Below are 142450 nucleotides of genomic sequence, written 5' to 3'. Positions count from 1 at the left end.
CCCATGTTCCCCCAGAGGCATGGGAGAGAGTTGAGCCAATTGTTTGGGATCAGGGAATTCCTGGGCAAGCTACTTCTGCCACCCCAGCCATAGTTCCCCTCCATTGCCTTCAATATCCAATTAAGCCCAAGGCTTGGGAGAGACTGCAACCATTAATTGCCACTCATGTCCCTGACTCACTCCCTCTAGAGTGGGGCCCCTACCCAGCACAAGCTTTTGGGACTTTGAAAACTAAACTGACCACCACTCCAGCATTAGCTTTACCTAATCTAGAAAAACCTTTCACTCACTCTGCTGATGGAAGGAGAGGACAGGCTTTGGGAATCCTAATCCAGTTTTTAGGATCTGACACCTGTTTTCCAAAACAATTAGATTCTCTGGCTGCTACAGCCATTCCAATTGAGGGAGCTTCTAAGTCTCTAGCAGACCAGCCCCTAGAAGCTCTGCCTTGCCAGAGCACCCTGGAAGCAGAGGGCCACCAGTGCCTGGCTAACCACAGGCTCACCAAACATCAAACCTTGCTCTTAGATATCCCCGACCTAATTTGGATGTGCTACACACTCCTGAAGCCCGAAGCAATGTGGTACACAGAACAAGTGGTTAGGGGAGCTAGGTATGAAATAGTCATCTTTAATTCCCACCAGGGATATTGTCCTTTCTCTGTACTCCTGTACTGTCTGTTTTGTTGTTTGCTTAACCTCCTTGCCAGGTTTGTCTCCTCCAGGCTCCAAGCCATCAACTTCCAGATGACTGTGCACCCCTTGAACTGGACCCATCAAGCCAGCTCTACACCCCTTGCCAGCAGGAAGCAGTTTCAGAAGCTGGGACCTTCGTCCCTGACCCCAAAAAATTTGGGTCCCATTTGTTTGAGGGGGGAATGATGAGGGCACAGTCTCTGGGAACCCCTTGAACCCTTGAACTCTCCTTGAATCTTCCCACTCGACCTGGCCTTGGCCTGAGGCTATAACCATTAAGCCCAAATGCCTACCTTGCCCAGTCCTCTATTGTCCAGCTGTTTCCCACCCTTAATTCTGTTTCCCATCCTTAATCCTGATCAAAATATCTATACCCTAGCTCTGCTACCCTAGCCCTTTATGGTCTGTCATTTCCATATAGCCTTCAGCTATTTCCCCCACCCTGGAGTCTGACCTCATCCCAGTCCCTTCAAGCTCCTCCTTAGACTCCTCCTTAAGTCCCTCCCTAGACCCCTCCTCTGGTCACCTCAGACCACCCCTCAATCCCTCCCACAACCTTTGTGTATATAATCTCCATCTTGCCTCCATGAAGGTGGTCAGATCCAATCTAGCTCAGATTGGTCTGGCCCTCTTTCCTTACAGGCGTCGCAAGGGGTGGGATGTCTTGGGGCAGGGCTATTTGGCTAACTCTTAATAAACTTTATCTTTTCCCTTGGCTGAGAAAGCTTGAGTCGAATTCTTTCAGCAGGACCTGGTGTGTCGGTACTTTGGGGTGTCGAGCACTCTCACCCCAAACCCTCATCAGTGTGAGTGTTCCTGTGAGTACTCTGCACAGCCTTTTTAAGGGGATATCACTTGGGACTTCCGGGCTCAGTCTGTATTCTGTATTTGTTTTGTTAATTGTCTGTTAATTGTCTGTGTGAGAGCATGTGCTGTGAAATGTCTATACTTTGGTAAAATCTGAAACGCAGGTAGCCAGAGAATTCTAAGGCTGCAGTTAGGGAAACAGAGACTCTATTTTCTTTTTCAATGTTTGGCCTGGCCAACCGAACTTGAAGAAAAAATAGAGCTGAAACATTTTAGCAGATTCTGGGATTGATTATTCATTAAAAGTTTGTAAATTGGTTAGTTGGATTTTGGGACAGAACTCCTGAGACTGCAAAATCCCTCCAGGAGCTCACTGGTGCTAAAACACCCTCCCAATGCTGATCACGTAGGTGAAGTTTACTTGAGTTACAATCACTGAGATCTTTCACCATTGTCTTGTCTCTGACAGAGCCAGAGCTGCAGTAAAAGTTAGAGCAGCTAAAACAAACCTCTCTCCTCCCAGATCAGATTAGGAGAAGAGAATGCAGGAGAACTGTAGGGAAAACTTAAATCATCCTTCCCCACCTGGTGAAAAGGAGGAGAAGGACAGAAATTCACAGACTGACAGTATTCTGACAGTCCTGTGCCCCTGGGTACCTTTGTAGCTCATCCTTTTTGGCAAAGTTTGGAATTATCACCCAGGTCCTATGCATTCTGCCCACTCTGTCCCTAGCAGCTGCAAACTGCCCTAGGTTCAGTAACTTCTGCAGTTGTGGGGGAAGGGTGAGGTAGATGGATTTGGACTTTCTGCCTCCCAGAATTGTCACCACTGGGATACTAGCTTCTGCTCTAGGTAACTTCACACTTCTTGTTCCAATTGCAAAACTGTATTTTAATCTCTGTTTGACCTGTTTCCCGAGTTGTAAAGGGAAAATAATAATGATGGTTGTTATGGGATCAAAATGATAATGATTGTAAAATGCTTAACCAAGTCTGGTATATGTTAGATAGAACATTATTATTATCTCTCTCTGATTTAATGTAATTGTTAACTTTTGAAGTGGTTTTTAAATACCAGAAGTAATAAGCTGAATAATTTCTATATGTGGTAATCTGGAAATGCAATAGATGTCATCTGAAAATTATTGTTTCTGTATTTCTAAACTTGCATTGTGTTCCCAAAATTCTCTTAGATTGTGGACTTCGAGAAGACCATTGTGTGGTAAGAAATGATATTATAGCAATTTTAATCTGATTTTGATATATGTGAATTAGGTTTTCAAAGGGATGTGATAAAATTTGGAACTGTTATATGTGGTTATAACAAGAAATAATACTGATATTTAACCATAAGGACAGACTTTCTGTCTGAAAAAGTTTTCTATTATGAGAATATATCTGGTGATTTAAAGTTATAGTTTCACATGATGAGATGAAAGATTCTCTGTGCAAGGAGATTTGGAAATGTATTCACCTAAATTGATAAATGGGTTGTTTCAAGTTTTAAAATGCATAATTAGGTTTAGGGCACTGTTATATTTCTAAATTGTGTAATTTGACAAACAGATGTATCAGCAATATTGAAAAAATATGGTTTTAAAGGCAATAATCTTTTCTAAGTATTGGGCCTTAGAAATTAAAATGTTACCACTAGTGAGTAAAATAATTCCTCTTATAATCTGGATGTTGTTAGATTAAGAATTGTAGTTAAGAAATTGAGGTTATTAACTGAAACAAGAACTTTTGAAACCATCTAGTCATGAATTCTTATCAATCTTGTGCGGTTTTCTGTGTAGAGGAATTCTTATGGAAAAAGCTTTTTAAAGTCCTGGTAAACCTTATTATTGTGATAAGGTAAAATTAATTGGGTATGTAATTTATAGAAACTAAGTGTCCTCCACATTATAACACTTTTTGACTAAGGAACTTGTAATATCTAGGAATTCTGGGCAATATTTGAGAATGAGGACATTTGGCACCAACTTAGTTAATGAATTCCAGTATTTAAGGGTTAATTTGCTTTAAGGAAAATACTTTTGGAAAATGTTCTGTAAAATATTTTTGTATAATTTTAGAAGGCCGGCTGAATTTCCACCTGTAAGCCAATTGGTTTCAGTTCAAACCTATTGTGAGTTCTCGGAGTTTCTGGGTAAGAACCTTATTAGAATTATTAGAATTAATGCTTATCTGTAGAAGCGCCCATTCAATGTCTTATTCAAGGTTCTTTTTTGAGTAAGGAGGTTGGAAATGACAGTCTGAATTCCTTACTCCTCCCCGCCCTTAGTTTAGATAAGAAGATTCACCTTAGCCCACCTGTCAGAAGGGAAGGAAAGGGGAGGGGCAACAATTATTGGGATTTGAGTTTTTACTGAAGGAAAGAACAGTAGGGGTCAGAAGCCTTAAAAAACCTGGCTTTTTAAAGTCAGCAAAAGTGATGCGTTTTTAGTATAAGATTGGGTTTCGAGAACGATGTGGGTCTTAAGGATACAGTTTTTATTAGTGAAGCTTGCCTTCTGATGGAAAAGAACCCACCCTCAGGGGGAGATGAGATGGCAGATCTCTCTAATAAGTGTTCCTTTCTTTTAGAATGAGTTATCACGAAAAACAATTTTTTTTTTCTTTTTTTTGTGTCTTTGTGTGTTTAAGAAGCTAGAATGGGATTCCAGTATACACAGTTATGACAATGAAAGTACTAACTTATGAGTTGTTTTGTCTTATGGCTGAAATGAAGGCTGAGTAATGGGTTTGAAAGATTTGGAAAGGTAAATTAAGGTTGAGGGAAAATAGAAAAGGCAGATAAGAAAGATTAGGGACTCTCCTGTCCCAAGGGAATACTAGTTTCGAATGGTTTAAATTAAGTTGAGAGTGTAAGAAAGTATTTTAGAAGACAGAAAAGTTATGTGCTTGATTTGATAATTATTAGCTCAATGAAATTTGGGACAGTCCTATCTGAAGGATATTTATTTGCTATTTAAGATTTTATGGGACTACAATTTAACATTGTTTTAAGCTCTGATTACAGATATAGGTCACATGAAGCCAGTAGTGGAATGGCAGGCATTACAGACTGAGAATTCTTAAAGGTGGATGTCTATGCCTGGGAGAAAGTCTTGAAGACGACCTTGGACACAACCTAGGTAGGATCTTCCTGACTCTATTTCCCAATTCTGCTATTTCCTTTCTGAAAAGGAAAGTCTCCACCTGATTACTCTTAAGCCCTGCTTTCAGCACCTGGTGACTATAAGATTGGCTATCAGATATGACTCGTGCCTGGAATCAAACAGAGCTAAGGAAGTTCTTTCCTTCTGTTAAGATATATGAAGTTGTCCCTCTTTTCTTTCATAGCAAATTTATATTATCGGGAAGTTTTGTAAGCACAATGCTAAATCTGTTAGGTAATAGATGAATATTGGAATATCTCTGAGTTATTATAATAGGATGCAGGAATGAATAGCTTACAATTTTAACCTATGCTCATGACCAAATAAAGATCAGAAGGATATAGAGATAACATCCTCCAAAAGGAGGAAATGATTAGACAAAGTAATAAGGCAAAGATGTAATGTGATCAATGTCTAGGAGAAGGAAGAGATAGCAAATTTTGAAAAAGGCAGTTCCCCTAAGAATTATATACAGATGTGTATGGCTGGCTCCATAATTTATCAATTCTGGAAATTCGAGCTGATAAGTATGTTTTGGTAATAAGCTCTTAAATGTGGATTTTTGTACAAGAAAATTGTATGAGATAGTACAAGTGAAATTATATCTCCTTTATTGAAGTATCTGTCTGATGATTTTAAAAGGAAGATGAATTCAATTTATGGTTGGACCTTTATATTTTAAAGGACTCTTATACCAGGTACAAAATTTAGGTAAGGTTAGAAACAGTAGATGATAATATGAACTGAAGTACTCTGAAGTTAAAAGGAGAGTCAAATTTAAGTGATTAAGTTATATTAAGTTAGAATTGTCTGAGGATTTCTAGATCTGAACCAGAGAAGCAAAACTCTCTTTTACTATCTAGGAACCAGATAACTACAATCAGGCATCTGAAAAAAAAATTTTTTGTTGCTTTAAATGGACATTGGAAATACGTAACTTGGATTTAAAGTTACTTTGTATACAAATTGTGCAATTAATTGCTAGAATTAAATCAGAAACATTTTTGGCTTTGTTAAGAATGGTTTGTGGATTATTTTGTAAATGCCATCAAAGAGACATGGCATGACTAAAAGTTTATGATGCTATATGTATTGTGTTACTGGGATACAAGGAAGTTTATGATGTTCAACATTGTTAATAATGATTGCATTACTTTGTATGGTTCATGTTTAAGTTTTCTTGGTTATCTAATGTGTTCTGGGAGCTCCTGTCAGATCTGACTACTTCTACAGCTGCCAACCTGTGGATATGGACTCCTTGATCCTTCTATCATATCTGATGATTGCCTGTGCTCCTGAGTGGACATCTGAGCCCATAGGACACCTTGCCCTCCAGTTTCAAAGAGCCTAAAGGGGACAGCATCAGACACAGGCAACCTTCCCAAGAGACTCTGGACCAGAATCTGTACGAAGGACAACTCTCTTCCTGAGTCCGTTGCGTTCCCAAGACTGTTTACTTGTACCTTTGGTGTCTTAGCTTATTTTACTTAGGTGCTCTAGTTTACCCATTGTGCTCCCTACTGATACCCCTTGCAACTTGCTCCCCCTGCTTGTTTACAAGTAGTTTACAATTACTGTCCATCTCTGGGGATGTCCAAACACAGAAAGAGGAAAAAAAAAAACCTGAATCCACCTAGATAAGGATTTTAAGAACCTTCACCCTTGAGGAAGATAAGAGGTTTTTCCATACCTTAATTGGTCTTCAGGTGAAGCTTTCAGCTTACCTTTGACCAAAAGGAGGAAATGTGGAAAATATTACACTATTTTATATCATTTTTAATTTCAACCAGACCCAGAGCCTGAATTAATGAGTAACTGGATGAAGATCCAGGACCTGGGCTTCTTTGTTCTCTCTAAAAGTTTGCTCAGGAAATACCCTTACCTCTGTCAACAAGGCCAGATTAGACTGACCCAAGGACATTACCCTAACCCCAAGAGAGATTACCTTGCTTAATATTCTACAGGTATATACTATGTTATGGAATGTAATGAGACACAGAGATGCTGGGCTGTAGTTTCAACTGACTTTTGTCAACATCTTTTACAACTCTATTTCATTAAGGAAAATCCTCTTCTTATATCATGGTTAAACATACATGAGGGTCATAAAAATGAGGTAATACAGGCTTGCTAGCTCTGCTAAAATAACGTATATAAGTTTTCTCATTGCTTTGTTTAGGCAGCCAGAGTTTATACTCTGACTCCTTGTATGTACAAGTAAGCTAGCTCCGCTATGCTTTAAGGGAAAATAATAAACAACATGGATTTTTCTATCACCTAGCTCTGTTGTTTCCTTCAACCAAATTTTCAGGTTTAACACAATTTACCATTTCTCCATGCTTCCATCTACTCCTCCCTTCCTGGCCCTTCCCCTCCATCCCCTTTGTGCCAGGAAAGGGGATCCTTGGATGCGCAACTGCTGTGGACCTTCCTGCCCCTTTGCCTTCAGGGTGACCAGCAACCCAGCACCCCTCAGTCAGCCCATCATTCACTCCCCAGAGGTCATTGTCCTACTCCAGGTTTCATGTCAACAGAAATCTAGATGTGGCTAAGGGAATCTTGGTTTCATTTAGCATTTTTATATAGTGCTTTAAGTTTGTAAATGCTACCTCATTTGACCCTCAAAACAACCTCAGGAGATGGCTCTTATTATCATCCCCATTTTTTATGGATGAGGACACCGAAGCAGAGAGGTTAAATGACTTGCCCGGAGTCTGGAGGCTGCACTTGGGCTCCTCAGTCAGGTGTGGGTTGGACTACATGGGTCCCGAGGTCCCCAATTCTGAGAGTCTGATTCTAAAACAGACTAAAGGATCAGAGGAAGGGGGAGACGCTGCTCCTGGCCCTGAGTGCCAACTTTGGCCTCGCTCTAAGGGACACCCAGGACTGAAGAATCTGGGAATCAGTTGCTTAGATTGGTCAGAGAAGGGGAGGGGGACCCAGAGAGAGAGGAGGGGGTGGTCAGGGCTGTTGAATTCTATTATTGAAGGGCCTTTGAATTTGGTCATGAAAAATCAGCCCACCCCTCCCTCTCCCCTCATCCCAGGCTTGGGACCAGAGAGGGCAGTCCTGAGCCTTCCCTGACCCAGCAGATGGGTTATGACTTAGAGTTCCTCCACTCTGGGGGAGTTTTATTCAAACCACAGCATGTTTCCCTTTCTATTCTCGCTTCAGGATGCAAATGACGGAGAATGGGTATGACTCTGTATGTGGAGCTGGACGGATTTCCTTCATTTGGCAGACGAGGGAATTGATAATGATGTCAATGGACCGAGCCGGCCTCTAACCCGTGGAAGGCCGGAGCTGAGCAGAGCAGGCCAGAGTCAGGAGAGGCAGGGATCAAACAGAAGTCTAATTTCAAAGTGTAGGAAACTGCTTGTAAGCAAGGAGGGAGATCAGATGCATGTGCCAGGGCCCCTGCCCCTAGGTGGGGGAGCCCCAAGCATTAGGGCTGAACCTTGATTATATACTTGTGGCTAGACAAAAAATCAAACAGTGTTGTGTAGCAACAGTAAGGAGGCACAACAGCAACAGTGAGGCAAAGTTGTCTAGTGACAAAAAGTGTCTGTTCCCAGCAGGGCTTCATGTCTGCGCCTGTTGGTGCTTGCCCCAGCTCAGGGGCCATCAGTTCCAGAGAGTGAGCACAAAGGATCGCTGTTATGCCTAGCTCAGGGAACAGCCTGTTTGCTGGGCCTTAGCTCTGGAAAATGGGGTATCTCCTAATATCTTTTAAGCTTTTAAGTTTTGCAAAGCATTTTAAAGATTTGTTTTCTTTTGTTGCTTCAAGCAATGCTGGGAAGTGTTGATCAGTTGAGTCTGACTCTTCATGACCCCATTTGGGGCTTTCTTGGCAAATACACTAGAGTGCTTTGTCATTTCCTTCTCCAGTACATTTTACAGATGAGGAAACTGAGGTGAAGTCAAGTGACTTGCTCAGTAAGTATCTGAGGTTGGATTTGAACTCAGGTCTTCCTGGCAACAAATGCAGTGCCCTTCCCACTGAGCCACACCATCTCAGTGCCATCATACATTGTCATTCTTTCTAATCAGGATCTGAGGGCCAAAAGCATGATGGTGTGTCCCTGTGATTCAATGACTATGTGAGCCAGTGTGATTGTGTGTCCCATGGAAAGGACCTGAATCCTTATCCTGATGCCTTCTGGCACTGAGTTGCCCTGGGCTTAGGAACTTCAAGGTTCTTCCACTGGAGCCCAGGTTTGGAAGACTGACCGTGGCTCTAGGGTCAGAAGACCATGGTTCAAATCCTACATCAGGCCCTTTCTATATCTGTGACTTTGGGCAAGTCATTTAACTTTCCTAGACCTTTCCTCATCTGTAACACAAGAGGTTGGCCTAAATTGCACCTCTAAATCTTGAGATGGGCCCAGTGACATCCTATGTCTGCTGCCTAAGCACCAGCCTCTCCAATTTCCCAGAGGCCTATTACCATGTGTTTAACTTCTTCAATACCTAGTAACCCTTAAACATCATCCCTAAGGTACTTGAAACCACACCACAGAATGGCTAGTTAAGGGAGCAGGGGATGTTTAATATAGAGAACAGAAAGCTGAGGGAGAGGAAGATCACATTCTTCAGGTTCCTCTTGTCACGTGGATGAGAGCTTAGGCTTGTGGGTTTTTGTGAAGATTTTTGGTGTATTTTTAGTCCTGGAAAGCAGAAGTAATAGTAATAAATATGTTGTTTTCAGAAAGGTACATTTAGCCTGGGTGCAAGGAACACATTCCAAACAACCCATGGTGTCCCAAGATGGAGCCAGCTACAGCAGGAGGTAGTGAGTTCCCCATTTCTTTAGGTCTTCAAGGAGAGACTGGACGGCCCTCCTCCTGGATGCATAGATTGGGGTTTCTGTTCAGGTTTGGGTGGTAGTAGATGCCCCTCCAGGTCCCTTTCAGGTGAATTTTTATGATTGCATGATGGTTAGGGAGACAGAAGGACCCCACAAATGAAATTATAGCTTTTTTTTAAACCTAATTTAGACTTAGCGTCCATCTGACCCAGCTCTGTCTCCTCTAGCCCAGAGAAAACCTTCACTTGGATGCTCTTAGGTGTTCCACGGTGGAATCACAGAAACTCAGCTGGAAGACTCCCAGAGAGCATCTAGCCCAACCCTCTACCAGGGCAGAATTTCCCTCCCTTTCTCTCCCTTCCAATATTGTCCCCAACCAAGAAGCCTCCAACCTCACAGGGCCTGGAAATACTCTGCCTCTCAAGGTATCACAGCCATTTGCAATCAGCTCTGGTTGCTGGGACATTCACAGGGACCACCCAGAGGCCAGAGAAAATAGACCTTTCTAGGTAATTGCCTATAGATAGGCAGACCTTGGGACTCAGTTTCCCAATTTATAAAAGCACAAGGGGACATTAGATCATCTCAAAGTCCCAGTCTTGAGCCGTACATTCTGTGTTCCAGGGTCCTGCCCAGCTTTGATATTATATGTTCCATGTTCTATGGACCTTCCTCATGTAACCTTAGCTATGCATCAAGTGCCTCTTATGTGCCAGGTTCAAAGTCACACAGCTACCAAGTGTCTGAGACCATGCTCAGGTCTTCCTGACTCCAGGCTCACTGCTGTCTAGCTACCTCAAACACCCTGGGTGAGTCACTTAACATTTTCTAGCCTCAGTTTCCTCATCTGTAAAAAGAAGATATTAATATGGCCTCCCCCATAAGGTTGGTGTCAGGGTAAAATATATGTAGAGCAACCTTAAATACATTCTATAAATGCTAGCTATTATTATGCTCTGACATTCCCTGTTCTAAGGGCCCTCCCAGCTCTGACAGTCTCTATTCTAAGGTTGCTATAGCTGTGACATTCCATGTTCCCAGCTCTGACACTCTCTGTTCTCAGGGCCCTCCCAGGTCCAACAACACCTGTTGTAAGGCCCCTCCCAGCTCTGTCATCCCCTGTTCTTGGGGCCCTCCCAGCTCTCATATCCCCTGCTCTCGGGGCCCTCCCAGTTCTGACATCCCCTTTTTCTCAGGCTCCTTCAAGCTCTAACATTGGCGTTCTCTATTCTAAGGTCCCCCCAGCTCAGACATTACCTGTTATGCATCAAAGAAGATTCATCAATCTCTGAGGCAAGGGTCATTTCATGATTTAGACTGTGACTGTGTGACCCTTTGTGGCCCTGTATGACGGAGGACATGTAAGTTTTTTCTCTGTGTTAATCCATACTGTGGTTTCCAATATAGTGGGCAATGACTGCATAAGCCTCCAAGTCACTAGCCTCCGTGGCCAGGCTCAAGGGGCATCAGATGAGTGCGGGAGCAGCCAGGCTCGTGGCCTCAGCCAGAATTCCCTGATCGTTGCCCTGGTCTTGGCTGCCTGTTTCTGGAGGAACAGTCAGCTTCAGGTCAGTTTGTGGGGAGTAGGGGAAAGCAAAGAGAATAAGCATTTATTAAGAGCCTACTGTGCGCCAGGCATATATGTGCCAAAAGCTTGACAAATGCTATTTCACTTGATCCTCCCAACACCCCTGGGAGTTTCTTCATAATCGTGTGCTATTATTATCCTCATTTCATAGATAAGGGAATTGAACAGACAGGGTTAAATGACTTGCCCAGGGTCACACAACTAATAAGTATCTGAAGTCATATTTGAACTCTGGTCTTCCCGACTCGAGGCCCTTTCCTGTGCCACCTTCAAGGCCAAGTGCCTCCCAGGCCATTGTGGAACTAGGGTCTTAGAGTCTTCCTGAAGTCCAGGGCAACCAGTGTCCTTCCCAGTGTTGGCTGTTACCCATTTCTCGACAGTTCATGTGTTGCTTCTGCAAGGTTCTGTAAGAGGAAGCTGGCCCCTGGTCAGCAGAGCCTGCCCAGTCAGGCAGAGAAAGCTCCTGGGTGGGATTCCCACCTTGGCTAGGCCTAAGAACTAAATGTCCCAAGAACAACGGCAGGACTGAGTGGTGGAGCCAGCTTCTTTCCCTAGTGTGTTATGGGGGTATGAGAGGAAACCCTGTGTCTTTGGTGCTGTTTCCATCTGCTGGGCCGTCTGAGGGGATGGTGGCGAGTCTGTGATGGCATCTCTGAGCCTGGGATTCCTTCAGCATTAGAGAGCTGTCTTTGGGTGTGGCTGCACTTGTCATTGATTTCTGGGTTTGATTGTGTCTTTCTCTGGGTGTGATGACTGTCCCTGGGTGCAGGTGCCAAGTCATTGGATCATCTTGTGATTGTGTCAGGATGTCTTGGGGGGAAGATCCCCATCTCTGGCTCTGGTTGTGTGTACCTATGTAGGGTTGGGGAGTTCTGTTCTGAACAGAGGTATGTGTCCTTGTACATCTCCCTTCACCTCTGTGATCCCCACCCCTACCCCCATCACAAGCCACTATTTCTGGGGACCTGAAAATGGAAGGGAGGGAGAGTCCCAGGATGTAGAGGAGTTGCTTTTATAATAGTGGGGGCAGGGGAAGGATGGGTGCCTGAAAAGCAGCTGGGGCTGAGTAGAGTGGGCTTCATAAGCCTTTCCTCCAGTTTTCAGCTCAGAGAGAGGGTGTTGCTAGCCACAGAGACAAAGGGCCAAAGATACAGAGTGATCATTCAGGCCTAGACCAACCAGTGCTGCAGGTATCTTAATCACCTTGCTTTGGACCCCCAGGACCACCCCAAATGGAGTGTTGGGGGAGGTAGAGGAAAGCTTCCATTGAAGGATCCACATGCCACAATACTCTCATGTCATACTGGTTCTAACCACCAGGCTTGACTTCATTTCCTCTCCCAGTTCTCTTGTTGCAGCCCACAGAGAGGAGGTCTTTGCACAGGCCCCTGGGGTAGAGGAGGAGGAGGATTGCTGGGAGCTGGAGCAGAACAGCATCACATATGAGGTGGGGGCTAAGGATAAGCTAATGGAGGGGGATGGTCAGGACTTAGGGAAATAGCATCTTTGCAGACAGAGTCCTGGTGCCTGAGATCTAGTTTTGGGCTTTGACACCAATGGGCCTTGTGACTTGGGACAAGTCTTCTCTGTGGGCCTCAGTCTTCCTATCTGTAAAAGGCAGAGGTTGGACTTAGTAGACTTCTAAGACAACTGTAACATTTGATGACTCTTTGGTCTGGCAAAGGAGACCATGAGAGTCAGGTCCCAGATTCACTCTCCACCTTTATCTCCTGCCTTCCCCACTATTCTCCTCACCTTTTGCCAAATACATCAGGCCTTCTCTAAGCCAGGCACCATGTGGTAGATACTCAGAAGGCACAACAACAACAACTGGGAAGGTCCTTAGGATGGAGAATGGCAGAGCTGGGAGGAAGAGTCCTCCACCATCTACACTTGCTGCCCCATTTTATGGAGATGGAAACAGGATCAGAGACCGGAAGTAACTCAGGGTCTCCTCTGCCTCATCTGGTGTTTGACTGTGGACCATACTGAGGATAGTCCATGGCTCCTGCCTTTAGGGAGCTCCCAGAGTAGTTGAGGAGATCTCTCTGTCTCTCTTTGTCTCTGTCTCTCTTTCTCTGTCTCCCTCTCTTTCTGTCTCTCTTTTTCTCTGTCTCTGTCTGTCTCTCTATCTGTCTTTCTCTCTCACACACATACACCATTGGAACTGAACACATGACCATATTTTCAAAGGGCCTGCATATGTGGTACAGAAAATGTGGGGAAGCCCTCTGTGGGTCTTAGTCAAGGTCCTCGGGGAAGACCTCTTGGCAGAGGTTGGGCCCAGAAGGATGGGAGAACCCAAGTGGAGATGGGAGGACATGCAAGCATGGATTGAGCTCACCTGAGGCAAGAAGGAACATGGCACATGTCGTACGAGAGACAGCTTGGTGAGCCAAGGGAACTGAGTGTATAAGTGAGTCAGGGAGACAATTCACAGGGTTGGTCAGCCCCAACTCTAGAGGCCTGGATCACAAGAATGAAGAGTCTGGTCTTAATTTGCGGGAGCTCTTGAAGGTCCTTGAGCACGGGAAGGAAAAGAAAGGGTCTCAACAAGGAGAGAGAAAGAAGAATACCGTGGCTGGTGGGGATGGGCAATGGGAAAAGGGCTTCAGGGAGGGAAGGTGGGCCTTGGGCTCTGGGTGGTGGTTTATGGGAAAGAAGATGAAGATGAGCTTTGGGGACTGACCAGCTGGGGTGATACGTGTGATTGGGGATGGGAGTGGCACGGAGGTACCACCTAGATTTAGTTCTGTGAGACAGATTTAGAGAAAGGGAAAGAGGAGCTGGCCTGGTGGGGGGGGGAGCGGGTGTGGAGCCTGAGGGAAATTTGAGGAAGGAACCATATATTAGGCCATGAAAGGTCAGGCTAAGCTCTGACAGCCCCCTCCCTTGGCCCAGCCAGTTCCAGGGGCACAAGGAAACTCGCTGGGTTAGGGCCATGGGAGTAGTTCAAGTATTTCCTTCCGATTTTTAAGAGTAAAAAGCAGATTCAGAGACATTAAACTATATCCCAAAGTCACACAGCTCTTATGTGTCTTACCTGGGACATGGACCAAGACCTTCTGACTATGATTTTCCACTCTCCATGGCACCTTAGGGTGAAGGGAAGAAGTCCAGACTAGAATTGGGTGGATGGTTCTGAGGGTAAATCGTTATCCTTATTCTTGGAGTCTAGAAGATCTGCTGGGTTCAAATATCCTCTCAGACCTTTACTTGTTGTGTGACCTTTGACAAGTCCATTACCTTGTAGGAGTCTCAGTTCCAACTTCTGTCCCTTTTAAAATCCCTTTTAACTCTAAATCGATGATCTTGTGATTCTTCCCCCAGCAATTACAGGCCCTTTAACAGCTTTAGGGATTCAGCTTCCTGAATGGAATTGGGTGGAATTTTAGGGGCAGAACAATGGATTATAGTTTTAAAGGCAGAATCCATGCCCTCTTCCATCACTCCAGTGGGTACAGTGCCTTTCTCTCTAATTGAGATTGACTTCCTGAAGAAGGAGAATGTAGGAATGCCTCAAAGCTTTAGTTTTCTTTTCTTCCTTTTTTTTTTTTCCCCTTCTGGAGGTGATTGGGGTTGTGACTTGCCCAGGGGTCACACAGCTAGTAAGTGCCTGAGGCTAGATTCGAACTCAGATCCTTCCCATGATACCATGCCTCCTCTCACTAGAATCCTTTCTAATTACAATCCTATGATCTGGGTTCAGATCCTAGCCCTGATATGTAAGCAGCTGTGTAACCTTAGGTTAGTCACTTAACTTCCCCTTTCTAGGTTTCTGATTCTTCATTTAGATTAAATGGCCTAGGTTCAGATCCTGACTCTGACAACTGACTGAATGACCATAGGCAAGTCACTTCTGAGTTTGAGTGTATTCATCTGTGAAATGGAATAAACTTGTCACCTCCGCCCAAGCCCCTTCCTCCCCTCCTTCACCCTCTAGAAGTCTTAAAGTGGTCAAGAAATGGGGGTTTAATTCTTCTCTCCCACATCCTTGCCCCTACTCCCGCTTTTTTCCCACCCCCTCTTCATAGCCTGGCAGAAGCAGGGAGACAAGAGGTGATCCACTGTGCAAAGTTGACTGGGCCTGCTCAGGGAGTAGGGCAGAACCCTATCACCCTCCTGCCCCCAAATGGCGGCACAGGGCCGGGCGCTCTTCATCTTCTTCGGACTGCAGTTGGTAATAATGGTGGTCTTATATCACCAAGGCTACCACCACCAGGTCAGCTATGTCCTGAAGATCCTGACCACCAGCATCCTTAGTACCCCTGCCACCATGTTGACCATGAAAGATGTCTACAGTGGCCTGGACCAAATCCAACCCTTGAACCCTATCAAGGATGATCTGCCTGCCTGCCCAAAGACCTCGCCTTTCATCAGTAAGCTGGGACCTTGAGACTTGTGTGTAGGTGTGGGAGAAGGCTGGCTGCTTGATATGGTGGGGGCATAGTATAGGGATCCCATTCACTTCTTTGTTCATTCATTCATTCATACCATGCATTCATTTGTTCAACAAACATATGTGGAATAGTACAAACCTGGACTCTTGCAAAGGCCTCCTAATTGGCTTCCCTCTATAAGCAGCTACCAGAGCATAGTCTGACCATGTCCCTCCCCAATTCCCCTGGGTCCCTATTGCTTCTTGGATAAAATATTCAACTCTCTTTGGCATTCACAATCCATCACAAACTGACCCCAACCTACCTCTCCAGCCTTGTTATACATCACTCTTCTTCCCTCATTCTGCAATGGAGCCTTCTCCCAAAGTTGGGTCTTTGCATACACAGACACCCAGACACACAGACACAGACACAGACACACACACACACAGAGTTGGCTGTGTCTGCTGAAGGGCAGCCTCCTAAAGGAGACTTTTCCCATCCCTTACCCCGGGACCCCACCCCTCCCCACCCTCTACCCCCCACCCTCACCCCTTCTTCCTCACCCCCTCCCCTCTCCACATGCTTGTATATGCTGTTTCCCCTGATAGAAAGCAAGCTCCTTAAGGCAAGGGCCTGTGACATTTTTGGTATCTGGCACACAATTGGGGCTGATATTCTCCTTGGGGAAGAGTGGGGAACCTGTGACCTGGGAGCCCATTTGGATTCCATCAAAGGGCCACACTTGAGCACCTAGAGGGCCACATGTGGCCTTGAGGCTGCAGGTTCCCCACCCCTGGGCATTTAGACGTTGCCTGCTACATGCTGCGCACTATGACAATCACTTTTTTACAAATATTATCTCATTTGATCCTTGCAACAACCCTGTGGGGTGGGGGGCAGTGGCTATTATTATCCCTACTTTACAGATGAGGAAACTGAGGCAGAGGTTAAGTGACTTGCCCACGGTCACACAGCTGGGCGAACATCTGAGGCTGGAACTCGGGTCTGATTGACTCTGGGCCCAGCTCTCTCGGCTGTGCCACCAGCTGCCTCCAAATAATCACATGAGCCAGAGATGGAAGGAAGCTCAGCATCCATCTGGTTCAACCCCCTCATTTCATAGATGAAGCCACAGAGACTCAGGGAGGTCAAATGACTTGTCCAATATGGTCACTTATAGTAAACGTCACAGGGAGGATTTGAACTCAGGCCCTCTGACACTAGATGCTCTTTCTGCTGTCCTGCATCCAAAGTCATCTAGTCCAAATTCCTGTTTAAAATGTAGTAGAAAGAGCCTGGATTTTCCTGGGTCTGAATCCTACTACTGCCACTTCCTGCCTGTGGAGCCTCAGTTTCCCATTTTGTGAAATTAGGGGCTTGAACTAAAAGCCGTCTAAGGTCCAGCTCTAAATGTATTTGGAAAGAGAAGGCAGGTGGAGGAAGTGACTCACTTGCCTAATGGCCCTCAGTTTGTATATAAAAGTCAGAGATGGGATTTGCACCATTCACCAACTGTCTTACACTCGGGGTCTCCCTGTCAAGGATTCCCTCCTCCCCACCTTCCCCAGTGCTAGCTCAGTCCCACAATTGCCATCATCCCCACCCTGTTTGGATGTGGATGGCACCCCAGAAAATTCATCCATCATTTGGGCCATAGTTGGCCTAGATGACTTCTGTCTCTGAGGTTTCATGACTCTCCTTTAGAGGCAGAGGATCAGGAGGTATGCTAGACAGGGCATGCCTATTATCTGGTCATTGAGTCAGGAGGGAAGGGGCCTCACTGGTCTCCTGTCACCCCTCCTCCCCTCTCAGGTGGTCCTCTGAAGGTGAGCTTCCCTCTTGATCTAACGCTGGACGAAATCACTAAGAAGAACCCGCTGGTCCAGCTGGGAGGCCACTATCAGCCGCCCAACTGCTGGGCTCTTTATCACACGGCTATCATCATTCCCTACCGGGCCAGGAGAAAGCACCTGCACCAACTCCTCTACCACCTGCACCCCTTCTTGCAGAGACAGCAGATCCACTACACTATCTATGTGGTGCACCAGGTAAGGGACTGGGCGGAGGTGGAAGGGGAGGCTATGGAGGAAGGAGATCTTCCCAGCCTGGCAAAGGATGGACTAAAGGGTGCTGTCCTCTTCTCCAGAAGGAGAACAGAGCCCAGGGACTCACACAGACGCCTCCCCAGGGACACAAAAGCAAAGGCAAGCTTGACCCAGAGGGAGAGGTCTAAGATAGCTAAGTTAAGTATCTCAGATAGTGAGAGACACATTGCTGTTTCTAAGGCTAAGGTTTTTTTAAAAAAAATTTGCATGTGACATTTTATTTGTGACATTCATCTTCTGCTCTCATGTTGCTTTCTAGAGGGAAAGCAAGTGTGTTGTATTAAAATTTTTTGCTACGTTATTTACTTTATTTTTCAATTAAAAGCATTTATACTTCTATGTGAGAAAAAAAAAAGAAAACTAAAACATTTTTAAATAAACATGCATGGTTATGCAAAACAAACTCCAGCCTTGGTCACAAAAATGTGTGCCTTGTTGTGCATCTTGAATCCATCCTTTCACTGGTAGGCAGTCTTAACAGCTTCCATAGTTTATACCATCCAATGGGAAAGAAAATCCCCATCCTCATTCTTAACATTGGATTGACCTCTCATTTCCTCAGCTTTGGCTGTCCAAACCTACACAGAATCACTTTCTATTTCTAAGCTCCTGGGCACTAAGTGAACACAGTTTGTAAGTATCAGTTCTTGCCTTGGATACTTTAACACTTTGGTTAAAGGCAAACTGTGAGATGTCAGTAGCACGCTTCATCAGGAGTCCTCTGCAATATTGCTTGACTGTTGTGTTAATCGGGGTTCTGAGGTCTTTCAAAGCTGTTTGTTTTTACATTGTAGTTGTTATTGTATCACTTTGTCCTCACCTGCTCATTTCACTCTGTGTCAGTTCATACAAGTCTTCTCAGGTTTTTTCTTATTCTGATAAATTTAAATCAGGGCCTTATATATGTTAGAAATGGGCCCCTTATCAGAGAAACTTACTGAAAAGATTTGTTTTCTCCAGTTAACAATTTCCCTTCTAATTTCAGCTGTACTGGTTTTGTTTGGGCAAACACTTTCCCAATTTTGCACAATTAAATTGGCCATTTTGTGGTCCCTGAGTTCTTGTTGATAGTTACAAGTCTAAGGTTGGTCAGATCACCAGTGGCAGAGACAACTTGGGAGCAGATTCTGGTCATCAGCTTTGATTACGATTGAATAGTATTTGTTTACTTCCTTAAAAAAAGTAACTTTAAATTTATCCATATGTTTTGTTTGGGCATGACAGATGAACCTCCAAACATTTACTAAGTGCCTGTTGTGGGTAACACAGTATGCACTGGAGAAACAAGATCAAAAAAAAAAACAGTCCTTGCCTGTGAGAAACTTATATTCCACTAGAAACAAGAAGGGAAAGGGAACAAGCATTTATTAAGCTCCTACTGTGTGTCAGACACTGTGCTAAGCGTTTTGCAATATACATCTCTCTAGAGGATACAACATGTAAACAGATACATAAATAAGAAACAACTTGGGGAAGGAAAGGGAGGACTGTCTTTAACTTTGAAAAGACTGGCACTAAACATCGTATTTATCTAGATTTTGACTTTATTTACACAGTTGTATTGGATGAGTCTATTGTCCTTTGGGATCTGTTTTCTTCCCTCTGCATCTTTTCATACAAGTCTTCCCAGTTTGCTCTTTATGTTCATTCACATCAGCTTTCTTGGTGAGAAGAGAATGTCCTGACCTCGGGGTCAAGACAGCCTGAGTTCAAATTTCACCTCTGACATAATACTGACTGTAGGACCTTGGGCAGCTCATTTAATCTTTCTGTGCTATAAGAAACCTTCTCTCTCTCTCTCTCTCTCTCTCTCTCTCTCTCTCTCTCTCTCTCTCTCTCTCTCTCTCTCTCCCTCTCTCTCTCTCTCTTTCTCTCTCTCTCTCTTTCTCTCTCTCTCTCTCTTTCTCTCTCTCTCTCTCTCATCAGAGGTAAGTGACTTGCCCAGGGTCACAAAGCTACTAAGTGTCTGAGGCCAGTTTTGAACTCAGTTGGTCCTGACTTCAGTACTGGTGTGCTATCTACTGAGCCACCTAGCTTCTTCAGGACATCTCTAGGACTAGAAGATGCTCACATATACCTATAAAATCATAGGTGTGGTCATTGTTCCTTCTTGGAGCACTGATATACCATTATGTTCACCTGCTAAAGTTTGTTCAACTATGCTCCAGTCACTGAATGCATTTGTTTCTAGATTTTGTCACCACAAATAATGTGTCTATGTCCATTTTTGTGCCTATGAGCATTTTTTTTTCTGCAGTCAGGAGCCTATTTGGGATGTGATCCCAATAGTGGGATCCTGGGCCAAAGATTTGAACAATACTGTAACGTTTTTGTATAATTCCAAGTTGCTCTACAGAATGGTATAGAATTCTGGACATGATGTCAGGAAGACCCCAGTTCAATTCCTGCATGTAACACTAACTGAGTAATTCCCTGGCAAATTCTTACCTGTCAAATGGAGGAAGGGAGCATCAAATGGCCTCTAGGGTCCCCTTGGATCAAATCTACAATGTTCTGATTGGAAGGGTTCGCAGCTCTCTCAGAAGATTTATTGGAACATACAGTCCTAGGCCTAGAAAAGACCTCAGAGACTATCTAGTCCACCCGTCCCCCTTGTATAGACCCAGAGAAATTAAGTGACTTGCTCAATGTCACCAAGGGGGTCAGCATCTGATCCAAATTCAAACCCAGGTCCTTTGGCTTCAAATTCAGCCCTCTGGATACTGTCCCATACTCCCCCAGAGCCATTCTAAAAAGGATTTATCTTGTTTTAATCAGCTTTTCTAGTTTGATGGGGATAAGCTTATTTTAGTATGCATTTATCTATTAGGGAGCTTGAGCTTTGTTTCTTTTTTTTTTTTTTGGTTGGTCATTCTTCTTTTGGAAACTATATCCTTTTACTGTTTAATTACTGGGGAGAGCCTTAGTCTTAGACATTTGTGTCAAATTAGATGTCAGATTTTAATCAGAGATATTTAAAGAAAAATCTACCCTTCACCTCCCATCTGGATTTTTTTAAAAAAAGTTTCTATTGCATTGATTTTATCTATAAAAAGAGCCTTTTAAATTGTATATAATTAAGGTAGCCTGTTTTGGCAATTCTTGTCTTTCTTCTCCCCATCGTGTGTGTGTGTGTGTGTGTGTGTGTGTGTGTGTGTGTGTGTGTGTATGTGGTATGTGGTGGGGTATGTGTGTGTTGGTGTGTGTGGTATGTATGTCTATGTGTGTGTGTGGTGTGTGTGTGTTGGTGTGTGTGATGGGGGTGTGTGGTGTGTGTATGTGTATGGTATGTGGTGTGTGGTATGTGGTCTGTGTGTGTGTGTGTGTGGTGTGCATATTTGTGTGTGGGAGTGGTGGTGGGATAGGGAGTGGGCACCTAACGCCTGAGTTTGTCACTGAGCAGGGTACTCCTTGAATAAAGGGCCATACCTCCTGCTTAAAGCCTATGTCTGTTCCAGATGGACAATTACACCTTTAACCGAGGGAAGCTACTGAATGTGGGCTTCAAGGAGGCCATGAAGGAGAATAACTGGCAGTGTATTTACTTCCATGATGTGGACCTGATTCCTGAGGATGATCGCAACATTTATGGCTGCAATTCCTTTCCCACACATGTTTCAGTGGCCATTGACAAGTTCCAGTATGAGTAAGTGAAGTCAGAGGGGAGAAAGGAGCTATCCCAGAGCATTCCAAGAAGAGGAGCTATCCTAGTGTGAGAAACGTGGTTTTGGGGATCACTGGACTTCCCCAAATTGTGAGAACATGTGCCTTTGGGGATCATTGGACTTCCTAGGCAGGGCCAAATTCCTGAGGAAGAACCCTCTGATAATCCCTAGGGAAGGCTGTACAGACCACAGGACTCCCAGAGGAAGACCAAATGGTAGCCATCCCGTAATCTGTGCGGATCACAGGGCCTCCTAGGGGTTAGACCCTAAGGAGGACCCAAGTGATAGCCCCTTAGGGTGGCAGTAAGATCACAACACTCCTGAGACAGGCCCAGAAGTCCCAAGTGATGTCCCCTTAAGAAGGCCATGCAGACCACAGGGTTCCCCAAGGGAAGCCAGAGTGGTAGCCCTCTTAACACTGCAGTGCCTTCTGCTGCTTGCTGCTGCCTGCTGCTTCAATTGACCTTAGGAAGATCCATGTGATTTGCCCATTCTCACCCAAAGAAATCAATACCAGAGAGGACAGAAGAAGGCATTTTATTAGGCTCCTTGAGAGAGCAAGTGTAGTGCTCAGGCGAACACTTACACTGATATAGCTGCAGCAGGGGTAACCACTCCCTCCACTCCTGCTAGAGTCATGGTTAGTTTACAATCTTTGTTTTTTCACATAGTTTTCCTAGGTTATACAGTTTATATAAATAGGATAATAAGGATACAGAAGCAAAAGTGAAGTTAATTAGATTTTCCTTGTCTTAGTTTAGGATTAAACTATAATTCTTTTACTTCCCCTACTTTCCCTCTTTAACATATGCAAATTATGCAAATCAGTAGGCCTGGATTCTTGACCAAGACCAGACCCTAGATAAGCTTGAACTGGTTCAAGTGGGTTTGGCCTCTCTAATTCCCTAGACTGCCTTCTCAAAAAGTATGCACATGTGTACAACCCTCTGACCTCTCATCTGACCGACCTTGAGGCCTGGTCTCTGCTAAAGCTGGGGTGGGGGAGGGCGGGGAAGCACACCTTTAGTTCTGTGGAAACAAAACTCCTCCTCACATTTCTTACACTAGGGACCAGAGAGGAGACTTTATCCCAGTAATCAGCAAAGAAAGCTATCCTAGGGACCACAGAGAAAGAGCTGTCTCAGGGTTTAGAAAAGAGGGCTATCCTAGGGGCCACAGAAGAAGAACTATCTTAGGAGTTAGGAAAGAGGGCTATCCTACAGGCCACAGAAGAGAGAGACTATTTTAGGAATTAGAAAAGAGAGCTATCCTAGGGGCCACAGAGGAGGAGCTATCTCAAAAATTAGAAAAGAGGGTAATCCTAGTGTCCAGAGAAGAGACCTATCCATGGGGTAGAGTGGAGAGACTATCTCCATGGTAAGAAAGGAACTGCTCTCCCCAAGGTAAGAGAGGAATGGCTATTCAAGGGGCCAGAGGAAAGAGGTTATCTCAAAAGCAAAAGGTGAGGGGCTGGCTCTAGGGTCTGAGAAGAGGGGATACCCTTAGGGGCCAAAAGGGAGCAGTTATCAGGAAGCTCAGAGCTATCAGGTTAAAGGAGGGATTTTCATTAGAGTCTGAGAGGAAGGCCTTGGATACAGGTCATTGAAAGCAGCCATCAGAAATACAGCTACAGTAACATCTGGCCTAGCAGGGTCTTCTGTCTGACTCAGCCTTTCCTTCACATTTATAGGCTTCCTTACCGGACATTCTTTGGGGGTGTAACAGCACTGCAGCCCATTCACTATCTGAAGATCAATGGCTTTCCTAATAATTACTGGGGCTGGGGGGGTGAGGATGATGACATTGCATCCAGGTGAGTAGTTTCTGCCTAGGTCTGGTGCTGAGGAAGGCTGGGAGCAGGGGGAAAGAGGCCACAAGGGTTCTTTGTTCCATCTCTCCCCACAGAATTTTCCTGAATAAGATGTTAATCTCCCGGCCTCCAGCAGTATATGGCCGCTACCACATGCTGAAGCATGGTCATGACAGAGGAAATGAGGCCAACCCAAAAAGGTGAGGGGTCATAGGAAAGGAGGGGCCTGGGGGAGGGGACACTGCCATTCTCATCATCCTTGACCAGAAATGTGTCTCACCCTCCTTGAGTATTCTAAGGCTGGCACCTGAGACCAACCCTTGGAGATGACCCCTCTGTCTCCAGAAGAGACCCCTCTTGTGGAGGGCTCCTGAATAGGAGAGTGGTCTCAAGGTTTTGTCCTTGGGTGTGACTCCTAGAAGTTCCACCATGGTCAGGATGGTCAGGGTCAGGGACTTTTTAGAAGGATCATTGACTTGCCCAATAGTTGTACTTGGAAGTAGAGGTTCATCATAAGGGGAAAGAGAAAGCCTCAGGTCAGTTGGGGGTCCCTCTAGGGTCATTCTCCTTGAGGGAATAGTGACCCTTGGGTTATCCTTAGAAGGGAGAAGGAATCAGGTTTGGGATCTCCTATTTTCAAGGGATTCATCCCTGGTTATTTTCCTTGGGCCATGGCACAGATCACTCTCTTAAGTGGGGGAAAGGGGGCAATAGGCGGATGGTTGTGTCCATCCAAGCCCTCAGGATCCTGATCTGTAAAATGGGCCCATACTCAAGACTCCCCACCTGGTAGGTGGCTATGGGGAAGAAGCTTCAGAAACTGAAACCCCCCAAAAGTAGTCAGGATAAAAATAGCAGTGATGAGGGTGGGGGCAGCTGCAGGCTACCATAGGGTCTATGAAGATGCACCTTTCTTCTCTTTGCCCTTATCAGATTTCACCTTCTCTCCAAAACCCATTTGAGATGGCGTTACAATGGGATGAACAGTCTTCTCTACAGCTTGATGTCCAAGGAGCAGACCCCACTCTATACCAATCTCACAGTACACTTTGGTATTGATCACCACTAACTGGCATGCTTCCCGTGGAGTCCCGGCCCCATCTCTTCTGCCTAGAACTCTGGATTTTCTGCCCCTTGTCCTGCCACATGCCTCATGTCTCCCATTCATCAAGCACCAAAGCCAGGCACTCAAGACAAATACACAGGGATCAGAGTGGGAAGAGGCAGTGAGATTTAACATTCCCCTCACCCCAATTTCTTATTAAAATGTAGTTTGTTGTGTATGATATATGTGCCCTCCAACACACCATTTCGATCCTCTCTAACTACAGAGAATCCCATCATCTGGATATGTGTGGGGATGAGGGCTGGGAGAAAAGACTCTCTCTGAGGTAGAAGACATATTTCTGCCCTTGGTGAACCTGCCCTTAGGGAGGTCTGAGGGGAGATGGGTTTTTAAACCTCTTTGCTCAAACACAGTCACAGATAACACCATAAAACAAAACAACAAAACCCTTTTATCAAGCACAAATCTATCTTCAAGTTGGCATGTGATCTCTGGGTGAGACAGGTCAGAGAGATGAGCTGAGATTTATTTCCCATGGTATCCTAGAGGAAGGGAGAGATTTTGGGGTCCACTTTGGAAGTATTCCCAAAGAAAAGTTTCCTGGACAAAGGCTGGTGAGATGTTAAATGTGATTGATGTTCCTTTGAGACCCCGTCAGGGGACCCTTCCCTCCTATGGAGAAAGCAGCAATCACTGTTCTCCAGTGGGGATTGGCTGAATCCCAGACAGCAAGTCACTACTGTCTGTTCTGGATGCTGGACAGAAAGCTCAGGTCCAGAGGCAGCTGCTGGACAGGAAAGAAGGGAGGATGGAGACAGATGAATAAAAAGAGGGGAGGGACAATATGGGCAAGGGGTGGGAGGACCTTAAGAGACTGCCTTGTCTTTGAGTAGAACACAGGGGGTTCTGGGGGTCTTTCCCCATCTGAGAGAAATCAAAGGACCAGTCCTTAAAATAGAAGGCCATCCAATCTGGGAAGTAGGGAAGGAGAGTCTGGGAGAGTCAAACTCAGGGATGGATAGGGGGGAGGAACATAATTCGTAGACTGTTAATGCTGGAGGGGAGGGAGGCACATGTTCTTCCTTCCATGGACAAAATTTGTCAGTGGGTGTGGAGAGTGTTCTCTCCTTGGAGGGGACCCCTTCGCCAACTTCTCCCCAAATAAGTGTGCAAAGCACACGGATGCAATAACAGCCTTGTGAGGCAACATCCACCACTCATAGGCATCATTAAGTGGAAAACTGAGGCCAAGGGTCCTTTAGCCAGTGTCACAGGATTTGAACCTGCCTCTGACTCAGGCTCTCATGGTCTGATTGTCATCCCTGACTTCACAACTTCTCTCATCTACGGTCCCTTTCATCTAAGCATATCCCACTCCACCCAGTTTAGTCCCTATTTCAGGCCCCCCAAATCCCATCGCCATCCACTCCATCTTCTTCTCATGGCCAAATGCATTTTCTTCAAGTACAGGAATGACCACAGCCGTCCCCTGTCCTCTCTTCAGTCAACTCCGATGGTGCCCACTCACCTCTGGAATCCAATAAAACTCCTGCTTGGCATTTAAAGCTCCTGGCACCCCAAACTCTTCCTCCCTTGCCAGGCTTCTCACACTTCACCCGCCTCCCCAAAGTCTACAATCCAGCTGGCCTGGCCACTTCCTTCCCTGTCTTTTGACCTCTAGCTGTACCCCGTGCTTGGACAGCTCTTCCCTCTCACCTCCACCTCTGACTTTCCTGGTTTTCTCGGAGACTCAGACCCAATCCCTGCTTCTCCATGGGGCTCCCCAACCCCTGCTGCTAGCTGCTGACCCTTTCAGTTGATCTTTCGTGTACTCTCTGTCTTGGGGGTACCTCGTGACATTTACAATGTCTTCCCCTCAGGAGCGGGAGGTTCCTCAGGGAAGGGACTCTCCACCTTTCTTTGTATGCTAGTGCTTAGCTCAGAGCCTGGCACAGGTGGCACATTCCTCATAAGCGCCCTTCTCTCCTCCTACACCACCACTGCCCCAGTGTAGACCCTCAGGATCTCATGTGTGTGTTGGGGTTTAGACTGTGGGAGCCCGTTTGAACTCCCCTTGAATCTTCCCACTAGATGAGGCATTTGCCTGAGGCCATAAGCCTTTCATTATTGCTAAACCCAAATCTCCAGGCTGAGTTACTCTAACCTAGCCTAGCCCTCCATTGTCTGGCTAGTTTCCACCCTTGATCTTGTTAAAGTGTCAATGCCCAAATCTGTTACCCTTAAACTAGCCTAGCCTTACACTGTCTGTTATCTCCAGGTAGCCTTCAGCTACTTCCCACCCTTGAGCCTATTCTCTTGGTTCCTGAAGTCTGACCTCATCCCAGTTTCACCAAGCTCCTCCTTAGACTCCTCCTCAAGACCCTCCCTAAACCCCTCCTCCCATCACCTCAGGACCATTCTACATCCCTCCTACAATCTGTGTGTATATAAGTTTCGTCTTGCCGCAGTGAAGGTGCTCAGATTCAATCTAGCTCAGTTCAGTTTGGTCTGGCTTGCTGGCATAAGTGTCACAAATGCTTAGGCTCCCTAAGAATCTACCCAATATGGCAAACCTTTAATAAACTTTGTTTTGGCTTGGCTGAGAAGGCTTGAATCGAATTCATTTGGCAGGACCTGGCATATCGCTATTTTGGGGTCTTGAGCACCCCTCAACCCCAAACCTCATCATATGGACTAGTGCAATAATCCGCTAGCTGGCCTCCTTCCCTCCATTCTCTGCCTACACTCAGCTGTCAAAGTGATATTTCTGAAGCATGGGCTGACCATGTCACTTCCCTATCCAAGCAACTCCAGAGGTTTCTTTTTCCTCCCAAGATCAAACAGAAATCTTCTGTTTGGCTTTTAATGCCCGTTGTAACCTGGCTCCTTCCTAGCTTTCCAGGCCTATACCTTATTTCCCATGCTCTGTGATCAAGTAATGCTGGCCACCTCAAACCAGACATAACAGCTGGAAACTTTTGGGTATGTTCACTGTCCTCCATGCCTGCAATAGTCTCTGTCTCTCTCTGTCTCTCCTCTCTTTGTCTCTCCTTTATTTTCTCCTCTCTCTTTCTCTCTCTCTCTCTCTCTCTCCTTTCTCCTCTCTCCTCTTTGTCTCTTTCCTCTCCTCTCTGTCCCTCCCTCTTTCTCTCCTCTCTCTTTCATCTCTTCTCTCTGTTTTTCAGTCTGTCTTTCTCTCCACCCCCCTCTCATTTCTCCCTTTTCTTCCTTCAAGGCCCTATTAAAGTCCCCTCTTAAACAGAAAGCCTTTCCCATTTCTCCTTGATCTTAGTGCCTTTCCTCTGAGACTACCCCCCCCCCCCAATTTAACTGAATCACTTTCATTTGAATTGTCTTAGGAAGATTCTGAAGATCAATCACCTGGCAGGATAAGGTACCAGACACTGAGGTCCTTACTCCAACTAAACTGCCAAGCATTCAAACTCTGCTTCAGAGAGCCCAACTCCGATGGCCTGGTCACCTTGTTCAAATGGAGAACTCACACAGGACAAGTGTTTGCATGGTGGTCAGAAGAAGTGATACAAGGACACTCTCAAGGTCTCTCTCAAGAACTTTGGAATTGATTATGTGACATGGGAGACATTGGCACAAGACTGCTCAGCATGGCGTGCCCACATCAGAGAAGGTGCTGTGCTCTATGAGCAAAGGAGAATTGAAACAACTCAAAGGAAATGCAGGATACACAAATTAAGAGTATCCACCCCAAATGTTCACATGGACTATTTGTGTCTGACTTGTGGTAGAGCATTTCAAGCTTGTATTGGTCTGATCAGCCACAGCTGGGCACATTGAAACTTGACTCTATCATAATGATGTCATTTTAGTTCTCTTTGAGAACCAAGGGCAGCAATCAACCAACCAAACCCCAATTTACCCTGAATATATTTTGTTTGTACATAGTTGTTTGCACGTCATCTCTCCCATTAGAATATGAGTTCCTTGAGAGCCAGAATTGGACTTCACCCCCTAACCCCACCCTTCTTTTATACCCTTAGCTGTTAGCATGGTGCCTTACACATAGAAATACTTCTTGACTGACTCACTAACACATAAGCGCTTAATAATGAGCAACTGACTGACCACCTGTTTGCCTACTACACTGTGCTGATTTTCAACACAGCTCAGAGCTAGAGGGGAAATTTCCCCTTCTATCATCTCATCCTCCCTGATTTTCAACCTGTCTTTAACCTGGCTCCCAGCTGCCTACAAACATACCCAAATCTGCCATATCTTTTAAAAAATACAAACAAGCCCTAAACTAGGTCCTACCATCTCTTCAAGCTATCCTTCAACATCTCTCCAGCTTCTTACAGCCAAACTGGGAAAAGCTGACTACAGGCACTGCCTCCTTTTTTTCACCTCCCATTCATTTCACGGCTTCTTACAATGTGGCTTCCTTCCCCATTACTCATCTGAAATGACTGTCCCCAAGTCACCAAACTTGTTATATTGTCAAGTAAATCTTTCTTGTGAAGCCCCTCCCATCTATTGCTAACTCCTGCTGATTGCATCGTTTCTCATAAAAGCCTCCTTTATCCCTCCGAGGCTGCTACCACCTTGGTGTGGGTTCTTATCACCTCACACCTAGACTACTGCAATAACCTCCTGGTTGGCTGGTCTCTCTACCTTAAGTCTCTCCCGTCTCTAGTTTACCCTCCAACCAGCTATTACAGAGATCTTCCTAAAGCCCTGTTCTATGTTGCTCCCTTATCAATAAACCCCAATGGCTCCTTATGACCTCCAGGATCAAATAGAAAATCCTCCTTTTGGCTATTAAAGTCATTCATAACCTGGTCACTTTCTACCTTTTCAGTTTGTTTTTTTCAAACACTTAAAAAAAATTTTTTTTCTTCTTCAGGTACTTTTTTATCAGTAACACTGCTGATCCTTGCAGAAGATACTCTATCTCCCACCCCCTGCCTTTTCATTGGATATCCACCATGCTTAGAATGCCATCTTTCCTCATCCTCTACTCCTGGCTTCCTTCAGCTTTCATCTAAAATCTTACCATCTGCAAGAAGCTTTTCCTAGTCACCCTCAATGCTAGTTCCTTCTCTCTGAGATCACCTGCAATTTAATGTGTGAGTATATGTTTGTATGGGCAGTAGGGGGTGCCATAGTGGATAGAGTGAACTAGAGTCAGGAAGACTCATCTTCCTGAGTTCAAATCCAGCCTCAGATACTCGCTAGCTGTTTGACCCTGGGCAAGTCACCTCACCCTGTTTGCCTCAGTTTCTTCACCTGTAAAATGAGCTAGAGAAGGAAATGGCAAACCATTTCACTATCTCTACCAAGAAAACCCAAATGGGTCACAAAGAGTTGGACATAACTAAAATAACAACAAAAACAGATAGATAGATAGATGGATAGATAGATAGAGAGATGGATAGATGGATGGATGGATGGATGGATAGATAGATAGATAGGTGGATAGATAGTTGGATAGATAGATAGATGGATAGATAGATAGATGGATAGATGGATGGATAGATAGATAGATGGATAGATAGATAGATAGATGGATAGATAGATAGATAGATGGATAGATGGATGGACAGATAGATGGATAGATAGTTGGATAGATAGATAGATGGATAGATGGATGGATAGATAGATAGATGGATAGATAGATAGATAGATGGATAGATGGATGGACAGATAGATGGATAGATAGATAGATGGATAGATAGATAGATAGATGGATATGTAGATATATAGATAGATATATAGATAGATAGATAGATAGATAGATAGATAGATAGATAGATAGATAGATAGATGAAGATACAGTATGTAGGTTTTTGGCATGTTGTATCCTCATTAAAAGGTGAGTTCCTTGAGGACAGAGATGGTTTTTCCTTTTCTTTCTATACCCAACATTTATAGTGTCAGGCACATTATTGTTGCTGTTGTTATGTCCAACTTTTCATGACCCCATGGACTTTGTTCAGGAGGTTTTCTTTGCAAAGATACTGAAGTGCTCTGCCATTTCCTTCTCCAATGTGTCCTCTTTTTATAGATGAGGAACTGAGGCAACTAGGGGTTAAGTGACTTGCAGAGGGCCACACAGCCAGTGTTTGAGTCCAGATTTGAACTCAAATTTCCTGATTCCAGGACCAGTGCATTATCCACTGCACCACCAAGCTGCCCCATTGGCGCATATCAAAGGCTTCACAAATGCTTGTTGACTTGACTTTACTATTGATCCAAGAGTCTTTCCACTCAGTTAGGAAAAACACTCACTTAGAAAGCAGTAAAAACCAACTTATTTTTATTTAGAGGCAAAATGCATTATGAAAGTACAGGCCATAAATTAGCAAGACTTAAAGAGAACAGTGAACTCCTGAATGGGTATGATGCCAATTCTCTAGACAGCAGTAGGGCAGAGGAGGACAATAGAGAGAGGATAAATTCACCAGACCCACATCTGGCAGCAAATTCTGTTCAGGCTGATCATTCTTAGCAGGGTTCATAGAACTATACAGAGCTCATGCTTATATTCATTTCAGAGAAGCAGCCCTCATTCTTTGCAATCTACTAGATCTGTGGTCCACTCCTCAGCACCCTAGTTTCACCTGGGCCATAGAACACCTGCCTTCAGTCTCTCCTTATGATGGAAAACTATACTTCCCATCTGGTGTCTTACTAAAAAGGGGCTATGATGATAAATCCACTCACTTCTTGTAAATCCTCATTTTGTACTCTTTCCTTCACACTGTTGACCACCCCTCTCCTTCTGGACATTCTTTCTGGATTTTTGTAACAATGTCTCTTCTTGGTTTTGTTTCCATCTATCACAACATTGCTTCTTGTCAGGTTCAACATTTGTGCCCCTAAGTGGGAGTGTACCTGGGCTCTGCCCTTGGTCTCCTCTTCTCTCTTTATGCTTTGTCTCTTAGTGACCTCATCAACTACCATGCATTCAATTGTTCAGCAGATGACTCCCAGTCCTTTATTTTTCTCTGACTTGCATCTTCAATTGCCTTCTCAATATCTCCACTGGATGCTCCTTGAGCACTTTAAATTCAGCATGTCCAAAACAACTCATGACATCATTCTCCAAACTCCCCCACTTCCTAACTTCCCAATTTCCACTGAGGACTCCAGCATCCTTCCAGCCTAGGAGTCATCCTCAACTCTTTACCCTCTCTCACCTTTATATACAAGTCTCGTCCATTCCATGTTTTCAACATCTCTCAGACATGCTCTCTTCATACATGTGAAGCAGCCACTACCTTAGCTCAAGTCTGATTAAACATTACTACCCATCACACAATCTACACTCTAGCCAAACTAGGTTGCTGGCTATTCCCCTTAAACAACATTCCATCATCTGCTCTTTGCCTTTATACAACCTGTGTCCATCCCCAGAATGCTCTCCCACCTCACCTCTATCCCTTGTAACCCATAATTCCCTTCAAGGGTAAGACCGAGAATAAGTGACCTTCAGGAGGCCTTTCTAATCTCTCCAGTTACTAGTGTCTCCCAAGCCACTGTGTTTTCATCTTGTATATATCCAGTGTAAGAAACCACACTACTACCATTTTAACCCTGATGCCTTAACTAAGTCAGAATACATATCAATCAATCAATCAAGTTCAAAAATCTTTGAAAGTCAATTGATGAAGTGAAATGATGGAAGGAAAGAAGTCTGTTCCAACTTGCTAGGGGGGTTTCTTTATACTGTATAAATGCATTGAGAAAGCAAAGAGAATTTCAGAAATCAAAACATGTTGCTTCCCAGTACCTTCCTGGGGAGAAGTCACCTAAAGGGAATGGAGAGGTATTAATTCCAGCCTCGGCCAGGTCTCCTTCCCCCAGACTCCTTTTGAATGGGGAAAGACCTTCCAGTTTAGAAGATGTGGGACTTCCCACCTAGACTGGCAGACAGTGCTATCTGCATCAGAAGCCAAGGACAGACTGAACAAAGATTCACCATGCTTAAGGAGAACTACTTCAACATCCCACAATTGGAAGAAAAGGATTTCTAACAACTAAGAGCTGTGAGTTATCCACTTATTACATGTGCTTTTTAAGCTTGAGCCCACTTTCCCTTGGATTCTGTATGTATTTGTGGAAGTGAGTTTCCCAAATATTTGGAGGGATGTTTTGTACCAATTGCTCTTATTGTACCCCCTTTTTCCTAAAAATCACTTAAGGTTGGCTGATTGAATTATTTTCAACTGATAATTTATAGAGGAAGCATACCTGTGGGAGCTCAAATCCTAGGTGTTACAGAATTACACCTGATGTTTCAGGGGCCACAAGAGGCTTGTGGGGGTGATGTAGCCAGCCAAATTCTGGGGACCCGACTTGTCTGTGAGAATGGGAACTAGGATGAAAATCCTCAGAATTTACGTGGGTTACATCTGTACTTAATTATAGATAAATATGCTGTATTGTTAGAATATGTGTTTTTCTAATATAGAGACTGTCTCATTTTGCATTTATATCTGCAAGTAGACAAGAATTTAATAAGTGCCTATTACATGTTAGGAACTAAGGTGATGAGGGCCTTAACCAATGTGGTGACAGTGTCTGATAAAAGAGCAGGCCAAATACAGGGGATGTTACAAAGTTTGAATTTACAAAATGGTGATAGATTGGGTGTATGATGGTGAGAGAGAAAGTGAAAAGTTGAAGGTGTCACCTAGGTTGTAAGTCTGGGTGACTGCAAAGATGGTGGTGCCCTCACCCTCAGTAACAAGGAAGTTTAGAAGAAGGCTAGTTTTTTTGGGGAAAGATAATGAGTTCGGTTTTGGACATGTTGAGTTTAAGATGTCTACAGAAGATATCTAACAGTTGGCTGGGAAATTCAAGACTAGGTCAGGAGAGAGGTTAGGGTTAGATATATAGATCTGATAATCACCTATTTATTGATGATAATTGAATCCACAGGAGTCAATGAGATCCCCAAGTTTAATAACATAGAGGGAGGAGACCCAGGACAGATCCCAGCACTATTCCTGGAACATAATAGCTTAATAATTTTGCAAACTTAACAACTGTTTGTTGATTATTTGATCAAACTCAACATATCTAAAATGGAACCTATATTTCCTTTCTTGTGACCTTTAACCTCTCTGGACCTCAGCTTCTCCATCTGTAAAATGAGGAGGCTGGATAATGTAAACTTTGAGATTACTTCGTTCTCTAAATCTATAAAGTGATGATAATATACTTTGTATAACTTGAATATATTTTTATATACTTATCTGTACACGTGTTCTATCTACCCAGTGCTATGAAAACTCCTTGAAGAGAGTGTTCCCTTCTTGTTTTTGTACCTGCCCAGATCCTAGTATGCAGAGGGCACTTAATGTTTGTTGAATTGAATTGAATGTACTCTATTGGAGTGGCAGATCAGGGAGGCACATCAGAACATGAAATATTAGTCAGTAAGCATCTGTTAATCACCTACTACAGACCAGGCACTGTGCTAAACACTGAGGCTACAAAGAGACAAAAGTCCATCCCTGCTCTCAAGGAGCTCTTAGACTGATGGGGGAGACCACATGCAAACAACCGTGTGTGAAGAAGCTATGAACAACATAAATCGGAAGTGATCACAAGAGGGAAAGAACTAAAATGAAAGAAAATCTTCTTATGGAAGGTGGGACATTTTTTTTTTGTAAATAGTATTTTATTTTTTCTAATCACATGCAAAGATAGTTTTCAATATTCACTTTTTAAATAAGATTTTGAGTTCCAAAATTTCCCCCCTTCCTCCTTCCCCCTTTCCTTTCTCTAAGACAGCAAACAATCTGATATAGGTTATATATGTGTGCAATTATGTTAAATATATTTCCACATTAGTCATGTTGTAAAAGAAGAAACGGAACAAAAGGGGAAAACCATGAAAAAACCCCCAAAACAAAACAAAGTGAAAATAGCATGCTTTGATTTGCATTCAGACTCCATAGCTATTTCTCTGGATGTGGATGGCATTTTCTCATGAGTCTTCTGGTATTGTCTTAGCTCATTGCGTTGTTGAGAAGAGCTAAGTCTCCCATAGTTGATCATCGCATAATGTTTCTGTTATTGTGTACAATGTTCTCCTGGTTCTGCTCACTGAACTCAGAACCAGTTCATGTAAGTCATTCCAGGTTTTTCCTGTTTTTGCCTGTTCATCATTTCTTACAGCACAGTAGTATTCCACTGCATTCATATACCACAATTTATTCAGCCATTCCCCAACTGATATTCATCCCCTCAGTTTCCAATTTTTTGCCACCACAAAAAGAGCTGCCATAAGTATTTTCGTAGAAGTAGGTCCTTTTCCCTTTTTTATGATTTCTTTGGAATACAGACCTAGCAGTGGTATGGCTGGATCAAAGAGTATGCACAGTTTTACAGCCCTTTGGGCATAATTCCTAATTGCTCCACAGAATGGTTGGATCATTTCACAACTCCACCAACTATGCATCAGTGTTCCAATTTTCCCACATCTCTAACATTTATCATTTTCCTTTTCTGCCATATTAGCCAATCTGATAGGTATGGAGTGGTACTTCAGAGTTGTTTTAATTTGCATTTGTCTAATAAATGGTGATTTAGAGCATTTTTCATATGACTACAGAGGGCTTTAATTTCATCTGAAAACTGCCTGTTCATATCCTTTGACCATTTATCAATTGGGGAATGACTTGTATTCTTATAAATTTGACTCAGGTCTCTATATATCTTAGAAATGAGGCCTTTGTCAGAGATATTTGCTGTAAAAATTGTTTCTCAGATTTCTGCTTTCCTTCTAACCTTGGATGCATGGTTTTGTTTCTGGAAACCCTTTTTAATTTAATGCAATCAAAATTATCCATTTTGCATTTCATAATGTTTTCTATTTCTTGTTTGGTCATAAATTCTTCCCTTCTCTGACAGGTAAACTATTCCTTGCTCCCCTAATCTGCTTATGTTATCACTCTTTATGTTTAAATCATGTATCCATTTTGACATTTTCTTGGTATGTGGTGTGAGATGTTGATCTATCCCTAGTTTTTGCCAGTTTTCCCAGCAGTTTTCATTAAATAATGAGTTCTTATCCCAGAAGTTGGACTCTTTGGGTTCATCAAGCAGTAGATTAGTACAGTAATTTACCACCATATCTTGTGTACCTAATCTATTTCTCTGAATCACCACTATTTCTTGGGCAGTACCAGATAGTTTTGATGACTACCTCTTTATAATAGAGTTTTAGATCTGGTATGGCTAGGGGAAGGGGGCACTTTGAAGGATGTCGTGGAAGCCAGGAGGAGGAGATGAAAAAGGAGAACATTCTGGTCATGGGCAATAGCCAATGAAAATGACCAGACATGGGAGGTGTGTCTTGTGTGAGAAACAGGGAGGCCAGCATCCCTTGTTGTTGGGGGATGTGGGGTGGGGGTGAGGGAGGAGTAAGATGCAAGAAGATTTGAAACGGAGAAAGGGGCCACGTTTTGAAGAGATTTTATATTTGATCCTGGAGGTGAGAGGGATCCACTGGAGTTTATTGTATAGCAGTGGGGGTGACATGGTCAGACAAACTTTAGGAAAATAACTTTGGCATCAGAGTGGAGGATGACCTAGAGTGGGGAGAGATCTGAGGTAGGGAGACCCACCAGCAAGCTACTGTAATTGCCAAAGTATGAGGGGATGAGGGCTGATACCTGAGTGGTGGTATTAGAACTTTGAAGGACTTTAGAACAGAGAATGTCAGAGCTGGGAGGGGTCTTAGAACAGGGAATGTCAGTGCCTGGGAAAGATTTTGGAGACCATGTAATCTAACTCCCTTACTTACTAGGAAATTGGGATTGAGAGGGGCTGTGACTTACCTGGGTGCATAGCTAATGGTGGGAGGATAGAGACTCCCAAGAACACATTGGCAGTTGAAGGGTCTGTGACTTCCCCAGGGAAGTTCTTGCTTTTCTTGAAGCAGATAGCACCTCTTCAATGCATGAGTTGTTTGGGGATGTTCTCTGAATGACAGACATATCACTGGGGCTTCTATGGAAGCCTCTCCAGCTTGTTGGGTCCTTGCAATGTTTATTCTCAGCTGTCATCACCTTTGAAACCCAAGGGCACTTTTGTACCATGATGTACCAGAGGAGGAACACTGGCCGCTACCATTGACATTGAACATTTTGGTTGACAAAGTCTTTCTCACACAGAGCAGTGGAATAGGTAAAAGGACATCCAAGTCTACCTTGCCAATAGGACCCTCCCCCTTTCCACCAGCTGTGGTGTGGTGCATTAGAAGAGGTGAGAGGTCTGGGTTCAGATCACACTCTGCTTCTTACTGCCTAGCTGACATTGGGCAAGTAACTGAGGTACCCTGGTTTCAGTTTCCCCCTTTATAAAATGTTAAGACTTAAACTAGATGATGTCTAAAGTCTCTCCCATTTTAAATCTATTTGCTCTATGAAACACAAATTGTGATAACAGCTCCTTCCTTCACCCCACCCCCCAAAATAATCCCAGGCAAACCAGATACAAGTGAGATTCCCAATGACTGTGAGAAGAATTATGGCAAAGGAATAGAACATAATGTTGTCAGGTTGTGAGAAATGGCAAATATGCAGAATTCAGAGGAATCCTTGAGGACTCATGTGGAACTGAGCAGCATGAAGAAAGCAGAGACCAAAGGACCACAGACACACCGAGCAGCTATACATCAGGGAGCTCATATAGCCTTTCTTGTGACCTTTAACCTCTCTGGACCTCAATGTCCCCATTTGTAAAATGAAGACATTGGATGAGGTAAACTTTGAGGTTACTTCCTTCTCTAAACCTGTGAGGTGATGATAATGATACTTTGCATGACTTGAATATATTTTTATATACTTGTCTATACATATGTTCTATCTACCCAGTGCCACGTAAACTCCTTAAGGAGATGGTCCCCTTCTTGTTCAGATCCTAGTGTTCCGTAGGCACTTAATGCTTGTTCAATTGAACTGAATGTAATCGAATGGAGTGGCAGGCACTAAACACACGCAAGGAGGCACTGAATCACATCAGGACTCACAGGAATTTCAGGAGGTCACAGAACCAAGCAGCACCACTGGATCGCTACAGAATAAAAACCAACATGCACAGCTTTTGTTGGGGGGAAGAACAATTGCTTAACAAGCTTGTGGACACTTGCAATCACTTCAAAGGCTAGTTTTGTTCTGTTCTGTTCATTTCTTCATGCATTCTTTATTGATGAAAATAAATACACGTGCATTTCAATGGTAGGTTTGTTTCTCAAAAACAGGGAACATGGAATTTCAGAGGTGGAAAGAACCATAAAGATTATCTGTTCTGACTCCTTTTTTTTCCCTCTCAAAATATTTACTTTATTATTTACAATTGTAGCATAACCAGCTAACATCTGGGTTGACTCCTTAAAGATGAGAAAACTGAGTCCCAGAGAAGGGTATTAGACTTCCCCAAGGTCATATAGCTAGCCAGGGAGATAACATCTCCCAGCCTATAATAACTTGGCCTAGGTGGTCTCCAAGTTCTTTCCTAGGTCCAACACACTCCGTTTTAAGGTTTCTACTTGTCCTGGAAATCTGAGTTCTAAGGTCCCTTCTGATCCCTCCCTGACATTCTGTGTTCTAAGTTCTGTCAGCTCTGACACAACATCTGTTTTCCAAGGTTCCTCCCTGACATTCTTTATCTACCTTCTCTCCCACCTCTGAAATTCTAAGTTGTCTCCCCATTCTGGCATTCTGTGTTCCAAGGAGCCTTTCATCCTTGACAGTCTGTGTACTAAGTTCTTTCTCATCTCTGGTATTCCCTGATCTAAGGTCCCTCCCATACTTGACATTCCCTGTTCCAAGGGCCCTCCCAACTCTGACATCCCATGATTTATATTTTTTACCAGCTCTGACATTATTTGTGCTAAGGGCCCTCCCAGCTCTGACAGTTTATATTATGATATTCTGTCTCCTATTTACAAAAATAACGTCATGGTCCAGTGATAGTAAGGTTCTGTTCATACCACATTTGGCTTTTTCTTTCAGTAACAATACCATGTATCTTGTTCCTGTTCCATTCTCTTCCTCACAAAGGTGATTTTTGGAACTTGATTTCAGCATACTCAGTGACAGTATGTGCAGACTCCTGGGGATTTTGGGGTCTCAGCTTCTGGAAGCTGAGGCAGGCATAATGCAGCTCAGGTTCCTTCACAGAAGTGGGACTCACTGTGTCCTGGGATGGGGGCCTTAGGGAACTTTTCATCTTGAGCATCCCTTGCGGAGTCTGTGGGGAGAGGGAATAGCATCAGCATGACTATTAGGGTCCTTGGGCAAGAGGGTGTTTGGATAGGAATAGTTAGGGGAAGAAAGACTGGAAGACGTTTTCTGTTCTCTAATGGCCATTGACTGGCCTCTTCCTTCCTGCTAGATGGGAGTGCCCCTCTTACATCTGAACCATAAGCCACTCTAAGATTTTTCTTATTACCTCATAGGCCACAGAGCTGTGGAGGAGTATGCCTATTCTCCCTGGCCCTTGAAACTTTTCACATTGGTAACTCCACGACCCCTGGCAAGAGAGGTCCTATCTTAACTGTCAACTATTTGTTTGATAGCTTCCTCCCCTTTTAACAGGGCAAGCTCCAGATGTGGGGGTAAGGAAGGGGGTAGGGAGGGCCCCCGTGGCTCTTCCTCTGACACCATTCCTTCTATGACCTCCAGGAGGATTCCAATTCCCCAGTTATCATGGTGCTGACGTGGGCGACCCTTTTCCTCTTTAGATTTCCATGTCACAGGTTAGAGTTTTTCCCACAGAAAAGAGCATGACTAGTCACTAAGATAAAATAAACAAATGCACAATGGCAGAATAAGAATTACAAGAACAACAAAGACAATTTCCACTTGAAATCACGCAAGAATGTCTTGAAGTACTATGGATAAGGCAGAAACGGAAACAGTTATGCCTGAGTTACTCACAAGGGGGATGGCCTCTGAGGGAAGGTGCCTGTTATCCACATTGGCTTTAGCCTCAGATGTTTTGGTCCTCACTTCTGCTGATTTCCCCTTAAGAGTCCTCACCCTGATTAGATGAAGGCATAGTTAATGAGCAGAACTTAGGGCTTGTTCTCTATGTCCCTCCTCTTCATCCTCCTCTTTGAGACCCCTGGTATGACTGGGATAAAGACTCACTAGGAGAAAAGACTAGGGGAAAGTAGCCAGACAATTAGTAAAAGGAAAGAGCTTTTAAAAAGCTCTGAAGATACCACCCATTGAAAGTCATGGAATTTGATAGTTGGAATGGGACCTTAAAATTGATCAAGTCCAGCTCATAGCTAAGCCAAAACGCATTCTACCATATGCCCAGGAAAAGACCATTCAGCCTTCAGTTGAAGACCTTCAGTAATGGGGAACTCACTACTATGAAAAGGCAACTCATTCTCCTTTTAGACACCTCTGATAGTGAGGAAATTGCTTATGATATGAAGCTGAAATCAGCCTCTCTTTTCTTCGGTCTGGGGCCAGAAGAGAATGGATCTAATTCCTTTCCCCCATGACAGCCATTTGAATATTTGAAGACAACTAATATGAACTCCCTATGTCTTTTATTTATTCCTAAGACTAAGCAGCCTTATTTCCTTCTGATTTCCTGGTTTCCAGTTCTGTTATCATCCTGATCATCATCCTCCAGACAGTCTCTAGCTTGTCATTGTACCTCTTAAAATGTGGCCACAAAAACAGACTATAATACGCTAGCCATGGGATGACCAGGGCTGAAGGCAAGGGGATTATCACTTCCTACATTCTGGATCCTGCTTCTGTTTATGTAGCCAAAAGTCCCTTTAGTTTTTCTTACAGACATGTCACATTCCTAACATTTTTAAAAAATCTTTTAAAATCTTTTTTGGAGGGGGGAAGGCAGGGCAATTGGGGTTAAGTGACTTGCCCAAGGTCACACAACTAGTAAGTGTGTTGAGTGTCTGAGGTCAGATTTGAACTCAGGTCCTCGTGACTCCAGGGCTGGTGCTCTATTCACTGTGCCATCTAGCTGCCCACATTCTTAACTTTTAATGAGCTTAAAACCCCCTAAAATATTATGAGTTTTTCCTAACAAATTTCTGCCTAGTTTTACCTCCCTCATGCTGGACTGCTACAATTGATTTTTTTTGGACCCATGCAGAAGTCTACATTGATCATTATTCATTTTGATGTGACTGGACCATCTCATAACCCTTAGTGTTACTCATCTCAAGGGCTCAAAGCTTCTGATTGTTGGACACAGACCCAAGGAGATGACCCTTAGGGGACAGGGGGACAATACTTGGTCTCAGAAAACATTCCTAAGATACAAAATGATCCTGCTGTCATATATTCCTTAGACTGGGAGTTCATAACCTGGGAGTCAGTGGACAGATTTCAGTGGTTTATAAACTTAAATGGGAAAAAGATATCTTTATTTAAAATACAATTGTTTTCCTTTGTAATTCTATGTATTTTATGCATTTAAAAACATTATTCTGAGAAGAGTCTTCACCAGAATGCCAGAGGGATCCACAACATATGCAAAAAAATTAAGAATGCCTACTTTAAACTATGGATTGGCCAGCCAAGTCACATCAATCACAGAACATTTTATGGTGGCAGAAACCCATGGCCATGGTCTTCCAAAATGTATAACTCATTCCAGAGAACTCTTGACAGCCTCCTGAGTTGTGGACTCTGGAGTTACAAATTCCTACCCCAACACTCCCATCCCTCTCCAGTCCCAACACTCACACAATGAGAAGGAGGCCAAGAGCTAAGAGGCCAGTGACAGCAGCCCCACAGACAGCTCCCATGATCAGCATTTTCTTGTTTGTTTCAGCGCATGGAGTACTTCTTTCTGAACACAGAAGGGGTTGGCAGTGAATTAATCAATCTATAAATATTCATTTGACACTTCTTAGGCACTGTTCTAGGTATAGATTCCTCCTTCAAGAAATTTACATTCTATCAGTGGAAGCAACATGTTCACATATAAATAGATACAAAATATCTTCCTTTTTGTTTGTTTGTTTTTCCCTTTGTGGGGGTGGGGATGATGGAACGAATTATTAGAAGGGTAGGGAGGTGGGGAAGTGGGGATCAGGAAAGGCCTTATGTAAGAGGTAATACCTGAGCTGAGCTTTCTGGAAGGCAGGGATGGGGAAGAAAATGCATTCTCAAAATGGGGGACAGCCTGGTCAAAAGCAGAGATGGGAGACGAGATGTGGTATGTTAGCCATTTGGATAGGATGTTGAATTTGGGAAGGGGATTGAGATGCAATACGACTGGAAAGGAAAACTGGAGTCGGACTGTGATGAGCTGTCAAAGCCAAATAGCAGATTTCTAACTGAGATGACAGCTCAGACAAACAACTTGGAAAAAATTAAGAATTCTGTTCAATGTAATGAGTGACCGTGATTCCAGAGAACTCATAATGACTCACGCTGCCCCCTTTCTGACAGAGGGGTGATTGTCTCAGAGAACAGATTGAGACATGCCCCCAACCCCTCAATATAGCCAGTGAAGAAATTTGTTTTGCTGGACTATACATGTCCATAACAGGAGTTTTATTTTTCTTTCTCTTTCAGTGGGAGGAGGAGATGGAAAAGAGAGAAGGTGGATTTTGACTTTAAAAATGTAATTAAAAAACATATGACTACCTACTTTGAAGTTATTACAACCTACCCCAACAACAATCTAAAAACAGTACCAGACCAAATAACGACCAAGAAATCCAAAGAGAAACCATTAGAAGCAAAATGCCTTCATCCAGCCTGGAACTGCATAAAATATAAGCCAAAAGCCCAAGGCCAACCAGAAAGGGAACTTGACAGAAAAGCTAGGCCAGCGTAGGTGAACAAAATTAAAGCCTCTCTGGGGATCTCAGAGACTGGCCAGGGACATCTGAAACTTGCTTCATTCTATCTCCAGAGAGCCTTGGAATAAAAAAAAAATCCCAGGATGGCTAGAAATCCACATTCCTCTGACTTTGGAAGTAGTCAAGAGTGGCAGACATCAGTCCTTGTTGGAAATATTTAGACTTAGGATACCCCAGATCTAAGGACATCAGAGGTCAAAGGCCCTGAAGATAGAACTCTATGGATCTAAAAGATCAATGAGGGAAGAGACACCCTAGGAGGTGGAGGTCAGTGCAGGAATACAAGTGAACACAGTCAAGACCACAATAGGTCAATTACCTCAGCCAAAATTTTACCAGGGAACAGAGACTGGACCTGGCAGGAAGCATCAATTCAGAAACCAAGGCTGGCACTATGAATAAGCAGAAGAGGCTGACCACATTAAAGAAGTATGAACTCAGAAACCTCCAAAAATCCAATTTTAAAGAGAGTAATTCCATAACAACTACAAACATGGACCCAAAGAGGAAAAATGGATTGTACATGAAGTCTACAGGAGTCCCTGTAAGAAATGAATCAAAAGATTTTTAAAATGAAATAAGAGCTCAAGAGGAAAGAAATGGAAAAAGAAGAAAAAGTTCAGGACAGAAAAATATATACCCTTCTTACATAATGGACTTGCTGAAAACTAGAATAGAACAAAGTAATTCCATGAAATGATAAGAAATATCAGAAAAGAAACAAAAAAGATAAAAAAAATAGAAGAAAATATAAGAGAAGAAAATACTATAAAAACAACTGACCTGGAAAACAGGTTAAGGAAAGATCATTTAAGAAAAATCAGGTTCCCTAAAAACATGATTCCTCCCCCCCAAACTTATATACTATATTTCAAGAAATCATAAATCAAAACTTCCCAGATCCACTAGAACCAGAAAATACATTGAAAATAAAAAAGAATCTACCTATCACCTCTTAAAAGAAAGTCTAAGAGGAAAACTCCCATAAATGTCATAGTCACAATGCAGAGACTAGAAGTCAAAGAAAAAAATATGGCAAACCTTTAGAGAGTTCAGATGCTAAAGAACTACGATGAAAATCATACAGGCCTTGGCAGATTCTACTATAAATGAGAGCAGATCTGGATATATATATAGTACTCTAAAGGGCAAATGAAAAAGGCAAATAAGCAAGAATAACATCCTGTAAAGCTAAGTGAATCAGATTACTGGGGGGAATAGAAAGCAAAATTGTAATAGTTGGAGATCTCAATGTGTCTCTTTAAAAACTAGATATAATTAACCAAAACAGATAAATAAAAGAGAAATTAAGATAGTACAGGAGGCAAAAGAATAAACTTTTAATGGGATAGAGGTTTTTCAAGTTTTCCTGATGACAAGATCAGAATTTAGTAGAAACTTCGAAGTACAAACAAGCCAAGAAAGAGGGAAAGGTCACAAAAGCACAAAAAAATCATAGCATCTTTCCAGCATTCCAATAAAGAATTGAAAACTGAGGAGAAAACATTATGGCTGAACAAATTGTAGGATAAGATTAATATGTCATGCAGGTAAACTCAAAGAAAGGTCATATCGGTTACATAAGAGTAGAAGTGACATTACTGGAAAAGGATCTGGTTGGTAGAGTTTTTTTTTCTTCCAGGTGTAGGAGAAAGTATAGCAAACTTGGACCCACAGCAGTCACTGAGTTAGGGGCATTCAGACTGATTCTTGCCTTCTCCTGGGAAGATCTGTAGGTAGGGAGACCCTCAGGTGCCTCCCCAGATCCTGAGGTCCTCAACTGTCAGTCAATGCTTGTCTACCCTCACTTCCATCCCCTCTATTCCACAAACAGGGTTAGTAGAAGCAGGTAAACCAGCATCTCTGAAGAGGTGAGACTAGAGGAGAGACCCAGGCTCTGTCCCAGGGCTTCCTGAAGCCCCAGCATCTTTGAGTATGTCAGTCTGCCTGTCCAGGAAGAGAGGAGCCCAAGGAAGCCACTATATGAAGAAAGAGAGGGCCTCTAAGGAACTTAACAATCCTGGGAGCCAGGGAAGAAAGTTTTTGGTGACTGATGCACCTGGCTCAGCTTTGGCAGACCCAGACCCAGAGGACTAGACCCCACAGAGCAGCCAAATTGAGGAAGCTGAGGATGTTCTGACTCTGGAGAGAGAAACAAGGAGGAAGAAGTAAAATACTCCAGAAGGTCAGGCCTGGATTAGTGAGGGAGTTGTGCTTCAGACCTCCTGCACAGACCAGGAGGGATACTATGTGAATGTAGACTCGCATTGTGCCAAAAGAAATAGGGAAATTTTGGTTTTAGAGAATCCTTGGAAGACTTGTGTGAACAGATACAGAATGAAATGAGCAGAAGCCAGAGAGCAATCTATATAATAACAATAGCATTAGACCATGAGCTCCTTGACAGCAGGGATTATCTTTTGCCTATCTTTGTTATTCCCAGAGCTTAACAGCATGCCTGGCACTTAGTAGGCACTTAATGTTTGTTGACTGACTTCCAGAAGTATAAAGAAAAATAACTTTGAAAGACTTAACAATTCTGACCAATGCAGTGACTAACCAAGTCTCCAGAAGAAAGAAAGAAATATAGTGCCTACTATGTGCCAGGCACTGTACCAAGCACTTTACAAATATTATCTCTTTTTATCCTCAGAACGACTCTGGGAAATGGGTGCTATTATTGTTCTCATTTTATAGTTGAAGAAACTGGTGCAGACAGAGGGTAAATGACTTGTCCAAGGTCACACAGCTAGTAAGTGTCTAGGGCTGGATTTGAACTCAGATCTTCCTGCTTCCTAGTTCTCTGTCCATGCTGTGCCCCATGGTGAATTCAAAAAGATTTGGAATTAGATGCAAATATGTGGATGTGGTGAATATATGGACCATGCTTATTAATACAAAGTATTTTCTTTTACAAGTCATGGTAGAATGGTCCCCCAGCCTCCCCTCCCCCTCCCAAACAAAAAGAAGAAGAAGAAGACAAAACAGAGGAGGGTCATTGAAGCCTTTTTCAGAATGCCAGGAAGAGAACAGAAAGGAAGGGAACAGATGCCCGACAAGCAGGAAGGCTTTTAAAGTAACATGTTGAACTTCTCATATTCCTTAAATAATTAAACTATATGGAAGGAAAATTGGTGGTTTCACACACTATTCTTTTTTGTACTCTCCTATTTACATGGAAATGCTTTTTTTTAGGTGTTTATGAAATTCACAATTAAAAAAAAAACTTCTAAGCACAAAATAAAAAGCCCAGTTGAAAAAATTGTACTTTGTCCTTAAGGTGATAGGATGTCCTTGAAGCTTCTTAAGCAGGTGGTGCCAGAATCAGCCCTGTGCTTTAGGAATATCTATTGGGCAGCTGTGTAGATTGGAGAGGAGAGAGGCTGGGGGCAGAGGGATGAATTAGGATGCTCTAAATGAGGTCTTGGTGGGGCCTGAGGACCCAGGCATCCGGCCTTCCAGCCCTATTGCCTGCAGGACTAAGCCTCTTGACCACTTCCCTCCCAAAGGTCCTCACCTGGAACTAGCAGGACCCTCAGACTGTGGGTCCCATGCTGGTTCTTCCCCTCACAGCGGAGGCTGAGGGCAGGATCTGGCTTTTGCCTCCAGCTCAGGCTGCTGTTGGTCCAGACCTCTGAGGTGGTGGATACCACTTGGAGTGTGTCATTGCTGCTGTTGTCCTGCACAAGGTTGTCCCCCAGCCACCAGCACAGGGAGGGTGCTGGCTGGGCCTGGACAGAGCAGGTACAGAGCAAGCCATCCTCAACCCAGGAGCACGAGGAGCTGAGCAGCTTCGGGGGGTCTGTCAGGGTGAGGGACGAGATAGGAGCTTGCTGTAGGATGCTCCACCCTCCTTACTTCCCCAGTTCCCACCCCACCGCCCCTCCATTCTCAGTCTCCCTCACTCACACTGCACAGACAGCATCAGGGAGGTCTTTTTGGACTTCCCTGGTTCCTGAGTTTGGCAGGTGTACTCTCCAGAGTCGCTCAGCCCCACTTGGTGAAGGTGAAAGCTCACAGCCCCAGCATCTGAGAGCTGGGAGGAGATCAGAATGTGGCTCCCCTTAGTCCAGATGAGGGGGACGGCTGGGTTACTGTCAGCGGCACAGCTCAGATTCAGGGACTCACCCTCCAAGACTGGCAGATGGAATGCATTTCCCAGGGGCCTTAGGACTGAGGAGAAAGCAGCCCCAAACAAGGTGATGGCAGACACCACATCCCCTGCATCCTCTTTTCCTCCCCTGACTCCCAATGCCAGTGCATTCCTTCCTACCTCCGTTTCCTTGGTGAACCTGAATGGTTGGCTTCTTGGGAGGATCTGTAATGCAAACATGTGACTCTGGAGTAGTTAAATGTGGAACGTATCATTAGATGTTGGCTAGAAAATAGCAGCCCTCTGTGTACTATCTTCCCTCCTCTGGGCCCTGGCTCCTGCCCCCAGAACTTACAGGTGACCTTGAGCTGGATAGTCTTCTCTGAGGTCACGCAGGATCCCTTAAAGGTAACACGACAAGTAATTTTGGTGCCATGGTCCCGGGGTTTTGGGATGAAAGAGATCTTTGAAGAGGCATGGATCCCATTGCCAGTACTCTGGGAAGAAAGGGCAGACCCTGTCCAAAGAAAGGTGGGGGAATTCTCCCCATCACATGACCCTGGCATCCTGCAGATCAGGGTCCCTTGGACTCCAGCTTTCAAGGTCTCTGGGACTTGGATATCTGGTTTCTCTGTCAAGTCTGGTATAAGAGAGAAGGAGTGAGTCTTACCTCAAGGATGTAGTCACTTCATGGAATCAGTGGATCCTTTGCCTGTCACCTCTCTTCCCCCAGCTCTGTCGCTCCTTTCTTGGGCACCCCCAGCTACCCCCAAGCCTTGAGTCACCTACCTGAGACATAGACAAACACTGTTTTTTCATGCTCATGTTTTAATTCTCCTTTCTCTATGCTGAGAGTGTAGTTCCCTGTGTCCCATTTCTGAGCATTCTTGATGGAAAGAGTGCAGTTACGGTTCTGGGGGATCCTAATAACACTGAAGCGCTCTCTAAATCTTTCAGATATGTTCCAATGGGGCTTATTGGTGGCCACCAGGTTGCTGTCACTTTTTTCCCTCAGGTACCAAAAGAAGAAGATCTGGTTGTTGGCTTTGTCCTTCCCAGGGTAGAAGGTACAAGGAACTTGTACACACAGGTTCTGCTGAACTGTCACCACTGCTACTGGGATGTTTGGATTCAACTCTGCTTCTCCTTGGGGAAGCCCTATGGGGAGGGAGAAGTTCATGGACTTTTCCAGGCCCTGAGGCACTGCCCGCCCCCCCCCCCCAACATCTAGTCCTCAACCACCTTGCTGACTCAATTTCAGGCTCTGTCACTACTTACCCCCCCAGATGATGAGCAGCAGGAGCAGCCATACCAGCGTCCTCAAAGGGGCAAGACTGCACAAAGGATCCAGGCTCTGTCCTGAGACCTCCTCCAGCCTCAGCATCTGTGAAAATGTCAATCTGCCTGTTCAGAAGGAAAGGTCTAAGGAAGTTACTGGATGAAGAAGGAAATGGGCCCAACCTCCAAGAAACCTAATAGTTCTGGAAGCCAGGGAGGGGAGTTCTCAGAAAATGCTGCATTGGACTCTGCTGTGACAGATCCAGATTCAAGGGGATGGACTCCCCCAAGGTAGCCACAATGGGGAAGCTGGGGGTATTCTGCCTCCAGGATGACAAACAAGGAAGAAGTCGAAGTTAATTGCTGATCTAGGCAATGCTGGCCTAGACTGGTGAGGAAGCTCCATCTGGCCCCTGCTGCTGAGACCTGAGAGTGTTCATTGGCATGAACAAAATGCAAGTGTATCTGAGGATGGGAACTTGAAAGACAAGATATCTCTTCAAGAAAATTAGAAATATCAAGGGGAAGTTTCATGCAAAAATGGGCATGGAAAAGATAAAAATGGTAGGGATTTAACAAAAGCAGAAGAGATAAGAAGATGTGGTAAGAATACACAGAAGAACTACACAATAAAGATCTTAACATCTCTGAAAACCACAAAGTTGTGGCTACTGATCTAGAGCCAGATGTCCTGGAGAATGAAGTCAAGATTCTTGAGGCTAGGCTTCAGCAATATGCAAACCGAGAATTAGCCAAAGAGAAGGCTTATTTTTGAAGACTCAGAGGAACTAGAAACCAAATTGCCAAAAGTCACTGGATTATAGAGAAAGCAAGGGAGTCCCAGAAAAACCTCTATTTCTGCCTCATTGACTACACTGAAACCTTTGACCATGTGCCACAACAAAATGTGGCAAGTCCTCAAAGAGATTGGAGGACTGCATCATCTCACCTGTCTCTTGAGGAACCTGTATGTGGACCAAGACGCAACAGTTTGAACCAAACATACAACTGATTGGTTTAAGATTGGAAAAGGGATATGACAAGGATATGACAAAGCTGTATAGTGCCACCTTATTTATTTAATGCAGAGTACATCATGGGAAATGCCTAGTTAGATGAACCAAAAGCTGGAATTAAGGTTGCCAAGAGAAACATGAACAATCTCAGATATGTAGACGATACCACTCTGATGGTATCATCAGATGGCAGAATGTGAAGTTGAATTCAGAAGCCTCTTGATGAGAATGAAAGAGGAAAGCATAAAAACTGGCTTGAAGCTTAACATAAAAAACTAAGACTTGGCAACCAGTCCTATCACTTCCTGGCAAAAAGGGAAAAGAAACAGAAGAAGTGTCAGATTTTATATTCTTGGGGTCAAAGATCACTGCAGATGGTGCCTGCAGCCACAACATTAAAAGATACTTGTTCCTTGGAAGGAAAACTATGGCAAATTTGGACAGCATACTAAAAAGGAGAAACATCAACTTGCTGACAAAGGTCCAAATAGTCAAAGCTGTGGTTTTTCCAGTATCGATAGATGGCTTCAAGAGTTGGACTACAAGGAAAGCTGAGTGCCACAGAATTGACTCTTGTGAATGGTGGTGCTGGAGAAGACTTTTGACAGTTGCTTGGACAGCAAGGAAATCAAATCAGTTGATACATGAAGAAATTAATTCAGGCTACTCACTGGAAGGTTAAATACTGAGGCTGAAACTTAAATACATTAGTTACATAATGAAAAGATGGGACTCATGGGAAAACACTCTGATGTTGAGAAAGATTAAAGGCAAAAGAAAAAAACGAGAGCAGAGGATGAGATGGATAAATAGTGTCATAGAAACAGGGGACATGAAGTTGGACAGACTTTGGGAGATAGTGGAGGATAGAAGGGGTTGCTAAGAGTCAAACACCACAGAACAGCTGTACAACAGCAAAAATCTGAGGAGGAAAGGAGCTCAGAGATCCAATTTTTTAGAAGAGGAAACAGGCTCAGACAGTAGAAGGGACTTGTCCAAGGTTGCATGTGGTAGACCCACACAGACCATCTGTCTGAAGGTCTGGGGCTCTTTCCATAACACCTCATTGGCTTTATCTCACTCCAGAGGGAGGTCCTGGTGCTTCTTCAGGGAGATACCTAGGCTCTGCCATCCCAGAGCTTGTGATCTGATGAGACTGACTAATGAGAGTGTCTCCAGTAATGGGGAGGCACAGGACGTCCAAGAGAATTAGAGTCTCAGAGCTAGAAAGGACTCAGTGACCATCTGGTCCCCACCCAACCAGACACCTTGACTCCCAAGCAGACTACTCTGGACTTTCCTCAAAGCCCTCCAGTGAGAGCTCTCCTGATGACACATTCCATTTGGGGACAACTTCATTTTTCCTTCTACCAACATTTACAACTTCTACTCCCTTTTGCAGAGTTGTCCCTTTGAGAACAAAACATTTTTCAAAGTGAAAAAGAGGAAGAAAAGAAAAGATTGGTCAATACACCAGAAAAAAAAATTCATGTTATATGCAGTGTTCCCCACCCATAGAGTCACCTCTGCAAAGCAGCAGGAAGGTGTCTTCTCATGTCCCCTCTTCAGGGGACATGATTTTTGCAAGATTCAGAATGTGTTGTTTTGTGCTTGTCGGTTTCAACATTTACACTGAAAAATGAGTCCTTAAGTATATTGTTTTCCTGTCTTGGCTAGGATAAAATTTAAAAAGGTAAATGTTTTTCATGTCAGCCAATCTTGTCCTTCAGTGAGCAAAGGAAACAAGATTCTTTGTCATCACTGTTACCCTTTCTAAATCTTCACTAATCATCCCTTTAATATTATGATGGAGAATTTTCCCAGAAATTAAAGCCAAGCTCTTTGAGCTATAGTCTGCAGATTCTACTCTATTTTTTTTTCCTTTGGTGAAAATTGGGACATTTAGCTGTCTCACTTCTGGTACACCCTTCCCACTGTCCCTGGTCTTTTTAAGATCATGGGTAGCAGCCTAGCAGGCAACTAGGCAGAGCAGCAGATAAGAGCGCTGGCCGTGGAGTCAAAAGGACCTGAGTTTAAATCTGGCCTCAGACACTTACTAGCTATGTGACCATGGGCAAGTCACTTAGCTCTGTTTGCCTCAATTTCTTCATCTATAAATGAGCTGGAGAAGAAAATGACAAGCCATTGAGTATCAGTGCCAAGAAAATCCCAAATGGGGTCATGAAGAGTCAGACACGACTAAATAACCAAATAACAAGGACAGTGGCGTTGGCCAAACAATCATGTCTCCCAGTTATTTCAGTCTGCTGGGTTATGATTCATTTAAGCCCTGTAGACTAGAGCTCACCAACAGGAGATAATAATAAAAATTAACTAGCATTAACTAGCTAACTAGCACTTATAGCACTTTAACCATTTCAAAGGACTTTGCATTCATTATCTCATTCTATCTCCCACACAAACCTTCCTGTGAATTACATGCTATTATTACCCCCCCCCCCGCCTTTTTTTTCTTTTTTAAACAGATGAAGAAACAGAAGTGAGGTGACTCGGTAGGATCACACAGCTGATTAAGTATCTGAGGCAGGATCTGAACCCAAGTCTTCGTACTTCCAAGTCCAACACTCTCCACTACACCAGCCCACATGCTTGCTTACTATCTGCCTCCTTGTCTTGGGTTTCAAAGCCTATTATCTGTTTTAATTCTGTCCTTCCCAAGACAAAGATCATTGTTCTTTGCAGGGAAACAGAAGTCATAGCCCCGTGGTTGAGCTTTCCATTATCATCATTGCCATCCCATTCACCTTGAGCAGAAGGCCATCTTATCTTTGCCCTTGAGTTTCTGCTGTCACCCTCGATGTATCTGAACTTCATTACTCATGACTATTCTTGCAGGACCATTTTCATATTACCCATATCCCCTTTGGTCTTCTTATGGATATTTAAAAAAAAATCAAAGCTGGTCAGACCTCCTTCCTTTTGGTAGAAAGGTGGGAGTCTATGTGTTCAGAATGTTAAATGGACTATCAAAGTCAATTTTTTTTTTTGGAGTAACAGCTAGCATTTCTATAATGCCTTAAGGTTTGCAAAGTTCTTCACTAATATTATCTCATTTGATCCTCAAACAACCCTGGGAGGTAGGTGTTATTATTATCCCCATTTTACAGGTGAGGAGACTGAGGCAGACACAGATTCAGTAACTTGCCCAGGGTCACAGAGCTAGTAAGTGTCTAAGGCAGGATTTGAATTCAGTCATCTATCCATTGTGCCACTGAACTGCCTGCAAGGGTCCATTGGGTGGGGATGGGAGTGAAGATGTGAGGGGAGTATGTCCAGAAATGAGTGTGATACAGTAAAAAAAAAAAAAAAAAGACTTTTAAGAAATGAAAAAAAAAACTCACTTAAGTTAGCTGAAAAGTTCCCTTTGCAGCCCCATCATTCTCTCTGAACCACTTCCCTTTTGTCCCCCTTCCTCTTTGGGATTGTTCCTCTTTCTGTTTTGAGAATTTCCTTCTCAAGGACTTCTTACTCCTCGACTAACTTCTTGGGGAGGGTTTGGGGCCATAGGTTTCTGTCTTTGAACCTTTGGAAATGTGCTCTCCCCAAATGGATGGCGGATGTCAGCCAGCATCCAGCCTTTCCCTCCCTCTCACAGATCCTGAGTTGGACTCATCACTTCATCTCTCAGCTCCCATTATTCTGTCTTCATGATCACTTCCTCTTTTGTTGAGGACAACCACATTTAGAAACACATTTAGAAAAGCCATTCCCCCTGTTGCTTCCTCTCCTTTTTGAAGGGTAAGGGAGACCATTCCTCTTCTCACTTCAATTAATGCTGTCTTAGAAAAGTCCAAATGTTATCAGCTTAAAGGTAGGAGTTTTCCTTTCTATCTTAGTTGATATAATCCCAGAATCAATTAATAAATGGATCAGAATATCCTCACAAAGTGTGTTAAGGATTTTCCTACAACCCTACAACAATGTGTGAATAGGTCTCTGTCTCTGTCTCTGTATCTGTCTCTCTGTGTCTGCCTCTGGTTCTCTCTCTCTCTGTCTCTCTCTCTCTCTCTGTCTCTCTCTCTCTCACTCTCTCTCTCTGTCTCTCTCTCTCTCTCTGTCTCTCTCCCTCTCTCCCTCTGTTTGTCTCCCTCCCCTCGGTGAGAGGCTGAAGGAAAGACCCTGTAGTGGAAGCATCTTGTGACTGTCTAATCATGCCCCCTGAGACTACCTATGATCAAGCAGTCCATGTTTCTGAGGGGGTGGGGATGGGGTGGGGCTTTCTCTCTATCTTCTCCTCCATTGGCCATGACATTGAAGCTGTAGGACCCATAGCTGGCAAAGGCAGAAGCAGAGATGCATAGCAAGGCACAGATATGGATTGAGACAGATAATCACCCAAGATATAAACTTCAAATTGCAAGTCCCCTCACAACAGAGAAGACTTTCTGCTATGGATTTAAGAAAGGTCTCCTGACTCTGAGTCCAGCTAAGTAGCCTGCCCAGTAAAGACACTGCACCCAATTAGAGTTGCGTGAGCTCTCTACAAAGAAAGCAAGTGCTTCTAGACCCAGGAGTAAGAGGAATTGAGGCTTGTTTTGATCAGATGTGTTGTTTAGTCAATCAGTGAGTGGTGGCCAATTTGATGTGATCCCATTTGGGGTTTTCTTGGCAGAGATACTGGAATAATTTGCCATTTCCTTCTCCAGCTCATTTTACAGGCAAGGAAACTGAGGCAAACAGGGTGAAGTGACTTGCTCAGGGTCATATAGTTAGTAAGTGTCTGAGGCCATATTAAACTCAGGTCCTCCTGACTGGAGAGCCAGCACTCTATGCGCTATGGCGCCACCTAGAGGCCCTGTTTTGGCACACGTGTTTTCTTTATAGATCCCATTAATACACATTACTATGTTTATGTTCACCCTTCTCATGGGTAAGGTGCGTATTTATGAGAGAGTGCTTCCCGGGGATGGGGAGGAGGAGAGTGTTTTTTGGTAACTACTTTTCCTCCTATGCCAGCTTAGTAAAGTATGTTGATTAAGGTTTTATGGCTGATTTTCAATGGGAACCACAATGATGAAAGTCTGTAGTTAGGACTAGCTACTCACAGGTTAACTCTATAGTGCTTGCTTTTCCTCTGGGGATCCATATGGCAAGTCAGGGGAGTGACCAATATGGGGTGCTATAGATGGAAGGAATAATTATTGGCTGTTCTCTCCTAGAGAGAAAGAAGGGAAGGTGAGGGCAGAGAGAGACACACAGAGAGACAAAGAGAGACAGAGACAGCGACAGAGACATAGAGGCAGAGAGACAGGGAGAGACAGATAGTGAGACAGAGACAGAGAGTGAGAGAGAAAGAGACAGACAGAAGGAGTAGTAGAGAGGCAGTGAAAGAGCCAGAGAGAGAGACAGAAAGAGACAGAGACAGACATAACGTGCTATCATTGCCCGGTACACATGGAAGGAAATCTCCGAGGGAAGGTGCTAGCTGTAGAAGGGTGGAAGTAAGAGTCAGGGCAGGAAAGATTCCTTATAACAGAAGATGGGATTAGAGCTGATTGAAGGAAGCTGGTGAATCTAGGAGACAGAAATAAAGATGGTGTAAAGAACATTGCAGGAGTGAGGGACAGCCCATGACAGAAGATTTGAGAGACAGTGTCGTGTACAAGGAAGAGCAAGATACCATGGTGGCTGGATCATAGAGTAGAAGGAGGTGAGAATGCTGGAAAGGAAGGAAGGGGCCAGGCTGAAAAAGGCTTTCAGCACCAAACAGAAATTTTTTATTTGATCTTGGAGCTAATAGGAAGCCCTTGGAGTTGGATGAGTCGGAGGGTGACGTGGTCAGATTTTCCTTTAGGAAAATCCCTTTGGAAGTTGGGTAGAGGATGGATTGGAGTGGGGGAGGCACTCCTGGTATTTCTAGTCATTAGAAGATTATTAAAATAGCCAACGTGAGTAGTGATTGGAGCCTGCGCCAAGGTGGCAGCTGTATAAGTGGACAGAAGAAGATATGTGTAGGAGAGGCTGTGGGAAGCTAGGTGGTACAGGGGAGACAGTCCTGCCTTTGGCATTATGAAGGCCTGAGTTCAGATCCTACCTCAAGTGCTATGTAACCTTAGACAAGTCATTTAACCACTGTTTGCCTCACTTTTTTCATCTGTAAAATACAGATGGTAATAGCATCTACTCCAAGGGTTGTTGTGAGGACCACATGAGATAGTGTTGGTAGAGCACTGTGCTGTATAAATGTTAGCTGTCAGTGTTATTACATTGTCACAAAATGACAGTCCTTAGCAGCTAATCAGAAATGTGGAGGGAATGTCGAAGATGGCACCAAAGTTGAGAGCCTGCTTGACTGGGAGGAGGGTGGTGTCATTGACCATCCAAGATGCCAAAGGAAAAAAAGGGGTTGTTGCTGTTCCTGTTGCTGTTTTAAAGACTAGGTCTCCCCATCTTGTCCAGGCAGCAAGTACAGGGGCTTTTCATGGTCCCACTTCTGCTTGTCATGGAAGCTTTGACATGCTCCTTTTTTGACTTGGTCCAATTCACCCCTCCATTGACCACCCAGTGGCCCCCACTTCCATATTGATGATCCTAGCATGACACTGATCTGGATAGCCCATCAGAATTCCCAAGTTCAAGAGATTCACAAGCCTTATCCTCCTGGTGAGCTGGAATTATAGGCATGTATGACAATGTTTTTGTTGTTTAGTAATTTTTTAGTTGTGTCTGATTCTTTGTGACTCTCTTTGGGGTTTTCTTGGCAAAGATACTGCAGTAGTTTGCCATTTCCTTCTCCAGCTCATTTTATAGATGAGTAACTAAGGCAAACAGATGAAGTGACTTGCCCAGGGTCATACAGCTAGTAAGAGCTAGTAAGTATCAGGAAGAGGATTCTTCTTGACTCTAGGCCAGCTGCCCCTATGTATGACAATGCTTGGCAATAATCGATTAAATTGGAAGAAGGTCGAATGGGGGTTGGTGGGGGGCGAGGGGAAGATAATGAGTTTCTGAATAGGATTAGTTATATTTCTCTTTGGCAATTTGGTTTCCCTCCATCGTTGGGGCTCACCCTGTTGGTTCTGGGTATAGTTTGGACCCCCTAACTCCCAATTCCAGGTATTTACCAGCCTCAGTCTTCCCCAGTAAGAAGTATTATAGGTATGCAGCACTGCCCCATGGCAAACCACTCCAGGATCTTTACCAAGAAAATCCCAAATAGGATCGTGAAGAGTAACACAGGACTGAAATGACTGAACAAAAACACCCATCGTGCCAGGCTGGAGAATTGTTTACATGTTAACAGGGGAATAAGAAACAAATGTCTTCTCAGAACTCGTAATGTCTCTAAGGGTTGTAGAGAAAAGTTAAAATGGTGGGGCATGTGGGTGCTTTTGTTCTGTTTCAGTTGTCTTAGGGGAAAACAGAAATGGGAGGGATAGGGGATTCTACTGGGGGGAAAAGGAGGAAGAAGGGGAGGGGAATCACTATTTCATAATAGAGTATAAGATGAAGCTGTATAGCCATGAAGGAAGGGGTGGGGAGAAAGGGCATCCTATGAATGTCAGTTTAATCTTATTGAATGAAGAAAGATTGAACAAAATTACCCAGAAAGGAATTTACTTACTACTCAGCTGTGAAATGCACCTTTACAAAAACTGAAGAGCTATTGAGGCACAAAGCTTCACAAAAATGTAGAAAAGCAGATATATTAAGCACATTTGATCATAAAACAAAAATTATATTCAATAAAGGGCTCAAATAATTTTAAAAGCAGTTGGAGACTCAATAACATAATTCTATAGAAATGATGCATCAAAGAACAATTTATCAAAACAATACCAAATGATTGTCCAATTCCACCTTCTACCATCAGAAAGCATATGTGTAGTGAGTTCACCCTGGCTCACTTTCCCAGAACCATGTAGTCTACATCCATCCTTTCAGGATTTTAGGGTACCCTGAGGAATTGGGTTTTACCTTCTCTCTACTATCATCAGCTTGGGACCCACCAGAAATGTTCCCCTAGGAGTCAGTCCCTAGTACCCCGGTTCTATTTAATGACTTAATATTAATTGGGTTTTGCTGAAAGATATTTACTGGAAAGATATATCAAGACCAAAATACAAATAACTCCCCAAATACCTCTGGCACACACTCTTCCCTCCACCACCTCCATGTCTTCTGCAGAATAGGATCGTTCATTGCTCAGTTCCTACCTAACATCATTTCCACCAAGTTCATGTCCAGATGTGACATATGAGCCCTCATTTCAGCTATCCTTGGGCAGGATCCAAGAAAACTAATTCCTGAAAACCACTCTTTGCTCCTTGGGACATTGATATTGTACCAATTTTTTAAAAAATCAGACCTCTGGAATGCCAGGATGCTGGGAAACCCTCCTGACTTTTCAAAACTCACAACTTTGGAGGCAACAATTTGTTTGACTAGAATGGAACATATCACATGCTGAGGCCAAAGACAGAGGCCCATCACACAGAGTTGCATGGCCTCAGAGGGCACACCATTGCAGAGTCCAGCCAAGAACATATGAGCTGAAACGATTAGTTCAAAACTGACAGACCTTTTTAAATGCCTCTGTAGACCAGTACTATCAAATTCAGATAGAAGCAGATCCCTGTGGGCCACATATTAACTTAGAAAACCCACAGATTAGCATCATATCCATTGTATTTTTTTAAAACATTTCCTAATCATATTTTAATTTGGTGACCCCATTCTTAAACTTTGCCAGCTTTAAGTTTGACACTTCTGCTGTAGACCATTGAAGAGTCCACTCTTCACCAAGCAGTCAGGTGACCAGAATATGCTTACAGAATATCTCTGCATACTCTAATATCTTTCCTACATTATCAGTCTTTCCCAGAAGCAGCCTTCCCAGCATCTCTATGTGGGAGGCACCATCAGAGATACTCTGTGCATGTCCCATACCCCAGTACAGAAAAAAAAAAAATGGAATGCATGTGCTACTCAGAGAGAGGGGGGGGGATATTGTCACAGAACCAGTTTGATTTTCCCTTCTCCATCTCCTTTTGATATTGATCAAAATGTCCTATTGACCAATTAGGTTGAAAATTCATGGCTATGCTAATGCAACATGCCAGTTACTTTATGTATGATTAAAGTACTAGGGGGAAGGCATCAATGAAGACGAAAGGGTGCCACAGCCAATGGGTAGTGGATGAATTGCATCTTGGTTCTCTAACTGTAAATGTATTGTGTTCCCTGGGAACCCAGTTCCAGGGTAAAATTTTGGGTTCTCTACCTAGTAAATGCCCCATGTCTGTGACTGGGAGAAGTCATTTAAATCTCCCTCATCCATCTCCAGGTGTGTGGGTATGATTGACTTGCTGCTCATGAAATCAGAGTCTCACCTGCCTCTTTGACAAGCTCTGGGCTCCACAATAGACTTCCATTAGCTTTCTCAGTGTCTGGGCTTCTTAACCTTCATTCCATCTACCATACTACTTTGCCTTGACATCTTCCAATTAGTGTGGAGGTTGTTTTCAGTCCTGACTCCTTCCTTGGGCTTCCTGTTTGTCATGGTGAGGCCTGGGGTCTCCTCAGTCACTGATTTATGAAAGAGGTAATGGAATTGTCTACACCAAGGGAAAGGGGGTGATCAGCAGCAGCAGGAGCAGCAGCAGCAGCTCCAGAAACAGCAGCAGGAGGATTCTCTTACTGATTCCTTTCCAGCTTTGAGTAACCTGCACGGTTGAAAAAAAATGCCATTTATTCCTTTTTCTAAGCCATTGGAAGATGACATCTGGGTTTGGGCTGGAGGACGTGGAAGAGGACAGGGGGGCAGCATTATCTGCTGAAGGTTGGCAGAAAAAATGAAGCCCATATCTGACTCGAATTAGGCAAGGGGATGGGATGAAGAATTATTTAAAAGATTTGTTGGATGTAGGTTGGTTGCTAAGGTCCTGTACTACTGACCCATTAGAGCATCTCAATGGATCTCCAGTTAGAATGTTTTCCCAACCTGACCTCTCCCTAGTGTCCATGCTCATATATGTGATTTTCTGTAGTGCAAGTCTGCACCATCTTCTCTGTCCCGTCCCGTGTGCAAGGCCTAAAGGAAAGGGTAGTTTAGTATAGACCTCTCAGATTTCCTTCCCAAGTGGTTTCTCTTTCTCCTCACCCCACCCTACCCCACCCCACCCCACCCCCAACCTTGTGATGGAAACGTAGATCCATTCTCAGAGGGTGAGAATGTCAGTTGTTATGTTCCCTGGTCCAGTAAATTAAAAAAAAAAACACATAGGAAGGCTCAAGGCACTGGAAGTCAGAATCCTGGGATCCCGTGGTGGAGAGGTAGATATACTCACCAGGTGTAATAGAGCCAGGTAAGGCCATAAGTGAGAAGAAAACCTATTCCCATAAGGACTCCCCGGAGCAGGGTGAGGATTAGAGGCCAAGAGCTATTCTCTTGCATTGGGGCTGAGGTGGGTCAAGAGAGAATGGGAGAGGGGGAGGGGAAGGGGAAGGGAGAGGGGGAAGGCCAGGGAAAGAGGTAAGGGGGGGGGAGAGAGAGAGAGAGAGAGAGAGAGAGAGAGAGAGAGAGAGAGAGAGAGAGAGTCAGTGTGTTCTGCTCAATATTTGTCAAGTCTGTCTCTCCAACCTTACCCCCTCCTGAATGCAGGTGTTTTACCACCCTCCCCCTCCTACTCACCCCGTACATAGAGGTTCAGGGAGGCATGTTGTGTCCCAAAAGGGTGCTGGACTTGGCAGGAGTATTCCCCACTGTCCCTTACTCTCAGACTGGGCAGCTTCAGAGGCAGAGCCTGGAAGTCTGAGGCTGGAGAGCTGCTCACAATTCGACCCTCCCAAATCCAACTGGACATGGCAGACAAGTTGCTGTCAACAATGCATACTAGAAGGAGGGTCTCTCTCTCCGGGAGAAGCAGGTAAGAGCCAGTTCCTGGGATCACTACTGAAAAGGTCATCAGCTTTAGGAATGAGAAAGCAAGGTCTGGAGAGAAGACTTGTGCAAGGTCACATAGAGGAAATTAATGTAAGACAATGGGACTTAGTTGCAAAGGAAGTTGAACAGATCCAGTCCAACCTCGACTTCCCTCTTTTTCTGATTTAGATTCCACTGACCCCCAGAGCTGTGGTGGTGAGATAATGCCTTCTGTCTCCCTCTTTCCCTCTGCCAGCAGTCCATGTTTAACCCAGATCTGGCAGATGCCATCCACTTTACCCACAGACAGTGGTTGGGTTTTTGCAAAAGCCTTCCTTAGCAATTAAGGGAAAGACGGTATGAGATTTATCAAGCTTCCAGGGCACAGAATTATCCAGGGCCAGCCAGAGTCCTGAGATTTGGTCTCAACATGGCTGTGGTGTGGGCTTGAGTCCTGACTCAGCTTCCTGGACTAACCAGCTCTGTTACTACCAAGTTGAGCCCCAGGTCATCTCCTTTAACAGGGAAAACCTTGACCAGGGTTAACTTCTTTTTGGATCATGGACCCTTTGGGCAGTTTGTTGGTGAAACTGATGGACCCCTTCTCAGAATCATGTTTTTAAACAATTGAAAGAAATGCTAAATTCCGGTTAGTGGTTAGTGAAAATAAGGATGCAAGTTTTTCCCATCCAATACATAGACCCTCTGAAATCTATCCACAGGTGCTCCAGGGTCAATGGACCCTGGGTTAAGAACCCATGATGGCAATACGCAGTATCAGAGCACTACCCGTGGCTTCTAGAGTACTAAGCTCTAACCTCTGACATTTCTTCTATGCATGTTATTGTGGAATTTCAAGTCAGTGAGCATTTGTCACATCCCCTCAGCCTAACTCCTTGCCCCCTACTAGGAGCAAGGCTCTGGAGAAAGCTGTACAAAACTAACATGAGAAACAGTCCTCCATCCTCAGGGACTGTCCAAAGGAATGTGCCATGTGCGCAGCATAGTAAATAACCGCTCATCTGAGAAGAGGAGCATGGCTAGGGGTGATCAAGGAAGGCTTCCTGCAGGAGGCAGCACCTAAGCTTAGTCCCACACCCACCCATCCCACTCTCTTGCCCCACCCCAACCCCAAGACAAAGGAAAGATTCTAAAATATTTTGGGCCCTGGACTTGATTTCAGAAGACTAAGGTTAAAATTGAGACTCTGCTACTTAGCGTGCACAAGACCTTGGGCAAGTCCTTGGGCTCTGAGTCTTAGTTTCCTCATCTGTAAAATAGGATGAATAATTCTTGTGCTTAGTCACTCACAGGCCTGGGGTGAGGAGAGACACCTGGAAACATTAAAGTGCTAGATAAATGAGATGAGGATGATGCTAATGATGATGGTGACTGGTATCATCGTCACCATCATCATCACCATCATCACCATCATCATATCACCATCATCATCATCACTGCTATTCCATGGTGAGAGGCATTTCTTCATAAGCAGAACCAGGCCCTGGAAAGAAGAATCCTGTCTCCCTTGTCCCCTAGTTCCACAGGCCACTAAAGAGCTAAGAGTGCCCTGCCCACAGATCCCTGATAATACCTGTCTTGTTTCCCCATACAACATGGATGGTCAAGTTCTTCGGGGTATCTGAAATGGAAAGTAGGAGGTGACTTTTGGGTGGAACCCAATGCTTTTTCCTCAGCATTGGGGTGAGATAGGAACTTTTAACCCCAGAAACAAGGGCAGGAAATGGAAGAATTCCCCAGCATGTCTCCCCCTTTGTCCCCCCTCAGGGCCCCAGACGTCTTGGCCATTCAATGACATCTTGTATCTCAAGTCCTGGACCTCCTCTCCAGTTCACTCTCTCTTCTGGGTCTCCTGCCTCCAGCACTCACAGGACAGATTGAGTTGGATGGTCCTCTCTGTGCTCACATTGACTTTAGGGAAGGTTGCTCGGCAAGTGAGGCTGGAGCCATGGTCCCGGGGCATTGGAGTCAGAGAGATCTCTGACAAAGAGGTTGTCTCATGGGCAGGATCCTGGGAGGAAAGGGCTGCCCCTCTCCAGGAGAAGATGGGTGGTGTCCCTTCCATACAGACCCCAGGAAATGTGCAGTTCAGAGTCACAGGATGCCCAGCCTCCAGGGTCTGGGGAACATAGATGTCTGGCTTCTGTGTCAGAGCTAGGGTAAGAGAAGGAAAATGCTGAGCTAGACTCAAGGTCAAGAAACATGCCCAGTGCAACCCCCAGTGATAGCTGGGGCGGTGTGTGTGTGTGTGTGTGTGTGTGTGTGTGTGTGTGTCCTCCATTGTATGTAACTAGCGTGCTCTTCCCCAGCGTGGTCTCATCTAATTCCCAACATCGTCCCTCCTTCCAGGGGCATCCTCTGCCTTACCCTGTGCCCTAAGCCACTCACTCCTAGCGCTATAGGAGCATAGTTATCCCATGTATTATTCTGCTCCTCCAATCTATGGAAATGCTGATTTCACACTTTCCTAAATAGTTTCTTTTTTTCTCCACTTTATAAAAAAACTAATAATTTATTGTCAACAAAGGGGCGTGTTCAAAGGGGTCTGTATGCAGGTAGGAGAAGCAGCATTCAAACCTACAACCTCAAACTTCAGAACTGTTGGTCAGTATACCCAGCTGCCCCTATCTCTTCTGCCTTGGATCCTGTTTGCTCGTAGAAAAGTCTCTGGAGGGGCACACCCAGCCGCAGTCCCGAGCCCCTGGACAACACTTGCAAAGAAGCTCTCTCTGGAAACTTAGCACCCTCCGTTTCCCACCACCCCCTCCACTCAGGACTCTCTTCCCTGGAAAGAGTTTCCTACCTGTCACATTCACATAAACTTTAAAATCCAAGTAACTACGTTTCTGTGACTTTCCAGTGACCACCTCTAAGAAATATCTCCCGCTGTCTGCTTTCCGGGCATCAGTGATGCTTAGGGAGCAGTCCCATCTCCTTGGGAACGAGAGGAGGTAGAATCGCCCTTGTGTCTCCGCCTGTACCTCCCGATCTCGGTCGTTTGTGGCCACAGGGTTATCTCTGTCAGTGTCTGCCCCTTCTCGGAACCAGCTAGCAGTGAGGGCCAGAAAATAGGGGAAAAGGTGGATCTTGCAGGGGACCGTGACACACATCCCCTCCTTCACTGTCACCGAGCTGGGCACCTGCAGGTCACGTGGTATCATGGATGGGGACCCTGTGAGCAAAGAGAGACCTAGTACCTTCCACCTTTCTCCCAACCCACTGCCTCCTCCAACCTGGTCCCCCCAGCCCCTATCCCACTCACTCGTCTTGTCCCCGCCTCTTCCACCCCCACTCCCACCCCCAGCCCTAGCCCCTACCCCACTCAATCCTCCAGAACAGGACCAGCAGCAGCAGCAGCAGCAGCAGCAGCAGAAGTTGCGACTTCATCTCTGGGCCTCGGCCAGTGGCCAAGTTACTTCCCAGGCCCCCCCAGGGCTTCTTCTCTGCAGTGCTCCCACCCCTATCCTAGCTCTGTGCAAAGGAGAAGTTGAAAGAGGAAGCCACTGTGGGAAAGATAGAAAAGGATACAAGAAAGGGCAGCTACTGGTGAAGTGCGTAGAACTCTGGCCCTGGCATCAGGAGGGTCCAAGTTCAAATTCGGCCTCAAATGTTTACTAGCTGTGTGACCATGGGCAAGTCAACTTAATCCTGACTGCCTCCCCCCAACCAAAATCCCCAGGAAGAGGGGTTTTTCATCTTGGGCTGACTCAGAGCCCTATTAGCTCTGAGAGGACAGACTTCATGCAAAGGCTGTATTGGTGGGCATTTGCAGAGGGAGCTGTGGGTTTCTCTTGCTGTTCTGGGATCAGCTAACCCACCTCCCTGTCCTGAGGATTTTTGCAGCTCTGTTGAGGATGGTTTGGAGAATACTTTCAGGAATGCTACAAGGCTGTGGATCAAGGAACCAACAACACAGTCCCCAAAGAATCAAACTTATGAGTGACTCAAATAAATAACAATAAAGGAGTACCTCTCATAGTGGGTATAAAAAGCCTGTGGCATATTATTAGTAGGGACCTGCTTGTTTAAAAATCAATGGTAAAACATATGATAGCATCTAGGAAACATGTGTTGGGAAAATGAAGAGGGATGGGCATGTGCGCGAACTCAGCACTGCAAGACTCCTGTGCATTTTTAAATCTAAGGAAGGCTGCCAGAACATTTGATGCATTCTACAGGAAAATATGGGCAGGAGTCACACCAGACCAGAGGTGTGAATGGTTTGTAATCTACACCCATGCAGGAAGTCCCGACATTGATGAGGTTGTGAATCTGCTGAAATATTGAAGCATTATCCAAAGGATGGCTAGTGACCATCTAGAAAAGGAAGCAATCATCACTCAGAGCCACCAAGAATAGGTAGAGGCCATGCGACTTCTTGGTCTCTTGTCAAGGTTACTGGATCAGGTGAACCCTGTAGAGGTAATTTTCCTGGATTTTTTTTAAGTTTTATTGTTGCCTTTTGTTTTTATTCACTTTCTTCGCTCCCTGCTGCAAGGCAAGTCTTGCCCCAAATTACCCAGATTTTAGCAAAGTATTTGCTAACATCTCTAATGATACCCTGTGGACAAGACAGAGATTTAGGTTAGAAGAGAATATATTGAGTGGGTTAGGAGCTGGTCAGGAAGAGTAGTTATTACTAGTTTAAATTCAGCTTGGAGGGAGGTCTTTAGTGGGGACCTCCCGGAATCTGTGCTTGGTCCTGTGCTATTGAACATCTTTACTAATGATAGGGTTAAAGACTAATCAGATTTGCAGATGAGGCAAAGCTAGAAGAGATGGCAAATATGTTGGGTGGTGGAAATGCAATCTAAAAACCTCTTGACACACTAGAAAAAATGAGGCAAATCTAGTAAGATGAAAACTAAAATGAATCAATGCCAAGTTTTATTCTTAGGTACAAAAATCACCCTCAGGAACACATAATGGGGGAACTATGCTAGATTATAGCTGGTCTGGGGGTTGTAGGGTCCTGCCAATTCAGCATAATTCAACGATGTGACAGAGTGATTTTAGGCTGCCTTAAGAGAATAATACTTTCCAAAACCAGAGGTGAGGATTCCTTTGAATAGAGTTCCAGATGTGGCACCTCTGTGGGGATGTATGAAAGAAAGGTCATTTTCTCCCCTCCCCCCTTCCTCCTTTCTGGACTTCAGAGCTCTGAGTGCTTCCTGCCAGCCACGCTTACTCTTAATCAGCTGCTGATCCCAGCTGTGCTCTGTGGAGGGCGAGCAAGGCTGCTTGGGGCAACCACCCATATGTGTCTTCTTCACCTTGGTACAAGGCAGCTGGCATCTTCCCATTGCTGGGTACTTGGGCAGCAGGGTGATGTCCATCAGAGGAGCAGCAGCAATAGCAGTAGGGGAGAGAGAAAAGAGTCACCTAGGGAGAGAGGGAGAGAACCGGAAAGCAAAAGCCCACTTGGTGCTGACTGGGCTCCACTCAGGGGACAGGAAATGCTGCTGCTCAAGTAAAGGCTACTAATGAACAGCTCTGGAAAAGAACTGTTTGCAAATATTCCAGTAAGGCTGGAATATTAAGTTTTCAACCAGCTGTTATCATTCTATGATTCTTTATTTGCTCAGCATTCCTTTTCCTGTGTGGGAATAAAACCACCTCTTCCATATCTGACTCCACCTGGTCAACAGACCTGGACAAACTATGCCTTGGGCTTGGAAAACTCAGGCAACTGAATCTGATGACAGCCTGTCCATGACCTTTGAAAGACATCCAAGAATGGGAGGGACTACTCAGCTGTGGTTTGCACTCTGGGCCCTTAAAAAGAAACAACGACTTCTTCCTTTTTTTCAGGAAGACCCCTTAGACTACAGTTAAAAATAGATTTGTTCCTCTGGAATCTGAGACAGAGATCAAATTGAAACCCTAGGATCCTTTCCCCCCTGGTAAAGATACAGGCAACCCCAGAGTAATGAACTCTAGGAAGGTTAGGAGCTAGGATTAGCAAAGATCACCAGCCACAGGGGTCCTGGCTAGCTACTGGGCTAGGCATAACACTGGGGAGGAGATTAAGTAGGAGAATATTCTTTACCAGAACAGTGAATTAGGAGGATCAGTTTAAGGAACAGAGGATGTTTAACCTGGAGGGGAATAGACATTGGAGGTTGTGAAACCTCTTCTCAAGGCTGTAATATGGAGGAGGAATTCTCAATGGGTGCAAGTCACAGAGAAGCTGATTTTGGATCAAAGTAACAAAGCATCTTCACAAGTAGAGCTATGCAAATTTGAAAGAAGCTGCTCCTGAAGAAAATAAGAACTTGGGGGAGGGGCAGGGGAGGGGCAATCAGCAGGAGGGGAGAGAGTGCTAGAACTGGAGTTAGGGAGCCTTGAGTTCCTAACCCAATTTAGACTGTGTGACCTTAAGAAAGTCACTTACCCTCTACCTCAGTTTCCCTCCTCTGTAAAGTGGTCACATGAATAGTACCTACCTCTTGGAGTTGTGTGGAAAAAATAAGATAATATGTATAAAGCCCTTTGCAAACCTTAAAGCCATATAAATGCTAGCTATTTTTGTTATCATTATTTAAGCAAAGGATGATGGACTGATTGCCAGTAACTCATAGAGGAGACTCCCAGTCAGGTGTGTGTTGGACTAGAAGGTCTCTGAGTTCTCTTCTGCCTCTGGGATGTCTTGATTCTTTCCTTCTTTATAAATGTGCACAAATTACCCTTTTGTTGATGGGTTCTTGAGTTTTTCCGAAAGAAGAAGTGACACTCACTGTCTTTCAGTTTAGAAACTCCACTCTTTCCCCCTTTTTGAAGCTGGCATACAGATTTGCTTCTATGAGGTATCCTTCCCACTCTCTGGAATCGTTCAGAATCATGGTCAGGTTGTCCTCAATCTCATCTGTCAGTTCTTTCTATGTCTAAAGTTTGGTTTGTCCAAGTGTGTTGACTTGACCTTGTTAAGAGTGGCTAGATGCCCTCTCTTCCAGTCTGACCACTTAGCTTCCAGTTTTGGTTCCCTGTGGGACAATCCCGTTCCAGTCACTTCCCTCCTGTGTAAGCCTATGAACCTTCTGAACCTAATGAGGGGCTCATCTCCTCCTTGACCTGCTCCAGCCTCCATTACCAGTTGATTATGAATGAGGGAGAAGATGAGGACTGGGTTTAGTTTGGAATTAGGTGCAGATGAAGAAAAGATGAGGATGGGGTTTGGGTTGGACCCCCAGGGGTCCCTGGACTACATTTTGAGAGTGACCGTCCTGGCTAATAGTTAAGTATCTATTAAAGGTCTTATTGAATTAAAGAAAATGTATTTTTAAGAGAAGGAGAAGCTGAGTATGGCTGTAGAAATCAGAGAAGGATTCAGCGGGGGAAGTGTAGAATTAGTATTTTAGGCCTGTCTAATTGTATTTTTCCTCTTAGACAACTCGATATCACTACAAAGGGCTATAGGTAAGCTAGGTATTGCTAAAGGGCTATAAGAAATTGCCTTTCCCTTGAGAAACTTTGTTGCCTCTAGGCAGAATAAAAAACACCTTCCCAATATGCTGTAATCACTCTTCCTCAATAGATTATCTTTTCCCAGAATGCTCTGTGCTATCCCTCATCTGTCTTTTAATTCTGCACTATTTCCAATTATCCTTTGTCTATTTAATTATGACTAAAATGGAGTCATTTCTTGATCTTTGTGAAGAAGAGACCTTGTGTTGAGAGAGGGATGAGGAGGGGCTGGTGAGAGAAGAAGAGAATCGGGATAGAATCTGTGGTGAGTGATAGGGAGTTGAGAAGAAGTGAATAGAAGGATTTTGTGACATCAAGGTCTCTCTTCTCTGTCCCATGCCCTTGAACTAAAGGAGGAGGGGGCCCAGCACAGGTCCCTCTGTTGGCTTTCTCAGGTGCTTCCTCTAACCCTCCTAGTCTCCCTTTGTCTGAATTTTGGCAGGCTTTACACTGATTGACATTCAGTTTAGCTGATTGACTTAAAAATGAATCTATTTTACATTGTGCAAAAGTTTGGAAATCCCAGTTCTATGTTGATTCCCCAGCCAGCTACTGCTCAGAATTGTTCCCATGTATCATCTGGTAAATCTAGTTAGCTGGTGATTGTCTTCTCTCTAGAGACTTTCTCCCAGGGGTTCCTTCTCAAATCACACCCGAATTCCATCCATGCTCTTTACTATGCATTCACTTCACACCCTAAGAGATGCCTTTGTTCTTGGTACCCTCCATGGAATGCACAGAGCCCCTAGGGGCCTGGGTTTGCATAGGGCTTACAGGGAGAGAGTCTGTTGAGGTTAATCATATGTTACTGGTAGACTGATGGGGTCAGGAAGCCTAGACTGATAGCCAAAGGGAGAGTTTCTACAAATTGAACAGGGGGGCTTACTCAGAATGAAGAAAACAATTGTTACTCTTCCCTAACACTTAGCTTGCTAAGTAGTTTCAGTACCTAGTACTGAAGTACTTAGTAGTAAACATAGGAGGCAGTATTATAGGAAATGGGCCACTAGGGGGCGCCTTAGTGCACAGAGTGTTGGGCCCGGAGTCAGGAAGACTCATCTTCCTGAGGTCAGATCCAGTCCCAGACACTTAGTAGGTATGTGACCCTGGGCAAGTCACTTCACCCTATTTTCCTCAATTTCCTTATATGTAAAACGAGCTGGAGAAGGAAATGGCAAACCGATGTAGTATCTTCGCCAAGAAAACCCCCAAGGACTCAGCAAAGAGTCAGAGCTGACTGAAAAATGACTAAACAACAAAATTATAGGAGATAGCCCTATGAGGGTGAGAACATAGAGTCCTCTGATTATTCAGTTTTGATACTCAAACTAAAGAGATACAAAGAAGACAATTATAGACCAATATTTTTTATGCATATTGATGCAAAGTTTAAACCAAACGGTTCAAACCAAAGTCTTAAATTATTTTGTAGCAAACTATTAAAAACATACGCTATGACAAGATTATACTAGGAATAGGGAGGTTGATTCAATGTGAAGAAGTTAATAATAAACCTGATAAACTGTATTAATAGCACAAATGATAACCACATGACAATAGTTGCTGAATAAGTTTTAACAAACTCTAACATTTGTTTCTGTTTTTTAAAAACCCAACAACAATAAAAAAATAGGAATCAGTAAAAAAAAAAGTTATCAAAAAATGAGGGAAAATGGGATTTAACAGAACCAGATCTCATATTGTGTGCTATAATCTAGCAGGCATCAAAATGATTTGTTGCTGGAGAAAAAAAAATAAAATCAATCAGTGGAAAAACTTAGCTATACAATATTTAAAAAGGTAAATGAATACAATAGCCTAGTGTTTGATAAACCAAAAGACCCCAGTTACTGGGGGAAAGATTTACTATTTGACCAAAACTGCTGGGAAATGTAGAAAGCAGTCAGGCAGAAATTAGGTAAAGACCAACATCTCATAACAGGATAAACTTCAAATGGATAAATGACTTAGACATAAATGGTGACATGATGAACAAATTAGAGGACCAAGGACAAAATTATGTTTTTCAGTTTATGGATATTTTTATGACCAAAGTGTCAGAGAGGTTCATAGAAGATGAAAAGAAAGAATCTGAGTATATAAAATTTTATAAAAAGTTTTTGCACAAACAAAATAAAGGCAATTACAATTAGAAGGGAAATGGTTAACTAAGAAAAAAATCTTTGCAGCGAGTTTCTCTTATAAAGGTTTTGTATTAAATATATGTGAGGGATTTAATTAAATTATGACTCAGAACCATTTCCCAATATCAAAGGATATGAACAGGTAATTTTCAAAAAAGAAACCAAAGCTACCAAAAACCATGTAGAATATTTTAAATGGCTAAAAATAAGAAAAATACACATTGGAGCAATTCTGAGGTTCTATCTCGTAGTCATAATATTGGAAAAGATGACAAAAAAGGAAAAGGACAGATGCTGGTGAGGCTGTGAGAAAACAGGCACAGAAGTACTCTTTTGGTGGAGCTGTGAATTAATCCAGCCATTCTGGAAAGCAATTCAGATCTACGCTCCCAAAGCCACTAAAATGTGAATTACCTTTGACCCAGGAAAACTATTACTATGCCAAAGAGATAAGAAAGAAACAAAGGACACATATGACCAAAAACAATTATAGTAGCCCTTTTTGAAGTAGCAAAACCCCCTGAAAACCAACAGGGATTCTCATCAATTTGGGGAATGAGTAAATAAATGATGGTATAAAAATGTAATGGAATATTATTGCCTTATAAGAAATGATGGATTAGGCATTTTGGGAGAAACTGGGCAGACCTGGATGAACTCTTGAAGACTGAAACAAACAGGTCCAGAAGAACAATTTACACCACAAAATTATAAAGTCAAACAACTTCTAAAGACTTTAGAACTCGGATCAATGCAATGACATAATATGATTCTAGAGATCCAAAGATGAAGTCTGCTACCTACCTCTTGAGAGAGAAGTGATCAACTTACAATTAAGAATGAGACTTGCTTGTCAAAAAGGAGATTGCCAATGAAGGAACCATTTTTTGTGAGGTTTTTTTCTTTCTTTTTGTTTAATTGGGAGAGGAAGGCAGGTCTCTTTCTCTTATTCCTCAGTTGGCCAGAGGAAGACTTGTTAGTTTTTCTTCAATGTTTTGGTAGCATCCCCAGATCAGCTGATATCAGTGTTTACATTGGGAGCCAAGGACAGATTGGAGTCAGGGTTTCGAAAGGAACCCAGTAAAGAAATCCATGTGTAAAGGGAACTCCACTTTTAACTCTCCTGAGTTTTTTTCCCTCCTTCCCAGAAGCCTTGGAGATACCTCCATCTCTTCTGATTGATGAGTGCCTGTTTTGGACCACTATTTCATGAGGTGATCAGGCCATTCAGGCACACTTCTCTCCTGGCACCACTCCTGATTCTCCAGATTTCCCCCTTCTCCTTCTCTATCCCAGTTTTCCAGCTCATCAAATGTGTAATCTTCTCCTCCATTAGAATATAAGCGCATTGAGGGTAGGGACTATTATTTCTTGTTTTTATCTATATTCCCATTGCTTAGCATAGTACCTGGCACCACATAGTAAGTGCTTAATAGGTGATTTGTGATTCTATCATCTTTTCTGTCCTTGTAAACTGAAAGAATACACTGAAAAAATGTGATAAGGCAGTTCTATTTTGTGTTGTTCTTGTTTTTTGTTTTGTTTTGTTTTTTTAGGAAGAATTAAAGTCAGTCTGTCATGACCTGTGCTTGATAAAGTCAAACTCATGCTCTACATTGTAGGCTCTCGTCCTTTCAATTATAGGCTGTTTCATGAGCCCTCCTCAAAGTTCCAGAGCACCATGAAGGATGAGGGACAGGTTTTCCTCCAATGTCATTGGCTGAAGCCCCCTACTAGCTGTTGGCCCCATTGCTATGGACTAGTTATTAGTGCCTCAGTTCTATTTAATCACTTAACATCAAGTAACTTTGACAAAGGCATATTTACTTCAAAGGTATAGCCAGAACAAACATAAACATCTTCCCCAATACATCCAGGGCATTTTCTCTCCTAAGTCATCCCAGTATCTGGTAGAATAATCTCAGATTTAGCTCAGTTCCTATGTGGCATTGAACCCACCGAATTCATGTCCTAAGGTCAGCATTCCTGCTGGATGCATCCTCAGTCCAACTTTTGTTGGCATTGGTTCAGAGGGTGGTTCTGAAAGTTGTCCCTTTCTCCTCAGGGCTGTGCTGACTGCAACCTGGCCTGGATTCCTACTCCCATATTCTTGTGTCTCATTCTCTCTTGGTCCTACACTCCACCCTCTGAACCTAGAATAGAAAAGGACAAATGAAAAAGACCAATGACTAAGACCCTTTTCTTGTGGACTACACAGCTTCAGAAGGTAAGAAGGCCCTAAAACCACCCCCCTTACTCACATGGTCTTTCTTTTTAAAAATGTTTTCTTTTCAGTTCCAAATTCTCTCTCTGCCTTCACTCCATTGACAAGGCAAGACTTATGATACCCCTTATACCTATGAAGTCACGCAAAATAGTCTCATATTAGCCAGGTTGCCCCCTTCCGCCCCAAAAAGGGCAAGAAAAATAAAGAGAAAAATATACTTCAATTTGTCCATCAGTGCTCCATATGGGGGCAAACATGGGAGTTGTGGTGGATCATTGTACCAATCAGAGTAGCTAATATTACTGTTACTGTACACAATGTTCTCCTGGTTCTACTTGCTTGCCTCCATGTGGTCAATCATCAGATACCTTCAGCTCCCTAGGATATGAAGCAAAGGGGTGCCCAAAGCTGTTTCGAGTCTTTTCAAGAGACCCCAATGATCTGGCTCTGTTGTCCATCAACAAAGGCACCTCTCAACCAAAGTGACTAAAACTAGTTTGGAGCGTCCATTCATGTTCCAAAGTCTGTCCAAAGCCCACTGCCCCATAATGCTCCTGGAAGCCATCTGCCTAGATCTCCCACATGAGAAGCCTGCAGCAATTTGAGCAAGCTGAGAGGGTCTGTGCATATGTCCCAGATCCCAATACAACTTCTTTAATCCCACATTCTAGAATATTGCCGGAAAGCAAAGTTGAGCGTTAGTTGGTCAATAGCCTACGAAGTCCATTATCTTCTTTTTTTTTCTTTTTCCATTTTTTAAAAGGATATTAGCCTTTCTTCAATGTACTACTCACCTTCTTCATGGTGACTGCACCAAGCACTCACCATGAGCCATGCATGGTATCAAGCACTGGACATGGAAATACAGAAGTGATACAGCTTCTGTCTTCAAGGAACTTATATTCTAATAGGGTAGACAATACATATTGGGTGCAGTGATAGATAAAGGGTGCTTCCATCCAGGGAGTCACAAGGGATGGTGAGTGGAGCCATCAGACAGGTTAATACCCTCTTTGCGGAAATAACCACAGTATTTATTTGATATCCAGAGCAAGATGAAGAAAAGGGGTCAAAGGTTACCAATGCAGTGAAAGAGAAGATGGCAAGATGGCACTGGCTGTGTTAGCAGTTGCATGAGCTGTGGTCCATGGTCTGGAAGACAGCTGGGTAAATCTGCCCTCACTCCCCAATCAAGGTAACTTGGCACCAGGGAGGGAGGCCTGAAACTGAGCTGACGACCTTTCTGAGGGTGCAGATTCAGAGGGTCTTGTTACACAGTTCAACCAGCACATCCACTAGTTCTTTTAGCACTGGACCAATTGGTTCATCTGGGACATAGAAGTGCAGCTTATAAAGAGGTGCAGACGTGGTGCAGTGGATAGAGAGCTGGGCCTGGAGTCAGGAGGACTTGAGTTCAAATCTGTCCTCAGACACTTTCTAGCTGTGAGACCCTGGGCAAGTCACTTCAATACCGTTTGCCTCAGTTTCCTTACCTGTAAAATGGAGGTAACAACAACACCTACCTCCCAGGGTTTTTTCTGAGAACTGAATGAGTCAATATTTGTAAAGCTTAGCACAATACTTGTCACAGAGCTGTTATTTAGTTGTGTCTGACTCTTCATGACCTCATTTTGGGGTTTTCTTGGCAGAGATATCAGAGGTTTGCCCTTTTCTTCTCCAGATCATTTTACAGATGAGGGAGTAAGGCAAACAGGGTTAAGTGACTTGCCCAGGGTCACACAGCTAGGAAGTGTCTGAGGCTAGATTTGAACTCAGGAAGATGAGTCTTCTTGATTCCAAGCCCATTGCTCTATCTACTGTGCCACCTAGCTGTCTTGGCACATAGTAGGCACTTAGTAAATGTTTATTTATTTATCTATCCATCCATCCACCCACCCACCCATCCATCCATCCATCCATCCATTCATTTGTTCATTTCCTTCCTTCCTTCCTTCCACAAAGGCCAGCAAGGCTCTCTCTACTTAATTGCCTTGGACATTGGCTCCCAATTAACTAATGAAGGAACAGGGCAGTGAGGGAGATGTCCTGAATGCTCATATTCACCCCATCTTGTGGGTTATACAGAGCATGCACAGATATCCCCTGCTTGGTTCCAATCCAACATCCAAGAGTCAGGGAATTTATGTAAAGTTCAGAGGAATGCAATTTTAGAAAACCACCCAAGGACAGCCACTGTCATAATATCCAACTGAACCTCTGGGCTGGGATCCTTCTTGGGTCAGCTGCATTGCTCATTTTTATGAAATCCAAGCAAAGCTGCTTGATAAGTTTCATCCAACCTATTTCAGATTTCATGAAACATCCTTGTAGGTGAAGAAAGTCTTGGTGCTAAAGAATCTATTCTTTCATTGACTTTCTAGTCTCTTCTAACATGCATCTGATTTGTAGGTAGCCTACTCAGGGGCTGCTACTTCTTCCTCCATTAAAGTGATGTGATTCTGCTGAGGCTAACGGGCTGCATCTTTCTGTTTTAAATGTTCCAGGTCTCTGCTAATATTTACAGATACATTCATTTTAAGATACTTCAGGCTGATTAGCATCCAGAAGTTTGTAGTCTTTATTGGGGTGTCACCTCACTTAGCAGGTAAGTGGCCATTTTGGCCAACAGGTCCAGGCACGGGTCTGTGATGTGTGCCTCAGTAGGTTCCATGGCCTCCTTGGCTGTCTCTATTTTGGCATCATTTGCTCTGGGAAGGGAGGAAGAGGAAAAGAAGGAGGGGAAGAAGGAACGAGAGGGAGAAGAAAAAAGAGAGACAAAGAGGCAAAGGAGTAGGGGAGAGGGGAAGTAAAGAGAAGGGTGGAGAGAGAGAGAAAGAGAGAGGGAAAGAGAGGGGAGGGAGGGAGGGGAGGTGGGAGAGAGGGAGTGGGGGAGAGAGAGAGAGAGAGAGAGAGAGAGAGAGAGAGAGAGAGAGAGAGAGAGAGAGTGAGAGAGAGAGACCTTGCTTCCATTTTCCATGCATGTCTCTTTCAAACCTAAGCTGGCTTGTGAGTTCCTTGGTTTCTTTACATGAAACATCCCTTCTTCCCTCCTCATGGGAATTGTTTCTCTTTGTGTCTTCAGAACTTGAAGGCACTGGCCACTACACCCCATCTGTTATATAAACATGCTATTCCACAAAACACTCACAACCTCAGCCTTTGTAGTATATCTGTCTTCCCCATGGGTGAATTTTGAATGTTCTCTGAGCTGGCCCAAGACAGGAGACCCCTTCTCACTGAATCCAGGTCAGTCTGCGCTGGAGCAAATTGGTTGTCCCTCTTATGAAAATAGTAATCTCCCTGTTTCCACACATCAGCTTCCGGTTTCAGCTTCCCCTTTGCTCTGATACCAGGGAGAACCGGACAGAAGAAGCCACGGGCCAGGTGGACACATCTGAGTCCTGGCTCTCTCCTGTTCAGGGGATACTGCTACTGCTAGCCTTAATCTAGGAGGGTGAGTGGGGCTGGATCACAGAGGAGGAGGAGAGGTTGGAGATAGCAATCCAGGATCCTTCTGTCTCTAGGGTCTCCGTGCCAGTTTGCAAGATATGAGGTGCAGAGGCAGCCTGAAGTGACCGTGCTGGAAGGGATGTGTGCTCAGGCACCCTGCAACATCTCCTCCTATCTGGAACATGTACCCAAGGTCACCCCAGGGCATGGCTACTGATTTAAGAAAGGGATGTACAAACAATATGGCAAGCTTGTGGCCATAAATGACCCGAATGGGGAGGTGGAAGCAGATGCCCAGGGCCGATTCCACCTCCTAGGGAATCCTGGAACAGTTCAGGCCTGGGGAATCTGCACCCTAGTCACTGTTTTGCATATTTTATCTCCATGAAATTTTCACTAGGGATCTCAGAGTTAGCTCATTTTCGGGTGCATTAGCAATTTAGATTTGAAGACCTTTCCTACCCATTAATAGGCCATGTGACCTGCTTACGGGACGCCTGAGTCACATGTGGTGGGAAGAGCTTTCTGACAGGAAAAGGAAGTTATGTCACAGGAAATGCTGAGAGAGAGAGAGAGAGAGAGAGAGAGAGAGAGAGAGAGAAAGCCGTTATGATTGCCAATGGTTGCTAATGGCCGCCATCATGATAGTTAGAGCTGAAGAGACTGGCTTAGCTGTACTCTGAGTTTGTTTTGGGGAAGATCCCAGCAGGGGGTCAGAGGGGTTTTGGGATGGTGAGGCTCCATGTTGTGATAGTATGTATGGAATGTTTTACTGCTGATAGATTGGGTAAATGGCTCGTGGGATCTGGTTCTCTGGTGTCTGAATAAATGGCTTACTTCTTCTACCTTCTATGTAGGGAATCTCGTATACTTTGTGATACAGACCCACACAGGCACTTTTGACAATTACCATCTACATTGTTAATATTGCCTTACTGATACACCGGGTCACTGCAGATATGAATAAAAGATGAACAATGATCCCTGTGCAAGCACCAAAGGTGATAAAGCATACGTGATATAGGGACAGCCATCATTTCACCCCCAAAACAACGCAAAAACTGAAAAAGAATAAAAAGTCCATAAGCTCACGGTCACAGAGGAGGGTGAAGTCCTGAAGTGTCTGCCTCAGGACTCAGTCCCTGGCTCTTCCTCCAGCCTCAGAGCTGGAAGCATGCTTAGAACATGGATCATCAGACCTAGAAGACCACCCCCCCACTTTCTACTCACTCTGAGCATGAGCAGTACTAACTATTTCTATAGTATGGTGCACACTCATCCATTCTCTTCCCCAGCCTTGCTTATGTCTTCTGTACATTTCTTGTATTTATTTGCCGATCTTCATTTGCATGTACATTTGTCTTTCAGATAAATCCCATTTTCCCTCCGTTGGTATCTTCAGAATCTTATTCTTAAATGTCCTCCTTCCTTCCTCTTTGCCAGGCCAATCTGTTACATGGGATCCTGTCTGTCTCTTCTCTGAATCCTTTGAATCCAGGAATATTCATTCTATTGGAACAACACCGTGTCAGTAGCCAGGCACTTAGAAGAAAGGAGAACAGTAGAAGAAAAAATGGAAAGGGGAAGCAGGAGGTGGCATTGGAGCTGAGGTTCAGTTCAAGCTAGGAAAAAGGTAAGGGGTGGGGGAAAGCCTTGCAGGCATGGGGCACAGCCAGGGCAAATGCCTAGAGGTGGGAGATGGGATGCCCTGTGTAACAAGTGGCCAGCTGGCCAGTGTAGTTAGATTAAAGAGATCTTAGGGGAGAGTAAAGTAACAGTAATCATGACCAGCATTTGGGTAGTGATTCAAGGTCTTCAGAACACTTGGCAAATATCACATTTGATCCTCTTAATAAGGCTGAGAGAGAGGTGCTGTTATTATCCCTACTTTACAGATGGTTGAACTGAGGCTCAGACAGGAGAAAGGCTTACAGGAAATGTCTCCGCCTGGATTTCAGCTCATCTGTTCCTGATCTCAGGTCAGTTTGCCCATGACAGGTGCAGCAGGGTTGGATGGTTAGCATCTGCTCTGGCCCAGACACTGGTCACTGCCCCCCATCAGCCACATAGACACGCTGCTCCATACAACAGCCCCAGCCCCAGCCTGTGAAGCACATCTGTCCTTCCCCCTACCTGAGTCCTGACTGTCCCTGAAGCTGGCCCAGGACAGGAGCTGCCCCCCCCCCCCACTGAGCTCAGCTGAGGACAGGAGCCCATGGGGGAAGAGGACAGGGGTTCCTCTTCTGAGGACAGGCCTGCGCTTCTCTTCACACAAGGGCTTCCTGGTTTCCTGGTTCATCTTCCTCTTTGCCCTGAGCCTGACACAGATGGCCAGAGGGTGCCATGGTGTTCAGGGAGTGACACAGAGGCCCAGCAGAACCTGGCTCTCTCTTGTCTCATAGATACTGCTGCTGCTACTGCTGCTGCCCCTGCTCTGGGAGTATGAGTGGGGCTGGGGCAGAGGGAGGCTGGGCTGAGGGGATGCTGACCAGACCTCTGTCTGCCCTCAGGGTGACTGTCCCAGAGACTGGAGGTGCAGCCATCAGTGACTGTGCAGGAGAGGATGTGTGCCCACGTGCCTTGCACCTTCTACTATCCCTCATTCGGTAACTACAACCCAATTTATGGCTACTGGTTCAAAGAAGGGACTAATGTTTTTTATGACAGTCCTGTGGCCATCAATGAGCCATCTCAGAGGGTGGAGAAGCGAGCCCAGGGGAGATTCCATCTTCTTGGGGATCCCAGAATGAACAATTGCTCTCTGAGCATCACAAATGCCCAGTTCTCAGACAGGGGGAAATATTTCTTCGGCCTTGGCTATGAATCTGATAGATACAGTTTCCACAATATGCTACTTTATGTGAATGTGATAGGTAGGGTGCTCCTCCCCTGAGAGGTTCTCGGTGTATGAGGCAGGGAGGTCTGGGGAAGGGGCTGGCCTGGGAGACCCTGAACCTTCCCATGGGGGACATGTGTGGAGGCCACTCAGGGAGAGGACAGACCCAGGGAAGGGCATGAGAACGTGCCTAAAGCTCCAGAGCTGCAAAGGGGAGGGAATGTGGTAGGGTCCTCTTTGGAGGAACCAGGACCCCAGGCAAGGCTGAGAGGGGCCATGATCATGCTGGAAAGAACTCTGGAGCTGCTGTCAAAGGAAGGAGACTCAAATCCCAGATTTCTGACTGATTCTCTTTGGGGCATTTTGCCTTATAATTTTCCCTTCTTTCTCACTTCTCCCTCATGCATAATGAAGGGATTATTCTCTATTGCCTTTAATGCAACTTCTTCTTGACCCATAATGTATGAGTGACTTCGGTCCTAAGGATGACAGGGGATGCCCAGAAGACTGGTAAGGATCCGGGACCTGAATGAGGTCATGCTATGAGGGGAACACAGTAGGGCCTTTAGGGGTGGGATAGGGACCAGCATCTGGAAGGATACTTGAGGCCTAATTCCCCTCCCCAGGTCATGGCTCACTGTCTCTCTCCTCTCCAGACTTGATCCAAAAACCAGATATCTCTATTCCAGAGATGCTAGAGTCAGGGAACCCAATGACTCTGAGCTGTACATTTCCTTGGGCCTGTGGGGAAAACGGGCCCTTCAAATTCTCCTGGGTGGGGGCTGCCCTCTCCTCCAAGCCACAAAGCTCTGAGGCATCACACTCCTCAGAGATCTCCTTCATCCCTGGGCAACAGCATCACGGCATCAACCTCACCTGTCAGGTGACCCTTCCTAGAGGCCATTTGAGCAAAGAGAGAACCATCCAACTCAACGTGTCCTGTGAGTGCTGGGGGCAGGGGTCCTGCCTCCCCCAAGTGAAGGGGGTAAGGGAGGGATGCATTAAGAGACAAGGGTCCGGGCCCAGCCCTGGGAAATCAGATGCATTTTCCAAGCCCAGGGCAGGGAAAGCTGCCTCCCAGCAGAGACACAGGCTAGGATTTCCTATTTTTTCTCTCTTGTAGTCTTCATGGTTTCATGTGCCAAATGTCAGGCAAGTTGGGATGAGCCTAGATGACTTCTGAGCTCTCTTCCACTCTGATGTTCTGTGATTCTGGAATTTGATCTCTTCCCTTCCTGATGCTGGACTGGGCAGAGAGTCCCAGCCCCCAACCAGCCTGGTACTTCTGTTGCAGACGCTGTGCAGAATTTGTCAATCACCATCGCCCAGGACAACAGGACACAGGTATCAGCAGAGCCTCAGGGTGAGGGCAGGGAGGGGACTTGGGTGGTTCAGCTTCCACCCTGAGGGTAGGCATGGATGTCAGGGAGATGAGGGAGACAGGAGAGCCAGGGAATCTCACTGTCCAGGCCCAGGTTCTCTTAGTCCTGGGCTGCCCCTCCCCTTCGAATGACTTCAGCTCACGTTTACTCATGACTTTAAGGGTTAGAAACCATTTTCCTCCCACCCTTGTAGGAAATAAAGAGTGGGAGAGTTTTACCCCCATTTTCCAGATGAGAAAGCTGAGGCTCAGAGCTGTGAGGAGGCCCTGACCTGGCGCACACAGGTGCCCAGCCCCAGAGACGTGTGAACTCTAAATGTAGAGTCTAAATGCAGTGACCTCTCCACTACACCAGGGTAAGGCTCAGAGGGACAAGTCCCACCTTGGGGGCCAGTCCCCAGGGCATGGTTCTGTCCACTGGACCCATCAAGGTTTCCCTATTGGGGAAGCTGACTTGGTTTTCTACAGTCCAGGAGAACTGCACCTGGATCTGCCCCACCTAGAGCCAGAAGATGGAGGAAATTACACCTGCCTTGTTCAGTATCCTCTGGGCTCCAAGCAGTCATCCCTGAACATCTCTGTGCAGTGTGAGTATGAGGGGGCTGGGCACCATGGGGTGCTTGGGTCCTGTTGCAAAAAGGAAAGTGTCACCCACTATGAGGAAGGGCTCTCTTGTATCTTCCCACAGACCCCCAAGGGTGCTCAGCCGTTCTTGCTCCTGGATCAAGGATGGATTATTCTGCACCTATTCTGTCCAAGAGCCAGCCCCCTCCTTGAGCTGGTGGGTAGGTAGAAAGCCCATGGAGCTCAGTAGCAGTGACACCTTCCAGGTGATATCAAACAGATCTGGGCCCTGGGTCACCAGCAGCCTGAGTGTGAAGGTGCAGCACATCCACAACCTCAGTCCCCATTGTGAGGTGAGGATCCACCACAGGGAAGACTGTCTCAGTGTCTGGCTGATGCCAGATAAGAGGACTGGGGCACTTGGAGGAAGGCAGAGCTGTGAGGGGGCTGATTCAGGGAAAAGTGGAGGCCAGGGGAAGGAATAGAGGCTGAGGAGTATGAGGGGCTGCCCTGAGAGGCCAGGGAGATGTCCTGGGATGAGTCTGGTCCAGGAGACAGGAGTCTGAGCCAAGAGACTCAACAATGAAACACACCAGCCTTCATCTCGCCTTCCTTTGCCCAAAGAGACAGCAGACTGAAAATTCCCACAAGATGTGTTGACACCCCCAGATGCTTTGTATTCAGTGTTAGTTATCCACTAACCTAGTCTAGGGGGATTTGGGATCCGGGCCTGCGGTGGGAAACAACCTCCAACATGAGAATTAACACCTGGCCCAGAGGAACTTGGTCTCTAAAAGAATGAATGGATATTCCTGAGCCTCTCTCCATAACATATCAGAGACCATGGACTGTGTAGAGCAGGAGATGGATCAATGTCCTGATTTTATTTTTTAAAGAGGAAGAGAACAGACCATACAAAGGACAGACCAGTGAACTTGACCTCAATTTTGGGAAAGTCTGAGGATGGGATATTAAAGGGATGGTTGGTGAACAGTGAGAAAGGGAAACTGTGATTTCCAAGAGTCCATGTGCTTCAGCAAGACCAGGCCTGACTCACAAACCTTCTGTGTCGATTTGATCCAGTGCTAACACATCTGGTGGGAGGGATGCCAGAGATACAATTTAGCTCAACTTTAGCCAAGCATGAGATACATGTGGAAAAGGAGAATTTTGGATTGATAAAGACCAGAGTTGGGCCTGGAAAATTAGGCAAGCTCCCCGGCCTGGAGTGAATAGAGGCCATGTCCTTCCCCATGGCCTGTCCTCCATCAGTGATTCAGTTTTTTCCTGCTTTAAAATCAGGGCTTGACTTTGGTCCTGCCGACCCATGGCATCTCTCTCACTTTCTAACATGCTTCAAAGACCCCAAATAGTCGTTATGAGTCCCCAGTGCTGCTTCCTTCATCACACGGGGATCCAAGATGGAATTTGTCAGGGTTCAGGACTTGAATCTCTGGGGGCAGACACATGCTGGCTTTCCATGTATGTGCTGACCCATCTTATGGCAAGTCATGTCAGCCAGCGTTTATTAAACCCCCACCAGGTGCCCAGGGGATGGCTGTATGTGTAGTGGGGAATGAGGTGATCTGGGAGGGCTGGCATCTGTGGGGCGAGGGCTGCCGAGCCTTGGCAGGGCTGCTCCTCCCCTTTTGGGGTCCACCTCTCACCCAATCTCACCTGTGGCTCTAAGAAGCTGTAGCAGGAATGGAGGCCATACTTTGCTCAAACCATCTCAAGAGTCAGACTAAAGGAGGCTGAGGGTAACTGAGAGGCCTCAGAACCAGGGGTGAGTTAGGATGGTGTCTGCACAAAGCATGTGAAAACTTCTCCTGAAGGAATGGGAGGACAAGGACAATTTGTACCAGTGGCCATGGTGGAGACTGAAGCAGGTGCTTGGGAAGGCTTAGAGATTGGCTGGACCTCAAATATCCCAAGGTCATCTACAGCATCCCAGGTCAGGAACCTGGTGCTTGGGTGGGGGCATTGAGGCAGAGGATGGATGAGAGGAGAAAGCCTGAGATGGGTGAAGCATCAGAGTGAATGCTGGGGAGAGGCAGATGGTGGGGGGAGGCTGCCATAGTGTTTGGGCTGGAGAATCTCTCTTGAGGTCATGCCCCTGCTAATTATGGTGGGGGAGTTACAGGTTCCCTGCCTTGTTCTGTCCATATCTGAACACACAACAGACCTAGAACCAGTCAGGAAGAGGTGTTGAAGGTGGTTATGATAGCCCAGCCCCCTTGCCCTGTGCCCACTGGGCTGGGCTCTGTTTCCTACCCCTAGAGAAGGGCCTGGCAGCCTTGGACATTGGGAATTCAAGGAGGTTGCTGGGGTCCTGAGAGGGAGAGAGGATGGAGGAGAAGGACTGAGGCCTGGGGGCAGCAAGTCCCCTGTAATCTGTCCCCACCCTTCTCTCTCCCACAGTCTTCTCTGCCCAGGAGAACAGCTCTTGGTTCCTGATGCTCATACTGGTCAGGGGAGCCCTCATGGGGGCTGGCTTTCTCCTCACCTATGGTCTCACCTGGCTCTATTACACTCGGTAAGTGTGTCTGCCCTCTGACCCACAAGCTCATGGCATCCTGTACCCCTCAATTACCCCTCCTCACTCTTCTTCCCAGAAATAGACCCTGAGGTCACCTTTCACTCCCCCCACACCTACCCAACCCCCCGGCCTTAAGCCTCTGGTTCTTCAAGGTGTGACCAACATTGGGCTTGTTCCTCCCACAGGAAGCTTCTAGGGAGGGAGCAGCCACCAGCTCCAGAAGTGGCCCAGTCATTTCTGTGATGGCTCTCCTAGCCTTGAACCCAGCCAGACCTGCCTCCTACCCCTTGCACTCAAAGGCTTCGGTTTTGCCCTCAGAGATCCAGCTACAGGACCAACCTCCAGGACAAGTAAACAGTTCTCAGGTCTCCCCTGGGTCTCCTCTTCTCCCTCTGAACAGCCCCAGGCTCTTCCCCTGATTGGCCTTTGGCATGATCTCATTCATGCAGGGAGCATGTCTGTATCACAGGAACTGCCACCCAGTTCATGCTAAAGCCCCTACATTCCTGGTCTCTCAGCTGCCCACAGAGTACCCAGGGCCTCCATAGACAGCAGGATGCTTTCTTTAAACTATTTTCTCCTGGGGCGACTTTGGGCATGTTCTTGGGCCTCAGTTTCCTCATATGAAATGAGAAGGTTGGACTACACACTCTCTGTCCCCTCCAGCCGGGTTCCTGGCTACCCAAGGAATGAGGGTCACCAGGTGTCTGAGCACTGCCTCCCCTCCCCCACCTGCTGCCCAAGACTAATGTATGTCTCCTACTGGGGGGCTAGGAGAAGGGAGATCCTGATTCTTCCAGGACCCCACTGATGATCTCCTTTGCCACTAGATGGTGGCAGGCCTCTTCTGTCCTGCATGGGCTCAGTTCCTGCCACCCCTGCCCCCATCTCTCCCTGTGAAACCTCACATCTTCCTTAGGGGTCACTTCCCAGACAAACCACTTGGGGAGGTGCCAGCCTCATCTAAAGATTCCCCACACTGTTGCAGGGCATCCCTAGAACCCCATTGGCTTCAATCAGGGTTTCCCAGCACATCCATAGTAGGCTCAGTCAAAGGGGGTTCCTGGATCAGATGTATCCTGTTTCCTGGATTAACCAGGCAGGGCAGCAGATGCAGAGTAGAGTGAGCTGAAAGGCCACTTTCTGTCTTCTACAAAGGCAGGCTGTGGGAGGAGTTTGGTGCTCCACCCTCCAGAGGGAGAGGAGACTGAGGGGACTTCTTCAAAGTCCCAGCCCACAAACCCAAGATGTGAATCCACAAAGCCCAAGTTGAGACCTGGGGAATCTGCTCCCCAGTCACTGTTTTGTGTGTTTTACCTTGATGAAGTTTTCACTGGGAAGCTCAGAATTAGCTCATTTCTAGGTCACTACAGATTGGAGTCAAAGATGTCTTGTGCAAGTGCCATTGGTGCACCAAAGCATGCTTGATACAGGGCAGCCTACATTGTAGCCCACAGACAATGCAGAGGCTGCACAAGCAATAAAAACAGGCCATAGATTATTGATACTAAAAATCTTTACATTTCCATTGATTCTCACCTTCCATACATGGTCCAGTCTTATGGCACAATCCTAAAGGTTTGGGATGTCAAGGAGTCATCCTCTGACATTCTAACATGAAAATTGATTATTAATAATAAATAATGGGGTAGGGAGAAATTCAGAGCTCTCCCCTCTAAATTTGGGACTTTAAGTTCAGTTCTTAAGGACATTAATGTTGATGAGATCAGACTCCCTTTCTTGTTCAAGGACCTATCGTGGAGGAAGCTCTCCCACTTGGCTCAGCTTTGGATGGGGTATACCTTTGAAATGATACCCTAAAGTCATGGGGTCTCTGGTAAAGAGAATCCAAGAGACACTAAGCCATTCATCTTAAGTTAGCCCATCTTTAATCAGGTTAACCAATTAGATTTTATTGCTATTTGATGGACCACCTACTGTTTTGAAGGGTATAGAAACTACAAGTCCACTCCCATGATTATCTTTGGTCAAAGAGAGAGGCCAAATGACCAGCTTTTTACTAATAACATGCTGGTCTTATTAATAAAATGATTAAATTACCCAGAAACTCTGTCTCCCTAATGTTTTTAAATGTCACACTATTCAGTCCCACTCTTCACCCTATCGGTCAGTAAAGGCCTCTTACTTTAGAGTCTTATCCTAGAAATTGGATGACATTGGACTGGCCTAGAATAGAAATGACCTTGGGATTGTTAAGAGGTAACATCCTTCCCATCTGACCAGGGGCCATTGGACAACTCAGGATCACATTGGGGCACCAAGTCCTGACTTAATCCTCTGCATCAACACTCTATCCCTGGTTCTTTCTCAAGTCTCAGAGCTGGAAGGACCCTTGGAACATGCAACACAAGACCTAGAACACCTCTCCCAGCAATCTGAGCACAGGACTTGAGAACTGGAAGGAACTTCAAAATCTAGTTCAAATTCTCTCTTGTTGGAAGAGTCCTAGGCTCTAAGGGGGGAGGGAGTCATCCACAGCTGCTCCCTGAGTTAGTGGCAGAGAAATGACTCAATTCAATCCACCTCAATGCCAATCAACAAGTTTTTACTTATGGCCAGTTACTTCCCGGGCACAGTTCTAGGTGCTGGGCATACAGCGATAAAATGAGACAGTCCCTAAGGCTTCCTGGAACTTTTGTTCTCCTGAGGGGCAAATCAGACATTGCTAGAGTATGAAATCAAGAACATGTTCAAAATCATTTTGGGGAGGAGGCCTGACCTCCAGGGTAGTGTGTCCCCAATAAGCACAGTGGATGAGCAGAGAAGAATAAATAGAAGTGAAAGAAGGACGAGACCCCCCAGGTGACTGAGGCAAGTGGGATGGTTGTTCAGGGGAGGGAAATTTGTCCTAGGCAGGCTATGACTAAGGCAGGATTCAGTCAATCCACCATCAGTCAATAATCCTTTATTAATGCTGAGGGCAGGTAGGTGGCACAGAGGTCAGAGCACTGGGCCTGGAGTCAGGAAGACCTGAGTTGAAATCCAGCCTCAGGCAAACTGTGTAACTCAGGGCAAGTCCATTAACCCCTGCAGGCCTCAGTTTCCTCATCTGTGAAATGGGGTTAATAAGGGCACCTACCAACACCCTCAGGGTTGTTGTGAGGATCAGATGAGATCATAATGGTAAAGCACTTGGCGCTGTGCCGGGCACATTGTAGAGCCAGCTTGTCAAGGTCTTTATATGCCAATTGAAGGATCCAGTCCTTTTTCCTAAGAGTAGTGGGGAAGCAGTAAAGTTTTCTGAGCAAGGAAATGACCTGGCCATGTCTGAGCTTTAGCAATATTAATTTGTCAACTCAGGAGAGAGGGGAGGCCATGAAGTCAGAAAGAACAAATACCAGGTACGTGTAGTCATTCAGGGGAGGTTTTGTGAAGGCCTGAATTCAAGGGTTAGCTCCAAGGGAGTAGAGACAAGCAGACCCCTATGACATGTTACTGAGGTAAAATGGAGAAGATTTGATAAGGGAGGTAGGGAGGTAGGGAGGTAGGGAGGCAGGGAGCTAGAGAGAAAAATTGTGGGTGTCTCTTAGATTGCTGCCCTCAGAAGAATGCCAGGGCCTTCAATGGAAATTGGAAAGTTTGGGGGAAATTCAGAGCTTCATAGGTACAAGAGAGGTTCAGAATCATCCAGTTCAACATATATCCCCCCAACAATAGGTTCTACAAGGTACCTGGCAAGCCTTCCTCCAAGGACTAAAGGACCTTTCCCATTCTAGTTCCATTCGATCTGGACCTTTGACTGATTAAGTGTGCGGGAATGAGTTAGAAGGAGAAAGAACAACAAAATCCAAATATTTGAAGTCTGGAAAACTATCTTAGCTATCTACAACCCAACCCAACCAAACTTCCACGTAGAATGACAAGAAAGAATATAAAAATTATAATCCTTCCAGAAATGCAGAATGAGATAAATACCATGAAGATGTATAAGGAATCATTCAGAAAAACTTTACAGACAGAGGAAATGGTGAGTCTAGGTAAGATTGACCGAATACAGAAGACACTGACATGGAGAAATCCTACATTTAACTTATTAAGAAGTGTTATAATTGACCTTCAATTTTCAGGACAGAAAAGCACATATTCTATCTATAGAGAAAGAGGGGGGAAAGTTATATCTTATATATAGCTATATATGTTATATATATACATACACGCACTCACAGGCACACACACATATATGCTAAGTATGAATAATGTAACGGAGATAAGGTTATTCTCAGCAGAAATCAATTGAAATATTGTAAAATGGTTAACATACACTCAAAAATAAGATAAATTGCAGTGGTGAGGTTTCTCATTCCAAAATAAAACTTGATACTGACCTTTAGTAAGAGGAGAAGAGAAGAACAGGGACGAGTTTCCTGAATTATACCCTAGCCGTTGTTCAGCTTATGCATAAGAGAGGCCTGGGATTGTTTGTCCCCTCTCAGTGACCGGGGGACTTTGGAAAAATGGTGTAATCCCTGGGGTAGACAGAGCATGGTATTTGGAGTTGGGTCTCAGCACCAGAGAGGGATCGTGTTAGGGAAGGCAAGAGACTGTCTCAAAGTTGGGGGGGTCAAGGAGTAGAGATGATTACAATGGAAGACTTGGTCCCTTGGGAAGTTTTCCTCTCTGATCACAGGCTTTTCTTCTAAGGCCCATCTCTCACCTGAGGGGAGGGAGTTTCAGAGTCCCAAAAGCTCTTGGTTCATTGGACAAGTGGAGAAGAGTGGGTGGTCAGTGAAAGAGCTCATGATTTTACTAAACCTGTTGACTCTGAATGCTAATGCCCTTCACCATCACAAATGACATCATTTAGACATCAAATGTCTGAGAATGAGGTTCCCCAAGGAAGAGCTTCTTTCACAAAAGCAGATGAACAAAGAAAAGCCAAATTGCTCTGTCATTTCTCTAAATGCTGGGGACCCATCCCTTGTTTTCCAGAAGGCCCTTTTGGTAGGAAGGATGTAGACCTAGGTCATGTGGGCAACTACTTGGCTTTCTTCTCTGTGGTCCCAGAAGGTGAGACCAGGATATTTGGATAGCTGTGGCCAATGAGCTGCTTCGTGTCAGGAAAAGCTTCCTAAAAATTAGTGGTGCCCAAAGAGGAAGTGATTACCTACAGATTTTGTGGTGTTCCGTCCCCGAGCCTGGACAAACACCTGTCAGATAGTGCATTGTGGAGCTTCCTGTGCAGTGACTGCTGAGGCCCCTTCCAACTCTGCCCTTCTACTGATTCTCGGGGATTCTTCTAAATCGTGCCTTTCTCTTATCACCTTAAGGAAATTAATTTTTGTATCCAAGGGCAAGATAACCTTCTTGGGGAAGAGGTTAGAGAATGAGCATTTGTACAGTGCCCAGTAAGTGCCAGGCACTGTGCTAAGAACTTTCAGAGCTATTAGGGCATTTGATGCTCACAACAACCCTTGCAGGTGGGGCTATTCTTATCTCCACTTTATTGTGGAGGAAACTGAGGCAAACAGGGGTGAAGTGATCTGCCCAGCATCACACAGCTGGTAAGTGTCTGAGGCTAAATTGGCCTCCAGCTCTGACTTCAGGCCCAAGGCTTGATCCACTGGGACACATAGGGGGCCCTGTAAAATGATAGATTATTAGAAAAAACCCAGTGTTGCAGGCTCTTAACATCCTTTTTCACTCTGCCTCATCTACTGTCTTTGCAATTTCTGAAAGCTCTGTGTCATCTCAAAATCTGAGGAGCAGATCATGTTTGCCTTCATCCAAGTCACTGATAAAAATGCTGCACAGCGCAGAGCCCAGGACAGATCCTTGGGCTGGTTTCCTGGAGACCCCTGGCCTTGATGACGTGGAACCATCAACAATCAGCAATCCGTTCTAGTGCAACTGATGGCATTGTCCATCTTCTCCATAGGATGTGATAACTCTTCCAACGTTGTGCTCAAGCGCAGGCCAGCCATGTCCACAGCACTGTTCTCTTCTTTTTGTGACCAGAAAAGAAAGTGAGGAGAATCTGGCATTTTCTTTGGTTGGGCAAGTCAAGCTGCCTTGTCACCATCACTACTTCCCCATCTAACCATTGCCCAAGTATATCTTTAATCCATTCTACCACATACTTGGGAACTGAAGTCAAGTCCATTGTTCTTCAGTGAGCAGACTGTTCCCTTCCCTCTTGTAAATCAAGACCACATTTGCCCTTCTACGATCTTATGGTGCCTCTGTCCTTTTTCAACTCTGCATTTTACAAATTATTTTTATTTATTTTGTTAAGTATTTTCCAATCATACAAATAAGCTTGGGCAATCATTTGTTAAACTGTTGACTTCTAAATTTTCTCCCCCTCTCTTGCCTCTCCCATCTTCATTGGAAAGCAAGCACTTTCTGTTTAAGAAAGATGAATGAGAGGAGAGACAGAGACCAAGATGCAGAGAGATAAAGACAGAGACAGAGAGAGACAGAGGGAGAGAGAGATCTAACAGATGTATATAATTGAAATCCCTCATCACTACCATATCATGTCTCTATGTTAGGCTAATGATCCAATTGATTAACTCCAAATTTTTTTCATCTTTAATGTGGGAGAGAAATATTTGTGTTCCTTCCTTCTTTTGTCTTCTTCCAAATACTCCTGTTCATGCTTTCCCCCATCTGGTTTCCAGATTTCCTCATATGTACATACTTAATCAACGTATAAGGCTACTCCTTTCTTGATTTTGCTTACTCAATTACTTGAATTTTAAAAAAAATGGAATAGATGAGGAAACAAACTTAAAAAATCATAATCTTAAATGTAAATTTCCAGTTTTCTCTAAAAAGTGGAGTGATAAAGAAAAAGAACCAACAATTTTTTTCCCATGGGACTCATATATATGCATATACAAATTATATAGATATATATGTCATCTATATATATAGTCACAATCAAGAGTTAGAAAAATGGGTTTTGCTACAGGGAATCCCTACCAGCATAATCTGTAATAATAGTAGAAAAGAAGAGGGTTGAAGGACCAGATCTCAGTTTTTCTCATCACACATGGATGCTTGTCTCTTGGTGTAGTTTTACTGGTTGAATCAAATACAATCATGTCAAGAGAAAGAAGAAAGTAAATTACATTGTACTTCAAGACATAGTACAAAATAATACCACCCTTAGCTATGAATAGGTGCCAAATAGTGCAGTATTTGAATGACTAAAAATAAGTCGTGTAACAAGACTTTGTGGGTGTCTGGATGACCTGAGATGACATCCCCCACACGGATGCCTCCATCACAGTTTATCTGGGCAGGCATCAAATCTCCATGTTTACATGTATATATTTTGTGTGGGAGTGGGGTTCCAGCCTCTTAGGCATTAAACAGACAGGGCGCAGACTCTAGGAGTGAATCAATCAACCAATCAATACCAGAGCAAAGCAGATTTTAAGGGATTTTTCTTTAAAGACCCCACCATGTGTGGACAAGGCTTTAGTCCATTTGAAGGCATTCTAGGACATTTAGTCATTGGATGAAGGCAGATGTTACCCACTATGGAATCATCACGGCACTGAGTAAAAGAATCAGAGGCAGGACTGAGCTGGTGCACCAAGAGGACAGCCCAGGGCTGGAAGACTCCAAGCTTGGGAGGACCTTGAGGAAGCCTGCCTTGGTCCCTATAGCACAGTGTAGTAAGGAGCACCAAGAGGGAGAGCCCAGGTGGAGTGTTCAACTTCTTCCCACCCTCAGCTGTCAGTATGATGAGTGGGATCTGGAAGAGTGAGCCCAAAACAGCTTTTTAGTAGCCTCTGTCCTCCTCCCTCTGTCCTGATCTGACAGTAAGCCCCCTGAGGCGAGGCAAATCTCCTTGGTTTCTGAATCAGAAGAGCCCTGCACAGTGCCTGCCACAGAGGAGTCTTTTCATAAGCCACTGCATGGTTTGTAATAGAAAGCTTGGAGAACAGTCCCTAACCTGCATCAATGAGCTGCCAACTGTTTTTACTGAGATTGAAACCCAAGGAGATCACAGACAAGACAGAAGGGTCCTTTAACTATCAGAACCTCCATAACAAAAATCATGATGGTATAAATACTATCACAACCACAAGAAAAAGGACAGTGGGGATCCAAAGGGGCAGGAATCTGACTGCATTATGTGGGATGAATATATTGGAAAGTCGTGCTCATGTGGATATGGGAATTCAAAGATGCACAGGAAGATCAGTTTGAACTGACACAGAATGGGAAAGGTTAATCTAGGTAAACACTGTGGGCAAAGACTGGAATGCAAAGAAAAAGAACCAGTAGCCAATCAAGAGACACCAAGCGTTTATTAAGTGCTTACTATGTGCCAGGCTTTGTGATAAGCACTGAGGATACCAAGAAATGCAAAACCAGCCCCCCTCCACCAGGAACATGTGTTCTATTGGGATGACACCATGTAAGTAACCAGGTACTTATAAGAGAGAAGGATAGGAGAAGAAAATAAATGGAAAGGGAAAGCAGGAGGTGGCATGGGCGCAGAGTTTTGGTTCAAGCCAGGAAAAAGGACATGAGGAGTGAAAGCCTTCCAGCCAGAGGGCACAGCCAGGGCAAAGGCCTGGAGGTGGGAGATGGAATTCCAAGTCTAAGAAATGGGCACTTGGCCAGTGTAGGTGGATTAGAGAGATCTTAGAGGAGAGTAAAGTAACAATAGTCATCACCAGCATTTGTGCAGTGATTCAAGGTCTTCAGAACACTTGGCAAATATCACATTTGATCCTCACAACAAGACTGAGAGGGAGGCGCTATTACCATCCCCACTTTACAGATAGTTAAACTCAGCCTCAGACAGGGCAAAGGCTTTCAGGAAATGTCTCAGCCTGGATTTCAGCTCAGCTGCTCCTGATCCTAGGTCAGCTTGCACAGGACAGGTACAGCACCATTGGATGGTCAGCATCTGCTCTGGCCCAGGCACTGATCACTGCCCCCCATCAGCCACATAGACACACTGCTTCATATGAAAGCCACGGCCCCAGCCTGTGCAACAGATCTGTCCTTCCCCAGCACCTGAGTCCTGACTGTCTTTGGAGCTGGGTCAGGACAGGAGGAACCCCCTGCCCTCACGGAGTTCAGCTAAGGAGGACAAGAACCCATGGGGGAAGAGGACAGGAGTTCCTCTTCTGAGGACAGGCCTCCCCCTCTCTCCACACAAGGGCTTCCTGGTTCATCTTCCTCTTTGCCCTGAGCCTGACACAGATGGCCAGAGGGTGCCATGGTGTTCAGGGAGTGACACAGTGCCCCAGCAGAGCCTTCCCCTCTCCTGCCTCATAGATGCTGCTGCTGCTGCTGCTGCTGCTGCTGCCTCTGCTCTGGGAGGGTGAGTGGGACTGGGGCAAAGGGAGGCTGCTGTGAGGGGGTGAGAAGAGGTGGAGATGCTGACCAGGCCTCTGTCTGCCCTCAGGGTGCCTATCCCAGAGACTGGAGGTGCAGTCCTCAGTGACAGTGCAGAAGGGGATGTGTGCCCACGTCCCCTGCACCTTCTATGACGATTCACTCTTACTCGATGACCATATCCCAGTTTATGGTTATTGGTTCAGAGAAGGAACTCATGCTATATATGGCAGTCCCATGGCCACCAATAACCCATTCCGGTGGGTGGAGGAGCACGCCGAGGGAAGATTCCATCTTCTTGGGGATCCCAGCATGAACAATTGCTCTCTGAGTATCACAGATGCCCAATCCTCAGACAGGGGGTATTATTTCTTCCGTTTTGAAAAAGGAAATGTGAAATACAGTTACAGAAATCCGCTACTTTATGTGAATGTGACAGGTAGGATGCTCCTTTCCTGGGAGGTTCTCAGTGTATGAGGCAGGGAGGTCTGGGGAAGGGACTGGCCTGGGAGACCCTGAAGCTCCCTATGGGAGGGGTGAGAGAACATGGGGGACATGTGGGGAACCCACTCAGGGAGAGAACACACCCAGGGAAGGGTGTGAGAAGCTGCCTAAGGGGAGGGAACATGATGGGGTCCTCTTTGGGAGGAACCAGGACCCCAGGCAAAGCTGAGAGGGGCCACTGCTTTTGCTGGAAAGAACTCTGGAGCTGCTGTCAGAGGAAGGAGATTCAAATCCCAGATTTCTGACTGACTCCCTTTGGGGGATTTTACCCATAATTTTCCCTTCTCTCTCTCTGGCACTCAGTTTCCCATTATGTGTAATGTGGGGACTGTTCTCTATTGCCTTTAATGCAACTTCCTCTTGACCAATGATCTGTGAGTGACTCAGGGGCTGAGAATGACAGGGGATGCCCTGAAGGCTGGTAAGCAGCTGGGGACTGAATGGGGTCCTAGTATGAGATGAACTCAAAAGGGACCTGAGGAATGGGGTAGGTAGCAGCATCTAGAAGGACACTTGAGGCCTCATTGCCCTCCCCAGCCCATGGCTCACTGTCTCTCTTCTCCAGACTTGATCCAGAAACCAGACATCTCTGTTCCAGAGATTCTAGAGTCAGGGAACCCAGTGACTCTCAACTGTACCTTTCCTTGGACCTGTGGGGAAAGCCAATCCTTCAAATTCTCCTGGATGGGGGCTGCCCTCTCCTCCAAGCCACAAAACTCTGGGGGATCTCACTCCTCAGAGGTCTCCTTCATCCCTGGGCAACAGCATCATGGCACCAACCTCACCTGTCAGGTGACCCTTCCTGGAGGCCATTTGATCACAGAGAGAACCATCCAACTCAATGTATCCCGTGAGTTCTGGCGGCAGGATGCCTGCACCCTCCAAGTAAGGGGGGTGAGGGAAGGATGCATTAAGAGACCAGGGTCCCAGTCCAGCCCTGGGAAACCAGATGCCTTTTTCCTGAGCCAGGGCAGGGAAAGCTGCCTCCCAGCAGAGACACAGGCTGGCATTTCCTACTTTTTCTCTCTCCCCTAGTCTCCATGGTTTCATGTCCCAATGTCAGTCAAGTGGGGATCAGCCTAGATGGCCTCTGAGCTCCCTTCCACTCTGATGTTCTGTGGTTCTAGAATTTAATTGCTTCCCTGCCTGATGCAGGACTGGGCAGAGAGCCACAGCCCCCAGCTAGCCTGGTCCTTCTGTTGCAGATGCTGTGCAGAATGTATCCATCACCATCACCCAGGACAACAAGACAACAGGTATTAGTAGAGCCTCAGATCGAGGGCAGGGAGGTTACCTGGGTGGTTCAGCTTCCACCCTGAGGGTGGGCATGGATGTCAGGGAGATGAGGGAGACAGGAGAGCCAGGGAATCTCACTGTCTAGGCCCAGGTTTTCTTTGTCCTGGGCTGCCCCTCCTCTTTGAATGACATCAGCTCACGTTTACTCATGACTTTAAGGGTTAGAAACCATTTTCTTCCCAAAAATACCAGGAGATATGGAGTGGGGGAGTTCTTATCCCCATTTTCCAGATGAGAAACCTGAGTCTCAGAGCTGTGACGAGGGCCTGACCTAGTTCACACAGGGCCCCAGCTCCAGAGACGTGTGAACTCTAAATGTAGAGTCTAAATGCAGTGACCTTTCCACTACACCAGGCTTGGGCTGAGAGGGACAAGTCTCACCTTCGGGTCCAGTCCCCAGGGCAGTGCTCTGTCCACTGGACCCATCAAGGTTTCCCTATTGGGGAAGCTGGCCTGGCTCTCTACAGTCCAGGTCAGAGGGGAGGCTTTGCTACCTGGAGCATTGATTTTGGTTTCAGGGCTGATCCGCCAGGTTTGAGGGGCTTTTATAGAAAGATGTTATGGGAGATTGGCCTGGAAGCTGCTGTCAGTGGGGGACAGGAGTCTGGCCATCCAGGCTGACCTTTAACATTTAGTCATGGCTGGTGCAGTGTTTGCCTTGAGGCCCCAGGGCTCCTGGGTGTCAGAAAGTGGATCCTCGTGGTGCTTACATTGGGCTCTTATGAAACAGTGTTCCCAGGCTCACTGTGCACACGTCAGTCTCCTGGGAGCTTGTTCTGCTGTCTCTGTTTTTCCCATTATTTTCCCCTTAATTGATAAAGTGAAACAGAAAGAGAGAGACACAACAATAGAAATACAGACAGAGACACACAAAGAGAGAATAAAACTAAAGAAGAGAGAAAAAAAGAAGGAAGGGGAGCAGCTAGGTGGTACAGTGAATAGTGCACTGGCCCTGGAGTCAGGAGGACCTGAGTTCAAATCCGGCCTCAGATACTCGACACACTTACTAGTTGTGTGACCTTGGGCAAGTCACTTAACCCCAATTGCCCTGTCCTCCCCCCTCAAAAAAAAACCAAAAATGAAAAAAAATGAAAAAAAGAAGGGAGGGAAGAAGGAAAGAAGCAAGAAAAGAAAGGGAGAAAGAAATAAGGGAAAGAAGGAAAAGAAGGAAGAGAAGAAGGAAAGGAAAGAAAAATTAAGAAATAAAGAAGGAAATAGAAAGAAGGAAAGAGGGAAGCAGAGAAAAAAGAAGAAAGAAATGTAAGAAGAAAAAAGGAAGAAAAGAAGGAAAGATTGGAAAAAAGTATAAAAGGAAGGAAGGAAAAAAGAAAAGGATGCCAAGAAGAAAGAAAACAGGGAAGAGTGAACGAGCGAGTTAAAGAGAGGAAAAGAAAGAATAAAAACAAGTAAAGAAGAGAGAAAGAAATAAAGAAAAAAGATAGAAGGAAAGATGGGAGGAAAGAAAAAAGGAAGAAAAGAAAGAAGGAAGGCAAAAAGAACTTGTGAAGGAGAAGAATGAAAATGATAGCAGAAAGAAAGGAAGGAAAAAGGGATGGAGGGAGGGAAGGAAGGAAGGAAGGAAACAAAACCCAATCTGAGGGACAGGCAGGTTACATGACATAGGCTGAGTGTGGGCTGGTAGCAGGAAGAGAGATAGGCGAGGCCTCCATTGTCTGGCTCTGGAGAGCAGCCAGGTAAGATGCAGTGGAGGGAGAAGGGGGCAGGAATCCAGGCTGGGCTGGGCCTGGGGGATTCCCTTCCTGCCTGGGGTCCTGTCCTCCTCCAGTAGCTCCTTCTCATATGATTTCAGGAAAATCACATCAGCTTTCTAGCTCCCAGGTCCCTGCTGAGTACAGAGAAGGTGGAGACTAGAGCATCTCTGAAGTCCCTCCAGGTTCTCACTCCTGGGACCTCTTGATCTTTTTCAGTTTTCATCCTAGGAAACAGCTCAGCTCTTATGGTGCAGGAGGGACAGTCCCTTCACCTGCTCTGTGCTGCCAACAGCTATCCCCCACCTACACTGAGATGGATCCTGAGGGATCAAACCTTGGCCTCTTCCCAGCCCTCAGATGATGGAGTTCTGCACCTGGATCTGCCCCACTTGGGGCCAGCAGATGGAGGGAAATACACCTGCATTGCTCAGCATCCTCTGGACTCCAAGCAGACCTCCCTGAGCGTCTCTGTGCAGCGTGAGTGTGAGGGGGCTGGGCACCATGGGATGCTTGGGTTCTGGTGGGGAAAGGAGACTGCCACCCACTAAGAGAAGGGGCTCTCTTGTATCTTCCCACAGACCCCGCAAGGGTGCTCAGCCGTTCTTGCTCCTGGGTCAGGGAGGGATTATTCTGCACCTGTTCTGTCCAAGCAGAGCCAGCCCCCTCCTTGAACTGGTGGGTAGGGGGGAGGCCTGTGGAGGGCAGTAGCAGTGACACCTTTCAGGTGATATCAAACAGGCCTGGGACCTCCATCACCAGCAGGCTGAGTGTGAAGGTGGAGCCCATCCACAACCTCAGTTCCTACTGTGAGGTGAGGACCCACCACAGGGAACACAGTCTCAGTGTCTGGTTGATGCCAGATAAGAGGGCTGGGGCTCTTGGAGGAAGAGAGAGCTGTGAGGGGGCTGATTCAGGGAAAAGTGGACACCAGAGGAGAGAGCAGAGGCTGAGGAGTATTAGGGGCTGCCCAGAGAGGCCAGGGAGATGTTCTGGGATGAGCCTGGTCCAGGAGACAGGAGTCTGAGCCAAGAGACTCAACATTGAAACACACCAGCCTTCATCTCACCTTCCTTTGCCCAAAGAGACAGCAGACTGAGAATTCCCACAAGATGTGTTGACACCCCCAGATGCTTTGTATTCAGTGTTAGTTATCCACTAACCTAGTCTAGGGGGATTTGGGATCCAGGCCTGGGATGGGAAACAACCTCCAACATGTGAATTAACACCTGGCGCAGAGGAACTTGGTCCTAAAAGAATGAACGGATATTCCTGAGCCTCTCTCCATAACATATCAGAGACCATGGACTATGTAGGATAGGAGATGGACCAATTTCCCGATTTTATTTTTTAAAGAGGAAGAGAACAGACCATACAAAGTACAGACCAGTGAATTTGACCTCAATTTTGGGAAAGTCTGAGGATGGAATATTGAAAGGGTGGTTGGTGAACAGTGAGAAAGGAAAACTGTGATTCCCAAGAGTCGATGGGCCTCAGCAAGACCAGGCCCAACTAACAAACCTTCTGTGTTGATTTGATCCAGTACTAACACATCTGGTCGGAGGGATGCCAGAGATATAATTTAGCTCGACTTTAGCCAAGCATGAGATAGAGAATTCATGTCAGTCTTGTGGAGAAGGAGAACTTTGGATTGATACAGATCAGAGTTGGGCCTGGAAAAGGAGGCAAGCTCCCTGGCCTGCAGTGAATGGAGTCCATGCTCTTCCCCATGGCCTTCACTCAATCAGTGATTCAGTTGTTTCCTGCTTTAAAATCAGGGCTTGACTTTGGTCCTGCCGGCCTGTGGCATCTCTCTCTCTTTCTAACATGGTTCAAAGACCCCAAACAGTCATTATGAGTCCCCTGTGCTGCTTCCTTTATCACATGGGGATGCAAGATGGAATTTGTCAGGGTTCAGAACTTGAATCTCTGGGGACAGACACCTGCTGGTTTTCCATCTATGTGCTGACTCATCTTATGGAAAGTCATGTCAGCCAGTGTTTATTAAACCCCCACCAGGTGCCCAGGGGATGGTTGTATGTGTAGTGGTGGATGGGGTGATCAGAGAGGGTCAGCACCTGTGGGGTAAGGGCTGCCGAGCCCTTGGCAGGGCTATTCCTCCCCCTTTGGGGTCCACCACTCAGGCAATCTCACCTGTGGCTCCAATAAGCTGTAGCAAGAACGGGGGCCACGCTCTCGTAAAAGCATCTCAACAGTCAGACTAAAGGATGTTGAGGGTAACTGAGAGGCCTCAGAGCCAGGGGTGAGTTGGGGGGTGTCTGCCCAATGTATATGGAGACTTCCTCTGAAGGAATGGGAGGATGAAGACAATTTGTACCAATGACTGTGAAGGTAGCTGAAGCAGGTGCTGTGGACACCTTAGAGCTGTTTGAACATCAGAGATGCCAAGGTCATCCATGGCATCCTGGCCCAGGACCCTGGTACTTGTGTTGCTGAGGCAGAGGATGGATGAGAGGAGAAAGTCTGTGGTGGGGTAGGCAGCAGAGTGAGTGCTGGGGGGGCCCCCATAGTGTTTGGGCTGGAGAGCCTGTCTTGAGGTCATGCCCCTGCTGATTATGGTGGTGGATCACAGTTTCCCTGCCTTATTCTGTTCCGGGTCTGGGCACCCAATAACCACTAGAACCAGGCAGGAAGAGGTGTTGAAGGCAGTTTTCAGAGCCTAGACCCTTTCCTTGTGCCCACTGGGCTGGGCTCTGTCTTCCACCCCTAGAGAAGGGCCTGGCAGCCCTGGACCTTGGGAATTCCACGAGGGCACTGGGGTCCCAAGAGGGAGTGAGGCTGGAGGGGAAGGACCGAGGCCTGGGAGCAGTAAGCTCCTTCTAAGCAGCCACACCCCTCTCTCTCCCACAGTCTTCTCTGCCCAGGAGTACAGCTCTTGGCCCCTGATGCTCACACTGCTCAGGGGAGCCCTCATGGGGGCTGGCTTTCTCCTCACCTATGGTCTCACCTGGCTCTATTACACCCGGTGAGTGTGTCTGCCCTCTGACCCAGAAGCCCATGGCATCCTGTGCCCCTCACTCACTGCCCCAACCCCCTCCTCACCCTTTTTCCCAGAAATGGTCCCTGGGGTCACTCCTCACCCCACCTTCTCTGGACTTATGCCCCTGGTTCTTCCAGCTGTGACCAATGCTGGGCCTATTCCTCCCACAGGAAGCCACTAGGGAAGGAGCAAACACCAGCTCCAGAAGCATCCCAGTCGTCTCTTTGATGGTTCTCCTGGCCATGAAACTAGTCCAGACCTGCCTCCTGTCCCTTCTAGTCAACGGCCCCAGTTCTGCCCTCAGGGACCCAGCAAGTCAAGTCTGACCCTCCAGCTACAGGACCAACCTCCAGGACTAGAAGACAGTTCTCAAGTCTCCCCGGGGTCTCCTCTTCTCCTTCTGAACAGCCCCAGGCCCTTTCTCTGATTGACTTTTGGCATGATCTCAGTGATGGAGGAGAAGTCCATATCCCAGGACCTGCTTCCCAGGATACAACAGAGCCCCCACAGCCTTGTCCCCTAGGTCCTCCCCTCTCTCCTGCCCACAGAGCGCCCAGTGCCATGCTAGACAGCGTGATGCTTTCTTTGAGCTATTATTCCTTGGGGTTTCTTTTGGAGTGTTCCTGAGCCTCCATTTCCTTCTTTGAAATGAGAAGTTTGGACTCGACACTCTCTGTTCCCTCCAGCAGGGCATCTGGAGCCCAAGGAACAAGGGTCATCAGGTTTCTGAGCACTGCTTCCCCTCCCCTACCTCCTGCTGCCTTAAGGGAATGTGTGTCTCCTACTGGGGTACAGGGAGGAGGAGGCCCTGCTCCTTCCAGGACTCCACTGCTGTTCTCTGTCTTTGCCGCTAGATGGTAGCAGGACTTTTCTGTTCTGCATGGGCTCAGTTCCCCCACCACCATCACTCTGTGTGAAACCCCACAGCTTCCCCAGGGATCACTGCCCAGAGGAGCCACTTGGGGGACATCCTGGACTAATCTACAGATTTCCCACGCTGGTGGGGTATGTCCCTAGAGCCCCATTGGTTTTAATCAGGGCTTTCCAGCACATTCATAGTAGGCTCAGTCAAAGGCGGTCCCTGGATCAGGGGTATCCTGTTCCATGGAAAAAACCAGGCAGGGCAGCAAATACAGAGTGGAGTGAGGTGTCTGTCTTCTATAAAGGCAGGCTTTGGGAGGAGTTTGGCACTCTACCCTCCAGAGGGAGAGGAGACTGAGGGGACTTCTTCAAACTCCCAGCCCCCAAACCCAAGACATGAATCCACAAAGTCCAAATTCAGGTCTGAGGAATCTGCACCCCAACCACTGTATTGCATGTTTTATCTTGATGAAGTTTCCACTGGGAAGCTCAGAATTAGCTCATTTCTAGGTCACTGCAGATGGGAGTCAAAGATGTCTTGTGCAAATGCCTTTGGTGCACCAAAGCATACTTGATATAGGACAGCCTTCATTTTAGCCCCACAGACAATGCAAAGGCTGAAAAGCCATGAAAACAGTCTGTAAACTATTGATATTAATAATCTTTCTATTTCCAGTGACTCCCACCTTCCACACAAGGACCATTCTTATCGCGTAATCCTAAAGGTTTAGGATGTTCAAGAATCAACCTCTGATAGTCTAACATGAAAAATGATTATCCACAACCAAAAATTGGGGGTGGGGCATTCAGGGCTCTCCCCTCTAAAGTCCAGACTTTAAGTTCAGTTCTTAAGGACCTTGCTTATGATGAGATTGGACTCCCTCTCTTGTTCAAGGACCCACACTGGTGGAAGCTCTCCCATTCTGCTCAAGCTTGGCTGGGGTATGCATCCTTTGAAATGAAAGCCTAAAGCCATGGTGCCTCTGGTAGACAGATATTCTCCTTATCCAAGAGATACCCAGCCCTTCATTTTAATATAGCCCCTCTCCAATTAGGTTAGATTTTATTGCTGTTTGATGGACCACCAGCTGTTTTGAAGGGTATATAAACTGTGAGTCCATCCCCATGATTGTCTTTGGTCTCAGAGAGAGGCCTAATGACCATTTTTTTTTACTAATGACCTCCTGGCCTTATTAATAAAATGATTAAATTACACAGAAACTCTGTCTCTCTACCATTTTTTAAATGTCATACTAATCAGTACCACTCCTTACCCTATGGGTCAGTAAAGGCCTCTTGCTTTAGAGTCTCATCTTAGAAACATTGGACTGGCCTAGAAGAGAAATGAACTTGGGCATGTTCAGGAGGAACCATCCTTCCCATCTGACCAAGACCCATCGAACAGCTCAAGGTAATAATGGGGCGCCAAGTCCTGACTTAATCCTCTACATAGACACTCTCTCCCTGGCTCTTCCTCAAGCCTCAGAGCTGGAAGGACCCTTAGAACATGGAACACCAGACCTAGAAGACCCCTCCCAGCAATCTGAGCACGGGACTTGAGAACTGGAAGGAACTTTAAAACCAAGTTCAAATTCTCTTTTGTTGGAAGAGCTCTCAGCTCTAAAGGGGGAGGAATTCATCCATAGGTGCCCAGTGAGTTAGTGGCAGAGCCATGACTCAATTCAATCCACATCAATGTCAATCAACAAGGATTTCCTTATGGCCACTTACTTTCCAGGCACAGTTGTAGGTGCTGGGCACACAGAGATAGAGTGAGACAGTCCCTAAGGCTTCTGGGAGGTTTTGTTCTGCTGAGGGGCAAATCCGATGTTGCTAGAATATCAAATCAAGAACATGTTCATTTTGTGGAGGAGGGCACTGCCCTGACCTCAAGGGTGGTGTGTTCCCAATAAGCACAATGGATGATAATAATCATTTGATATCAATTTAGTAACTTCAATAAGGGCCAGAGCCTGAACTAATGAACCAGAAGAAGAGCCTGGACCTAACAGCTTCTTTGTTCTCTGAGTTTACTCAGAGAATACCTCTTCCTATGTTAATGAGTCGAGATGGGGCTGACTTAAGAGCATTCTTTTCTCTGTCTATGGCCATTAAGGATGAGATCCTTAACTGGAGAGACTACCTTCAATATGGGACTTTTTTATCATAATATTTTTTAGACATATACTATGTTATGGTATGTTAATGGTAAAGAAAATACAGATGTCCTGGATCATAATTTCAGTTGACACCTTGTCAACTCTTTTATTGTATTTACAACCTATTCAATTAAGAAAAGTCCTTTTCTTGTATCATGGTTAAACATACATGGAGATCATAAATTGGTGACACAGACATGCTGAGTTGGGAATGTTCTAAAATGTATTTAAGCCTTCTCATTCATTTGTTCACACAGATTTCATCTGGCTCCATATATGTATGTATTCATATATGTATGAGTTTATATATCACCTAGCCTGTTTGCCTCCTTTAACCAAACTTTCAGGTTGACAGCCATGGTACCGTGGACATCAGATTGGAACTGATAGAAAGGGACAAAGACAGAACAGCACCCCAGCCTCACCAATGCTAGACTCAGGCACCTCAGGATTCATTTTTCCTGGTGTCTTAACCTTGACAGGGTTGGGTAAGTTCTCCCTATTCCCAGCTTCCAAAGGACTCCCACTAGTTTGGCTGAAGTCTGCAATTCCTTTTGAGCCAGTTCTGGGACTTTTGCATTAGATTGTTTTGGATTACTTAGGTCCCTTTTGAAGATCTGTCTAGGAAAATAAGCTATGGGTCAATCAGAAACTAAAATTAGAAATCTGGCTAACAAAAAACATGCCGTTACCAGTCTGATGACCACAAGTAGTGTCAATTAACTACAGATAGCCTCAAATTATATTGGCCACACTAGGACACTTTTGGACTGGTCAAAGGTACTTTATCTTAAAACCAAATTAAGTTTAAAGGCCAATAAAACATCTAGCCAGGAGTGGGAATGTTTCCATTAGGGGTTTGCTGAGATGGCTGAGCAAGAACAAAAGGCAGAAGCCTTTTCCCTTAAGGCTCACAAAGCTGCTTCAGCATCACCCTCAGCACTGGCTAATTCCCTCCACCTCACTCTCTTCTCTTGTCCAACAACTCCAGCCATTGCTGCTCCACCACTCTTTCTGCCCTAATTTCTCTCCTTCTTCCTCCCTCCCTTCCCTTAAAGGTTTGGTTTCTGGGGAGCATAATTGCAGTTTGTCATTACTCCCTCCCTTCTTGCCTTCCCTTACCTGCCATAGCCCTAAGGAGGATAACTTTGTTCCACTGCCATTGTCTCCTCCCCTCCCCTTCCCCACTTCCCTTAAGGGTTTTGTTCTTGAAGAAGACAGCTACACTTTGGATGTAGGTTATAGAAAGTCAGAAACATCAGGGATGCCAAGGCTTCCCCCAAAGACCATAGAAATGCTGCAAGCAGAGGTTGCAGGATCCACTCCCCTACCCTGTGAGGTCTTGAATCCTTTCAAGTTCCCCAACCCCCTTTCCTCAGAATAATAATAGCCAATTCATGATGGGGATTTCTAGCAAGCCTCTATTTCCCCCTCTTTAGTTAACTGCGAGCTCAGTTTGTATTTGTCCTGTCATTATTTGTCAAGTTTTGTCTGTCAGTGTGTGTCTGTGTCTTGTGTGCTGTGAGTGAGTCTATTCAGATTATGGGATTAATCATTAAAAAATTTGGAAACCGATTAGTTGGAATTACGGGAGAAAACTCCTGAGACCACAGGTAACTCTAGTAACTCACTCGTGCTAAAACACCTCTCCCCAATCCTGATCACTTATCTTTCCCCACTCCCTCCCCAAGGTTAAAAGGATATATCTCAGTGTGGGAATTTTTAACACCCATAAGGGTTCTTGTTAACTCCTCTCATCCCCAGATCAGATTAAGAGAAGAGAATGCTGGAGGATTGTAGGGAAAACTTAAATCACCCTTCCTCAGCTGGCAAAAGAGGGGAGGGGCAGCAATTCACAGACTGGGTAGTTCTGTGCCCCTTGGGCACCTTGTAGCCCATCCTTCTAGGCAAAGCTTGGAAATGTCACCCAGGTCCTATACATTATGCCCACCCTGTCCCAGCAGCTGCAAACCACCCCAGGCTCAGTAAATTCTGCAGTTGTGGGGAAGGGAAAGGTTGATGGATTGGGCCTGTGACTAGCATTCCCTAAGCTCTGCCTTCAAGAATTATCACCACTGGGATGCTAGCTTCTGCTCTCAGTCAACTTCATGTTTCTCTGTTCCAGTTGCAAAAATTTATTTTATGTTTGTTTGACCTGTTTCCTGATTTATAAGGAGAAAATAATGATGGTTGTTGTTATGGGATCAAAATAATATAATGATTGTAAAATGCTTAACACAATGACTGGCATATGTTAGAAACAACATTATTATTATCTCTTTCTAATGTAACTGTTAATTCTGAAGTGGTTTTTAAATGCCAAAATAATAGATTGAATAATTTCTATATGTGATAATCTGGAACTGCAATTGAGGCCGTCTGAAGTTTTTTGTTCCTGTATTTCTAAAATTCTCTTAGATTGTGAAATTTGAGAAGACCATTGTGTGGTATCATAGCAATTTTAATCTGATTTTGATATATGTGAATTGAGTCTTTAAAAAGTGTGTGATAAAAATGTGATAATTTGAAACTATTATATTTGGTTATAAACAAGTAATAATGATAATGCTCATGTTTACTATGATAGCAGATTTTCCATTTGAAATCTTGCCCATTATGAGAATATATATGGTGGTTTAAAGTTATAGCTTTAATATATTAATGATGAGATGAATGACTCTGTGCGTGGAGATTTAGAAATGCATCCACCTAATTTGACAATAGGTTGCTTCAAGTTTTAAAATACATAATAATGCTTAGGGTGTTGCAAATTTTTAAAGGCCTGGTAAACTTTGTTAATTGTGATAAGGCTAATTTAATTGTGTATGTTCTTGACTTAAAGAAACTAAGTCTCCTCTCCATTACAAACATCCTTTTGGCTAAAGAACTTCATGCTATCTAGGAATTCTGTGTAATACTTTGGGAATAATGACATTGTACACCAACTTAGTTTTAATGGACTCCAATGTTTAAGGGTTTATCTTTGCTTTAAGGAGGAAGAAAGAGATATCAATCATTTTAAAACTTTCCAACTAATTTTCTTCATAAAAGTTTAGTGATTATTCCTGTTAACATCAAGTTAAACTGTTTTTAAAGAAGGGGAAATACTGCTAGAAATGTTTTGAAAAATTTCTTGTGTGGTTTTTAGAAGGCCTACTCTGAATTTGTAGTCATTCCATGGCCTAAGCAAGAGTTAAAATTAGTGTTTGAAGCTATCATGTATATAAGATTTAATTCCTGAAGTGTCTCTTTCTTCCAGAATGAGTATAATTGGGGAAGAATAAACAAGCTTGTGAAACAAGGACACAAATCCATCAACCTGTGAAGTTAGTCATTAACCTCTTTGCTTTGTTTAAGCTGGAATGGGATTCCAGTACAGAGAGCTATGTTAGTAAAAAGTAATAACTTAGGAGCTATCTTGTCTTATGGTTGAAATGTAAAGGAAAACTGAATAATGGGCTCGAGAGATTTGGAAAGATAAGTAAAGGTTTGATTGGAAACATGAAAGGCAGATAAGAAGGTTTGGGGACAAATGTGGGTTATCCAAGCCCCTCCTGTCCCTAGATAATTGCTCTGGATACCTTTGTACTAGTTTCAGATGGTTTAAGTATGTTAAGAGAGTGTCAGGAAGTATTTTTAGAAGACAGAAAAATTATTTAACTTGGTTTGATAATTAATGCTGAATCAAATTTGGAACAGCCCTATCTGAAGGATACCAGCCCATATTTATTTGCTATTTAAGACTTCATGGGACTGCAATTTGCTATTCTTTTAAGCTCTGATTACAGGAATAAGTGCCATAAAGCCAATAGTAGAATGGCATATGCTGCAGGCTGAGAACTTCTAAAGATGGATGGCTATGCCTGGGAAAAGTTTTGAAGACAACCTTGGACATGGCCTTTGTAGGATCTTCCTGACTCTATTTCCTAATTTTGCTATTTCCTTTCTGAAAAGGAAAATTCCCCACCTGATTGCTCCTAAGCCCTGCTTTTGGTGACTATCTAGTGACTATATGACTGACTGTCAGATATGACTCGTACCTGGAATCAAACAGAGCTAAGGAAGTTCTTTCCCTCTGTTAAAATATATGATATTGTCCCTCTTTTATACCAAATTTATATTATCAAGAAGCTCTGTAGGTACAATGATAAATCTGTTAAATAATAGATGGAAATTGGAACATCTCTGAATTATTGTAGTAGGGTGCAAGAATGAATAGCTTACAATTTTAACCTATATTCACGGTCAAATAAATGTAATATAGAGATTACTTCCTCCAAAAGGAGGAAATGATTAGAGCAGATAATAAGACAAAGATGGAATGTGATAGATGTCTAATTTAAAAAAGGATAGCCAATTTTGAGAAAGGCAATAGGATCAGATTGATTCCTCTAAGAATTGTATACAGATGTATATGTTTGGCTTCCAAAATTTATCTGGCATGGAAATTCAAGCCATAAGCATGTTTTGGTAATAAAATGTCAAATTTGGATTTTTTGCACAAAATTATATAAGATAGTGGTAAAAGGCAGATGAGCTCATTTTATGGTTGTGCCTCCACATTTTAAAGGATTCTTATACCAGGTACAAGATTTAGGTGAGGATAGAAGCAGCAGATGGTATATAAACTGAAATACTCTGAAGTTTCAAAGATGGAGAACCAAATTTAAGTGATTGTACTAAGTTATGTTAAGTAAGGATTATCTGGGAACTTCTAGATCTGAACCACAGAAGCAGAACGCCCTTTTGGAACTGTCCTAAGAATAAAACCTATTGTCAAAGAAAGGATCACTAGGGACTAGATAACTATATCAGGCATCTGTGATGCTTAAATGGACATTGGGAATAGGTGACTGGGATACAAGGAATTTAATGTTAATTAACATTGTTAATAATGACTGCATTGCTTTATGTGGTTCATGTTTAAATTTTCTTGGTTACCGAATGTGTAAATGTAAACATATGACGTGCAAATCTCCCCTCTCAATACCAGTCTATTGTGAGCCATCTAAGTGGTTTGGTCTGTACCTGACTTAATGTACTTGTGCAATTTTGTGAATTGTGAAAAAAAACTTTATTGTATTGTTTGAATCTAGCCCTGTATAACTGGGAATTTGAACCATTTCTATGTGACTTTAGCCATTTTACCTATGTTGTGCAGTTTCCTCTCAATTATCAAATTATATGTCTTCTGGGAGCCCCTGTTAGGTCTGTCACATCTAAAGATTGCCCTTGCTCCCGAGTGAACATCTGAGCCCATAGGAGACCTTGCCTTCCAGTTTCAAAGGGGCCTGAAAAATGCAACATCAGACGTAGACAGCTTTCCCAAGAGTCCAGACCAGACCTGCACAAAGAACAGCTCCCTCCCCACAGGAGCCCCTTACATACCCAAGACTGGTTACCTGTATCTTTGGTATCTTTAGCTCATTTTACTCAGTTGCTCTATTTGTCCCATTATGCTCCCTACCATGATCCCCCTTGCAACTTGCTCCTTCTGCTTGTTTACAATTACTTTGCAGTGGCTGCCCATCTCTGGGGATGCTCAACCACAGAAAAAAAAGCAACTCTTTCTCCCATCTTTCCACTCACCCTTTGAGGTAGACCCCTTCTGAAAAAGAATTCGACCTTATCTTTAGTGGAAGCAGTTGGAAAAAAAATAAAAACAAAAAACAAAAAAATCCCGAATCTACCCAGATAAGGATTTTTAGAACTTCCTCCCTGAGGAAGAGAGAGGTTTTTCTGTATCTTCCCTAGTCTAAAGGCAAAGCTTTCAGCTTACCTTTGACCAAAAGGAGGAAATGACAATCATTTAATATCAATTTAGTAACTTCAATAAAGGCCAGAGCCTGAACTAATCAACCAGAAGAAGAACCTGGACCTAACATCCTCTTTGTTCTCTGAGTTTACTCAAAGAATACCACTTCCTATGTCAACAAAGCCAGAAGGGGCTGACTTAAGAGCATTCTTTCCTCCCTCTGTGGCCATTTAGGATGAGACCCTTAACCTGTGACACTATCTTGAATAATGTGACTTTTTCCTTAGTATTTTATAGACATATACTATGTTATGACATGTTAATGGCAAATTAAACACAATGATCCTAGGTTGTAATTTCAATTGACACTTTGTCAACTCTCTAATCTTATTGTACTTACAAACTATTCAATTAAGAAAAGTCCTTTTCTTGTATCATGGTTAAACATACACGGAGATCATAAATTTGAGTGACATAGACATGCTGAATTGGGACTGTTCTAAAAATGTATTTAAACCTTCTCACTCTTTTGTTCAGACAGTCGAATTCCATCTGGCCCCATACATGTATGTATGCTACTAGCTTTAAGGGAATAAACAATATGAATTTACATATCACCTAGCTTGTTTGCCTCCTTTAACCAAACTTTCAGGTCGACAATGAACAGAGAGGAATAAATAGAAGGAAAGGAGGGATGGGCTGCCCTTGATGGCTGTGAGGGAAGTAGGATGGTTGTTCAGGGGAGGTACATTTGTCTTCGGCAGGCTATGACTGAGGAAGGACTTGATTGATTGGGGCCTGCCTACTTCCCTAAGTGGTCTATCCCACCTTTGGATTGCTCTGACAGTCAGGAAGTCTTTCCTAACATTAAGCCTAAATTGGCCTCAGTCTTCCTTCCATCAGCTCCTCCTGCTTTTGCCCACTGGGGCTAACCCAAACAAGTCAAATCCCATTTGCATTGACTGCCCATAAAGTATTGTAACAACGTTTCCAGCAACTGCTGTGGAGGTGAAAGACCAAGAAAAGCACACAGGAAGGCTGCCAGCTTTTCTAATGCTTACTGCTGTGATGAATTGGGTAGATGGCTTATGGGATATGGTTCTCCGGGGTCTGAATCAATGGTTTACTTCTGCATTCTACGTGGAGAGTCTTGTATACTTTGCGATACAGAACTACATAGGCACTTTGACAATTATCGTCTATATCGTTATTATTCCCTTACTGATACACCTCTACATGTGGGTGCTCTGTCCGAAGGAATATAAATTTTGATTGTTTATATTTCATAAGGTATCATGGACTTTAGGGACTAAAATTTTTTCTTCCCTGTTTACTTATTCTATCATTGATTTTTTTTAAAGCTGGGACAGTTAACTCTTGTCTAAGATTTCATTTATGATTTCTTGAAATATAGCTCTGGAAAACCCGGCTTTGATAAAGCCCATTAGGATTCAAATGGAGCTACTGGACTATGTCTTTAAACCCAAATCACTCTGCCTTTCACTGATTAGCCGATAATAGGTCCCAGCCTAAGCCTTACCTGCTGTTTGTTTGGGTTTTGATGGCTCAGAGTGCAAATAGCAGTTGTTTCTGTTCTGGCCAGAAACTCTGAGTGTCTTATGCTCTCAGATTGATTCTTTTATGATGACAACCTAGACCATCTTTTGCCTCCATTCTTACCTAGCCTTTAATCAGTGAATGGGTGTTGCCTCAGACAAACTGAGACCTGGGAAAGACTTAGCTTAAAAAATCCAATGTCTAACTCAGCACCCCGAGCCCTCACCAGTTGTCCTGACCTATGTCTTGCCACTGGACTCCAATGACTCTGGAGGAGAGGGTGAGGCTGATGACTTTGCACAGCTCTGCCCCACTCAAATCCAGTTCATTTGCAGGTCAAGACATTACCACCCTCCTGATGCCATCGGTCCTCTTCAAGAATGAAGGATGAACAACAACATGGAAGGGACTAAAGGAGCTTTACCATTCTGGTGACACCCATTCTGGACCTTCAACTCATTAAATGTGCAGGGATGAATTAGAGGGAGAAAGAAGAACAAACTCAAAATATTTGAGGAATAGAAAAACATCTAAGATACCTATAACCCAACCCAACTGAGCTTCCAGATAGAATGACAAGAAAGAAGGTAAAAATTGTAGCCTTTCCAGAAACATACAATGAGAGAAATACCATGGAGATATTTAAGCAATCATACAGAAAAACTTCACAGTCATAGTGGAAACAGAGAGTTGAGCTAAAATTGACTGAATAGAGAGGACACTGACATGGAGAAGCCCCACATTTAACTTACCAAGAAGTGTCATAATTGACATTTGACTTTCAGATCCCTAAAGCAGAAGAAGTAGGTATCCACAGAGAGAGGGAAACAGGTTTTGTTTTGTGAAATAAGTAATGCAAATTAGATAATGTTAATCTCAGCAGAAATCAGTTGAGACACTGTAAAATGGTTAGCTCATACTCCAAAATAACACACACTGCCTTGCTGAGGTTTCTCATTCCAAAACATAACTTGATATTCAGCTTAAGAAAGAGAAGAAAGGAAGAGGAACTAGGTGTTGCCTGAATTATACTCTAACCATTGTTGAGCTCATGCAGAAGACAGGCCTGGGATAGTTTCTCCCCTCTCAGTGACTGGGAGACTTTGGAAGAATGGTGTAATCCCTGGCGTAGACAGAGCATGGCATTTGGAGTTGGGTCTCAGCACCAGAGAGACATCATATTAGGGAAGTCAAGAGATTCTCTCAGAGTTGGTGGGGAAAAGGAGTAGAGATCATTAAAAGGGGAAGACTTGGTCTCTTGGGAAGTCTCCTTCTCTGATCACAGGCTTTTCTTCTAAGGCCCATCTCTCACCTGAGGGGAGGGAGTTTTGGAGTCCCCAAAGCTCTTGGTCCATTGGAGAAGTGCAGAAGAGTGGGTGGTCAGTGAAAGAGCTCATGATTTTACCAAACCTGTTGACTCTGAATGCTAATGCCCTTCGCCATCACAAACAACATCATTTAGAGGTCAAACTTTGGAGAATGAGGTTCCCCAAGGAAGATCTTTTTTCACAAAAGTAGATGAACAAAGAAAAGCCAAACTTGCTCTGTCATTTCTCTAAATGCTGGGGACCCATCCCTTGTTTTCCAGAAGGCCCCTTTTGTAGGAGGGATGTAGACCTAGGTTATATGGGTAACTGCTTGGCTTTCTTCTCTGAGGTCCAAGAAGGTGGGACCAGGATATATGGATAGCTGTGGTCAATGAGCTGCTTTATGTCAGGAAAAGCATCCTAAGAATTAGTGGTGCCCAAAGAGAAAGAGGTTACCTACAGAGTTTGTGGCTTCCCCTCCTTCAAGCCTGGATAGCCACCTTTCAGATAGGGCAGAGTGGAGCTTCCTGTGCAGTGACTGCTGAGGCCCCTCCCAACTCTGCCCTTCTACTGATTCTCAGGGATTCTTCTTAACCATACCTTTCTCCTATCACCTTAAGGAAATTAATTTTTGTATCCAAGGGTGAGACTTTGCATTTCTCCCTCTTGGGGAAGAAGTAAGAGAATGAGCATTTGTACAGTGCCCAGTAAGTGCCAGGCATTGTGCTAAGAACTTTCAGAGCTATTAGGGCATTTGATGTCACAACAACCCTGGCAGGTGGGGCTATTCTTATCCCCATTTTATAGTGGAGTAAACTGAGGCAAACAGGGGTGAAGTGACCTTCTGAGGATCTCACTGGTCAGTCTCAGTGACTTCAGGCTCAAGGCTCTATGCACTTGACCACGTAGCAGCCCCTGTACAATGATGGATTATGAGATAAAGCTCAGTGTTGCAGGCTTTTTAAAAATTTATTTATTTAATTTATTTAATATATTTAGTTTTCAGCATTGATTTTCACAAGAGTTTGAATTATGAATTTTCTCCCCATTTCTACCCTCACCCCCACTCCAAGAGGGCGTATATTCTGGTTGCCCTGCTCCCCAGTCAGCCCTCCCTTCTGTCACTTCACTCCCCTCCATTCCCTTTTCCCTTCCTTTCTTGTAGGACAAGAAAAATTTCTACTCCCCCTTGCCTGTGTATCTTATTTCCTAGTTGCATGCAAAAACTTTTTTTTTTGTTTTTGAACATCTGTTTTTAAAACTTTGAGTTCCAAATTCTCTCCCCTCTTCCCTTCCCACCCATCCTCCCTAAGAAGGCAAGCAATTCAACATAGGCCACATGTGTATCATTATGTAAAGCCCTTCCACAATACTCATGTTGTGAAAGACTAACTATATTTTGCTCCTTCTTAACCTATCCCCCTTTATTGAATTTTCTCCCTTGCCCCTGTCCCATTTTGAAAGTGTTTGTTTTTGATTACCTCCTCTCCCTATCTGCCCTCCCTTCTATCATCCCCCCTTTTTTTATCTTCTTCCTCCTTCTTTCCTGTGGGGTAAGACACCCAATTGAGTGTGTATTTTATTCCCTCCTCAGGTCAAATCCAGTGAGAGCAAGATTCACTCACTCCCCCTCGCCTGCCCCCTCTTCCCTTTCTACAGAACTGCTTTTTCTTGCCACTTTTATGAGAGATAATTTACCCCATTCTATCTCTCCCTTTCTCCCTCTCTCAATATATTCCTCTCTCCTCCCTTAATTTGACTTTACTTTTTTAGATATCATCCCTTCATATTCAACTCACCCTGTGCCTTCTGTCTATATATGTATATATACACATACATATATACATACACACACACACACACACACACACACACACACACACACATATATATATATATATATATATATATATATATACATACACATACATATATGCATATTCCCTTCACCTACCTAATACTGAAGTCTCATGAATCATACACATCATCTTTCCATGTAGGCATGTAAACAAAACAGTTCCACTTTAGTTAAGTCCCTTGTGATTTCTTTTTCTTGTTTCTCTTTTCATGCTTCGTTTGAAAGTCAAATTTTCTATTCAGCTCTGGTCTTTTCACCAAGAAAGCTTGAAAGTCCTCTATTTTATTGAAAATCCATATTTTGCCTTGGGGCATGATACTGAGTTTTGCTGGGTAGGTGATTCTTGTTTTTAATCCTAGCTCCATTGACCTCCAGAATATCGTATTCCAAGCCCTTCAATCCCTTAATGTAGAAGCTGCTAGATCTTGTATTATCCTGATTGTGTTTCCACAATACTCTAATTGTTTCTTTCTGGCTGCTTGCAGTATTTTCTCCTTGATCTGGGAGCTCTGGAATTTGGTGACAACATTCCTAGGAGTTTTATTTTTGGGATCTTTTTCAGGAGGCGATCAGTAGATTTTTTCAATTTCTATTTTACCCTCTAGCTCTAGAATATCAGGGCAGTTCTCCTTGATAATTTCTTGAAAGATGATATCTAGACTCTTTTTTTGATCATGGCTTTCAGGTAGTCCAATAATTTTTAAATTATCTCTCCTGCATCTCTTTTCCAGGTCAGTGGTTTTTCCAATGAGATATTTCACATTGTCTTCCAGTTTTTCATTCCTTTGGTTCTGTTTTATAATATCGTGATTTCTCATAAAGTCACTAGCTTCCACTTGCTCCAATCTCATTTGTAAGGTAGTATTTTCTTCAGTGGTCTTTTGGACCTCCTTTCCCATTTGGCTAATTCTGCCTTTCAAGGCATTCTTCTCCTCATTGGCTTTTTGGAGCTCTTTTGCCATTTGAGTTAGTCTATTTTTTTAAGGTGTTCTTTTCTTCAGTATTTTTTTCTCTGTATTTTTTTGGGTCTCCTTTAGCAAGCTATTGACTTGTTTTTCATGGTTTTCTCACATTATTCTTATTTCCCTTCCCAATTTTTCCTCTACTTCTCTTACTTGCTTTTCCAAATCCTTTTTGAGCTCTTCCATGGCTTGAAACCAGTTCATGTTTTTCTTGGAGGCTTTTGATGTAGGCTCATTGACTTTGTTGACTTCCTCTGGTTGTATGTCTTGGTCTTCTTTGTCACCAAAGAAATATTCCAAAGTCTGAGACTGAATCTGAGTCTGTTTTCTCTGCCTGGCCATGTTCCCAGCCAACTACTTGACCCTTGATCTTTTCATTGGGTATGACTGCTTGTAGAGTAAAGAGTACTTTGTTCCAAGCTTGAGGGGATGCACATGTATATATATTCAAAATAAAGGGATAGGAAAATGGGTTTTGCTTCAATTGTTTTTCAGAGCTATTTCTATACAACCAGCTCTGCCACACCAGCACCCCTCCTTCTCCAAGAACTGCCAACCCGGACCTGACTCAGATCTTAAGCAGGCTCTGCACTCTGGCTGTGATCCGCCACTTAATTCCTCCCACCAGGTGGGCCTGGGGCCAGAAGCAACTGCACCTGTAGTTCTGTAGCTGTACCACCTCCACTGCCCCGCAAGTGGTGGCCAAATCGCTAATTCCTTTCACTCCCTGCAGCTTTTCCCACTAACTTTTTCTGTTGTCTTTGGTGTTTGTGGGTTGAGAAGTCTGGTAACTGCCACAGCTCACTGATTCAGGGCACTAGGGCCTGTTCCTCCTGGCTCCTGGTCTGGTTGGTCTGCATGGCCCATGCTGGGCTCTGCTCCCTTCTGCTCCCAGCTCTGTGGACAATAGACCTCACCCAGTGACTATCCAGGCTGTCTTGGGCTGGAGCCTTGCTTCCTTCTGCTATTTTGTGGGGTCTGCAGTTCTAGAATTTGTTCAGAGCCATTTTTATAGGTTTTTGGAGGGACTTGGTGGGGAGCTCACCCAAGTCCCTGCTTTCCAGGTGCCATCTTGGCCAGTGTTGCAGGCTCTTAACATCCTTTTTCATCCTGTGTCATCTACTGTGTTTGCTATTTCTGAGAGCTCTGTGTTATCTCAAAATCTGATGAGCAGATCACATCTGGCTTCATCCAAGTCACTGGTAAAAATGCTGCACAGCACAGAGCCCAGGACAGATCCCTGGACTGATCTCCTGGAGACCTCTGGCCTTGATGACATGGAACCATCAACAACTGCTCTCTGAGTGCAGCTCTGCAATCCATTCTAGTGCAACTGATGGCACTGTTGTCTGTCTTCTTCATAGGACATGATAGCTCTTCCAACATTGTGCTCAAATTCAGGCCAAGTATAACTATAGCATCAATCTCTTCCTCTACTAAATTAGTAATTATGTCCAGAAAAGAGTTAGCACCGTGCCTCCAACTCCAGTGTGGACAGCATAGCACTGGCCTTTTCTCCGTGCCTCCCCCCACTTCCACACTAACTTTTGAATGTTATAATCCAGGGCTGGTACTTAGAATTTTTCTTTTAAAGTTAAGGATTTAAAGTTAAGAATTTTTCTTTTCAAAATTGCAAGGTGCAAACATCTACATCCCTCGGATGGGAAGGCAGGTGGCAGGGCCCCATCTCAGCCTGCTTTGGGGCATTACTCTTAATAGCTTTTCTAACAGTGGTCAATTTCCCTCCCATCTTGCTCCAGAGGTGGACAAGGTTGGGGTTTTTTATTTGGGCAGGTTGAGGGCTTATGGAGCCCCTTCTCTTGGCATCACCTCCAGCCCGACCAGTCTCAGCCTGGGAAAGCTTCTTTTGCACAGAATGAGCTTATAGCTTTGTACAGACAAATGAATGTATTGGGGAGGAGGCAAGGGGAGAGAGGTGCCAGGGCCAGGGGCAATGTCACTCCAGGTACATGTGCCTATTGTAGATGATAGAGGGCCGGATGGGAGCTGATCAGATTGGGGTGGGAAGGCTGGGCAGGGGGGGTTCAGATGGATACAGAATGTGGTTTATTTTTGTACTGCTATCAGTAAAAGACTATTGCATCTATTTATTTAGATGATTTATCTGGTATATGTGGTAAAAATTATTGAACAGAATATTAAAGATGATTAGGAGGAAAAAAAATTGAGAAGTCTCTGGCATGATCTCTGGTTGAGCAAGTCAAGGTGGCTTGTCACCATCACTACTTCCCTATCTAACCATTGCCCAAGTATCTCTTTAATCATCCATTCTCCCATAGCCCTGGGAACCGAGGTCAAGCCTGTTGTTGTTCAGTGAGCAGACTGCTCTCTTCCCTCTTGTAAATTGAGACCACGTTTGTCCTTCTCCAGTCTTCTCTTTGCTCTCTCCTTTGTCATGGCCTTTTAAAAATATTTTTTTATTTTGTTAAAAATTTCCCAATTATATGTAAAATTCTAAATATTACTTTATTAACATTTGAATTCCCAATTCTCTATCTCCCTTCTGTTTCTCCCTCTCCTTGAGAAAGCAAGAGATAGAGAAAATGGAAAGAGAAGAGAGAAAATGAAAGAGAGAAAAAGAGAGAGAGAGAGACGGGGCGGGGGGGGGGGAGAGAGAGAGAGAGGTAGAAAGAGGGAAAGAGAGAGAGGGAGAGAAAGGGAGAGAGAGAGAGGGAGAGAAGGAGAGGAAGAGGGGGAGAGAGAGAGAGAGGGAGAGAGGGAGAGAGAGAGAGAGAGAGAGAGAGAGAGAGGGACAGAGAGAGAGAGAGAGAGAGAGGGAGAGATTTGAAATACTTCATCTCTATTACATCAAACCATACTTGTCATCCAATTGTCACACCTGTGATCCAATTGATGCTCTCTACTTCTCTCTTGTCTTTTATATCGAGGTAATCTGTAGTATGGGAGAGAAATGCTTTTGTTTTGTCCTTCTTTGGCCTTCTTCCAAATGCTCTATTTCATATTTTCCCTAACTGATTCCCAGATTCCCTCTTATGAGAACACGAAATCAGTATACAATGTTACTCTTTTCTTGATTTTGCCTACCGAATTTCTTGAAAATTAAAAAAAAATTGATGAGGAAAACATAAAGTTAAAAATTATAACCCTAAATGTAAATCTGCCCAACTTAAAAAAAAAGGAATGGAGAAATAGTTAAAAAAGCAATAAATTGTTTCCCATGGGATATATCTATATATACACATACGTAAATACATACACATGTATATATATTCAAAATAAAGGGATAGGAAAATGGGTTTTGCTACAAGTAATCCCCAAAAGCATAATCAGTAATATTATTTTCAGAGGCAGCAAGGTGGCACAGTGAGTAGAGCACCGGCCCTGGAGTCAGCCTCAAACACTTGACACAATTGCTAGCTGTGTGTGACCTTGGGCAAGTCACTTAACCCCAATTGCCCTGACTTTCCCCCTCCAAAAAAAATTCAAATTAAATACAAAAGGAGGGAATTAAATGATCGGTTAAACTGGTCTTTTCATCACATATAGATGTTTGTCTCGAGGTATCATTTAGCTGGTTGAACACAATAAAATTTGATCATGTTAAGAGAGAAAGCTAAGATAACAATGTCATGCTTACAGACATAGTACAAAAGTATATAGATGGACAGATAAACTGATAGATATACATACCTACATACATATATTTGTTCCAAAAAGTACAGCATTTTGAGTAGCTGTAGGTAATGTAACAGGACTTTGCAGCCTGTCCAGATGACCTGAGAGATCCTCTCCACGTGCATACCTCCATCTCAGGTTTTCTGAGCAGGCCTCCAATTTCCATATTAATGTGTATATATGTAGCGGAGGGGAGAGGTTCCAGCTTCCCCTCAATTAATCACAGGAGGCCCCTCCCCACTGAGCTCAGCTAAGGAGGACAGGAGCCCACGGGGGAAGAGGACAGGGGTTCCTCTTCTGAGGACGGGCCTCCCCCTCTCTCCACACATGGGCTTCCTGGTTCATCTTCCTCTTTTCCCTGAGCCTGGCACAGATGTCCAGAGGGAGCCATGGTGTTCAGAGAGTGACACAGGCCCCCATTCGAACCTGGCTGTCTTCTGTCTCATAGATGCTGCTGCTGCTGCTGCTGCCCCTGCTCTGGGAGGGTGAGTGGGGCTGGTGCAGAGGGAGGCTGGGCTGAGGGGGTGAGAAGAGTTGGAGATGCTGACCAGGTCTCTGTCTGCCCTCAGGGATCCTGTCCCAGGGAGTGGAGGTACAGCCCTCGGTGACTGTGCAGGAGGGGATGTGTGCCCATGTCCCCTGCGCCTTCGACCACTATGGACTGTCACCCAATGGCCGCAACCCAGTTTATGGCTACTGGTTCAGAGAAGGGAATGATGTTTTACGTGACAATCCTGTGGCCACCAATGACCCATCGCGGAGGGTGGAGAAGCAAGCCCAGGGGAGATTCCATCTCTTTGGGGATCCCAGGATGAACAATTGCTCTCTGAGCATCACAGATGCCCAATTCTCAGACGGGGGGAAATACTTCTTCCGTTTTGACTATGCATATGATAGATACAGTTACCGTAATGTGCCACTTCATGTGACTGTGACAGGTAGGATGCTCCTCTCCTGGGAGGTTCTCAGTGTATGAGGCAGGGAGGTCTGGGGAAGGGGCTGGCTTTGGAAACCCTGAACCTCCCCATGGGAGGGGTGAGAAATCATGGAGGACACGTGGGGAACCCACTCAGGGAGAGGAGCAGACACAGGGAAGGCTGTGAAGACCCTCCCTAAAGGTCCAGAGCTGCAAAGGGGAGGGAATATGATGGAATCCTCAATGTGAGGAACCAGGACCCCAGGCAAGGCTGGGAGGGGCCATGGTTTGTGCTGGAAACAACTCTGGAGCTGCTGTCAAAGGAAGGAGATTGTAATCCCAGATTTCTGACTGACTCTCTTTGGGGCATTTTGCCTTATAATTTTCCCTTCTCTCTCTTTGGGACTCAGTTTCCCCTTATGTATAATGAAGGGGTTATTCTCTATTGCCTTTACTGCAACTTCCTCTTGACCCACAATCTATGAGTGACTCAGGGGCTGAGGATGACAGGGCATGCCCAGAAGGCCAGTAAGGAGAAGAGGCCTGAATGGGGTCATACTATGAGGAGAATACACTAGGGCCCTGAGGGATGGGGTAGGTACCAACATCTGGAAGGATATTTGAGAGCTAATTCCCCTCCCAGACCACGGCTCACTGTCTCTCTCCTCTCTAGACTTAATCCAGAAACCAGACATCTCTATTCCAGAGATCCTAGAGTCGGGGAACCCAGTAACTCTGAACTGTACATTTCCTTGGGCCTGTGGAGAAAACAGGCCCTTCAAATTATCCTGGACAGGGGCTGTCCTCTCCTCCAAGCCACAAAGCTTTGGGGGATCCCACTCCTCAGAGGTCTCCTTCATCCCTGGGCAACAGCATCATGGCACCAACCTCACCTGTCAGGTGACCCTTCCTGGAGGCCGTTTGAGCACGAAGAGAACCATCCAACTCAATGTGTCCTGTGAGTGCTGGGGGCAGGAGGCCTGCATCCACCAAGTGAGGGAGTGAAGGAGTGAAGGAGGGATGTATCAAGTACCAGGGTCCTAGCCGAGTCCTGGGAAACCAGATGGCTTTTTCCTGGGCCAGGACAGGGAAAGCTGCCTCCCAGCAGAGACACAGGCTGGGATTTCCTATTTTTTCTCTCTCTGTTTCCACGGCATTATGAGCCAATGTCAGTCAGGTTGGGATCAGGCTAGATGGCCTCTGAGCTCCCTTCCACTCTAATAATCTGTGGTTCTAGAATTTAATCGTTTTCCTTCCTGATGCTGGACTGGGCAGAGAGCCCCAGCCCCCAGCCAACCTGGTCCTTCTGTTGCAGACATTATGCAGAATGTGTCCATCATCACTGCCCAGGACAGCAGCACAACAGGTATCAGCAGGGCCCCAGGGTGAGCACAGGGAGGGGACCCAGGTGCTTCAGCTTCTACTTGGAGGGTGGATGTGGATGTCAGGGAGATGAAGGAGACAGGAGGGACAGGGACTCTCACTGTCCAAGCCCAGGTTCTCTTTGTCATGGGCTGCCCCTTCTCTTGGAATGACATCAGCTCACATTTACTCATGACTTCAAAAGTTAAAAATTGTTTTCCTCCCAACAGCTCTATGAGATAAGGAGTGGGAGAATTTTTATGCCCACTTTCCAGATGAGAAAGCTGAGGCTCAGAGCTGTGAGGAGGGCCTGACCTAGTTCAACAGGGCCCCAGCCCCAGAGATGTGTGAGCTTTAAATGTAGAGTCTAAATGCAATGACCTCTCCACTACACCAGGCTTGGGCTGAGAGGGCCAAGTCCCTCCTTGGGGTCCAGTTCCCAGAGCAGTGCTCTGTGCACTGGACCTATCAAGTTTTCTCTGTTGGGGAAGCTGACCTGGTTCTCTACAATGCAGGCCAGAGGGGAGGCTTTGCTACCTAGTACATTGATTTTGGTTTCAGGGCTGATCTGGGGGGGTTTAAGGAGCTTGTGTAGGAAGAGGCTATGGGGGATGGGTCTAGGAGCTGCTGTAGTGTGGGACAGGAGTCTGGACACCCAGGCTAACCTTTAGCATTCAGTCAGGGCAGGTACAGTATTTGCTTTGAGGCCCCAGGGCTGCTGGGTATGGGAAAGTGGAACCTAGTGGGGACTGCAATGGCCTCATCTATAAGATTCCCAGGTTCGTGGTGTGGACATTTCAGTCTCCTGGGGGCTTATTCTGTTGTTTCTGTTTTTCACCTTATTTTACCCTTAATTGATAAAGTGAAACAGACAGAGAGACACAAAGAGAGAATAAAACAAAGGAAGAGAGAAAAAAAGAAGGAAGGAAGAAAAGGAAAAAAGAAAGAAGAAAAAGAAGAGAGTGATGAAGGAAAGGAAAGAAACATAAAGGGTAGAAGGAAGGAAAGAGGGAAGCAGGGAAGGAAGGAAGGAAGAAAGAAACACTGAAAGAAAGAAGAAAAAAGGAAGGAAAAAAGGAAGGAAGGATTTGAAAAAAGTATGAAAGGAAGGAAGGAAAAAAGAAAAGAAGGAAGCAAGGAGAAAGAAAACAGGGAAGAGTGAATGAAGGAGTTAAAGAGAGAAAAAGAAAGAATAAAAACAAGGAAGGAAGACAGAAAGAAATAAAGAAAAAAGAAAGAAGGAAAGATGGCAGGAAAGAAAGAAGTCAAAAAGAACTTATGAATTAGAAGAATGAAAATGACAAGAAAGAAAGAAAAGAAAAGAAGGAAAGAAGGGAAGGAAGGAGGGAGGGAAGCAAGGAAGGAAGAAAGGAAAGAAGGAAAAGTAGATAAATAAAACCCAGCCTGAGGGAAAGGCAGGGAACACAACCTAGGCTGAGTGTGGGCTGGTAGCAGGAAGAGAGACAGGTGAGGCCTCCATTGTCTGGCTCTGGGGAACAGCCAGGTAAGATGCAGTGGAGGGAGAAGGGGGCAGGAATCCAGGCTGGGCTGGGCCTGGGGGATTCCATTCCTGCCTGGGATCCTGTCCTCTTCCAGTTGCCCCTTCCTTGTGTGATCTTGGGGAAGTCACACCAGCTCTTTAACTCCCCGATCCCTGCTGGGTAAGTGAAGGTGAGGACTAGAGAATCTCTAAATTCCTTCCAGGTTGTCACTCCTGGGACCTCCTGATCTTTTTCAGTTTTCATACTAGGAAACAGCTCAACTCTTATGGTGCAGGAGGGACAGTCCCTTCACCTGCTCTGTGCTGCCAACAGCAATCCCCCAGCTACACTGAGCTGGATCTTGGGGAACCAAACCCTGGCCTCTTCCCAGCCCTCAGATGATGGAGTCCTGCACCTGGATCTGCCCCACCTGGGGCCAGCAGATGGAGGGAAATACATCTGCCTTGCTCAGCATCCTCTGGACTCCAAGCAGGCCTCCCTGAGTGTCTCTGTGCAGTGTGAGTGTGAGGGGGTCTGGCACCATGGGGTACTTGGTTCCTGGTGGGGAAAGAAGACTGTCATCCACTAAGGGGGGGTGTCTCCTGTATCTTCCCACAGACCCCACAAGGGGGTCTACTCCTGGGTCAAGGAGGGCTTGTCCTGTACCTGTTCTGTCCCAGCAGAGGCAGCCCCTTCCTTGCACTGGTGGGTAGGGGGGAAGCCTGTGGAGGGCAGTAGCAGTGACACCTTCCAGGTGATATCAAACAGATCTGGGCCCTGGGTCACCAGTGGCCTAAGTGTGACTGACGGTGGAGCCCAGTCACAACCTCAGTCCCTACTGTGAGGACCCACCACAGGGAGGACTGTCTCAGTGTTTGATGCCAGATAAGAGGAAGGGAGAGCTGTGAGGGCGCTGATTCAGGGGGCAAGTGGAGACCACAGGAGAGAACAAAGGCTGAGGGGTATGAGGGGCTGCCCAGAGAGGCCAGGGAGACTTCTTGGGAAGAGCCTGGTCCAGGAGTCAGGATTCTGAGCCAGGAGACTTGAGTTTGAAACACACCAGACTTCATCTCTCCTTCCTTTACCCAAGGAGACAGCAGACTGGGGATTCCCACAAGATTAGCTGACACCCCAGGATGCTTTGCTTTCAGTGTTCCCCTAATCCACTCACCTAGTCTAGGGGGATTTGGGATCCAGGTCCGAGGTGGGAAACAACCTTCAAAATGTGAATTAACACCTGGCCCAGAGGAACTTGGTCACTAAAATTATGGAGAGCCTCTCTCCATAACATGTCAGAGACCATGGGCTATGTAGAACAGGAGATGGACTAATGTCCTGATTTTTTTTTACTTAAGAGGAGGAGAACAGACCATGAAAAGTACAGGCCAGTGAACTTGACCTCAATTTTGGGAAATTCTGAGGTTGGAATATTGAAGGAGTGGTTGGTGAACAGTGAGAAAGGGAAACTGTGATTCCCAAGAGTCAATGGGCCTCAGCAAGACCAGGCCCAACTAACAAACCTGTGTTGGTTTGATACGATACTAACTCGGCTGGTGGGAGGAATGTTTGAGAGCCAGTGGGAGGAATGTTGGAGATAACTGTAGCCAACCATGGGATAGAGAATTCATGTCAGTCTTGTGGAGAAGGAGAACTTTGGATTGATACAGACCAGAGTTGGGCCTGGAAAAGGAGGCAAGCTCACAGGCCTAGAGCGAATGAAGGCCATGCCCTGACCCATGACCTGCACTCAATCAGTGATTCAGTTGTTTCCTGCTTTAAAATCAGGGCTTGACTTTGGTCCTGCTGGCCTGTGGCATCTCTCTTACTTTCTAACATGGTTCAAAGACCCCAAACAGTCGTTATGAGTCCCCTGTGCTGCTTCCTTCATCACATGGGGATCCAAGATGGAATTTGTCAGGGTTCAGGACTTGAATCTCTGGGGACAGACACATGCTTGTTTTCCATCTATGTGCTTACCCATCTTACAGGAAGTCATGTCAGCCAGTGTTTATTAAGCCCCCACCAGGTGCCCTGGGGATGACCATATGTGTAGTGGTGGATGGGGTGATCAGAGAGGGTCAGCACCTGTGGGGTGAGAGCTCACGAGCCTTGCAGGGCTGTTCCTCCCCCTTTGGGGTCCACCACTCAGGCAATCTTACCTGTGGCTCCAAGAACCTGTAGCAGAAACAGGGGCCACACTCTGTTCAAACCATCTCAACAGCCAGACTAAAGGAGATTGAGGGTAACTGAGAGGCCTCAGAGCCAGGGGTGAGTTAGGGGGGGTGTCTGCCCAATGCATGTGAAGACTTCCCCTGGAGGAATGGGAGGATGAAGACAATTTGTACCAATGACCGTGAAGGTGGTTGAAGCCGGTGCTATGAAGGGCTGAGAGCTTGGTTGGACATCAGAGATGCCATGTCATCTATGGCATCCAAGGCCAGTACCCTGGTGCTTGTGTGGAGGCATCGAGGAAGAGGATGGATGAGAGGAGAAAGCCTGGGGTGGGGGAAGCAGCAGAGTGAGTGCTGGGGAGGGTCTGGGAGAGGCAGATAGTGGGGGTGGCCCCTGTAGTGTTTGAGCTGTAGAGCCTCTCTTGAGGTCATGCCCCTGCTGATTATGGTGGTGGGATCACAGGTTCCCTGCCTTGTTCTCTTCCGATCCCACAACAGCCTCTGGAACCAGGCAGGAAGAGGTGTTGAAGGTAGTTATCAGGGCCCGGTTCCTTCCTCTGTGCCCACTGGGCTGGGCTTTGTCTGCCACCCCTAGAGAAGGGCCTGGCAGCCCTGGGCCTTAGAAATTCAAGAAGGGCACTGGTGTCATAAGAGCGAGTGAGGCTGGAGGGGAAAGACTGAGGCCTCTCTCTCCCACAGCTTTCTCTGCCCAGGGGAACAGCTCTTGGCCCCTGATACTCACACTGCTCAGGGGAACCCTCATGGTGGCTGGCTTTCTCCTCACCTATGGCCTCACCTGGCTCTATTACACTAGTGAGTGTGTCTACCCTCTGACCCACAAGCCCATGCCATCCTGTGCCCCTTACTCACTGCCCAACACCCCCCTCACTCTTCTTCCCAGAAATAGTCCCTGGGGTCACCTCTCACTCACACTCCTTGCACTTAAGCACTTGGCTCTTCCAGCTGTGACCAACACTGGCCTGTTCCTCCCACAGGAAGCCTCTAGGGAGGAAGCAGCCACCCGCTTCAGAAGTGGCCCAGTCATCTCTGTGATGGCTCTCGGGGCCTTGAACCCAGTCCAGACTTGCCTCCTGCGCCTTCCACTCAGTGGCCCCAGTTCTACCCTCAGGGACCCAGCAAGACAAGTCTGACCCTCCAGCTACAGGACCAACATCCAGGCTTAGAGGACAGTTCTCAGGTCTCCCCTGGGTCTCCTCTTCCCCCTCTGAACAGCCCCAGGCCCTTCTACTGATTGGCCTATGGCATGATCTCCTGGATGGAGGAGGAAGTCCGTATCTGCATCCCAGGAAACACCAGAGCCCCCAGCAGCCCTGGCCCTGAGCCTGGGAAACCCCTCAGCTGTCCACAGAGAACCCAGGGCCACACCAGACCACAGGCTGCCTTCTTTGAGTTATTACCTCCCGGGGTGACTTTGGGAATGTTCCTGGGCCTCAGTTTCCTCAACTGAAATGAGAAGGTTGGGCTTGACATTCTCTGTTCCCTCCAGTAGGGAACCTGGAGCCCAAGGACTGAGGGTCACCAGGTTTCTGAGCACTGCCTCCCCACCTGCTGCTACCTTAAGGGAATGGGTATGTCTTACTGGGGTGCAGGGAGGGGGAGGGCCTGCTCTTTCCAGGACTCCACTGCTATTTTCTGTCTTTGCCACTAGAGGGTGGCAGGTCTCTTCCATCCTGAACGGGCTCAGTTTCCCCACCCCCACCCCTCCCTCCACACCTTCCCCAGGAGTCACTTCCCAGAGACACCACTTGGGGAGGTCCCAATGTCATGAAAAGATTTCCCACACTGGTGGGGAGCACCCTACAACCCCATTGGCTTCCATCAGGGCTTCCCAGCACATCCATAGTAGGCTCAGTCAAAGCAGGTTCCTGGAGCAGGGGTATCCTGTTCCCCGCCATAAAACCAGGCAGGGCAGCAGATACAGAATGGAGAGAGCTGAGAGGCCACTTTCTGTCTTCTATAAAGGCAGGCTTTGGGAGGAGTTTGGCTTTCTACCCTCCAGAGGAGAGAGGAGACTGAGGGGACCTCTTCAAACTCCCAGCCCACCAACCCAAAATGTGAATCCACAAAGCCCAAGTTCAGGCCTTGGGAATCTGCACCCCAGCCACTGTTTTGTGTGTTTTATTTTGATGAAATTTTCACTGGGAAGCTCAGAACTAGCTCATTTCTAGATCACTGCAGATGGGAGTAAAGGATGTCTTGTGCAAGTGCCATTGGTGCACCAAAGCATGCTTGATATAGGACAGCCTTCATTTTAGCCTATACACAATGAAAAGGCTGCAAAGCAATGAAAACAGGCCATAGATTATTGATATTAATAATTTTTGCATTTCCATTGATTCTCACTTTCCATACGTGGTCCAGTCTTATGGCATAATCCTAAAGGTTTAGGATGTCCAAGAGTCAACTTCTGACATTCTAATATGAAAAATGATTACTCATAACCAGTAATTGAGGACGTGGGGGAAGATTCAAAGCTCTCTCCTCTAAAGTCTAAAGATGAGATTGGACTTCCTTTCTTGTTCAAGGACCCACCCTAGTGGAAGCTCTCCCATTTTGCTCAGGCTTGGGTGAGATATATATCCTTTGAAATGATAGCCTAAAGCCATGGGTGGTCTAGCAGAGAGATATTTTCCCTATCTAAGAGATACCCAGCCCTTCATTTTAGTGTAGCCCATCTCCAGTCAGGTTAACCCATTAGATTTTATTGCTCTTTGATGGACCACCTACTGCTTTGAATGGCATATAAACTGTGAGTGCACCCCCATGGTTGTCTTTGGTCTCAGGGAGAAGCCTAATAGCCATCTTTTTACTAATGAACTGCTGACCTTATTAATAAAATGATTAAATTACCCAAAATTATGTCTCTCTAATATTTTTAAATAACACGCTAATCAGTCCCATTCTTCACTCTATAGGTCAATAAAGGCCTCTTGCTTTAGCGTCTTATGGATGACATTGGACTGGCCTAGAATAGAAATGACCTTGGGATTGTTAAGGGGTAACATCCTTCCCACCAGACTGGGGGTCATTGGACAACTCAAGGTGACAATGTGGTGCCAAGTCCTGACTTAATCGTCTGTATTGATACTCTATCCCTGGTTCTTCCTGAAGGCTCAGAGCTGGAAGGACCTTAAAACATGGGACACCAGACTGGAAGACCCCTCCCAGCAATGTGAGCAAAACTAGCTCCCATCCGCCAGTAATATTCGTTCTACTGGGACAATACTACTTTAGTAACCAAATAGGTAGAAGAGAGACTTAGAGTAGAAGAAGACAAATGGAAAGGCGACACAGGAGGTGACGTTGGATCTGAGTTTTAGTTCAAGCCAGGACAAAAGAAAGGAGGGGGGAAAGACTTCCAGGCAGGGGGCACAGCCAAGGCAAAGGCCTGGAGGTGGGAGATGGAATGCCATGCCTAAGAACAGGCAGTTGGCCAGTGTAGCTGGACTAGAGAGATCTTAGAAGAAAGTAAATTAACCTTAATCATCACCAGCATTTATACAGTGATTCAAGGTCTTCAGAACACTTGGCAAATATAACATTTGAACCTCACAACAAGGCTGAGAGAGAGGTGTTGTTACTATCTCCACTTTACAGATGGTTTAGCTGAGGCTCAGACAGTGCAAAGGCTTACAGGAAATGTCTGAGGCCAGGTTTTAGCTCAGCTGCTCCTGATCCCAGGTCAGCTTGCACAGGACAGGTAAAGTAGGGTTGGATGGTTAGAATTTGCTGTGGCCCAGGCACTGGTCACTGCCCCTCATCAGCCACATAGACAGGCTGCTCCACACAACAGCCACAGCCACAGCCCGTGCAGCACATCTGTCCTCCCCGCACCTGAGTCCTGACTGTGCCTGGAGCTGGCCCAGGACAGGAGCCCCCCCGCATCCCCCGAGCTCAGCTGAGGAGGACAGAAGCCCATGGGGGAAGAGGACAGGAGTTCCTCTTCTGAGGACAAGCCTCCCAGTCTCTCCACACAAAGGCTTCCTGGTTCATCTTCCTCTTTGCCCTGAGCCTGACAGAGATGTCCAGAGGGTGCCATGGTGTTCAGGGAGTGACACAGGCCCGTGTTCAAACCTGGCTCTCTCCTGTCTCATAGATGCTGCTGCTGCTGCTGCCCCTGCTCTGGGAGGGTGAGTGGGGCTGGGGCAGAGGGAGGCTGGTCTGAGGGGGTGAGAAGAGTTGGAGATGCTGACCAGGTCTCTGTCTGCCCTCAGGGTGCTTGTCCCAGAGATTGGAGGTGCAGCCCTCAGTGACTGTGCAGGAGGGGATGTGCGCCCATGTCCCCTGCATATTCAATTACCACAAACTCTTACTTGATGACAACAACCCAATTTATGGCTACTGGTTCAGAGAAGGAACTCATGCTATACGTGGCTGGCCTGTGGCCACCAATGAGCCATCTCAGAGGGTGGAGGAGCGAGCCCAGGGGAGATTCCATCTCCTTGGGGATCCCAGAATGAACAATTGCTCTCTGAGCATCACAGATGCCCAATTCTCAGACAGGGGAAAATACTTCTTCCGCATTGAATATGGAAATGAGGGATACAGTTTCCACAATATGCTGCTTTATGTGAATGTGACAGGTAGGATGCTCCTCTCCTGGGAGGTTCTCAGTGTATGAGGCAGGGAGATCTGGGGAATGGGCTGGCTTTGGAGATCCTGAAGCTCCCCGTGGGAGGGGGGAGAGAACATGAGAGACACGTGGGGAACCCACTCAGGGAGAGGACAGACCCAGGGAAGGGTGTGAAAGCCCTGCCTGAAGCTCCAGAGCTGCAAAGAGGAGGCAACATGGTGGGATCCTCTTTGGAGGAACCAGGACTCCAGGCAAGGCTGAGAGGGGCCATGGTTTGTGCTGGAAACAACTCTGGAGCTGCTGTCAAAGGAAAGAGATTCAAATCCCAGATTTCTGACTGACTCTCTTTGGGGCATTTTGCCCCACAGTTTTCCCTTCTCTCTCTCTGGGACTCAGTTTCCCCTTATGTATAATGAAGAGGTTGTTCTTTATTGCCTTTACTGCAACTTCCTCTTGACCCATAATCTATGAGTGACTCAGGGGCTGAGGATGACAAGGGATGCCCAGAAGGCTGGTAAGGAGAGGGAGCCTTAATGGGGTCCTACTATGGGAGGAATACAGTAAGGACCTGAGGGGTAGGGAGGTACTAACATCTAGAAGGACACGAGGCCTAATTCCCCTCTGCAGACCATGACTCACTGTCTCTCTCCTCTCCAGACTTGATCCAGAAACCAGACATCTCTATTCCAGAGATGCTAGAGTTGGGGAACCCAGTGACTCTGAACTGTACATTTCCTTGGGCCTGTAGAGAAAACAGGCCTTCTAAATTCTCCTGGATGGGGGCTGCCCTCTCCTCCAGGCCAGAAAGCTCTGGGGCATCTCACTCCTCAGAGATCTTCTTCATTCCTGGGCAGCAGCATCATGGCACCAACCTCACCTGTCAAGTGACCCTTCCTGGAGGCCGTTTGAGCACAGAGAGAACCATCCAACTCCATGTGTCCTGTGAGTGCTGGGGGCAGAAGGCTTGTGTCCCCCAAGTGAGGGGTGAGGGAGAGATGTGTCAAGAGACAAGGGTCCTAGCCCAGTCCTGGGAAACCAGATGCCTTTTCCCTGACCCAGGGCAGGGAAAGCTGCCTCCCAGCAGAGACACAGGCTGGGATTTCCTATTTTTTCTCTCTCCCAGGTTGGGATCAGGCTAGATGGCCTCTGAGCTCCCTCTACTCTGATGTTCTGTGGTTCTAGAATTTAATCTCTTCCTTGCCTGATGCTGGGCTGGGCAGAAAGCCCCAGCCCCCAGCCAGCCTGGTCCTTCTGTTGCAGATGCTGTGCAGAAGGTGTCCATCACCATCACCCAGGACAGCAAGACAACAGGTATCAGCAAAACCCCAGGGTGAGGACAGGGAGGGGACCCATGTGGTTCAGCTTGTACTCTGAGGGTGGGCATGGATGTCAGTGAGAGGAGGGAGTCAGTAGGGACAGGGGCTCTCACTGTCCAGGCCCAGGTTCCCTTTGTCCTGGGCTGCCCCTCCTCTTGGAATGACATCAGCTCACATTTACTCATGACTTTAAAGGTTAGAAACCATTTTTCTCCCAACAGCTCTATGAGATATGGATTGGGAGAATTCTTACCCCCATTTTCCAGATGAGGAAGCTGAGCTCAGAGCTGTGAGGAGGGCCTGACCTAGTTCACACAGGGGCCCAGCACCAGAGACAAGTGAACTCTAAATGTGGAGTCTAAATGCAGTGACCTCTCCACTACACCAGGCTTAGGCTCAGAGGGACAAGTCCCACCTTGGTGTCTAGTCCCCAGGCAGATATGTCCCCATTGGACCTATCAAGGTTTCCCTGTTGGGGAAGCTGACCTGGCTCTCTACAATCCAGGCCAGAGAGGAGGCTTTGCTACCTGGTGCATTGATTTTGGTTTCAGGGCTGATCTGGGGGTGGGGTTAAGGAGCTTGTGTAGGAAGAGGCTATGGGGGATGGGTCTAGGAGCTGCTGTCAGTGGGGGACAGGAGTCTGTCCATCCAGGTGGAGCCTTTAACACTCAGTCAGGGCAGACGCAGTATTTGCCTTGAGGCTCCAGAGCTGCTGGGTCTGGAAAAGTGGATCCTAGTGGTGCTTAGATTGGGCTCCTATGATGTAAGAATCCCAGGACCATTTACACACATTTCAGTCTCCTGCAAATTTGTTTTGTTGTTTCTGTCTTTCACATTATTTTGCCCTTATCTGGTAAAATGAAAGAGAGAGAGAAAGAGAGAAATGGAAGGCAGAAAGACAGGAAGGAAGGGAGGGAGGAGGGGAGGAAGGAAGAAATGGAGAAAGGAAAGAAGGAATGAAGGAAGGAAGGAAGGAAGGAAGGAAGGAAGGAAGGAAGGAAGGAAAGAAGGAAAAGAAGCTTAACAAAACCCAATCTGAGGGAAAGTCAGGGAACACAACCTAGGCTGAGTGTGGGCTGGTAGCAGGAAGAGAAACAGGTGAAGCCTCCATTGTCTGGCTCTGGAGAGCAGCCACGTAAGATGCAGTGGAGGGAGAAGGGGGCAGGAATCCAGGCTGGGCTGCATCTCGGGCATTCCCTTCTTGCCTGGAGTCCTGTCTTCTTCCAGTTACCCCTTCCTTGTGTGATATTGAGGAAGTTACATCAGCTTTCTAGCTCCCAGGTCCCTGCTGGGTACACAGAAGGTGGGACATAGGGGATCTCTGAGGTCCCTCCAGCTTTCCTGAAGCCGCATTCCTGGGACCTCCTGATCTTTTTCAGTTTTCATCCCAGCAAACAGCTCAACTCTTGTGGTGCAGGAGGGAGAGTCCCTTCACCTGCTCTGTGCTGCCAACAGCAGTCCCCCAGCTACACTGAGCTGGATCCTGGGGGACCAAACCCTGGCCTCTTCCCAGACCTCAGATGATGGAGTCCTGCACCTGAATCTGCCCCACCTGGGGCCAGCAGATGGAGGGAAATACATCTGCCTTGCTCAGCATCCTCTGGGCTCCAAGCAGGCCTCCCTGAACATCTCTGTACAGTGTGAGTGTGAGAGGGCTGGGCACCATGGGGTGCTTGGGTCCTGTTGGGGAATGCAGACTGTCACCCACTAAGGAGGGTCTCTTGTATTTTCCCACAGATCCCCCAAGGATGCTTAGTCCTTCTTGCTCCTGGGTCAAGGAGGGCTTGTCATGTACCTGTTCTGTCCAAGCAGATCCAACTCCCTCCTTGAGCTGGTGGGTAGGGGGGAAGCCTGTGGAGGGCAGTAGCAGTAGTGACACCTTTCAGGTGTTATCCAGCAGGTCTGGGCCCTGGGCCAACAGCAGCCTGAGTATGAAGGTGGACAGGGTCCCCAACATCACTCTCAGCTGTGAGGGGAAGAACCCACAAGGAACTCACACCGTGCTCTTCCAGCTGGTTCCAGGTGAGGGAAGGGGGAGGGAGGTAGCTGGGGCATGGGGCCCTGAGGGCAGTGGGCCCAATATGGCCACAGCCTGTGTTTAGCCCAAACTTTCTTCTTGTCCAGATGGGCCCATGTTGTCTCCTGTGTTCTGGTGAGCCCTTTAGGACAGGGAAGGTTAGGCTGGGAGGGGCTACAGTACACAAAATAGAATAAGAGAGGTCAGAGGGACCTTAGAACGTGGCCTATAAAAGGTTAAGGCTGGGAGAGACCTCAGGACATGAGACATCAGAATTGTCAGGAGCCTTGATCAGAGAACACAAAATGGCCCTAGTGCTGAGTTCCTGCTGGTTATGGAGGGCCAGCCATTTCCTCGTCCTATACATCAGATGGCTGAGCTGGGCCCACAGACATGACTCCCACCAGGCCCCTGATGCCAGGGGCTATGTCCACGGAGGCAGTCTATGACGGGCACCAAGCCCAGCACCTCTGCCTGGGTGTGTTTGTGCACAGAGAATGGGAGGGGGCTAGAGGCTGGACCAGTGGAGTCTGCATGGCTTAGGGGAGAGGGGACATTGCTGTGGGCATCGAGGGGCTGAGATCTGTCTTCTGTGCTCCCCACTGGGAGACCATCTGAAAGGGAGCAATGACTTGTCAGGCATTTCTGCCAGAGACAGGGTGCCAGGGGACAGCCAGAGCTCTGGTGCTTGGGTGGGGACATAGAGGCAGAGGACAGAGGAGAGGGGAAAGCCTGGGGTAGGGGAGGCAACAGAGTGAGGGCTGGGGAGGGTCTGGGAGAGGCAGATGGTGGGGGGCGGCCCCCATTGTGTTTGGGCTGGAGAGCCTGTATTGAGGTGATGTCCTGCTGATTATGATGGTGGGATCACAGGTTCCCTGCCTTGTTATCTTCCTGATCTGGGCCCACAACAGCCTCTAGAACCCTGCAGGAAGAAGTGTTGAAGGTGGTTATCAGAGCCTGGTTCCTTGCTCTGTGCCCACTGAGTTGGGCTCTGTCTCCCACCCCTAGAGAAGGGCCTGGCAGCCCTGGGCCTTGGGAATTCAAGGAGGGGGCTGGGGTCCTGAGTGAGGCTGGAGGGGAAGGACTGAAGCCTGGAGGACAGTGAGCCCCCTCTAACCAGCCCATACCCCTCTCTCTCCCATAGCCTTCTCTGCCCAGGAGAATAGCTCTTGGGCCCTGATGCTCACACTGCTTAGGGGAACCCTCATGGGGGCTGGCTTTCTCCTCACCTATGGCCTCACTTGGCTCTGTTACACCTGGTAAGTGGTCTGTCTTTTGACCCACAAGCCCATGCCATCCTGTGCCCCTCACTCACTCCCCAACCCCTTCCTAACTCTTCTTCCCAGAAATTGTCCCTGGGGTTGCCCCTCACCCCCATCCCCTGACCTTAAGCTCCTGGCTCTTCCAGCTGTGACCAACACTGGTCCTGTTTCTCCCACAGGAAGCCTCTAGGCAAGGAGCAGCCACCAGCTCTAGAAGTGGCCCAGTCATTTCTGTGATGGCTCTCCTGGCCTTGAACTCAGCCCAAACCTGTCTCCTGCCCCTTCCACTCAATGGCCCCAACTCTGCCCTCAGGGACCTGGCAAGTCAAGTCTGACCTTCCAGCTACAGGACCAACCTCCAGGACTAGAAGGCAGTTCTCAGGTCTCCCCTAGGTCTCCTCTTCTCCTTCTGAACAGCTCCAGGCTTTTCTCTGATTGGCCTCTGGCATGATCTCCTGGATGGAGGGAGGATTTCCATACCCTAGGACTTTCTTCCCAGCATGTGACAGAGCCCCCACAGCACTGATACCCGGCCTTAGAAAGCCCCCTTAGTTGCCCACAGAGCACCCAGGGCCCAGGAGATCCCTATCAGCTGTCTTCAGAGCACCTAGAGCCTGAGAGAGCCCCACCAGCTTCCCACAGAGGACCCATGGCCCAGGAGATCCCCCTTAGCTGCCCGCAGAACACCCACAAACACACGAGGCTGCAGGAGGGTTTTTTTGAGCTATTTTCTCCTGGGGTGACTTTGGACATGTTCCTGGGCCTCAATTCCATAGCAGGCTCAGTCAAAGCAGGTCCCTGGAGCAGGAGTATCCTGTTCCCTGTATAAAACCAGGCAGGGCAGCAGATGCAGAGTGGAGAGAGCTGAGAGGCCACTTTTTGTCTTCTATAAAGGAAGGCTTTGGGAGGAGTTTGGCACTCTGCCTTCAGAGGGGAGAGGAGACTGAGGAGACCTCTTCAAACTCCCAGCCCACAAACCCAAGATGTGAATCCACAAAGCCCAAATTCAGGCCTTGGGAATCTGCTCCCCAGCTACTGTTTTGTGTGTTTTACCTTGATGAAGTTTTCAATGGGAAGCTCAGAATTAGCTCATTTCCAGGTCACTGCAGATTGGAGTAAAGGATGTCTTGTGCAAGTACCAATAGTGCACCGAAGCATACTTGATATAGGACAGCCTTCATTTTATCCCACAGACAATGCAAAGGCTGTAAAGCAATGAAAACATGCCATCGATCATTGATATTAATAATCTTTGCATTTCCATTGATTCTCACCTTCCATACATGGTGTGGTCTTATGGCGCAATCCTAATGGTTTAGGATGTTCAGGAGTCAACCTCTGACATTCTAATGTGAAAAATGGTGATCAATAACTAAAAATTCAGGGGTGAGACATTCAGAGCTCTCCCCTCTAAAGTACAGACTTTTAAGTTCAGTTCCTAAGGACATTGCTGCTGATGAAATTGGGTTCCTTGTCCTATTCAAGGACCCATCCTGGTGGAAGCTCTCTCATTCTGCTCAGGCTTGGGTGGGGTATTGTATCAGTAAGTCCTTCTTTGAAATGATAGCCTAAAGTCATGGGGTCTCTGGTAGAGAGATACTTTCCCTATCCAAGAGATCCCAAGCCCTTCATTTTAATATAGCCCATCTCCAATCAGATTAACCAGTGAGATTTTATTACTGTTTGAAGGGCATATAAACTGTGAATCCATCACCATGATTTTCTTTGGTCTCAGAGAGAGGCCAAATGCCTATCTTTTTACTAATAACCTGCTGGCCTTGTTAATAAAATGATTCAATTACCCAGAAACTCTGTCTCTCTAATGTTTTTAAACATCAAACTATTCAGTCCCACTCTTCACTCTGTGGGTCAATAAAGGCCTCTTGCTTTAGTCATGTTAGAGATTGGATGACGTTGCACCAGCCTAGAATAGAAATGAGCTTAATGTTGTTAAGACTTAGCATCCTTCCCATCAGACCAGGGGCCGTTGGACAGCTCAAGGTAACATGTGGTGCCATGTCCCGACTTAATCCTCTACATCAACACTCTATCTCTGGTTCTTCTTCAAGCCACAGAGCCAGAAGGGCTCTTAGAACATGGAACACCAGACCTAGAAGACCACCTCCCAGCAATCTGAGCCCAAGACATGAGAGCTGAAAGGAATTCGAAAATCATGTTCAAATTCCCCCTGGTTGGAAGAGCCCTAGGCTCTAAGGGGGGAGGGATTCATCCACAGCTGCCCAGTGAGTTACTGGTGGAGTGATGACTCAATTCAATCCACATCAATACCAATCAGTAAGAATTTACTTATGGCCAGTTACTTTCCAGGCACAGTTGTGGGTGCTGGGCACACAGAGATAAAATGAGACAGTCCCTAAGGCTTCTGGGAGGTTTTGTTCTTCTGAGAGGCAAATCAGATCTTCCTGGAATATCAAATGCAGAACATATTCAAAGTCATTTTGGAGAGGAGGGGACTGGCCTGACATGAAGAGTTGTGTGTTCTCAAGAGACCGAGGTTCCAAAAAGCACGATGGATGTGCTGAGAAGAATGATTAGGAAAAACGGAGGGATAGGGTGCCTTGGATGGCTGCGAGGGAAGTGGGACAGTTGTTTAGGGAAAGGAAATTTGTCCTAGGCAGGCTATGACTAAGGAAGGATTCAGTCAGTCCACCCATCAATCAACAGTCCTTTACTGATGATGGGGGATCTAGGTGACACACAGGACAGAACACAGGGACTTGTAGTCAGGAAGGCCTGAGTTCAAATTCAGTCTCAGACAAACTATATAACCCAGGGTATGACAAAGGAATTTCATTGTTCTGCTTCCACAGTACTATGGAGGAAACACCTGGACCCTTAGGCTTCCCCCTATTCAATTTATGGTTAGGGTACATCCTGTCTGAAACAGGGACTAGAAGCTGGGATCTTACAGCCCCTCAAAACCTGAGAGTGCAAAGGAGGGGCAAAGTTCTCTTGCATTTGTGCAACTTAATAACCTTCATAACCTTAATAACCTTCTGAAGGGTTGGACTAGGAGTGATTAACCCTATATAAGGCTCAGTTTGACTTCTATACTGTGTGGATATGCCCCTTTTGGGGTATCATACTCCCAAATCTTGCAAAAATTGTAAATCTACACTTTACTCAATTCAGTTTAAGTTCTGTTTCTTAAGGGAGTAAGTGAACTCCATTTCTTTTTTTTTCTTAAGTTAAACAATTGATTTTAATGTACACATTTACACTTATATTAATCCTACATCTACTTCTACTATGTATGCAAAGTAACTTAATCCTAGAATGTTAGAGCTGGAAAGGATTGGATTATCTTGTCCAATTCACCCATTTTTGCAAGAAGAGAAACTGAGATCCAGAGAGGATCTAGTGTCACATAGCTGGTAACTGGGCAAGTTGAAACACAAATCCAAGGATTCTGACTAAAGAATGTGGAAAATATTATACTATTTTATATAATTTTTAATTTCAACTAGAGCCTGAATTAATGAGTAACTGGATGAAGATCCAGGATCTGGGCTTCTTTGTTCTCTCTAAAAGTTTGCTCATGAAATACCCTTACCTCTGTCAACAAGGCTAGATTAGACTGACCTAAGGACATTCTTTCCACCGTTAGTCATTAAAGGATGAGACCCTAACCCCAAGAGAGATTACCTCGATTAATATTCTACAGGTATATACTATGTTATGGAATGTAATGAGACACAGAGATGCTGGGCTGTAGTTTTAACTGACTTTTGTCAACATTCTTTACAACCCTATTCCATTAAGGGAAATCCTTGTCTTATGGTTAAACATCCCTGAGAATCATAAATTTGAGTAACATGCTGAATTGTGATTGTTCTAAAGAATATAAAACCTGTTCATGTTTCTGTACAAATCAGTCAGACATTCTCTGGCTCAATCTCATACATGTATGTCTGTTAGCTATGCTCACGGGAATTAATATATAAGTAATATAAATTTTTCTATTACCTAGTCTGTTGTTTCCTTTAACCAACATCCAGTTTCACAAGATCCAATACTCCTTCCACTAAATTATGTTACCTCTCATTTACATTACTTCATATTTGCATTCAAAAACTAAATAGTCTTCAACAAGACATGACTAAGATGGACTGTGCTTGTTAATAAACAGCACAGGGCAGAGTCCAAAATGGTTTTCTTGGCTCTGACATTTTCACGTTCCATGAAGCAGCTTATTGAAGTCATTTCAGTATCTTATTTGAGAAATGGCAACACACAAGACACTAAAAGGATCTTCCCAAGTGTGCTGTACTTCCCATATTTAAATCATAACTCTTGGTTGTAAAGACTGAATAATAAGTAGGTCTATTTTCTACCCAGAATGGAGAGGTTTAGTTAACAAATTCACCCCACTCCACTTCCTAATAGTGTAACTTGCATTAACGGTATTTTGAAACTTCAGAAAAAATTTAATATTAATTCTTGGAATTAATATTTGTGGAAACTACTAGTATTTACTCCATTATAAAATTCTGTCTTCTTCAGTTATCACTCCACACAGATGATCTATATTTGTTCCATCACAGAGGATACGATGATGTTTATTTTCCTATTCAGATCAGACACAAGACTCTTCATTTCCTTCCAAATGGATCAGACCACACTTTTAATCCTGGTGGCTGCACATCTACTTGGACAGTAGCAGCCTGATTTACGGCTTGTTCCAGCTTGTACTCCTCGGTCTGCATCAGGGGCTGGAAACAGATGGGGTAGAAGTCGGTGCCCAAGAGGAAGGCAAAGCCTCCGAAAATCATCACCGTGCTCAGGTTGCGAGGCATGACCCAGGTTCAGGATGTCCTGCACAAGATGCTGACCCAGAACAGAACCCCTGGACACTCTTGGCACACACCTGAACTCCGTTTCTAACAAGGGCAAGTCACTTAACTTCTGCTGGCCTCAGTTTCCTCATCTGTGAAATGGGGATGATAATGATGAGGGTTTGGGGTGAGAGGTGCGAGCACCTACCAACATCTTCAGGGTTGTTGCGAGGATCAGATGAGATCATAATAGTCAAGACTTGCCTAGCACATGGTGGAGCCAGCTTGCCAAGGGCTTTATATGTCTTGTGAAGGATCCAATCCTCTTTCCTAGGAGCAGTGAGGAGCTATAGTATTAATCTGATCAAAGATCTTCCCCACCCATTCAATAGGGCTCAGGTGGGCCTAGGTGGGAAAGCCTGATTATATCTTTGTAACTAGACCTTACTTATGGGGTGCTAAGTGATGTGGGTGTGAAGCCCTCAGGGCCCTAAGGGGAGTTGCTAAAACCAGAGCCAATGGCATGTGTGCTGAGTTCTAGTCAGTAAGATGACAGCTAGGACTGTATAAAAAGAGAGCCCAGAACTGGGAGCAGCAGAACTGAGAGCAGCAGAGAGGAGAGTGGCAGAATTCAGAAGCAGAGAGCCGCCATCGAGCAAGAGTGCAGAGTAGAGAGTGCTGAACAAGAGAGAGTTGCAGAGATCAAGGAACTCGGAGTCAGCAGAGCTGCAGGAGAGAATGCTGAGTGGAGAGTAGGATTTGTGAATGACATTTTTATAGGAAGGCCCTAGCATCGAGGGGAAGCTTCAGTATGTCTTGGTTCCTTGTTATAATATTTTGTTATAATTTCCTTGTTACTACAGTGAGGTGAGCTTATTGGTTTTGGAATATTATTGCTACAATATCAAATTGGAGGCATTGGTCCTTGAATCTGATCCTCTGGAGTCTAAGTAAATGTTATACTCCCTCTGCCTTCTACTTAGAGAATTCCTTATACTTTGCAATTCTGTACCACTCAGGCATGTCTATGGCCCTCTCTGAGGTCATGAATTTTGCTTTTACTTTTTTCTGAGTAGGGAAAAGACCTCTCTATGTCCACTTTAGCAATATTAATTTGGCAACTTGGGGGAAGGTGGAGAGAGGAGGCCGTGAAGGCAGAAAAAAACAAGCAGCAGGTACATGCAGTCACTCAGGGGAGGGTTCATGAAGGCCTGAATTCAAGGGTTAGCTCCAGGGGAGTAGAGACAAGCAGGACCCTATGAGAAGCTGCTGAGGTGAAATGGAGACCTATGTCCATGTATACACACAAATACGTGTGTTGTACCAGAAGCGAGCGAGACACACCACAGAGTATAAGTTTTAAGTGGAGAATTTATTAGCCGGCGGCCATCGGGGTACGGCACCACAAATCAATGGCCAATGTGTTGGGGTGATGGCTTGGCTTATATAGGATATGGGGGTACAGAGTAGGGGGGAAGAGGAACAAAGGTCCTGGCTGATCAAAAGATTCAGTCAGGTTATCGTACTAGTGGGATAATCTCATTTACATTCCTTGGTGGAGTCACAGAGTCCCAGGGATATCTCCCAGGAAGGGTCTATCAGGTTATCTCTCAGTGGGATGGTCCTATCTATTGACATTCCAGGAAGGAACCAAGGAGTCTCAGGGATATCTGCTAGACAGGATCTGCCAGGTTATCTCTCAGTGGGATGGTCCTATCTATTGACATTTCAGGAAGGAGCCATGGAGTCCCAGGGGTTTGCTAAATACCAAAGATATCTGAATCCATTCTTTCTGGGGGGGGCTTGTCAGTAGCTAGGGGTTACTCAGGGGTTCCTAATTTTCCTTGTATTACACGTGAACCTTGATATTAACTGTATGTCTTTGTTTTTCAGAATAAAAATGAAATTTTATATAACTATGTTAATATCTATATAAATGTGTGTGTATATATACATATATATACCTACTTGTTTTATGTATATATGCACATGTGTATATACACACATATATACATATATATATATATATATATATATATATATATATATATATATATATATGGTATACATCTTTATGTCTACATGGATACTTTTTATCTTCTCCATCAGAATATAATCTCGTTGTAAGCAGGAATCAATTCATTATTTGTCCTTGTATTCTCAAGGCCTAGGACTCAGCCCACAATGTAGCAGGCTCTTAATAAATATTTACTGATTGGGGCCCTCTACTTCTTTAAGCAGTCTATTCTACCTTGTCTTTCCTGACATCAAGCCTAAATTAACCTCAGTCTTTCTTCCATCACCTCCTCCTGCTTTTGCCCTCTGGGGTTAAACTGAATAAGTCAAGTCTTATTTGCACTGACTGCCCATAAAGTACTTGAAAGAAGTCATCTTGCCCCACCTTCACCCTACTCCCATTCTTTTTTTTTTTCCATTTTTTTAATATGTAATTTATTTAATTTCAGTTTTCAACATTTACTTCCACTTCCATAAGTTTTAAATTTTCCCCCTCCATCCCCACTTCCTTCCCAAGACATTCTGCAATCTGATATGTGGACTATACATACATTCCTATTAAACATATTTTCACATTACACATGTTGCATAGAAGAATTATAATGAGTGGGAGAAACCATGAGAAACAAAACAAAACAAAAGAACACTCTTCATTCTGCCTCCATAGTTCTGATGGCTCTGATAGCTCTGAGAACCCCCTTGAACTCTTTTTGAATCTTCCCACTTGATGAGGAATTTGCCTGAGGCCATAAGCCTTTCATTATTGCCAGGCCCAAATCTCTGTTACTTTTAGCCTAGCCCAGCCCTCCATTATTTGGATGCTTCCCACCCTTGATCCTATCATAACATCTATACCCAAATCCTACCCTTAAACTAGCCTAGCCCGCCATTGTCAGTCATCTCTAGGTAGCCTTCAGCTATTTCTCACCCTTAATCTCATTTCTGGAGTCTGACCTCACCCCAGTCCCCCCAGTTACCCCAGTCCCATCAAGACCCTCCCTAAACCCCTTCTCCCATTACTCCAGACTACTTGGACTACCCTAGTTCCGTCCCACAATCTTTCTGTATATAAGTTTCATCTTGCCTCCAGGAAGGTGCTCAGATTCAATCTAGCTCAGAGAAGATTCAATCTGGCCCACTGGCATTAGGGATACCAATGCTCAGCCTCCTTAGGAGTCTACCCAATATGGCAAATCTTTAATAAACTTTGTTTTTCTTTGGCTGTAAGAAGGCTTGGGTGGAATTCATTTGGCAGGACCCTGTGTGTCGCTGTTTTGGGGTCCCAATGATGGGGTGCTTGTGCTTGGACCCTAATTCTAACATTGCATTTCTCCTTAGCCTCTGCTTGGGTGCCTGTGCCTGGACCCCAGTTCTAAAATCACATCTCTCCCTAGCTTCAAAGCATTGGCCCTAGCAGTTTCTCTCCAGTTCAAGGGCAGCATGCCTTAGCAGAACACTTATCTCTCCTCCTGATACTGCTGCCAGCTGTACCTATAGAATTTATTAGTTTGGACTCCTTGTGTATTGCTAATTGGCTGTGCACTGGGCCATAACAATATTTGCTACTTACTGACCTTCCTGATATGTATCCTAGACATAGTCAAAGTAAAATGCATACTCCCTTACATTCATATTGTCTAACAAGACATTTGATGGAAGCCACCTGGATATTCCCTGTCAGCCGTGACTGCTGGTTGACTTAGTGAGGTTTCACAGTCAAAACCACACCCCCAGGTAGCCCCACCTTGGGCTATTTCCCAGTGAACTCTGTGTAAGATACCTGCAGTAGATACAAAAAGTGCATGTTCCTTTAAGAACTGAACACCCCTTAACCACTTCCTAATCCCACCCCAAAACACCTAATTGACAGGTTTCACCCCCAAATCTCATATTTAAACTTTCCCTGTAGCCCCGTAAGGTTACAGGTTCCCTAAGAACTCTTGCTGCTGTAAAGCGTAATAAATCTTTGCCACCTAGACTTAAAGAATGTTTGAGATCATGAATTCATTCCAGACGGCTTCGACCCTCTCCAGTACTCGGGTCTTTGAGGGCCACTTCCTCTCAATGACCCTGTCTGGGAACTCCAGTCTTGGGGTTCCTGGACCTGAGCTCCCTCATCCCTCAACACCAAGAACCCCTAAAACCTCAGCAGTTCCTTCTCTGGCTGTGGACGGCATTTTCCATGATGAGTCCTTTGGAAAAGTTTTAGGTCCTTCCATTGCTGAGAAGAGCTAAGTCTATCAGAATCAGTCCTCTCACCAGTCTTTTTTTAATCTGAGTTAAATTACCTAAGGTCTTTCACTAATTCTCATATGGAATGACTCTGATGACTCTGGTGGAGAGAGTGAGGCTGGTGACTGCATAGCTCTGCCCCACTCAAATCCATTTCACTTGCAAGTCAAGACATCACCCTCCTAATGTCATTGTTCCTCTTCAAGAGTTAAAGAAGAACAACAATCTGTGGCTCCCTGGAGACCCAGTTGGACAGTTCCAGTTGGTCAATACTGAAATTTCCTCTTCCTCCTCCTTTTCTTTCTCCTCCTTCTACTTCTCTTCTCCCTCTGTGCTCATGAGGAGTCTTACCCCTACCTGTGGGTGTGATGAGGGTTTGGGGTGAGAGGTGCTCGACACCCCAAAGTACCGACACGCCGGGTCCTGCCGAAAGAATTCGACTCAAGCTGATGAGGGCACAGTCTCTGGGAACCCTTGAACTCTCCTTGAATCTTGCCACTCGACCTGGCCTTGGCCTGAGGCTATAACCATTAAGCCCAAATGCCTACCTTGCCCAGTCCTCTATTGTCCAGCTGTTTCCCACCCTTAATCCTGTTTCCCATCCTTAATCCTGATCAAAATATCTATACCCTAGCTCTGCTACCCCAGCCCTTGATGGGTTGTCATTTCCATATGGCCTTCAGTCTTGGCTGGAGAAGAACTTGAGATTAGCAGTGCTTCCCGGTTCAGGGAACCATAAATGATGAGGGTTTGGGGTGAGAGGTGCTCGACACCCCAAAGTACCAACACGCCGGGTCCCGCCGAAAGAATTCGACTCAAGCTTTCTCAGCCAAGGGAAAGGACAAAGTTTATTAAGAGTTAGCCAAATAAGCCTGCCCCGAGAGATCCCACCCCTTGCGACGCCTGTAAGGAAAAAGGGCCAGACCCATCTGAGCTAGATTGGTTCTGACCAACCTCATGGAGGCAAGATGGAGATTATATACACAAAGGTTGTGGGAGGGATTGAGGGGTGGTCTGGGGTGACCAGAAGAGGGGTCTAGGGAGGGACTTAAGGACGAGGTCAGACTCCAGGGTGGGGGAAATAGCTGAAGGCCATATGGAAATGACAACCCATCAAGGGCTGGGGTAGCAGAGCTAGGGTATAGATATTTTGATCAGGATTAAGGATGGGAAACAGGATTAAGGGTGGGAAACAGCTGGACAATAGAGGACTGGGCAAGGTAGGCATTTGGGCTTAATGGTTATAGCCTCAGGCCAAGGCCAGGTCGAGTGGCAAGATTCAAGGAGAGTTCAAGGGTTCAAGGGGTTCCTAGAGACTGTGCCCTCATCAGGTGCCCTGTCCAAAAGAACGTAAATTTTGATTGTTTATATTTCACAAGGTATCATGGACTTAAGGGACTAAATTTTTTTCTTCCTTATTTTCTTATTCTATCATTGTTTTTTTTAGTTAAAACCTGGGACAATTAACTCTTTTCTCATGTAGATTTCATTTACAATTTCTGGAAAACCAGTCTTTGATAAAGCCATTAGGATTCAAATGGAGCTATTTGACTGTGCCTTTGAACTCAAATCATTCTGCTTTTCACTGATTGGCCAATAATAGGTCCCCGTCCAAGCTTTACTTGCTGTTTGGGTTTTGGTGGCTCAGAGTGAGTGCAAACAGCAATTGTTTCTGCTCTGGCCAGAAACTTTTGAGAGTCCTTCCCTCTCAGACTGATTCTTTTGTGATGACAACCTAGACCATCTTTTGCCTCCATTCTTACCTAGCCTTTAATCAGTGAATGGGTGTTGCCTCAGACAAACTAAGACCTGGGAAAGACTTAGCTTAAAAAAGCCAGGGTCTCACATTGCACCCTGAGCCCTCACCAGTTGTCCTGACCTATGTCTTGCCACTGGACTCCAATGATTCTGGAGGAGAGAGTAAAGTTGATGACTTTGCACAGTTCTGCCCCACTCAAATCCAGTTCATTTGCAAGTCAAGACATTACCACCCTCCTGATGCCATTGATCCTCTACAAGAATGAAGGATGAACAACAAAAACATGGAAGGGACTGTAGTAGCAATTAGATTTGAAGATCTTTCCCACCCATTAATAGGCCATGTGATCTGCTTACTTCACAGAAAGCCTAAGACATATGTGGTGGGAGGAGCTTCCTGACAGGAAAAGGAAATTATGTCACAGAAAATGCTGAGAGAGAGAGAGAAAGATGTTATGGCTGCTAATGGCTGCTGGTGGCCACCCTCATGATTATTAGAACTGAACAGGTTGACTTAGCTGTACTGTGAGTTTGTTTTGGGGAAGACCCCAGCAGGGGGTCAGAGAGGTTTTGGAGTGGCAAATCTCCAGGCGCTGATACGGTGTTTTCAGTTCTTTGATGTTATAATAAAGTGGGCTGACTGGCTGTGGGAGCTGAAAATTTGGGTTATGGGATATGGTTTTCTGGTGTCTGAATAAACGTTATACTTCTTTTACCTTCTTTATGGAGAGTCTC

General features: G+C 45.4%; 5 protein-coding genes and 1 pseudogene across 5 annotated transcripts; 4 read left to right on the top strand and 2 right to left on the bottom strand.

Moving 5' to 3' along the window:
• Positions 1 to 15190: 15190 nt before the first annotated feature.
• On the top strand, positions 15191 to 24173 carry LOC118839351 (beta-1,4-galactosyltransferase 3-like). Its single transcript, XM_036746811.1, has 6 exons — positions 15191 to 15437; positions 17253 to 17488; positions 21004 to 21191; positions 22901 to 23023; positions 23116 to 23220; positions 23954 to 24173. Exons 1-6 carry the CDS (start codon positions 15191 to 15193, stop codon positions 24087 to 24089), a joined length of 1035 nt encoding a protein of 344 aa, XP_036602706.1. The 3' UTR covers positions 24090 to 24173.
• Positions 24174 to 37250: 13077 nt separating this feature from the next.
• LOC118836387 (sialic acid-binding Ig-like lectin 5) lies at positions 37251 to 62582 on the bottom strand. The gene is made up of 18 exons (XM_036743698.1): positions 62554 to 62582; positions 62040 to 62408; positions 61106 to 61390; positions 60810 to 60857; positions 58985 to 59245; positions 58641 to 58752; positions 57940 to 58016; positions 48264 to 48279; positions 47498 to 47792; positions 47315 to 47420; positions 46826 to 47194; positions 46392 to 46676; positions 46217 to 46261; positions 45853 to 46116; positions 45461 to 45745; positions 40817 to 40922; positions 39020 to 39122; positions 37251 to 38330 (listed from the first exon to the last, which is right to left on the bottom strand). The coding sequence occupies exons 2-18, from the start codon at positions 62395 to 62397 to the stop codon at positions 38133 to 38135; spliced, it is 3213 nt and encodes a 1070-aa protein (XP_036599593.1). The 5' UTR covers positions 62398 to 62408; positions 62554 to 62582; the 3' UTR covers positions 37251 to 38132.
• A 9315-nt stretch (positions 62583 to 71897) lies between these two features.
• On the top strand, positions 71898 to 82109 carry LOC118836386 (annotated as a pseudogene).
• Positions 82110 to 92254: 10145 nt separating this feature from the next.
• On the top strand, positions 92255 to 99674 carry LOC118838283 (sialic acid-binding Ig-like lectin 14). The gene is made up of 5 exons (XM_036745532.1): positions 92255 to 92522; positions 92878 to 92928; positions 94897 to 95157; positions 97549 to 97663; positions 97849 to 99674. The coding sequence occupies exons 1-5, from the start codon at positions 92357 to 92359 to the stop codon at positions 97904 to 97906; spliced, it is 651 nt and encodes a 216-aa protein (XP_036601427.1). The 5' UTR covers positions 92255 to 92356; the 3' UTR covers positions 97907 to 99674.
• Positions 99675 to 116184: 16510 nt separating this feature from the next.
• LOC118836385 lies at positions 116185 to 132722 on the top strand. The gene is given in 15 exon segments (XM_036743697.1): positions 116185 to 116279; positions 116364 to 116732; positions 117384 to 117668; positions 118026 to 118076; positions 119811 to 120071; positions 122424 to 122537; positions 122688 to 122869; positions 125725 to 125875; positions 125960 to 126328; positions 126976 to 127260; positions 127579 to 127629; positions 129014 to 129274; positions 129372 to 129656; positions 130796 to 130910; positions 131093 to 132722. Coding segments are annotated over 15 exon segments (2874 nt in total). The 5' UTR covers positions 116185 to 116242; the 3' UTR covers positions 131151 to 132722.
• A 2804-nt stretch (positions 132723 to 135526) lies between these two features.
• On the bottom strand, positions 135527 to 135730 carry LOC118838284 (small integral membrane protein 20-like). The gene has a single exon (XM_036745533.1). The coding sequence runs from the start codon at positions 135728 to 135730 to the stop codon at positions 135527 to 135529; it is 204 nt and encodes a 67-aa protein (XP_036601428.1).
• Between the last annotated feature and the right edge of the window lie 6720 nt (positions 135731 to 142450).

Source organism: Trichosurus vulpecula, chromosome 2 (genome assembly GCF_011100635.1).
Source record: "Trichosurus vulpecula isolate mTriVul1 chromosome 2, mTriVul1.pri, whole genome shotgun sequence".
NCBI lineage: Eukaryota > Metazoa > Chordata > Mammalia > Diprotodontia > Phalangeridae > Trichosurus > Trichosurus vulpecula.
This window is presented reverse-complemented; position numbering and strand designations above follow the sequence as displayed.

Excerpts from the sequence above, each read along its gene's own strand:
- LOC118839351 (XM_036746811.1), top strand. The coding sequence starts at position 15,191 with ATGGCGGCACAGGGCCGGGCGCTCTTCATCTTCTTCGGACTGCAGTTG. Across the intron at positions 21,192-22,900 it reads ATTGACAAGTTCCAGTATGA|GCTTCCTTACCGGACATTCT; the intron begins GTAAGTGAAGTC and ends TCACATTTATAG. Across the intron at positions 23,221-23,953 it reads AATGAGGCCAACCCAAAAAG|ATTTCACCTTCTCTCCAAAA; the intron begins GTGAGGGGTCAT and ends TGCCCTTATCAG.
- LOC118838284 (XM_036745533.1), bottom strand. The coding sequence starts at position 135,730 with ATGCCTCGCAACCTGAGCACGGTGATGATTTTCGGAGGCTTTGCCTTC.
- LOC118838283 (XM_036745532.1), top strand. The coding sequence starts at position 92,357 with ATGGGGGCTGCCCTCTCCTCCAAGCCACAAAACTCTGGGGGATCTCAC. Across the intron at positions 92,523-92,877 it reads CATCCAACTCAATGTATCCC|ATGCTGTGCAGAATGTATCC; the intron begins GTGAGTTCTGGC and ends CTTCTGTTGCAG. Across the intron at positions 92,929-94,896 it reads CCAGGACAACAAGACAACAG|TTTTCATCCTAGGAAACAGC; the intron begins GTATTAGTAGAG and ends GATCTTTTTCAG.
- LOC118836387 (XM_036743698.1), bottom strand. The coding sequence starts at position 62,397 with ATGATACCACGTGACCTGCAGGTGCCCAGCTCGGTGACAGTGAAGGAG. Across the intron at positions 61,391-62,039 it reads AGTTTATGTGAATGTGACAG|CTCTGACACAGAAGCCAGAC; the intron begins GTAGGAAACTCT and ends CTCTTACCCTAG. Across the intron at positions 59,246-60,809 it reads TGTATGGGGAAACAAGACAG|TAGTGATCCCAGGAACTGGC; the intron begins GTATTATCAGGG and ends TGACCTTTTCAG.